This window comes from Rosa chinensis, chromosome 1 (assembly GCF_002994745.2).
Source record: "Rosa chinensis cultivar Old Blush chromosome 1, RchiOBHm-V2, whole genome shotgun sequence".
Classification (NCBI taxonomy): Eukaryota; Viridiplantae; Streptophyta; class Magnoliopsida; order Rosales; family Rosaceae; genus Rosa; species Rosa chinensis.
Window position 1 is genome coordinate 424,001 of NC_037088.1, and position 142,404 is coordinate 566,404.

At 38.7% G+C, this 142,404-nt stretch overlaps 11 protein-coding genes and 4 pseudogenes across 13 annotated transcripts; 7 read left to right on the top strand and 8 right to left on the bottom strand.

Moving 5' to 3' along the window:
* Positions 1-534: 534 nt before the first annotated feature.
* Positions 535-2,284, top strand: LOC112174864. The gene is made up of 3 exons (XM_024312697.2): positions 535-689; positions 1,744-1,851; positions 1,978-2,284. Exons 1-3 carry the CDS (start codon positions 627-629, stop codon positions 2,185-2,187), a joined length of 381 nt encoding a protein of 126 aa, XP_024168465.1. The 5' UTR covers positions 535-626; the 3' UTR covers positions 2,188-2,284.
* Positions 2,285-5,980: 3,696 nt separating this feature from the next.
* Positions 5,981-10,998, top strand: LOC112194287 (callose synthase 2). Of its 2 annotated transcripts, none has more exons than XM_024334538.2 (14): positions 5,981-6,162; positions 6,404-6,766; positions 6,888-6,988; positions 7,384-7,505; positions 7,605-7,698; positions 7,820-7,930; positions 8,014-8,130; positions 8,218-8,310; positions 8,400-8,491; positions 8,711-8,837; positions 9,763-9,900; positions 10,001-10,077; positions 10,154-10,247; positions 10,345-10,998. In XM_024334538.2, exons 2-14 carry the CDS (start codon positions 6,580-6,582, stop codon positions 10,477-10,479), a joined length of 1,488 nt encoding a protein of 495 aa, XP_024190306.1. In that variant the 5' UTR covers positions 5,981-6,162; positions 6,404-6,579; the 3' UTR covers positions 10,480-10,998. The 2 variants fall into 2 exon arrangements, with proteins under 2 accessions (XP_024190306.1, XP_040372048.1); XM_040516114.1 differs by having other exon boundaries at positions 6,560-6,766.
* Positions 10,999-12,931: 1,933 nt separating this feature from the next.
* On the top strand, positions 12,932-32,639 carry LOC112194277 (callose synthase 2). The gene is made up of 44 exons (XM_024334530.2): positions 12,932-13,237; positions 13,325-13,385; positions 13,751-13,960; positions 14,083-14,183; positions 14,577-14,698; positions 14,794-14,887; positions 15,009-15,119; positions 15,205-15,321; positions 15,417-15,509; positions 15,619-15,710; positions 15,936-16,062; positions 19,499-19,636; positions 19,738-19,814; positions 19,892-19,985; positions 20,855-20,977; positions 21,065-21,182; positions 21,768-22,102; positions 22,274-22,326; positions 22,450-22,510; positions 23,129-23,210; positions 23,301-23,350; positions 23,451-23,537; positions 24,133-24,270; positions 24,378-24,472; positions 24,562-24,646; positions 24,727-24,893; positions 24,988-25,111; positions 25,191-25,288; positions 25,377-25,506; positions 25,858-26,009; positions 26,385-26,494; positions 26,598-26,720; positions 26,812-26,880; positions 26,980-27,169; positions 27,803-27,962; positions 28,258-28,377; positions 29,096-29,211; positions 29,310-29,393; positions 29,775-29,887; positions 29,969-30,198; positions 30,300-31,094; positions 31,212-31,262; positions 31,679-31,864; positions 31,998-32,639. Exons 3-44 carry the CDS (start codon positions 13,771-13,773, stop codon positions 32,244-32,246), a joined length of 5,850 nt encoding a protein of 1,949 aa, XP_024190298.1. The 5' UTR covers positions 12,932-13,237; positions 13,325-13,385; positions 13,751-13,770; the 3' UTR covers positions 32,247-32,639.
* A 6,541-nt stretch (positions 32,640-39,180) lies between these two features.
* On the bottom strand, positions 39,181-41,452 carry LOC112181940. Its single transcript, XM_024320345.2, has 2 exons — positions 40,669-41,452; positions 39,181-39,947 (listed from the first exon to the last, which is right to left on the bottom strand). Exon 1 carries the CDS (start codon positions 41,308-41,310, stop codon positions 40,693-40,695), a length of 618 nt encoding a protein of 205 aa, XP_024176113.1. The 5' UTR covers positions 41,311-41,452; the 3' UTR covers positions 39,181-39,947; positions 40,669-40,692.
* Positions 41,453-53,060: 11,608 nt separating this feature from the next.
* Positions 53,061-55,449, top strand: LOC112190598. Its single transcript, XM_024330050.1, has 2 exons — positions 53,061-54,195; positions 54,389-55,449. The coding sequence occupies exons 1-2, from the start codon at positions 53,061-53,063 to the stop codon at positions 55,447-55,449; spliced, it is 2,196 nt and encodes a 731-aa protein (XP_024185818.1).
* Positions 55,450-56,218: 769 nt separating this feature from the next.
* On the bottom strand, positions 56,219-56,662 carry LOC112190608 (high mobility group nucleosome-binding domain-containing protein 5-like). The gene has a single exon (XM_024330060.1). It carries the CDS (start codon positions 56,660-56,662, stop codon positions 56,219-56,221), a length of 444 nt encoding a protein of 147 aa, XP_024185828.1.
* Positions 56,663-60,008: 3,346 nt separating this feature from the next.
* LOC112193282 lies at positions 60,009-62,172 on the top strand. Its single transcript, XM_024333360.2, has 2 exons — positions 60,009-60,161; positions 60,452-62,172. The coding sequence occupies exon 2, from the start codon at positions 60,489-60,491 to the stop codon at positions 61,809-61,811; it is 1,323 nt and encodes a 440-aa protein (XP_024189128.1). The 5' UTR covers positions 60,009-60,161; positions 60,452-60,488; the 3' UTR covers positions 61,812-62,172.
* A 595-nt stretch (positions 62,173-62,767) lies between these two features.
* On the bottom strand, positions 62,768-69,117 carry LOC112193290 (neural Wiskott-Aldrich syndrome protein). Its single transcript, XM_024333373.2, has 7 exons — positions 68,724-69,117; positions 68,597-68,637; positions 68,478-68,523; positions 66,992-67,069; positions 64,910-65,023; positions 63,912-63,991; positions 62,768-63,083 (listed from the first exon to the last, which is right to left on the bottom strand). The coding sequence occupies exons 1-7, from the start codon at positions 69,033-69,035 to the stop codon at positions 62,975-62,977; spliced, it is 780 nt and encodes a 259-aa protein (XP_024189141.1). The 5' UTR covers positions 69,036-69,117; the 3' UTR covers positions 62,768-62,974.
* Positions 69,118-69,202: 85 nt separating this feature from the next.
* Positions 69,203-72,254, top strand: LOC112172371 (protein N-terminal asparagine amidohydrolase). Of its 2 annotated transcripts, none has more exons than XM_024309694.2 (9): positions 69,203-69,329; positions 69,409-69,582; positions 69,801-69,865; positions 69,944-70,043; positions 70,151-70,189; positions 70,294-70,485; positions 70,931-71,109; positions 71,319-71,438; positions 71,909-72,254. In XM_024309694.2, exons 1-9 carry the CDS (start codon positions 69,258-69,260, stop codon positions 72,018-72,020), a joined length of 1,053 nt encoding a protein of 350 aa, XP_024165462.1. In that variant the 5' UTR covers positions 69,203-69,257; the 3' UTR covers positions 72,021-72,254. The 2 variants fall into 2 exon arrangements, with proteins under 2 accessions (XP_024165462.1, XP_024165453.1); XM_024309685.2 differs by having other exon boundaries at positions 69,209-69,329; positions 69,406-69,582.
* Positions 72,255-76,838: 4,584 nt separating this feature from the next.
* LOC112187857 lies at positions 76,839-80,739 on the top strand. Its single transcript, XM_040507768.1, has 4 exons — positions 76,839-77,449; positions 77,550-78,120; positions 78,861-79,900; positions 80,240-80,739. The coding sequence occupies exons 1-4, from the start codon at positions 77,097-77,099 to the stop codon at positions 80,247-80,249; spliced, it is 1,974 nt and encodes a 657-aa protein (XP_040363702.1). The 5' UTR covers positions 76,839-77,096; the 3' UTR covers positions 80,250-80,739.
* A 230-nt stretch (positions 80,740-80,969) lies between these two features.
* Positions 80,970-85,846, bottom strand: LOC112187866 (protein EMSY-LIKE 3). The gene is made up of 10 exons (XM_024326825.2): positions 85,548-85,846; positions 84,548-84,756; positions 84,349-84,458; positions 83,966-84,230; positions 83,657-83,866; positions 83,475-83,543; positions 81,901-82,143; positions 81,745-81,813; positions 81,598-81,661; positions 80,970-81,370 (listed from the first exon to the last, which is right to left on the bottom strand). Exons 1-10 carry the CDS (start codon positions 85,573-85,575, stop codon positions 81,327-81,329), a joined length of 1,311 nt encoding a protein of 436 aa, XP_024182593.1. The 5' UTR covers positions 85,576-85,846; the 3' UTR covers positions 80,970-81,326.
* A 17,340-nt stretch (positions 85,847-103,186) lies between these two features.
* LOC112173818 lies at positions 103,187-105,790 on the bottom strand (annotated as a pseudogene).
* An 8,949-nt stretch (positions 105,791-114,739) lies between these two features.
* On the bottom strand, positions 114,740-117,281 carry LOC112188399 (annotated as a pseudogene).
* An 8,738-nt stretch (positions 117,282-126,019) lies between these two features.
* Positions 126,020-128,754, bottom strand: LOC112176460 (annotated as a pseudogene).
* An 8,751-nt stretch (positions 128,755-137,505) lies between these two features.
* LOC112175121 lies at positions 137,506-140,255 on the bottom strand (annotated as a pseudogene).
* Positions 140,256-142,404: the final 2,149 nt, after the last annotated feature.

Here is a 142,404-nt window from a genome sequence, read left to right on the forward strand (position 1 = left end):
ACTGGACCTCCACACCAGACCCAAACCGGTGACCCCAGGAAAGCCCCGCGATAACGTACCACAACCAGAACCGAGCCTCCACCCAACAACGACTATGAACTCCTCCACCACCTCTCTCCAATCGAACCCCATACAATTGAGGACACCAGTTCCTCAACCAAACGCAGACAAACAAGGTAGCCCGTTTGACGACAACGCCCGAGGACGCACTGCCTGACGAAGAGGAGAAAACTTTTTCTAAACCCTAGAGCGTGCTGTGAACGAAAAAAAAACACTGATCGGTTCTTGTTACCTTTTGATAGATGCGGTTATGCATTTTGCTATGTATTTACAATTTTTTTTTTTTTTACGATGTTCATTTACATCATTGCATTGCACTCCTCAATATCATTTAATACATTGATTATCGTCTTTCATTTCAAAAAAAAAAATTAATAATAATAATTAATTAATTCTATATCCATAGATATTTTCTCAATCTTTTCAACATCTTGACCAAAATTCTGTGAAATAAAAAAATAATAATAATAATAAAAACTCAAACTATAAGAAACTGTTCTCAATCGAAAAGGGGACAAACCAAAGAAGGGCCAAAAAAGGAGCTCGGAAGGGAAGCGAAGACGAGAATGGCAGAGGAAGGGAAGCCAGATGCCCAATTGTTCCACCTACTCTCTGGTCTCCTCCACCAGGTTCTATCCACCTCTTTTTTTTCATCTTATTCTTCCTGATTTATTCAGCTTTCACAATTATGAGGTTGACAATCATCTGGGTATGCTTGTTTTCTTGAAATTTATGATCTGGGTCTTCGACAAATGTGTTTTACAAGCCTTTTTTAGGTTGATAGAGAGAAAGTAGAATCCTGATACCCGTTCATTATTTCTAGTTTTTATTGGTTCTTGAGGTGCATAACCCTCTGCTGTTATGCTTAGGAAGAAAGAGATAGACAATCACGATCATGCCCGTCTGCACTGTTATACAAATGTCATGTTCTATTGTTAAATTGATGCATATCTCTTCGGGGCCACGTGCTAAACATTTTTTCTTCCTGTTCGTCAAGCAACATTTTATTAATTCATTGCAAAAGATGAGACTCTCAAGTCCTAAAGCCAAAGTTATGGTTGTGCATTTGAAGATGAAACCGAGGTTCAGTGCCTTTTTCTATAGGTGTTTGAGAAGCAGGTAGGACAGACTGACTGGCCTAGCTTTCTAATCTAATGGACAATACAGATCATGTCGCTGTTGGAGCAACCATTGCTGGGGAATAAGCATTTTCATGATATGCTTGCTAGTACGTAAGGTCACTGAAGCCCACATCACTTTTTCATGGTTTTAGGGAAAATTATAGATACACCTCTTCAGCTAAACCCTTAAAAAGTTGCAAATATTCGGTATTATTTCGTGATATCTGGACCCATGTTATTTGCTATGGGGTGTATCTGTTAATGGTAGAATGATGGTCCTTCGTAATAATATAATGTGAAAGACTATAATGAAGTTTTGCAGTTCATACGAAATAGAAAACACGATGCAGGCAGTTTTTTGGGTAGTACGTAGTCGGAATGTTCAATCAGAAGAATAACATTTTCAAACTCCTCTTTTGAAGATTGTGTTTGTGTATATCCTTCTAAGTTGAATCCCACTTGTGTATTTGTCTTGGTTGGCATTGCTGTTTTGAACCTACCCTGAACGTTTTCCTATTGTTCCTTCCCTGAAAATAACGTGTCAATAACTTCTATGATGCAGGTGGAAGCATTGACCAATCAAGAAGAAGTTGAATTGCGTTCAAAAATTGAAGCCCTTGGATTAGAGGTTACCAAAGTTCCCTCAAAGTCAACTCAGCATCTTGACGAGGTAGTTTTGAGTCCAAGTGCATAATTCACTCACAAATTATACGTGTTAAGTATCAATACAGTTCTGTATATTTTCTCTATTTATGAATAAGCAGTAAAGGTCTTTGTCTCCATTCATTATGTGCAGCTGGAAATAGCCAAGGAATTGGATGAATTATCTGCAAAGTTGGATGATGTAGATGAAATGATATCTTCAGCAATGGCTTCAGATCCTCAGGTCAAGTCACTATTGAGTGGTACTGCTGATGTATGGATGCCGGTCATTACTGCTAGTGCTGATGAACGGCGCACTTTCACAGCATCAAACCCAGAAGCAAAAGGGAAAAGTTTCAGTTAAGAAATTCAGGATATTATTTTTTACATGTTTGTTTAATCCACCAAATAAAAAAAAGCACAGTATTCATAATGACTACCATATATAGTCTTCATCTCTATCCCCTAGTGGTTTTGAATTATGATTTGTCTTTGCAACCTGGGGAGTAGGGTTCCAAAGGGAAAGTCAAATGTGTTGCTTGCTGTGATCCAGAAACACACAGCAGCTAAAGTTAAATTCCTATCCCCTTGATGTCCCAGAAAGACTGGTGAATGCCAATCCTTTTCAAGAATTCATGGGATGAACCGATTGTAAATGACCCTATAAACCGGCCAAAACTAGGTAAACTTGACATCTCACACCTTTGAAGGCTGCAATAACATCGTGGGTGTGAAGTGGCCAATGTCTGCCCGTATTAGCATCGAGGGTCGAAATTTACTGAGGCCCGCGTACAGCTTATCATCGAAGTGAGGACCTCTAAAGGACTGGGGTTGGAGTCTATCGGTTCAACAATCTTCAATCCCATAGTCGTAAATTAGCTCGGGAGCACCCCAATCGCAAAATAACTTGAGATTGGGTTGAATCAAGTATTCTGCAAATATATGGAGCCAACCTATTATTATATTAAATTAGCTTACGTGATAAGGAACGCTGCGGGAAGGTTCCTATTCATCTTCAGCAACGCTGGGGTAATTTTACGAATCAAGAAAGGCGGCTCATCGACTTTCAACAGGGCTCACGAATTCTTGAATGACTGCGATGGGAGATCTTCCATCTCCAACGTCCCATTGGACCATATCAGGATCTGGATCCGAATTAATGGACTGCCCCTGGCCTTTCTTACGCGGGCACCGATGTGGTTGATCGGAGAAATGATTGGTACGGTACTGGAAATGGATCGACAGGGCTTGTGGGAGGGGTGAGCTCGAGTCCATGTTGCTATATGCGTGAATAAGACTGTGAGGTTGAGTCGGAAGTTTAGGGATTTGACTTCTGAAACCCTAGAGTTGTCCTTCCGTTATGAGAAGCTTGTGGGACAATGCCAAGATTGTGGCTCTCTAAATCATGTGGTGCAGCGTGCCCCATATTACCAGGGATAGAGTCTGGACCAGATGAAGGCGCAAATGGGGCAACGCAGTCGCGCGGAGGGGGCATGAATGGTTTGCCTTCTATAATGTTCCACGCCTACTCCTCAACTCCATCATCTCCTGGCCTCTTGGAGCCCAGGTTCTGGGGCATTGATGGTAAGGGGAGGAGGCCGGTGGCCTACTGGAGGCGTTTGAATAATGCAGCGGAGAATGATGGGGAGACCTTAACGAGAGGAGTGGAGAGTTCGAGGGCAAGGGAGGAGATGGAAAAGACTTTAATTTCAGGAACAAGGCAACACAGCCAGTGTTATGGTGGTTACGATGGAGGAGGCAGCGGCAAATGTGACTGGGAAGCGCCAGCTAGAGAGGAGGAAGGGTCGAAGTCCAAGCGCACACGCCATGCACTTTCGCTGGCCTCTAGAAAGCTGGAAGAGGAGAGACATCGTTTCTTGTAATAGCTTTCTACTCTTGGATACTTGAAAGAATGGACACCGCATCAATCTTCTCCCTCACACAAACCCAATCAATGTCCGACCCTACCGCTATCCACATTCTCAAAAGACCGAGCTTGAGAAACAAGTCACCGAAATGTTGGCCAAAGGGTTGATCCGCCTTAGCTCTAGTCCTTTTTCATCCCCGGTGCTCTTAGTGAAAAAGAAGGAAGGTACGTGGCGGTTTTGTGTAGATTACCGTTCCTTAAATGCGACAACGGTTAAAGATCGTTTCCCCATTCCGGTGGTCGATGAACTTCTAGATGAGCTACATGGTGCTACATACTGCACAAAACTCGACTTACGATCCGGGTACCACTAAGTAAGAATGGCCAAAGAGGATATCCATAAGACGGCTTTCCGAACACATGAGGGCCATTTTGAGTTTCTAGTAATACCATTTGGGCTTACAAATGCACCATCCACATTCCAAGCATTGATGAATCAAATCTTCAAACCACTTTTACGCAAGAGTGTATTAGTCTTTTTCGATGACATCTTAGTATATAGTCCTAACTTACACTCTCACATTGCTCACCTTGAAGAAGTATTTTCCTTGCTTCGTACCAATCTTCTACAGGTCAAGATGTCCAAGTGTTTGTTCGCAGCCCAAGTAGACTATTTGGGCCACGTCATATCATCCCAAGGTGTTGCTGTTGATCCAACCAAGGTCCAAGCCATTCAAGAGTGGTCCAAGCCCACAACTCTCGAGGGGTTTATGCGGATTTATGGGCATCACAGGCTATTATCACCGATTTATCATGCATTACGGCATCACAGCCAAGCCTCTCACCGAATTGCTTAAAATCGACAGTTTCAAGAGGAACCCAGCAGCGGAAACGGTCTTCGAGACGCTCAAACAAGCCTTGATGACGGCTCCGGTGTTGGCACTGCCGGATTTCTCTCTTCCATTCACAATAGAAACAGATGCATGTGGATTGGGTATAGGGGCAGTCCTCTCGCAGCGTAGGCACCCAATTGCATACTTGAGTAAGCCTCTCTCTGCTCGAAATCAGCTACTATCGGTGTATGACAAGGAGATGCTCGCCATCTGGCACTCCATTGACAAATGGCCCCCATATCTCTTGGGCCATCAATTCACCATCATCACCGATCACCAGACCTTGAAGCATCTCTTGGACCAGCGTATATCAACACCCTCGCAGCACAAGTGGCTTGCTAAACTCATGGGCTACCATTATTCAATCAAGTACAGACCTGGCAGTTTGAATACAGTTCCTGATTTACTCTTGAGGCGTCCTGAATTGTGCTCAATCGCGGCTATCTTTGCTCCGGTGTTTGACAGTCTGGAACAAATATCTCAAGCATGCCTTATCTCAGTACATTGTTGCATTGTGCAGAATGGTGGTACAACTCCACTTATCATTCCTCCATAAAAATGACACCATTCCAAGCAGTTTATGGCACTCCCCCACCAGCAATATCTTCGTATCTTCCTGGTTCTACTTCAGTCAATGCGGTAGATGGTGCGCTCAAGTCTCGGGATGAACTGCTTCAACTACTCAAACTACACATTCAGCAGGCACAAAACCGAATGAGGCAACAAGCAAATAGCAATCGCACTGAAAGGGAATTTGATGTGGCAACTGGGTATTCTTAAAGCTACATCCTAATAGGCAGCGGTCACTGTTGAAGCATCCATCCCATAAACTAGCACCAAGATTCTATGGCCCTTTTCAAATTCAAGCTCGCATGGGTAAAGTTGCGTATCGGTTGTCTCTCCCTCCTAATTGTCGCTTACATCCTGTTTTTCATGTTTCCCTTCTCAAGAGAAGAATTGGTGAGGGAACTCCTCTCACAACTGCTGTACCAGAATTTGATGATAAGGGTGAACTCTTATGGCGACCGGAACGTGTCCTCGACATGGCAATTATCAGGAAAAAGAAACGTAACATTACTCAATGGTTAGTGCAGAGGCACGGACTCCCTGCTGCAGATGCTACGTGGGAAGATGCCCGCAACATCAAAGCTCGTTTTCCAACTTTCGGTGCCTGAGGTCAGGCCCCAACTCAAGGAGGGAGGAATTGATAGGATCAATCACTGTTCACCACAGTACTTCTCCCTGTTTAGTCCACCAGTTTCTTTTATGGGTTAGTCCAGCTGTTAGATCCCATTGTCTTAGCTAGGACAGCTGTCTACAGTGTTCAGTTGATAACATCTTTTGTAAGCTATTTATGTTATCTTGGGAACTCTGTTTTGGATATCAATGAATATGGAGTATTTTTAAGTTCCTTCTGTTGTTTCTTTCATTTTGGTCAAGTTGAGTCTATCACATGATATGACGATAATCTAAAGCAATTGCCATGGGCATGAAACTGAGAGATCGAAAACAACGTAACCCAGAAAAGGACGGACGGTGGATCGTAGGCTTGACTATAGTTGCTTGATAGTCGTCGATGGTGAGTGAGTTTTGCAGTTTTGGGTAGAGATGATAGGTCGGTCACACTGGCAGGAACTCAGTGAGAACCTATATAATTTATTTTCCTTTCTATTCATGTATGTCAGTAGTTTCTGAGCAAATGAAGCGAAAGATTTCCTTTCTATTCCTGTATGTTAGTAGTTTCCTTTCTATTCATTCATGTATGTTAGTAGTTTCTGAGCAAGGGAAGGATTTTTCTTTCTATTCATGTATGTCGGTAGTTTCTGAGCAAATGAAGGGAAAGGAAAGCAGGGGACGCGGCTTCGTTGGGTTGGCCAATTGAAACCCCTCTTATCCCTTTTATATTATATGTGATTGTGTCATCGGCTACCACAGCCAGGGCAGACCAGCAATCAATTTCAATTGCTATGGTTTAGGGCATAGATAAATTCCAGACATGGCATATAGAAGGGGCTTCGACCAGCAGCAACCGCAGAGGCGGATTCTGCGGACTCAGACTGCCGGAAGTTTTGGAGAGCCTATGTTGGATAGTGATGTTGTGCCTTCTTCTCTGGTTGATATTGCTCCTATTCTCCGTGTTGCAAATGAAGTCGAATCTAGGAATGCAAGAGTTGCCTATCTCTGTGAGTTGCATCTTCTAACATTATTCCACCTGTTTTCCATGTACATGACATCAACTGCTGTGTCTCACATTTGTGGTATGTTCGATAATGCAATTCACACTAATGTTGTGCTTGAAATTAGGTCGCTTCTATGCATTTGAGAAAGCTCACAGACTAGATCCCACATCTAGTGGCCGTGGTGTTCGCCAGCTTAAAACCGCACTTCTTCAACGTCTAGAGAGGGTAAAGCTTTGATTTCCTATTGCAACAACCTCTTTACATTGCATGGTGTTATCTTTAAGGACATAATTAACAAACAAACAAAGAGATATATAAATAGACAAAAACTAGATGAGAAATGTATAAGTTCAAAAGATGAATGAATAAATCGTTTGGAGTTCAAAAGATGAATGAATAAATCTTTACACAAGAGTGTGAATGAATAAGAATTGGGAATTGATCTGAGGAACAGAATTTAAGATTGCATTTGAGACTGTAAGGATAAGTGTCATCTTTCCAAAAGGAATAAGTATTTTGTTGAATAATTTCTATCAGTTTATTTTCTATTTTATATGAAGGAACTCTATCAGGAAATTGGCGTTTGAGCAGAGATTTACCCAAGGTTTTGCTCTCTTTAGGAAAATGAAACAACATTGGCAGGACGAGCAAAGAGTGATGCTCGTGAAATGCAGAGTTTTTATCGAGATTACTACAAAAAATACATTCAAGCTTTGAACAGTACTGCTGATAAACCTGATCGGTATGTTTGTAAGAGTGTTGACCAGTGGTTTTCTTGATTAAAAGTTGCTACAGCGCATTATATATACTTAGCATTCTAAAGTTTGTGTTCCTAATGCAGTGCACAACTGACAAAGGCATACAAAACTGCTGCTGTTTTGTTTGAGGTTTTGAAGGCTGTCAATCAGACAGAGGCTGTTGAAGTCGCTGAGGAGGTGAAATATAATTTTTTTTCTTTCTCTTTTTCATAAACCTTACTTGATACTAATCTTCATTTTCACTTTCTCCCTTCTGAGTGAATATGTATGTATATAATTAGTATTGTTCTTACTGCAGATTTTGGAAGCCCACACTAAGGTTGAAGAAAAACAACAGATATATCCACCTTACAATATTCTTCCTCTTGATCCTGATAGTCGAAATCAGGCAATCATGAGATGTCCGGAGGTTTTAACAATTTCAATTTATAAAGTCGAAGATTTATGTCTTTAGAATGTAGGTGGAATGTTGCCTCTTTTATTTCTTGACAGATTCGTGCTACTGTTTCTGCACTCCGAAACACCAGAGGTTTACCCTGGTCGAAGGACTACGAAAAGAAAGAAGATGAAGACATTCTTGATTGGCTTCAAGCTATGTTTGGTTTTCAGGTGAATTTACTCACCAGACCAGTTGTCATACACTTCTTAGATTTTCATGTCTCATCAACAAGCTATGCTCAACTAATAAATGTGCAGAAGGATAATGTTGCTTGTCAAAGGGAGCGCTTGATTCTTTTGATCGCTAGTGTTCACATATGGCAATTACCAAAATCTGATCAGCAGCCCAAGGTTCTTATTCTACTCGGTTGTTATATTTTCACTTTCTGATTTTTCTTTTCTTTTGTGCCTACCTTACTCTACATGGCCATGCTGCATAGTTGGATGATCGTGCTTTAACAGTAGTGATGAAGAAACTTTTCAAAAATTACAAAAAATGGTGCAAGTACTTGGGTCGCAAAAGCAGCCTTTGGTGAGGAATCATATTTGACAGCACCAAGTAATTTAACATTATATTGATATATTCTTTAAAAAGAAAAAATAGTGTTGATATATGTCTTGGAAAATATTGAATTATTTACTTATTGTCCTATAAGAAGGAACATTACTGCTTCTTTAGCTCTGGCTTGTGATTGCTCAGTTATGTTGTGTTTCATACTTGTAACTTAAAAAAAATGTTTATGAATGGCAGGTTGCCAACTATTCAGCAGGAAGTACAGCAGCGGAAATTACTATACATGGGTTTATATCTTCTTATATGGGGAGAGGCTGCCAACTTGAGATTCATGCCGGAATGCCTTTGCTACATTTATCATCATGTAAGTCTTAAGAAGTTTCTTTGTGACATGTAGCTATGGAAATGCCGTGAAAGTTGAACACGTGTAATGCATAATTCTGAATTCAGTCAAAAGAATGACAAAGCCTCTTCTGTTAGGGTATAGAACTATACATGTACGTGTGTATATATCATCTGTATGTCTGGGGTTAGATTGATGTAAACGTTGTACAGATGAACTGGCTTTACTTGTCATGTAGTCTTCCTAGGGGCAGTCTTGGGAGAGACCAATAGATTTTTACAATGTTGGTAGCTTACAAGATGCTGACTAGTTCTGTTGGTTGTGAGAAAGGGGGAGGATAGACTGATGTTAGCATTATGAAGGTCTACTTTGAAATTCTCCTTCTCCACTACTTGTTCAGATTGGAGGGCATATGGTGTATTGTATTTTATCTCTTGAATGTGCTTTGTTTTGATGTCTGCTGTATGTCTATTTATTCTGGGGATTCACAGACTCATGGTGTATCTGGAATGTTTTATTGTCTGGAATGTTTTATTGTCTATTGTAGTGGACATCTTGTCCTTGGCTTCTTGTGGTCTTAACAAATTTACATTTCTTAGAAAAGATTGTTTAGGAAGGTAATAGTAAATAGTCCTCTAGTCTGTATATCTTTTGTACTACCACCTCAGAATGTTCACAAGAATTTGCTGGAGCATTGCAAGAGATATATCAAACCAAATGCACACATATGTTCTATAGACAGTCGGTTTCAGAAGGAGAAATTATCAGTTTAGATGGTCTAAGATTCTTTGCATGTTGTTCCCTGTATTTATATATGTTGTGTAAGGTGTACATTATTTCTGACCAAAGTGAAGATGAGTGTTTGCGATTTATCGAAGCCATTAATTGGGATAAATCCTCTGTTTAATTTAGCAGTTTATTTAATGTTGTTCGTTCCCCTTCGCAGATGGCATTTGAATTATATGGAATGCTAACTGGGAGTGTTAGTCCAATTACGGGTGAGCACATAAAGCCAGCCTATGGTGGTGAAGAGGGGGCCTTTTCGGGGAAAGTAGTAACTCCAATATATAATACTATACCAAAGGTGTGGGTTATGCTACTTCTTTGGCTAATCAATGTATTTGCCTTCCCTTTGACATTTTGTTACTCCAAACCATTGTAATTGTTTTGTTTGTCCTTTGCAGGAGGCTGAAAGGAGCAAAAGAGGAAAATCAAAGCATTCTCAATGGAGAAATTATGATGACTTGAATGAATACTTTTGGTAAGTGATTCTGTGTTTTTGCTGCTGTCCTGTGCAAGACCGGATGTCACGATATTTTGTTGGTATCAAATTGCAGGTCAGTTGATTGTTTTAAGCTAGGCTGGCCTATGCGTGCTGATGCTGATTTCTTTTACCAGCCTAGTAAAGAGCTTGAAGTTGACAAAGAGAAGGTCTGTTGTAATATAGATACAAAGTACTTTTTACCTCTTCGCTTGTTGTTGATAATCTCTATGTTTATTATTTAACTGATGACATCTATCACCATAGACTTCGACGGGGAGACCTCGACGGCAGGAGTGGAGAGTTCGAGGGCTGGGGAGGAGATGGAAAAGACTTTTGAGGAACAAGCTAACACAGCCAGTTTTATGGTGGTTGCAGTGGAGAAGGCAGCGGCAGGTGTGACGGGGAAGCGCCGGCTAGAGAGGAGGAGGAAGGGTCGAAGTCCAAGCGCATGCGCCATGCACTTTCACTCGCCCTTGGAAGGCTGCAAGGGGAGAATTTAGGACTGATCGACTTGGTCTCTAGAACGGCTTTTGAAAGACCTGTGCATGTTGGGCAAGAAGAAGACTCCATGCAAGCCTCGAGGTAGTTTGTAACAAAATGAAGAAGAATGGTGCTGGGACCTCTGACATGGCAACAACCACTCATGCTAACCCTTCTACCTCGATCTATTGGGAAGGGTAAAGGTAAATTTAGCTGGTTCAGGTTAACAAGTCAGATCTTAATTAGACGTTGTGGCAGGCTATTTGAGGGAATTGGCAAGCAATCGTACAACATTTGTGTTCTTAGGCGAAAGCTTAGTTGTTCTTCAGATCGTGTCTGTTCTTAATTTGTTAGCATTTTTTGTTGTAGTTAGGAGTGAAATAAGTGAACAAGTATTGTTAGAATGAATGTTAATTGCTAGGGATCTATTCCCGGTTAGGTGGAACAGGCAAAAGCACGGTTATGCTTAGGAATTCTTGCTCTAATGTATGTAATATCCTGACAGTGACTCAGTGTAGTGGTGAATATTTCTCTAAAAAAAAAAAAAAAAAAAAAAAATTGAAACTGTAAATGAAATTAATAAATTCATAAGGGATAAAGCTATAACCTTTCCAACGGAGAGTCGCACAGAGGCCAAAGTTGAGATGCAATTCTTCCTCCTCGGTTCCAAGTCATTTTCGGTAATAATTAAAGAGAGATGATGTCATGATGATAACCCTCTCAATTAAGTCTTGGCCATACATGTAAATCTATGTTAGGCCGCCGCCAGGCACTGGCACTGCGTCGTTGTTTGTTCTTTCCCTCTTGTCTATTATTTAAGTTAACTTCACTTCTTTTGGTTTTGGCTTTTTCCTTGCTACTTTCCTGAGCGGATAAATTCTATCTTGTTCATCACGTAAGCATACCTAACTTAACTCTTGATTTTTGATTCATTTCATCCTGTTTAAAATTCCTAATACTAGTTAATCACTTCACAAAGAAAACTCATTAACTCTAATTATGAATAATAGTGGGTGAAATATATTTTCTGAATATTATGCTGCATGCAGTTGATGTATTGTAAAGTTAATCTATCAAAAAATTTCATTAAATGTGCCACATTAGTTAGCATATAAACTGAAATACAGGTGGGTATTTAAAAAAAAAAATTTCATCTAATATTATAATCTTGACCACTTCACTTTAATCTTCTTTTTTTGTTCATGTATAGACTATAGTAATATTATTTAATCAGTGACATAGTAATGTATTGAAAGTTCTTTTTGCTTGCTTTTTGGTTGTTTCAAAAGACAGGAAACTAAAGGACATGCATTTCCTTGCAAATTCCCTATCCTCGCTATTTGCTAGCTTTTCACGATCACCATTTTGTTTGGTAAGGCATAATTAATTGAAGTAAGCTTCAAGTGGAGGGTTTTCATATATGATATGAGAGATTGAGAACTAATTTGAGTTTGTTATATGTCGCTCTCAAGTCTCAACAAAATAAAGGGGCAAGTGCATGGCTACTGGCTAGTCTCAAAACATTAAGTTTTACGTTTTACGTTTCATATTTTTTTTTTTATCCTTTTAGAGTTTTGGCGGGTAGAGAGTGCTGTCTATCCGATAGAGAGTGCTCTTTATCTTTCTATGATGTCAATCATGTTATAGCTTGTCTTTGACAAACTTGTTGGGTGACCAATCGGCACTGTACGGTTGGATTGTGTCTTCAATAGTGGACAATAGCAATGATGAAATAGTTTTTAGTTTAATTAGGTTTTTTTTTTTTTTGAGAATAAGGTTTTATTTATTTCTTATTGATTAGATTTACAAAAAGTTTCTATTCTACTGAGCTAGGGGTTTTGGATTGGCCGTTTGGGGTCTTCTTGTTGGTGTTAAGGTCTTAATTTGGTCCTCAATCTTAGTTTTAAATGTTGTGCTATGACTATATTATTTCTTTTTGGAGTTTCATCAATATTTTTTCATTATCGCCTTTTGGAAAGTCGCTTTTATTGTACGTTAAAAAACATAAGTGTCATCCAATAGTTTGATGATAGTGTTGAATAAGTTTTTAGAAACCAGTTTTTTTATCTTTTGCAATTGAAGGGAAAATATTAAGGTATATGATGTAGGGGTTGGTTGGGACGATACGACGACAAATCGACAAAATGCCATGGGCATGAAACTGAAAGATCAGAAACCCAGGAAAGGACGGACGGTGGATCGTAGGCTTGACTATACTTGCTTGATAGTCGTCGATGATGAGTGAGTTTTGCTGTTTTGGGTCGAGATGATAGGTCGGTCACACTGGCAGTCACTCGGTGAGACCCACCACCTAACTTATATTATTTATTTTCCTCTCTATTCATGTATGTCAGTAGTTTCTGAGCAAAAATGAAGGGAGAGGAAAGCAGGGGACGCGGCTCCATTGGATTGGCCAATTGAAACCCAAAGAAAAGGATTGGACTTTCCTGAGTGAGCGGCTCCTCCTCTGTGATTGGCTGGCCGCTACTTTTGAAAATGGAGAGAGAGAGAGAGAGAATGTGCATTGCATCATTGCATGTGCATCATCGCAGGGATCCTCTTCTGCCTTTGTTTTATTCAACTTCGAACCCCCCTTTCCCTTCCCTTCCTCTCCCTCTACTTGTTTTCTATTGATTGATTCTTTTCTTCTTCAAAGCTTCAAAGCTTCAAGACCTTGGTAAGCATTCACTAGCTTGCTTTCTCTCCCTATTACTACCCATCATCTTTTCTTACTCAATTTCTAACTCGCTTGCAAACTTCCCAGATTATCATCATCATCATCTGATCATCATATGGCGAGGTGGGTGTCCAACTAGCCAAGCAAGGTACCTATCCTTGCCTCTCTACTCTTCCTTCCATGAGATACGGTCCGCTAAATTCACAACAAACCACCTACTTAGAGACCATCTTCATTTCATGGTCTCTTGTTCGCTTTTCTTAATGGAAACAGTCTACTCTTCTAACAACACCAACTACTCTTCTCGCATAAGATTCAGATTCAGTTGATTTTTTTTTTTTTTTTATTGTTTCTGTGCACTGCTAGGCTAGCTAGCTAGCACTGAACAAGCTTTCAGTCCAAGACACTTCCTCTTATCCCTTCTATATATATATATATGTGTGTGTGTGTGTGTGTGTGTCATTGGCTACCACAGCCAGGGCTGACCAGCAATTTCAATTGCTATTTTTTTAGGCCATAGATAAATTCCAGACATGGCATATAGAAGGGGCTTTGACCAGCAGCATCCGCAGAGGCGGATTCTGCGGACTCAGACTGCCGGCCCCGGCAGTTTTGGAGAGCCGTTGGATAGTGAGGTTGTGCCTTCTTCTCTGGTTGATATTGCCCCTATTCTCCGTGTTGCAAATGAAGTCGAATCTAAGAATGCAAGAGTTGCCTATCTCTGTGAGTTGCATCTTCTAATATTATTCCATCTGTTTTCCATGTACATGACATCAACCACTGTGTCTCACATTTATGGTATGTTCGAGAACGCAATTTCACACTAATGTTGTGCTTGAAATTAGGTCGCTTCTATGCATTTGAGAAAGCTCACAGATTAGATCCCACATCCAGTGGCCGTGGTGTTCGCCAGTTTAAAACCGCACTTCTTCAACGTCTAGAGAGGGTAAAGCTTTGATTTCCTATTGCAACAACCTCTTTACATATGCATGCTGTTATCTTTAAGGACATAATTAACAAACAAACAAAGAGATATATATATAAATAGACAAAAACTAGATGAGAAATGTATAAGTTCAAAAGATGAATGAATAAATCTTTAAACAAGTGTGTGAATAAATAAGAATTGAGAATTGATGTGAGGAACAGAATTTAAGATTGCATTTTGACACTGTAAGGATAAGTGTCATCTTTCCAAAAGGAATAAGTATTTTGTTTGGCCTTTAGACTCGCTTCAGCGACTTCGCCTCTGTTAGTTTATTTTCTAGTTTATATGAAGGAACTCCATCAGGAAATTGGAGTTTGAGCAGAAATTTACCTATGGTTTTGTTCTCTTTAGGAAAATGAAACAACATTGGCAGGACGAGCAAAGAGTGATGCTCGTGAAATGCAGAGTTTTTATCGAGATTACTACAAAAAATACATTCAAGCTTTGCACAGTACTGCTGATAAACCTGATCGGTATGTTTGTAAGAGTGTTGACCAGTGGTTTTCTTGATTAAAAGTTGCTACAGCGCATTATACTTGGCATTCTAAAGTTCATGTTCCTAATGCAGTGCACAACTGACAAAGGCATACAAAACTGCTGCTATTTTGTTTGAGGTTTTGAAGGCTGTCAATCAGACAGAGGCTGTTGAAGTCGCTGAGGAGGTGAAATATAATTTTTTTTCTTTCTCTTTTTCAAAAACTTTACTTGATACTAATCTTCATTTTCACTTTCTTCCTTCTAAGTGAATATGTATATATATAATTAGTATTGTTCTTACTGTAGATTTTGGAAGCTCAGGCTAAGGTTGAAGAAAAACAACAAATATATCTACCTTACAATATTCTTCCTCTTGATCGTGATAGTCGAAATCAGGCAATCATGAGATATCCCGAGGTTTCAACAATTTCGATTTAGAAAGTCTATGTTTTATGTCTTTAGATTGTAGGTGAAATGCATTGCCTCTTTTATTTCTTTACAGATTCTTGCTACTGTTTCTGCACTCCGAAACACCAGAGGTTTACCCTGGCCGAAGGACTACAAAAAGAAAGAAGATGAAGACATTCTTGATTGGCTTCAGGCTATGTTTGGTTTTCAGGTGAAGTTACTCACCAGACCAGTTGTCATACACTTCTTAAATTTCATGTTTCATCAACAAGCTATGCAGCCTATGCTAAACTCATAAATGTGCAGAAGGATAGTGTCGCCAATCAAAGGGAGCACTTGATTCTATTGATCGCTAATGTTCACATACGGCAATTACCAAAATCTGATCAGCAGCCCAAGGTTCTTATTCTACTCAGTTGTTATATTTTCACTTTCTGATTATTGTCTTTTATTTATTTATTTTTTTTTTTGGTGTGCCTAACTTACTCTACTTGGCCATGCTGCATAGTTGGATGATCGTGCTTTAACAGTAGTGATGAAGAAACTTTTCAAAAATTACAAAAAATGGTGCAAGTACTTGGGTCGCAAAAGCAGCCTTTGGTGAGGAATCATATTTAACAGCACAAAGTAATTTAACATTATATTGATGTAGTCTTTAAAAAGAAAAGAAAAAGTAGTGTTGATATATGTCTTAAAAATATTAAATTATTTACTTATAGTCCTATAAGAAGGAGCATTGCTGCTTCTTTAGCTATGGCTTGTGATTGTTCAGTTATATTGTGTTTCATACTTGTAACTTAAAAAAAAAATGTTTATAAATGGCAGGTTGCCAACTATTCAGCAGGAAGTAGAGCAGCGGAAATTACTATACATGGGTTTATATCTTCTTATCTGGGGAGAGGCTGCCAACTTGAGATTCATGCCAGAATGCCTTTGCTACATTTATCATCATGTAAGTCTTAAGAAGTTTCTTTGTGACATTTATAATTTATATTCATGCAAATGTAATTTGGAACACAAACACTTGATCATAGCATGCATTTACAAAGACTTCTAACTAAACACAGATGGTTGCATCTTTTCGCTTTACACTCTGTTGTCATATATTTATATAAGCAAGGCCCCCTATGGAATTCCCGGAAATTTCAGACTTAACCTCCCATTTAAACCCATATAAATTTTTGTTTCTTTGAATCCAATCAATAACATAAGATCATGGTTGTCATCCTTCGTGACTCTTTCTGTGCAAATTGTTTTAACATCAATTGTTCAGAAATCTCTCCTTCTGAGATTCTTAAATTGATTGGCAAGGTTCCACCAAGAAAATAAATTTGATTTACAAGGCCATTGTTCGAACAATATTTGCTTTGGGCCAGTGCTCAACTAAATGGTAGCAGGTGGGACCCAAGGTTTCAAGTATTGGCATTGATAGATATAACCAAACTTAAACTCAAGGGTATATCTATAGATATATTGATAATGTGGAAACATCAATAAAATATATAAAGTTGTATCCATGAACATGGTAGGTAATAACTCTTCAAAAGATTGCTTTGATAGATAGTTATGCTTTTGAAGGATTTCTTTACTGGTTAGGCGGGTAGTTAGTCTATGAGTGTCAATGAATGTCAAGAAAAGGCCAAAGGTGTGCCATCACTTTTTGCTTATTCATGTATGGGATCCAATGAGAATTACAATGATTTAGTGAATGGCTAAGTTAATAAGGTGTATTTTGCCTTTGATTTGGAGGAATATGAATGTAAAGGAAATTGATGACGGATAAATAATTTCATCAACCACCTTTTCATTTTCATCAAATTTCTCTCTTATTTCTAGAATATCTGTAATTTTGGTTGGAAAATTCTATAATACATACCTGTATGTCATACACACATTTACAAATGTGACGACAAATTTGTTGTCAAATTGGTAACGTGAGTCTTATTTTATGTAGTCTTAGTTCTATTAATGGTAATTACATCACCTAGGACATTGTTACAAGTTTTTGAACAAAATTGTTGTCAATGTTGTAATTTTAGATTAATTATATGTAAATAGTTAAATGAATATAGTAAATTTGTTCTCAATGTTGTAATTTTGATTGATATAAGTTGTAATTTTTGTTCAAATAGATGCAAAATGAGTGTATGACAAACATCACAGAACCATAACTTGTCCCATTTTGGTTTGGTGTCTTCAATATATCAGAAATATTGGTCCAATATCCGGGATAACTCCTGGAGACAAAGGAAGATAAGATTTCCCCGTTTATTAGAGGTGCTTGGTGTGGTGTGGGTGTGCCCAAGAAACTGCAATTTGATGCTGGCAGAAGGTTGTTTGATAAGGGGGCGTAATAAGAATGTCCTTACTCTTTGGAGATATGTTGTTTTAGCTCTTGTGGTGTTTTTGGAGAGAAGGGAACAAGCCAATTTTCAATTTTAAGGAGCAAGATGTGGGAGCAGTTTGGGGTAGTCACTAGAGTTAAGAGTGCTTGCTTCTCTTTGGGCTTCTTTGCCAAAAGATTTCAAGAAGATTCCTGTATCATTTTTCTTGATTGTGGGGTGGCTTGTTTAGGTGTTTTTGGCTGGAAAGGAACAAGACAATATTCAATTTTAAGGAGGAAGATGTTGTTTGGGGTAGTCACTAGAGTTAGAGTGCTTGCTTATCTTTGGGCTTCTTTGCCAAAAGATTTCAAGAAGATTCCTTTAACTTTTTTCTTGATTGTGGGGTGCCTTGTTCTGAGCACTACTGGGTTTTTGTGTTTGGTTGTTAATTAGTCTCTGGACTGCTTAATTCTAATAAAACTTGTGTTTCTATATGAAAATATGTCTCAGAAATTCTGATGGTCAATGGATAAAGGTTTTTCATTCCAATCTTGGCTTAGTTGAAGTGCTTGATGCTGAAACTTGGGGATTGTATCTTGGTCTAAAGCTAGCTTTAGATTGTCCTATTTGTAACCTAGAAGTCGATTCTGCAATCTTGGTTAAGCTCGTATTAGGTGACAGTTCTTCGCTTCACCGGTTCACCCCCTTGGTTCTTTTCTTTCCTGTTGCAAAGAATTAATGGTTAAGTTCAGTTCAGTGTCTCTTACCCATATCTATCTAGAATGCAATATGGTTGCAGATTCCTTGGCCAAGAAAAGCATTGATCATGATGTGGGTGTGGTAGTTCTAGATGACCCTCCTACCTATGCTTCCGCCGCTTATTTGGAGGATCTTGACGATCACATCAGATATAGAAGAGTTTGTGGATCCTGAAAGCTAGATTGTTTTCTTATTTTTATGTTTTCAGGCCTCTATGTAACCAAGAAAAATTATATGTGCTGACATTGCTTAGAACTTATAATAACTGCATATTTTAGAAGGTTGTGTTTTTAAAATATATTTTATGCAATGAACTCAGTTTTTTTTGTGGTTTTCGTTTGTGTGTGTGTACACTAGAAATTCCTACATGTTATGCATGTGACCATGGAGAGAGAAAAACGGTTAGAGAGAAAATATGGAAACTACTGTGAAAGTATTGTAGCTATGGAAATATCGTGGAAGTATGAACACGTGTAATGCATAGTCCCAAATTCAGTCAAAAGAATGACAAAGCTTCTTCTGTTAGTGGTATAGAACTATACATGTGTCTGTATATCATCTGTATGTGTGGGGGTAGATTGATGTAAACATTGTACAGATGTACTACATGACTAGTCATGTAGTCTTCCTAGGGGCAGTCTTGGAAGAGACCAATATATTTTTACAATGTTGATAGCTTACAAGATGTTGACTAGTGTTGGTTGTGGGAAAGGGGGAGGATAGATTGATGTTAGCATTATGGAGGTGTACTTTCAAAGTCTCTTTGACTACTTATTCAGATTGGAGGGCATACGTTGTATTGTATTTTATCTCTTGAATGTGCTTCGTTTTGATGCTTCTGTTTGTCTATTTATTCTGGGGATTCACAGACTCATGGTTTATCTGGAATGTTTTATTGTCTATTGTAGTGGACATCTTGTCCTTGGCTTCTTGTGGTCTAACAGATTTACATTTCTTAGAAAAGAATGTTTAGGAAGGTAATAGTAAATTGTCCTCTACTTTGTATATCTTTTGTACTACCAACTCAGAATGTTCACAGGAATTTGCTTGAGCATTATAAGAGATATCTCAAACCAAATGCACACATATTTACTATAGACATAGTCGGTTTCAAAAGTGAGAAATTATCAGTTTAGATGGTCTCAGATTCTTTGCATGTTGTTCCCTGTATTTACATTGTGTAAAGTGTATATTATTTCTGACCAAAGTGAAGGTAAGTGTTTGCTATTTATCCAAGCCATTAATTGGGATAAATCCTCTGTTTAATTTAGCAGTTTATTTAATGTTGTTCATTTCCCTTTGCAGATGGCATTTGAATTATATGGAATGCTAGCCGGGAGTGTTAGTCCAATGACGGGTGAGCACATAAAGCCAGCCTATGGTGGTGAAGAGGAGGCCTTTTTGGGCAAAGTAGTAACTCCAATATATAATACTATAGCACAGGTGTGGGTTATGCTACTTTCTATGGCTAATTAATGTATTTGCCTTCCCTTTGACATTGTGTTACTTCAAAGCATTGTAATTGTTTTGTTTGTCCTGTGCAGGAGGCTGAAAGGAGCAAAGGAGGAAAATCAAAGCATTCTCAATGGAGGAATTATGATGACCTGAATGAATACTTTTGGTAAGTGATTTTCTGTGTTTCTGCTGGTGTCCTATGCAAGACCAGATGTCAGAATATTTTGTTGGCACGAATTGCAGGTCAGTTGATTGTTTTAAGCTAGGCTGGCCTATGCGTGCTGATGCTGATTTCTTTTACCAGCCTAGTAAAGAGCTTGAAGTTGACAAAGAGAAGGTCTGTTGTAATATAGATACAAAGTACTTTTTTACCTCTTTGCTTGTTGTTGATCATCTCTATGTTTATTATATAACTGATGACATCTATCACCATAGACTTCATGAACTCCCATCCTGTTTTTTGTACTGTCATGTTACATACCTTGTATCGATTTTTTAGTTAAATATGGTTCACACATCTGCTTCAATAAAAGTTTAACTTGGGCTGGGTCCTCTACTTTTGACAGGGGTTTTAGGAATTATTTTAAGGCCATAATTATCTTGTAGGCATATATTTCAAAAGTTGGGATATCATGTTGCATGATAGTGCTGTCAATGTGAGCTCATTTGAGGTCAAATAAATACATGTAAGTAAGAGCAAAGCAAGACTCCTCATCTCTGTGTCATTCCTGTACTGGAAACAGAAAGAAAGAGAAGGGAGCAACAACTGTATGCCTTATTTGACCTTGACAAATTACTTGGTCCACTTGTTGATTAGTACTCCAATCTCCTAGCTTTTATTGAGAGTTTTGTTCCGAACAGTTATATTGAAGACTATATGTACTTCTTAAGTATGCACTGTCATAAATATGCATGTGTCTCACAGTTTCAGATACTACTGATACTATGATGTCATATATCAGATTTAGAATTAACCAAATCTCATATTTCAACTTGTTATCTAAAGAAAAAGTTCAGATACTATTACTGGCACAATTTATGATTGTAGAACTTTGAACCCAGTCAGTTGATGCAAAAAAAAAAAAAATATATATATATATAATAATAATAAAAAAATAATAATAAAACTCAAGAGATGACCATGTCCTAGCCTATCTTTTTGGTTTAAATTCTTTTTTTAATTGTGGAAAGTTTATGATTTTTCAGAAAAAGAAACCATACACCGGGGATCGATGGATTGGCAAAGTCAATTTTGTCGAGATACGCTCATTTTGGCACCTTTTCAGAAGTTTTGATAGAATGTGGAGCTTTTATATATTGAGTTTACAGGTAATCATTAGTTTTGTTATCCTCTTTGTTTCTATGCTCATTTTTATTGAATCTTGATACTTATGTAGAAAATATGATCTCCTTTAGGCAATGATCATAGTTGCTTGGAATGGGTCAGGGGAATTAAGTACAGTGTTTGACGGTGATGTCTTTAAAAAAGTGCTGAGTATCTTCATAACTGCTGCAATGTTGAAGCTTGCGCAAGGTAAATAAAACCAATTGACCTTACTTCCGCTAGTATTGCTCGCACTGGTAGTCAAAATTACGGCTACTCCACGGACCATGTCTCCTGCCCGTACTCAAATTTCAATTCCCCCTGCATAAAATGTCTGACTATTACAGCAGTTGTCGAATTTGGAACTTTATCAGTTTAAATTCTACTTGTGCTAGAAAATCACTACACTGTTGATTCCTACGGGATAATTAACCACAGTTGCCTCAATTTCAAGTAGTTGACAGATACAGTTTCAACAGAAATTGCTTGATGAAAGTAGATAATTCTTCTGGGTCATGGCCATTTCTATAACTCTGATTGTAAGGTTGCTCATCCGTTATCACATAGCTGTGAGGTTGTACACCTTAAGAAATTTGATCAGTAAACAAATTTTAACTAGTGAGAGGTTCATTTGGTGTCTGTTCTTATTTCAGTAATGTGTATATACACCTTTGATGAAAAGATCATGACTAGGTTTTGCTACATACCAATTAATTTAACTTTTAATGACTGATTCTTCTCCCTTTTATATTCCTAATATGCTTATTCTTTTTTTTTTTCCCGTTTGTTTTGCAGCTGTTCTCGATCTAATTCTGAGCTGGAAAGCTAGGCGAAGCATGTCAGCCTTTGTCAGGCTAAGATATGTCCTGAAAGCTGTTTCAGCTGCAGCCTGGGTCATTGTTTTACCCGTGACTTATGCATATAGTTGGAAAAATCCCTCTGGGTTTGCACAGACCATCAGGAGTTGGTTTGGCAACGGTCCAAGTTCATCTTCTTTGTTCATTTTGGCTATTGTCATTTACTTATCTCCAAACATGCTCTCAGCATTGTTGTTTATGTTCCCATTTATTCGCCGGTTTCTTGAAAGATCAAACTATAGGATTATGATGCTGATGATGTGGTGGTCTCAGGTGTGTAACCTTGAATTCATTTTCTAGTACAAGTGTTTAAGTGGTACTGAAGCCTATAGAAATATAAAAGAATTTGTTCTTTTGCTAGCTATATATGTAGATATATATTTTTTTCATTGAGAATATCCGCTTGAGTCTCATACATTTGTTATTTTCCATTATATCCTGTAGCCTCGGCTTTATGTTGGAAGAGGAATGCATGAAAGCGCGTTTTCCCTTTTCAAGTAAGCATATAAGTTTTTATTGCTCTCCCTTTTGTATGGAATGACTTGAGCTAAGAGGTTGTGGTAGTGATGGCTTATTTTTATTATTATAATATTTTGGCTACTGATGGCTTTTGCATGTAGGTATACTCTGTTTTGGGTTCTCCTGCTTGTTTCGAAATTAGCCTTTAGTTACTTTGTCGAGGTATTTCTCTTATCCATGTTCAAAGTTTACAAGCATCAGCACTGCTGCTTCTACAATTTAAAGAAGTATAATTTGTTACCGTATCCAGGTTTAAATGATTGCTCTGGTGAAATGTAATGATTATTGACCCAGTTCTACGATTTTTGGTTTTGAACGGTATAATTCTAGTGATAATCAAAAAGCATTATATCACCATGAAATTATGTAAAATCATGTGTCATACCATTCATAAGCTAACCTGAATTTCTTAGTAATGGCTTGTGAAAAAACCTTGTTGTCTATCCTGAAATCATGAAAGTACCCTTCACCAAAGTGTCCCTTAATTGATTGTCATCATCTACTTTCTAATTTTATTTTATTTTCTAATTCTTTTCCTTTGATAACTGCCTTTCATGGGAGTATTTTTAGCCTAATTTAATATCAGAATATCAAATAACTAGAAAGAACTCATATAATAAACAAGCTTACCAAATTGTCACATATCTTTTTTTTAAGTCTCTGGGCGAAGTTGAGTTTGTACATGCTTGAATCACCTGCTTCCAAATGATCTATAATCTTATCTTAGAGTTGTAGAGAATAATTAGTTGAATCATATTTGTGTGTATTTCTTTCTTGTAGATTAGGCCTCTTGTAAAGCCAACTAAAGATATCATGAGAGTGCACATTTCGACCTATCAATGGCATGAGTTCTTCCCTCGAGGTAACCGCATGAGTTAAATAAACTTCCTTATGCTCTTTACAAGTTTATGATGTCATCAGTTGACATTTTTCAGCATTTTACTTTTTACAGCGAAGAGTAACATTGGTGTAGTGATTGCACTCTGGGCTCCAATTGTTCTTGTATGTCGGTGTTTATGTCATTATCAGATGTCTTTCTTTGACTTATTCTGTTAGACTAATTTGATTTCTTTTGTTTTTTTGTTTTTTTTTCCTTCTGTAGGTGTACTTTATGGATACTCAAATTTGGTATGCCATCTTCTCCACAATATATGGAGGTATATATGGTGCATTTCGCCGGCTTGGAGAGGTTGGTAGAGGGTTATTTCTTTACAAACCTGAGATGTTCCTATTACTTTCCATATTTATGAAAATGTATTTATAGAAAGTTAATAAACAGAAAAATAACGAGTGCAGTTATCATGTTCTTTAAAAGGTCCTGGTGAGTCAAACAGACAATTCAAAATTGGGTGCAAGTAGAAGCTCCTATTAACTTATTTCTGCTGAACCTATAGATTTGTCGTTCACAACAATTGCTCATTCCCATTTGTATTGCTTTATATATTCATTTTTATAGACATTATGGTGGTACATGAAACTGAAATGCCAGTATAAATGTAGAGTAGTGTGCATTCCATTTGCACAAACATATGACGTATTTTTTAACTGACTTTCAACCTATACATGTATAAACTACATAAACCCTTCAATTCAATTGCTTTTACCGAACGTGGTGAAAGCGGATAAGAGTTTCCTTCACTTTCCATCATTACATTGAATGTTACATCAAGTTGTATTCTAGACTAAGACATATACTGTAGTCTACTTTCATGTATTTTTGCCTTGCACAAAATTTAGGTTGTTTGAACTTATACCTATGTGACGAGGTGTTTGTTTTCTTTCAGATTCGGACTCTGGAGTTGTTGAGAAGTCGATTTGAATCACTGCCCCGTGCTTTTAATGCTTCCTTGATTCCTGAGGAGAAAAATGAGAACACTAAGAAGAAGGGACTAAAAGCCACTTTCTCTCGTAAATTTGATAAGGTTTGATTACTGTTCTGTATCAGAAGCCAAATATTGAGACTACGGCACGTCTCTCTGTAAATCACTAGACCATCATTTGAATCAATTGAACTGGTTGATTGTTTCAGATCCCAACTAATATAGAGAATGAGGCAGCAAAATTTGCACAGATGTGGAACGAAATAATCACTAGTTTCAGAGAAGAGGATCTGATAAGTGATAGGTAAAATAATGCTGTAGCATGAACACAAATTTTTCTCAACTTGGATGAATGTTGACTTACAATCTCTACTTTTTGGACTTTCTTTGAAGGGAAATGAACTTATTGCTTGTCCCATATTGGGCTGACCCAGATTTGAACCTCATCCAGTGGCCTCCATTTCTACTTGCTAGCAAGGTCTGTTTTCTAATGAGTTAATTTCTTCCATTAGTCTCACCAAGGAAAATAGATGTATTCAGTCTCTACTAGTTCTGCAGATCCCTATAGCACTAGATATGGCTAAAGACAGCAAAGGTAAAGACAGTGAGCTGAAAAAGAGAATGAATACAGACAAGGACAGTTATATGCGCTGTGCAGTTAGAGAGTGCTATCTTTCGTTTAGAAGTATTATCAATGTTTTAGTCCAAGGAGAACGCGAAAAGATGTGAGTACAGTACTACTTGGGTCCTGAATTAATACAGAAAGAAAAGGGAAGTCATTGCCTGACTTTTGTGTCTTCCTGATCTTTTCTGTTCCAGGGTTATAAATGAAATTTTTTCCATAGTTGATGATCATATAGAAAAAGGAACACTGACGAAGGATGTTAAATTGAGTGCTCTCCCAAGCCTCCACGAACAATTTATTAAGCTAATTGATTATCTGGTATCATTCTCTGACTGTAAACTTTGACATACTTCTTCCTATTAATCTGTAGCTAACCATAATTTTCTGACAAGTACAGTTGAAAAACAAAAGGGAGGACAAGGACCAGGTTGTAATTGTTTTGCTTAACATGTTAGAAGTTGTGACAAGGGACCTAATAGAAGATGAAATTACCACGTAAATGATTCTGATCTTGTTTTCCGTTTTGTTAATTTATTGGTTCCCCAAACCTCTCATTATTGCATTATTTTTCTTTTTCGTGTAGCTTGGTAGATTCAAACCATGGTGGATCATATGGAAATGATGGGGGAATGAGACCTCTTAATCAACAAGATACATACTTCAGTGAACTGAATTTCCCAGTGACGCAACAATCAGAAGCTTGGAAAGAAAAGGTGAGTTCATAAATACTATTATTATAGCTAGTTGGAGTAGAAGGTTGCACTGTAAAAACTACTATGTATAGGAGTTGAGTGTTCGATGTACTAGTTGGTTTGCTTGTGTTTCAGATGTGTACGTACATCCTGAGATTTCTTTTCTGGTGGATTTCTTGTCCACATCTTGTTTAGTCCCTTCCTTTTCTTAGGAATAATGTCTTTTGTCTGATTGTAGCTCTATTTATAAGATATCCTACAGTCATCAAAATTACATTACTAAAGTTTCTTGTTCTTGTGTTTTCTATTTCTAATGATGATAAAATGTTATGTGTAAATGTCTTGTTTATCTGAGTCCATTATCTTCTATAGATCCGAAGGCTGCATCTATTGCTTACGGAGAAGGAGTCTGCTATGGATGTTCCGTCTAACTTGGAAGCAAGAAGGCGTATTACTTTCTTTTCCAACTCATTGTTTATGGACATGCCTCCTGCACCCAAAGTTCAAAATATGCTTTCCTTCTCGTAAGTTCTATTTCTTCAATTTTGGAATTTCTTCATCATCTCATTTTCTCTTTCATGACTGGCTACTGGCTAGGGAAAATATTTCAGTGTTTGTTAATCAAATTTTACGTTCTTATGTTCCACCAACAGGAATGGAATCAGTCCTTTCTTTTTGCTTACACACACACACACATAGATGATTTGACTAATGGTTTCACTTTATTACAAAGAAAAAATGTATTTGATATTTCTTGGTCTCAAGTCTAAACCACTTCATAAGTTCGATGTATAATGGATAATAATATGGCTGAGTTCTTTTGCTTGAGTTTTGCCTTTTTGGGAGTCAAAAGATTCAATACAGTTGCCTGAAATAGTTACTTATAACTACTTGGTTAGGGTTTTGACACCCTACTATTCGGAAGACGTTCTTTTCTCCATAGATCACCTGGAAAGGGAGAATGATGATGGTGTCTCTATTCTTTTCTACTTGCAAAAGATTTTTCCAGGTTAATTCTTGTCTATTATCTCATTTATGTTTATTATGTTATTTTTTATTTGCTGTGTATTGTGAACAAAAATAATCTTATATTAATCCATTATTTGTTACAGATGAATGGACTAACTTTCTTGAACGGGTCAAATGTGCTGAAGATGAACTCAGAGCAAACGAAGACTTGGAAGAGAAACTCCGCCTATGGGCATCCTATCGAGGTCAAACATTGACCAAAACTGGTATAAGCATATCTCTCATCTTCTTCTTGAAACTTGATTTGATTTCTTAGTGTGATTATGAGTTTTGTCTTTTCCTATTCTCTTCAATAAGTACGAGGTATGATGTATTACCGGAAAGCGCTAGAACTTCAGGCCTTCCTGGATATGGCAAAAGATGAAGGTACTGAGACTTGGATTTCTCTAAGTTCTAACTATCTTATCCTCTTGTACAATATCACTAAATTTGTATATATTGATCTCGTTTTTCTTCATTGTTCAGATCTAATGGAAGGGTATAAGGCTGCTGAATCAACGATCGAGGAACATTCAAAGGCTGATAGGCCGTTATTGGCACAATGTCAAGCAGTAGTTGACATGAAATTCTCATATGTTGTTTCGTGCCAACAGTATGGAATTGATAAGCGATCTGGTGATGCTCGTGCCAAAGACATTTTGAAACTAATGGCAACGTATGATCTTTAATATTTATTCTCTTTTTCATTTGAAATGTATGCTAATCAACTCTTCATGCGAGGTGGTTATAGACTTATAGTATTGTGTACCTTTTCTCCTTAAGAGGCAAAGCTTCAATTGTTTCACAAATATTTATAACTATTTGACAAAAAGAAGATATTTGGGTTAAAATGGTTAGTAACATCAGTAGAACAAAGAAATAAATTTATTTCTTCTTCTGTCCTGCTTTACTCAATTGTCAACATTGCCCTTATGCTAATATGTGTTCCACATAAGGGCAGGTTAGTTGAGTATAGGAAAGGAAAACATCAATTTAGTTTTTAAGCAGTGGGGTGTACCGGATGACTCTTTAACAGCCCTTAATTTTTATCCAATTGTCATTATATATTTAGTTTGTTAACTCAAATGTTCCCAATGGTTTTTAAGTAGTTAATATATGGTAATCTTCAACTCCTACTTGCTCTCCTCACTACTCAACAAAAAGAAGAAGAAAAAATTGCTTTTCTTCATCATTTAATGACAGTAAAAATATACTTTCTTGTTATTCAAGCATGTAAGTAGCATGTGTGTAGAGTCTGGTTGATTCTAAAAGCAAGGAATAATTATATCTCTTTGTTTTATTGTTCCAGTTACCCATCTCTTCGGGTAGCTTACATTGACGAGGTTGAAAAAACTAGTGAAGACAAATCCAAAAAAATGGTTAGGAAGGTCTACTATTCGGCTCTTGTAAAGGCGGCTCCTCCAACAAAGTCAATTGATTCTTCTGATCCAGTTCAGAGATTGGACCAGGTAATAATTTGAATTATATTCAATACTGAAGAATGAACAGTACTTCTATACAAACTCTATCTGGTAGAGCTTGCTAGAATCTGTAAGAGATGTATAGGGATTGTCCTTCAACAGAATTATTACTATTACGGTATTGCCTATCGGTAGATGTTATTCACTAAGATAATTTTGGCTTTACTCTAGCCTTTGAGAAATAATTGTTCCATTTCAGTGCAACTTTATACAGTTCTAACAGTCACCCTCTTCTATACATGAATAATATTTTACGATGAAATGTTTTAATCTCCTTGTGCAGGATATTTATCGGATAAAGCTTCCTGGACCCGCAATACTAGGAGAAGGAAAGCCAGAAAATCAAAACCATGCCATTATTTTCACACGTGGAGAAGGCTTGCAAACAATAGATATGAACCAGGTATACACTGTCTTTCACACACACAATCACTACATTAGTTAAATTTTTTATCACGGGAAAAAATTAAAATCCATTACTAAATGTATTAGACTTGACTCATGAACTATGTGTGACGATGGCATGACTGAAGACTAGTGGCTGAATGCTTTTGCCCCAAACCATCTAGACTAGTGACTATAAAGGCTTTAGTCACCGACTCAGTTCTTACTAAAGTTCATTTACGGGTAACTGGTTGTGATGTATTTTATAATAGTGCACATGTCCATGAGTTGAAAGTTGTGACTCTTTTTGTAGTAAAGACTCTTTGCACATGCTTTGTGTGCGAGAGGGAAAAAAAAAAAAAAGGTACAGTAATCCATAATGTAAGGACATTTCAAGAAAACACTTGCGCTTAAAAAAGAAAGATAGGTAGAGTGTCTGTATGCTGGCCTAGTGGGGTAACATTGAGTTATAATGTAATGCGGATGAAAGGTGCTATTCTGGGATTTGGAAATTGTAACTGGTTTCAATAAAAATTTCCTCTTTGAAGTCCTCAAATGTTACTGTAGTTCCAGATTTAAGTAAGTGAATGACTTGGTCTGTTAGGGGAAATGGGCACAATAATGAGGGTGTTTTGGCTAAAGGATATAAATTCTATGCGGTTGAATTTATTTTCTGAGAAAGAGACCATTTAGCCAGGTCTTCTTGCCTAACCAAATTGTTGTTTCCAACTCAACAGGATAACTATTTGGAAGAAGCATTCAAAATGAGGAACTTGCTGGAAGAATTTCTCAAAAACCATGATGGCAGACCCCCAACAATACTTGGGCTTAGGGAGCATATATTTACTGGCAGGTCAAAAGCAGAATTTGAAGTGCTTGTTAATTAAGACTCCCTATGCAAGAGTTTTCTGTGTTTGTGTGGCTTATCATGTCCTTTGTAAATGTTTGCAGTGTTTCATCTCTTGCATGGTTTATGTCAAATCAGGAGACTAGTTTTGTAACTATTGGGCAGAGATTGTTGGCTAGCCCTCTGAGGTCAGAGTTCTTGAATTTGTCTATCCTTATTATATTCTGATATAAATATTTTGAACATATAGTTTTCTTTTTCCACTCAAAATCAAACGCATGGAAAACTATTGGAGAGACATGAGGTTTTAGCTGTTGTGAATTCACACACTCAGATTCTTTTTTTGGAGGGCAGTTGGTTTCTATGCACGTTTTCAGTATTCAAAAGTAGGAACAACATAACACAATGAAACTAGAACATCCTAGCATTCCAGTATCATTCCATTCTTTGCATTTCTCTCAAAGCTTTGCCCAGATAAACGCTTTTCACATGGGTTACCATATCTTTGGCTCTTTGCTTATCAATTTGACGAGAGAGCTGAATATTATCATTTTTGTTGCTACATTCAGAGTTAGATTCCACTATGGCCATCCAGATGTATTCGACAGACTGTTTCATCTGACTAGAGGGGGTATAAGTAAAGCTTCTAAAGTGATCAACTTAAGCGAGGACATATTTGCAGGCATTCTCATGGCTCTGAAACTGTTTCAAGTCTTTATTTTAGATTGACAATGTACCAATTTGCAAAAGCTGTGCTCTACAGGTTTCAATTCTACCTTACGTGATGGCAAAGTCACTCATCATGAATATATACAAGTTGGTAAAGGACGGGATGTCGGCCTCAACCAGATCTCCATTTTTGAGGCAAAAATAGCTAATGGGAACGGTGAGCAGACACTGAGTCGTGACATCTATAGGCTTGGACACCGATTTGATTTCTTCCGAATGTTGTCCTGCTATTTCACCACAGTTGGTTTCTACTTCAGCACCTTGGTATGTATGAAATATACCTTTTTTTTTTTTTTTTTTTTTTTCCCATTTACAACACTATAATTCTTCTAGCTATCTGAAATGTCTCTGTTATGACTTAACAGTTAACAGTGCTTACGGTTTATGTGTTTCTCTACGGTCGCCTTTATCTGGTTCTGAGCGGACTTGAAAAGGGGCTGAGTACTCAACGAGCTATTCGAAACAATAAGCCTCTTCAAGTGGCCCTTGCTTCTCAGTCTGTAGTGCAAATTGGTTTTTTAATGGCATTGCCTATGATTATGGAAATTGGATTGGAAAAGGGGTTCCGTACTGCACTAAGTGATTTTATATTAATGCAATTACAATTGGCCCCTGTATTTTTCACATTTTCACTTGGTACAAAGACTCACTATTACGGAAAGACTTTGCTTCATGGAGGTGCAGAGTACAGAGGAACTGGTCGTAGCTTTGTTGTATTTCATGCCAAATTTGCTGATAACTACAGGCTCTACTCCCGAAGCCATTTTGTCAAGGGCATTGAGCTTTTGATTCTGCTTGTTGTGTACCATATATTTGGTCGTTCATATAGAAGTGGAGTTGTATATATTCTCATTACTGTACAGATATGGTTCATGGTTGGAACGTGGCTTTTCGCTCCTTTCCTGTTCAACCCGTCAGGGTTTGAGTGGCAAAAGATAGTTGATGACTGGACAGATTGGAAGAAGTGGATAAGCAATCATGGAGGGATTGGTGTATCTCCTGAAAAAAGTTGGGAATCCTGGTGGGAGAAGGAACACGAGCATCTTCGCTACTCTGGGATGCGCGGTATCATTACTGAGATATTATTAGCATTGCGCTTTTTTGTCTACCAGTATGGGCTTGTATATCACCTCAACATTACAGAGAACAAAAGTATCCTGGTATATTTGAGTACCTTTCATGCATTTTCAACCTTAAAAAATAAATGATTTCAAATATCTATTTATATAATGAAGTGGGTGGAAATTTAATTTGCTTCTCAATGAGCATGCATGCAGGTATATGGTGTTTCGTGGCTGGTGATCATCGTTGTTTTGTTGCTGATGAAGGTTAGTACTGAGAATCTCGTCCCCTTGACCTTCAATCTTGTCAATATATATTAAATACAGCATTAAACATGAAATTATTAAGAGATCAGGAAAAGAAAACCTGTCATTATCTAGGCTTCATATATTCAATTGTAAGAGTTGGCCTGTTGGTATGTAATGGCGTATGAAGTTTTGCTTAAGAAATGATTTGCCAACGAATAGCGCCTACTGTAACACTTCGCTGCATGCTGGAATCTTAGAAATCAGTATAACTCTATTTGAAAAGAAAACTCGTGTTCTTAGCATTTGTAAGTACTAAGTAGAAGGCAGAATATGTATGTTTTCATGTTCATTTCAGCATATTTTGCGGGTAAAAATATTTAACAATGGGAAATAAGTCTATTTCTTTATATTAACAATTTTGCTCAAATTTTCAGGCTGTGTCAGCTGGAAGGCGACGATTAAGTGCAGACTTTCAGCTCTTGTTTCGACTTGTTAAGGGATGTATGTTTATTACACTCTTATCTGTCTTTGTTATCTTAGTAGTGCTCACTCATATGACGATAAAGGATGTCATAGTCTGCATTCTCGCCTTTATGCCAACTGGATGGGGAATGCTTTTGGTCAGTAAATCATTTTGATCCTTTTTTTTCCTCATTGTTATCTTTCCCATCAAGTTATGCATCTTATTGTGTTCTTTCCATTTTGTTCTTTTACTCATTCTTTTATTTTACTGTGTTTCTTTTATTCTTATAGATTGCACAAGCTTGCAAGAAACCAATTAAACGAGCAGGATTTTGGCTGTCGGTTCAAACACTGGCTCGTGGTTATGAAGTAATCATGGGTTTGCTTCTATTTACCCCGGTAGCATTCTTGGCTTGGTTCCCTTTTGTTTCTGAATTCCAAACGCGAATGCTGTTCAACCAAGCATTCAGTAGAGGTTTACAGATTTCACGTATTCTTGGAGGGCCTAGGAAGGGCCCCCGCGCTAGCAATAGTGAGTAACCGCATCCAAAATGGTGGTGTCTCATTTATCTCAATGTACATATAACATATTTCGAGTGCGGCAGTGCCTACTCAATTATTCACTGAAAACAATTCAAAGATGGCTTTTGTCAAACAGTATCTTCTGTGTATTTAGAATGAGAGGTATAGGTATATGCATGTTATCAAGGTCTAGACCTCAGGACTTTGATTGATTGGTTGATGTATATATATGCACGTATGAATGAGGAATGCGTATTTGCTGCACTAGTACACTGTCGAGATGCATCTGAAAGCTTTAGTACTGTGGAGATTCATTTCAAAGCTTAGTGGATTCGAAGAAATTAAACCAACATAAAGCAAATTCAGTTATTGTGTACTTGTTGTAAGTAATCCAATGGCAATTATATTGCATTGTAGTTCTTTATTTATTTATTTATTTTTTTAAGATGATTTTTTTTTTTTTGTGAATATGAATTGATTTTATCAATAATTAAGTAATGAAATCAGGTCAGAGTTTAACAAAAATTACATAAGAAAATCTGGAAATCCAAAAAATCTATCTAAGCCAAATTAAACTAATTAAAGTCTAAAGAGACTCACGCTAAACAGCAAGTTTAAGCTAAGCAAGACTAATCTTACTTTTTAAGGAAAAAAATCATTCATCTAGTTTAATCTGCCAACGTGCATTTGTGGTACAAATATCAACTAGAGAACATCTTAGAAAAGTTTATAGAATTCACTCCTACTTTTAAAGGCTTGAGTCTAGAATGTCTGAAAGTATAAGAACCTAAGCTAGTACTTGCCTCAGATTCATCAGAAGCCATCAAGTTGGTCTTCTTGCTTTGATTCTTGTCAGATTCTCCATCCTTGGCATTTTCACCTTTTCCTGCCACTTCATAAGGTAGCTAGTTCACACTGCCTACTGGGCGACCTCTTTTTCTCTTTGGTGGTTCATTGTTATCAGGAGGACCCTCTAATAATCCCGTAGTCACTGCATCAAGATTTTTCTTTCTAACAGCTAAACTGAAACGCAATTTTTTTTTTTTGGAGAAATTGTTACCTCATCTCTTTCTCTAAGACGTCTTTGTCCTGTAATTGGTTCCATATTTTGCCGTGGCTCTTCCAGATCTCTGATCTGCACCTGTCGTTGTTGTCAACGCATAGCTACCACTGATTGAGGGAGCAAAGCTTCTGGAATGCTGGGGGGGGGCCTTGAGCTTTAAAAATTAGGATTTGGTTTGCTGCCATTCCCCGATTACCATTTGAGGATCCTTAATTCCACGTAGCACTTGAAGGGCATTAGACTGCTCTACTGCTCCAACCGGGGTGTCACTGTCTTCTACTAGTTCTCGCTCCGAGCATGGGAGGCCTACATGAGTGACAAAGCCGCAGCGACTGCAACGGCCAAACAGTTTGTTATACCTGAACTGTACCAGTAATTGGACATCATCTTCCACCCAGAAACAACACCGGAATAGCAGCGACTTCTCATAGTCAATTTCCACTCTTATGCGCAAAAGCCTAGTTCGGAAAGCAGGTGGGTCATACCCTTTGAACTCCCCTAAAGTACTGCCAATCAATCGCATGATTCGTTCCGATCTGAAAGTCGGAGCACTCGTGCAGCATCATCCAATAGGAAGACGTCTTCAGAGCCACCATCGCTACCTGGATGACACCATCATAGTCTGCTACTGCAATTGGGGCTTTGTTGAAACCCCATGGACCTCCCTTCTAAACCCTAGCCTTATCAGCCAGATCTATGAAGGAGCAGGGCCGGTCTTGAGGTTCTTGATGCCCTGGGCGAAATTTTTTTTGGTGCCTAGAGCTTGTCTGGAGATTTTTTTGATTTTTTTTATGACGATTCTGGGATTAATTTGGCTTTGAAAAGTTAAGAATTGACAAGTTTTTAGAATAATCAACAGAACCACAAAAACCAAGCAACCTAACTTCTAATATTCATAATTTCAAAATTGAAAAACACCCAATACCTATTTTGATAAATACCTCAACCTACATCATGGAATGTCAAAAAATTTGTCTAATCACCGTAGAAGAACAAAAAAATAGAAAGAAGAAAGATTGGGAGTTGAAAAACAGAGAGGAGAAAGATTGGAGGCACCAATTATGAAAATAAATTGAGGGATTGAATAACCATTGAAACCCTAACTTTAAAAAGAAATTTGTTTGATTTCAACGTTTTGGAAAGAGTGAGAGACTCTGCTATAATGATGCTTGACTTTTTGCAGTTCTCAAGGACTTGAAGAGTCGAAGAAGAAGAAAAAGACAAAAAAACACACAGCTAGTGAGTCTAGAATTTGAAAATAATTTTTTTTTTTTTTTACATTCCGCTACATATTATTGTAGATTATATATATATATATATATATATATATATATAATATTGGTGCCCCACCTTCCCTTGGGCCCTGGGCTGTTGCCAAGGCTGCCCTTGGGCAAGGCCGGGCCTGTGAAGGAGAAAAGAACCTGGTCATCTTCGCCAACCTCCTCAACTCGGAGAGTACCATTTACTCTCAATAAAGATCTGAGCATTCCCAGAAAAGAGCGACGAGAATACTCCCTCGCCGTGAGAAGCTTGCCAACCAAGAAAACTTCCAGTTGTCGCAAACCTTTAGATAGACGGAGGTCCATCAGTTTCTTTCCTTCTGCCATGGCAAGGGAGGATGCAAGGCGTGCTGCCATGGACTCAAATGAAGCCATTGATGTTGGAGAGGAGGCTACGCAGATGCAAAGGAGAAAAAAAAAACCCTAACCTCAGGTTAGAGAGATGCGGCCATGGCTGGTATGTGTTTTTTTTTTATATTTTTTTTTTTGGGTTTTTGTCCATTTACCTCATTTCTAGGGATTTTTTTCCCACTTACTCCATTAGGTTTTTTTAATTCTCTCTTACCCAAAACACTCTAAGAGGGTATTCCCTAATACCCAATTAAAGTTTTTTTTGTTTTTTATTTTTTTTAATACCATTTTACCCCTTTGTTACTCAGAGAGAGAGAGAGAAACCATATGACACTTCGCCGGCCGCCGGAATCCGATCACCGGCCGCCGCCCACATGACTTTTCTAGAAACCTCTATTACCCCCAATAGACGTCTATTGCCCCCCAATAGACGTCTATTGGTCCTTTATTGGGGGACAATAGAGGTTTCTAGAAAAGTCATGTGGGCGGCGGCCGGTGACCGGTGATCGGATTCAGGAGACCGGTGACCGGATTCCGGCGGCCGGCGAAGTGTCATATGGACGATACGTCTATTACCCCGTAATAGACGTCTATTGCCCCCCAATAGACATCTATTGCCCTCCAATAGATGTTTCGATTATCGAAATGGTAACTAATCTTTCTATAATTACACAAATAAAACTTTGATAAAGAAAAAAAAAGGAGATTACATCAATTCAAAAACGTCTATTACCCCCCAGTAGACGTGTATTGCTCCCCAATAGACACCTATTGCCCTCGATAAAACTTTTTCTTTCCTTCTTTTTTTCTTTCCTTTTGGACCTTCTGCCCCCTATTTTACCTAAAAAGTTAAAAAAAAAAAAAAAAAAAAAAAAAAAAAAGGAAAGCAAGAGGGTTGCAGCTCAATCATAAAAAAACAAGTCAAGGTATGGACTACATGGAGGATGAGTAGGCTCCAATCTTCAAAGATTCTCCAATACTAGTTGTTGCAATTCCATACAATAGATAATTAAAGAAAAAGAAAAGGAGAGTGCAGCCATCAGAAATAAAACACCCAGGTTATCATTTGCCACTAGATAAAAAAAAAAAAAGTTATTATTTGCCAAAAAAAAAAATCAAAACACCCGGCTTTGATTTCGTGATCGGCGAGGCCCAAACAACCGGCGACCTTACCGGTTCCGATTGTGGCTGGAGAGTGAGGTGAGTGAGGCCAGCAACTCCCGCTTCTCCTCGCCTCTTTAGTGGTGGCGCTCATCTGCTTCATAACTTGGCCTATCTTGGTTGGCGGGGCTGTCGGAGATTGAGGAGAGAAGGAAAACGACATCATCGGAGATTTTACGGGAGCGGGAAACGGCGTTCGATGAGGAGGCGGAGATCCGGTGGGGAGACCACTTCGCCAAAACCGACTTTGCAGTCTTTGCCATCGAACACCAGGGCCACGACTTCTCCGACGGCCTCGTTGCTCGCATCCCCGACATCAACCTTGTCATCGACGACTGGGCTCTATTTCTAAAGCTTGAAGGGCCCCGGCCGGTCTCTTCCGCAGCATCGACGCCGGTGTGGACAAGGACGGGGGAGAGAGAGAGAGAGAGAGAGAGAGAGAGAGAGAGAGAGAGAGAGAGAGAGAGAGAGAGAGAGAGAGAGAGAGAGAGAGAGGAGACAGAGTGGCATTGGTTGTAAATCTTTAATTGGATTGAGGGTAAAATTATAATTTTATGTGAAATTGTGTATGTGGGAATAAAAAACTGTTGCTGGGGTAAGTGAGAAAAGTTTGGCTCATTTTGGTGCTTTTGGTCAAGGACCCTTTTTTTTTTTTTTTTTTTCCTGAGATGACAATGTAACTTGGGTGTTGTTTCTTTATGTTGCTTATTTTATTTTCCTCTGGTAAGGTCTTGGTTTCGTCTCGTTCCTTTGTTTTTTTGTTTTTGTTTTTTACTAATAAAAAATAAATAGAGGGATGGACGATATATATGTTCTTAGTTATGGTGGACCTTTTTCTTTCGAGATTGTGGATGGGCGCTTGTTTGACCTAGCAAAATTGCACATAGGGTCACCGTGATAAGAACACAAATTTTAATTGTTTGGTTTAGTGTTAGTTCATTAACACAAAAAGAACCATTAACATAAAAGTATTCTTGTAAATTTTGAGTTTCTCTGTTTAATATACATTAGAAACTCTCTACTTCATCATAACACCTTTCTCAATTTTCTTGACAACAACCTTAACTCTCAACTTTCAAAAAGAAAAAGGTACCTTGACTATATAAGATTATGTGTGCTTTTTAGGTTATCCTAAGTTTACACGATGTTGTAGGTAAACTTTTAGGTAGTTTCCTAACAAGTAAAAGTTAACACGAAATTTAATGGTTCAGTTTTGGTTTTAGCATCTTCCACATATTAACTTAACGGTTTGTTATCGTGTTTCACAATAAATATACGAAATGAACTTAATACAGTACGACACTACTTGGTGTTTTGTCAACTCTAGCGCTTGACACCCTAAATTCTCCATCTATTTCTAATCCTCTATTTTTTTGGACATTTTATTGAACATGGCCCTTCTATTGAGGGATCTCTCTCTCTCTCTCTCTCTCTCTGTGTTATTTTTAAGGATCGATTATTAGACTAACTTTTCAATCACATATCAACGTCTTTACCATTCAATTTTTAGCTAAATTGATGATCATTAAGGTGTTCATAATTGTGATTTACAATTATAAACATAAACAGTTCAGGTTAGACAGATTTGGTTCGCCCATTGATTTAATCTAGTGAAATACTTTAATAGTATATTATATAGAGGGCCCTTCTAGTGAGGGATCATTTTTTTTGGCCATTTTAAGAGATAAATTATTAGACCAACTTTTCGATCACATATCAACATCTTTAAACCAAATTGATAATCGTTCAGACATTACTGTGATTTACAATTATAAACATGAATGGTTCAGGTTGGACAAATTTGGTTCGTCTATTGATTTAATTTAGTTTGATAGCTTAGCAATCATCAATTTAGTTGAAATTTGCAAAAGTGATTTATTCATGAAGTCTTAAGAAATGAATGGTAGAGATGTTGATAAATGATAAAAAAGTGGTTCCACAAAGGATCCATTAAAATCACCAAAAAAGAATCTCTTAGTAGAAGGGTCTCATACATACATACATACATACTTTGCAAGCAATATAAAATGAAAAATTGTCCAAACAATACCTGACGTTTCGGCCATTTTAAACTTTCGTACCTCAAGTTTGAAAAACTTCATAACGGTACATGAGGTTCTGATCCCAACCAAAAATTGGTACCTGGAGCCGTTAGCTCTGTTTGGCATTTTTTGTAGGGTATTTTTATTTTTTCATGTTTTAATCCATTATTATTTTTTATTTAAGCATCTGTTTCTAAATTTTTCCTTCTCCCTAGCTACTGGTCTTCTCTTCCTTCACTGTTCAGTCTACACACACTCTCTATTCTGAACCTCCCCAGCACTGAATAATTGGTTTAGTCTCAATTATGCTCTAAGCTCTCAATTATATGGCATAAATATGTAATCTTTCCCTTTCTATAACCCTAATTTTCAAACATTATCTCATCTTCACATAAACTCCAATCTCCTTTCTGATTCTCTCACCCCTAATGGCGTCACTCACTCCCGGATATATCACTCTCTTGCTTGTATTTTGATTACCGGAACAATGCAAAGTTATCGATCTTGAGCAAATTTGATTAGTGGGTTTTAATTTGTTGAGAAATATATTGCAGGTGGCTGATGCATTATGGCAATGGAGGCTTGACTCGGTGCCGACTGCCGAGACGTGTTGGACTCCGAGTTTGCGAGCTATTCTGATCATAACATGTCGCTATTCCCCAAGTGGAAGTGGACCAAAAATTCTCAAACAGCACGAAAACTTTGCAAAATTGAGCTAATCTGCCCGACGGCAACATAACAAAACAAATCTATTAAGAGATTACAGAGCAAATTCAAATGGGAATTTGATTGGTTTCTGAATTCAACAACAAAAAAAAAAATCCCACTTCTGCTCTTTCAAATTTTTATGTTACCATTGGGTAGGAATCTGTTATGGTCTTTTGGTATGCCTAGCAAAACATTCCGATATTCATCTAACTTTTTTTTTGAGAATGCTATTCATCTAACTTGAAATTTAGGAAGCTCAGAATAACGATGAGGCTGTGAGAGAAACTGGAATGTGTCTGAACATGAAGCATAAAAAGAATTTTAGTCTCCTTTCAATCCGAGATAAACAGTAAGTTCTCACTCTCTTTATGCTTATACAAACTTCTTATTCTTGGAAACTAAAATGAATCTTATCTTTATTTCAGAAACCAACAACCTTGCCTGATTTTGTAAATCAATGCAACTGAGAACGACAAGCTAGTTTTGAGTGAAAGGAAAAATATTATACTAATGCTCTAGATATCTACTTAGAATGAGAACTTCAGAAACAGCAAAAGTGGGGTTTCTTTGTTGAATTCAGAAACCATTTGAATACCTTAAGAGATCTGAACTTTCCAACCCCATCACAATTCACAGGCGATAATCAAGAAGAAGCAAGCATTGAAATACGATGCTGAAGAAGAGCATACCCAACTGCCACCAATGATGAAAACCCATCATCAAACACCCAAAACCCAGACACAATAGCAAATTACAAAGCTGTGCTGAGAAGCCCAAATGAATATTGAAGACATTGAAATATCAATGAGGAAATGAAGACCATATGAATGCGAGGGTTATGGTTTGAGAAAGTAAGAGATATGATGCTGAAGAAGATAAGAAAGGAGCTTTATTATTATTATTCTTCTTCCACCATTGTTAATGGCGGATCCGGTTGGGTGTACCCTTTATACTCTGACCCGAGTTAATTGGACGTCTAAAGGAGTCTTGATCAATTTCAGATCAAAAATCCTCTCTAACTCTCTCTTTCTCTATCAATTTCACAACCGATCTACTCTCATCGATCTCTTTCCTCAATCCATTGATCACAGTCACTCTCTGATTTCCAGATCACCTAAACAGGCCAAAGAAGAAGAAGAAAATAGTGTGAGGAAGAAGAAGACATTAAAGAAGAGATCGAGGGAATGGACGAAAATACTCTTCAAATTATGTCAACTGGAAGCCGTTGTAATGGAACTAACGTCTCCAGATATTAATGTTTGGTCGAGGTCAGAATCTCAAGTACCGTTTTAAAGTTTTTCACATTTGAAGTACGAAAGTGTAGAATGACTGAAACGTCAAGTACTATACGGACGATTTTCCTTACCGTTCAGGTTGGACAAATTTGGTTTGTCTGTTGATTTAATTTAACTCAATATTTATCTTAGCAATCATTAATTTAACTGAAAATTTACAGAAGTGATATATTCATGGAGTCCTAAGAAGTGCATGGTAGATATGTCAATAAATGATCGAAAATTAGGTCCACAAAGAATTTCTTAAAATGACCAAAAAAGAATCTCTTAGTGAAATGATCCCATACATACATACATAAAAAGGAAAACTTTGGAAGCCATATAAAAAGTGAAGAAGCAAGCATAACAAGCCAATTAAAGGAATCCATAAACCTGGATTGATTAGCAACAAATCAAATTGATGATAATAATAAGCCACCATAGGTGGTCGAATTGGTAAGAACTTTCAGATGTGGAACCCCCACACCTGGGTTTGAATCCCGCCGACACTGATTAAAGTTAAATCTCAATCTATTCTTGGTAGCCAGGGAAAGGAATTACCATGTGATTATAATAATGTTTGGGTTATTCATGATGATGATCATCAGCTTCAGCAATCGAGCAATGGAGATGGGTACAATAATCACATTCTTTACAGTAGTAAAGCCAGCAACCTTGAGAGATAGAGCCTTTACACAAGTCACATATCGTCGTCATCTTTTGTTGTACATTATAAGAATTTGGCACGGAAAAGAGGAGAGTAAGCGGGTGCTGATGATGTTGACGGCGGCTTGGAGTTTGAGGCAAAGTAGCGCATTGAACATGGAGATTGAACTTGCATTTGGGGCACTGAAAGCTGAAACAAGTGCCGGATTCACCGCAGGCATTACATGTGAACTCACCGCTGTTGTTTTCGTTGTCGTTTTGATAGGGAGGAAGGGAGAGAAGAAGAGGGTGTTTGGGGTGAGAGTTGTGTAGAATTTCTCTGGGGAGTTGGAAGCACAAGTCGTGGAGGTAAAAATGGCACTTGGAATTAGAAGACTTGCTGCATTGGTAAATTACAGAAACAGCTTCACCTGATTGGTGGAGGTCTAGCTCATACTCGCAGACGGAGCAAATCAATGCTTCATCATCTTCATGCACTGTTTGAGGCATTGTTGGGCACAACTCCAACTCATGCCGGTGGCTGAAATGCTTCACCATCTTCGATATCCCGATCTCCTCTTCTCTTCCGATCCTTTGAATAATTGCTATTGGATGATCAATCTTGTATATATATATTTCTATCGATTATCATTCATTCTTTATGTGTATGTGTGTATATATATCAACTCATGGTTGCCTTCCTTTTTAATATGATTTTGATTGATTGATTGGGTAAACAGAGCCTTGGATCTTGGCATCCTAGCAATAAGTGTGTATGTAATCCTATATTTGACCATACATAATACATAATATATTCTCTGATCTGGTCCTTAATGTCATACTGTTTTTCATCTGGTCCTTAATTAATCCATTTAATGGTCTGGATACTGTTTTAAGGGTGGATTATTTAGGTTGGTGGAGATGATTTGATTGGATATTTTCGGTTTAGGTTGATGGAGTCAATCAAGGCATGATTGACTTCAACAATTGAGCCTTGATTAATAACATATTATCTGTTATGATATTTTTGTTTTTGGTCAACTTATTTGATTCTGAGCTTGCTAATTGTTTTGGTGCAAGCTAAATCAAGAATTGAATATGATTTTCTTGGTTGGAGATGGACGTGAACATCAATTTGGACATACCTTTCATTTCATTTGACTTGTTCATTAAGTTCGAAGGTTACGCTCATTCCGCGTTCCATCTCTCTGCAGGCCCAAAATATTGACCAGCCATTTCATGTCTCTCCGTGTCCAATCTATGTGATCTAAACTTTAAAGCCTACCCTCACACATACACATAATCTTTTTGAAGAATATTATGTCGATATATTAATAATTTTTAGGCCAGAAAGAACCATTACATATTCTCCCTCTACCATCTTTGGGTAGATAAAAAGTTTGTGGTAAAAAAAAAAAAAACCACAGCGATACATAGATTAAGTCCGATCATTTGACGGTACCCATACTCACTTATTCAAAAAAAGCCTATAAACTATGTTACCAATGATAAGTAAATAGGCAAAGTTCAAATGGAAATAAAACTAAATTTTCTCCTTGCCCTTAACACTAGGGCTTGGAGGTTTGCTAGGGCAGATGACACTCAGCACATCTTCAGCATAAACTTTCTTACTTTTGGAGGGGTTTTTGTTCTTCGACCCCAGAGGCCTTCCTTTCTTCTTCTTGATTGGCTGTGTATCTTCTTGTTTCATAACTCCTTCCTTAAGAATCAGGATTCCCCCTAGAGCCTAAATCAATCCAAGAGACTTGGCAGAGAATTTGGTGTGGAATTCCGGCAACTTCAGCTTCTTTTGGAGCATGGATGGGCTTGTAACCTGGTTACTTTCTCCAAAAGGAGTTTTCAGTTTCTTTGGGGACGGAATGGTGATGGACGCCCTATCTTGACTGTAGCTTGGTCTGTTTCAGCAGGAGGTAAGGCTAACACCTTATTTGCTGCTTCAGGCCTCACATCCTCATTCTTGATGACAATGGGACGCCTAGGTTTGTGTGTAGATGGATGTATGGGGGCTTGAAATGAGATGCCAAAGAGGTCCCAATTGCAACCTGTGCTTCAGTGTTATTTTGTAGCGTTGGTGCAGCCCCCAGAGGGCATTCATCTTGTTCATGGATAATCAAATTGTAGTCCCTGCACTTTCCATGTAAATTCTCAAAGAAATATGTTATCTCCTTCATCACACCAGGGATCCGTTTCAACATACGTTTCAGAAAGAAGGGTTCAGATATAGCATGCGCTACATGAACCCTAATCAGGCATTTGTGATAAAAAAAAAACTTATGACACTACAAGAAAATGACTCTTTTACCGCACACATTTTACGGCGTGCATTAATGCGTGCCTTAATAGGCACACATTTACGGCGCGTTTTCACGTAGGCCGTTAATACCCTTTCTGATATGATCTTTTACGGCGTGCATCTAATGCGTGCCGTAATAGACACACATTTACGGCGCATTTTCACGCAGGCCGTTAATACCCTATCTGATATGGTCTTTTACGGCGTGCATCTAATGCACACCGTTAATGTCATTTTTCATTTGGTCTTTTATGGCATGCATTGATGTGTGCAGTAAAAGTAAAAGGCGCAAAAATTTGCATCAAATTTTTTTTTTTCCCTCCATCTTTTCCCTCTACACATTTTATTTTTATTTTTTTCATTTCATAACACAAAAACTTTTCTCTCTCCTTGGCACAGACCTCAATTTTTGCCATCTCTTCCTTCCACGTCTCTTCCCACCGCCAAGTCATCGTTCACTAGATTTGGTCCACCGCCGAGTCGCCGGCCGCGTATCTCCCACCACCACCACCACGTTCTCTGCTCCTCTCATCGAGATGTCGTGGATCGATTGAGCTACGAATTAAAGAACATTGAAGTGGTTGCCGCTCTAGTAAATTGGGGCCACCGGTTTCAGGGTCTTGAAGTTTTTGAAACCCTTTTGGAGAAAGTTGAGAACTTTGGCCTTGTCTTGCTCATTGGTTTTTTTCTCTGGCCAAATCAAGGTACAATTTTTTTCACTTATTGTTTCAGTTTTCATCTTCTGCTTGATCTATGTAGGGTTTTCAATTGTGGGAAGGTTTCTTGTCTGCTTGGTTTGCCTAGTTTGTTGGTTTGGCTGCTTATTTTGATCAATCTTGATTGTTCTTAGCTTTAGTGGGACTTCAGTTGGAATGTGTTTCGATTCGGGGAATCAAATCCATTCTGGGTCTATTGAGTTGTGTTCAAATTTTGAGTTTTTTGCATTTATGATCAAGCCCAGATAGATAGTTTAGAGAAAAAGTTTATATTTTTTTGTTAAGTTTGAAGTTGAATATGTGCTTGGGTTTGAATTTTGAATGGTTGTTGTTTTTGTCTATGATGAAAAGAAATGTTTGAGATTAGAGAGTGAAAAGTTTGAAAACACACACACCACTCTATTCCTCCTGTCTTGTATATCGAAGGAGCTCAAATCCAAAGTCTGAGCAAAGTAAATTCGCTAAGCACGAATCGGTAATCCTCCTCTCCTTTTCAATTTCAATTTGTAGGTAATGGGTAAACCAAATTAGGGTTTCTTTCTGAGCTTGAAGTTGGGGTTTCACTTAGATCTGAGGATGAACACACGAGGCGAGCCCATCAACAGCAGTCGTAGGAGTAGTCATTGTAATCGACGGTGGTGGAGATGTCGGAGTATCAATGAACCAGGACGCATGAGGGACGCAGAGCAATAAAGAATGACTCGTGCAGCTTGAATTTATAGCAGAAATTGAAGAGCAACTCCTATATATATCTTCAAGATACAGACGGAAGAACAGACTCAAGAACACACCCACAAGATACAGAGCAATAAAGAATGACTTGTGTGTTTTTTTCTTTTTTTTTTCTAGATATATAGATGACGATGCTGCAAATTTTTCAGTTTTGTTTGCGTAACAGTAATTGACATTGAAAACCACAATTCCGTTGGCTTTCTGCATACAGGAATGTCTTAAGCTTTGCATATCTTATCAAGAAGGGGTCCTCTGTCTTGCTATCAGGAATGTCTTAAGCGTTGATATCAACAACTGATCTTGCTCAACATGCACTAGAAGTAAGGCTCTGTATATATTCATGCAGAATTGCAGATGATATTCTTTGGAATATGTACCTTCTTCCTATAGCTCAAGAAACATGCATGCAACTAATCATGAATAGCAGAAGAGTTTTATCATTCTTTACTTATGTTGGATATCTTCTGCAATGGGCCTTTAGGTAGGGAGAGTGCAGTTTTCTACAAGTGTAATCACATGTTTTTACTTAATTCTGTTGGTGGGATTTGTCAACCAGACAAGCGGTTATTAAGTACGCACTAAAATGTCCAAAAAGATACTAGAACAATATTAAACATTGGTTCCATTCGCTTTTATGATTTATGAAATAAATATAATTAATTCTAGCATTGCATGTTATTCAATCTACAGTATCAGAATGATTACATCAATCACTTTTCTCATTCTTCTATGCATGATAGATTCTTTCTCACAAAGTTGAAAGTGCTCAAGCCTGTTAATTTTGCAGATTGAACCCATTCACAACCTTTTTGCTGCCCTTTTCCTTGCCAGCATTGGGATGCTGATTCATGTTCAGTTTCTCTGGAATCATGTTGATATATTACTCGCGTCTGTCATCTTAGTTATCATCATAAAAACAATTATTATAACCATGGTTGTCAAGGGATTCGGATACAACAACAAAACATCATTCCTAGCAAGTTGGATTTCCAGTTGCATTGATATTGCTTCTTTCTAGTAATTCAGTTATTGACAGGTATTGGATTGTGTATTTGTATAGGTTGGAATATCTCTAGAACAGATAGGCGAATTTGCTTTTGTTCTTTTAAGTCGTGCCTCTAATCTCCATCTAGTCGAGGTTAGTGCTACCATTGGAGTTTCCGCAATAATTGATGTCCTCCTAAATAACTTATGGCCACAGTACCTCTAAATCTCTTAAACATCTACCTTGTAGCATATATGTAAGATATTTATGAGTTGGTTGTGCTGAGACTTTGACTGTTTTCAGGGGAAATTATATCTGCTGCTGCTTGGAACCACAGCACTTAGTCTGGTAGGATATAATCTTCATTCTGTGGTCTGTGTATGTACCCGAACAGCCTTGAACATTTTCTAACTGAAACATTTCCTGAAATTCTTTTGCAGGTGACCACTCCTTTTCTATTAAAGCTAATCCCTGTTAATGAGCTTAAGGTAAACCTTAAAAACAAAACGATATTTTGCTCATGTTAGTATACTTGTGGCACATATTATCCTTGAAACATAGGCCACACGAGGATGGTTACTCTCGTTCTAGTTTTGAAACCTAATCAACTTGGTTCTCATGTGCTCTATGATCCTAATGCAATGTAGTTTCTTATTTCGTCTCATGTTCTCAACATGCTTGGTCTCTTCTACAAATTTACTGCATTAATTGGGAATACAAATCATGCTGTGAACTTGTTTGTTTGTGTAGACATATTTTGTGCTACCAGTCTTTTCTCTCCCATGTCAACATTTTTATTCTTGTTGTCATTTTCTTTATTCTAATGCATGTTTTCATTGCCGAATAGTAAGAGTGAAAAAAGAGGAAAATATTATGAAAGGGATAGTAGATATGTATTAAAATGGTGGAATATAATGTGTCTTGTCATGTTTATAATGCGTATGAATAATAACAGGTTCAGTGGAATTGATATTGGCAATTACTTTATGAACAATGTTCATGGCACACTTGGATTATATGAATTGATAAGTATTTCAGGTTTAAAGTATAGATATGCATTTTAGTTGGCTTTTAGCCTTTCTGGACATCTCTTGTTTCCTTCCTATTTTAGTCAAACTTAAGATCATTAATTGCAGTTCGTCTGATGAATCTTGCCACCTTGCATTGATCTCCATATTAGATACAGTTCTTTCCATGAATTTTTTCATACATGTAGTTTCAATACTGGTAGGATGGAGACAGGTTTTGGAGGATGTGTGAGTGCTACATCCATGGAAATACTACTAAGTATCTGCAAGTTCCTGATGGGGTAGTTCCTAGTGGCGTTGCCCTTGTATATCAGGAGATTGAGCAGCAAAGAGAACTAGATGATTTGGTATATATTTTCAGATTATGTGGGTTTAAATTGTAGAGTTGAAGTTTGATGTAATGTGATCTGCTACTTATACATTTTCAAATATTGTCATGCATTTTGTAAAAGAAATTAATTATAATTTGATTAAATTGTTTCTCATTCATTTTATTTGTCATGGATGCATGAGTGATCAGTGGTGATACTAATGTGAAATTGGTACACCTAAATTTTTTTTTTTTTTTTGAAACCTTATTTACGACTTGCAAAGTACGCCTTAAATAGGATCTCAATAGCTCTTTTACGGCACACATTATACGCCTTAAATAGAAAGTCTTTTAGGGTGTGCAGCGTGTGCCGTAAATAAGGTGAGTAACATTTGTGATATTACTTTGACGGCGTTCTTGGATGCACTTTAACGACGCATTTTAGTGTGCCGTAAGTGAGATATGTCTTTTACGGCACACATTGTGGGCGGTAAAAGACCATTTTTGGTGTAGTGTGATCAAAGTCCAGATACTTGCCTGCAATTGAAGCCACACTCATAATAGTTTTCCTATCCTCTAGAGCAGGTGGAATACCTGAAATCTTGACCCAGAATAAGAGATGATTCATGGGAACCACAAGCAGATCTGCAAGCCCATCATATTGTTGCAGTAGTACAGGAGATCGGCTAAAGTACCATGGCCTTCCATGGATAACCTTGTTTTGGTCTCTCTTCAGATCAAAAGTAAACATAAACCGGCCATGCCCGCTGGCTTGCACTTTGAAGCCTCCATCAAGGACCCAAATCCTTTGGAAATGGCGTTGAAGGTCCACAACTTCATATTTCTTCTTCGTCAATGGTTTGGCTAGAAGAAAACCTGAGAGTTTGATATGTTGCCTCCATCATTTAGGTGGGAGATGTCGACAACATCAAAGCTCGCCAGAGCGAGCGAAGCAGCAAAGCTTGCAGTAACATCCTCGATGGATGCCATGCTTACGGTGAGAGGAGGTTGGGATGCCGCGAAGAGAAGGCTAGGGTATGGAATATGGGAGTGGCTATAGGGAGCAGCTAGGGTTTTTAGGAATTGATACAGTCTTGCATTCTAAAAGAAAAAACAAAACAAATCAAAAATATTAGACAGAATATTGCTTTACAAATAAAAAATATTAGATAGAATACTGATTTGGTGTGTAATAAGTCCCTACATGTATTTTGTAGAGCTAGTAGGGCTAACTGCCTGTCTATGCACTCAGAGTGCTTTGTCTGCTCTAGATAGGCGGTGAGCTTCTTACTTTGTCAAATAGTCGCTACCTCCTAGTGGTAGGGTGAGACGAAGTGTCGTCGGGGTTATCCTCCGGCGGTAACATAGTAGGAAAGCTGTGAGTATGGTAATTATGCTACGTTGTAATCTAGTTACATATCGAGTTATCTTTCCGTTATGTCACCACTATGTCAAAGCAAATAGAGTCGCCAGTAGAGCTCGCTTTGCTAGTTGGTGCCTTGTTGAATACAATTATTTGGTAGAGACTCATGATAGTATTTCAGGATGTTCAGAGCCTGCGTCTGGTAGTAGTCTGATTCTCGCTTGTGAGGTTGGAGGCTGGTGCTATCGCTTAGTCCAGAGCTGTCAGAGACGGTTGTTCGGTTGTTGCTATGATGTGGATGGGTGCCCTGAACCATTCCAGATTCAATCTGGATCGGGTGGTTTCTTGGGTTGGTGGAGATTAGGCCATGCTGCGCTGGTGGTGGTCGGATTGGGTGAGCTGGTGTGGTGGTGCAGCTATCATGGTGCAACCGGGTCGAGGGAGTGCTGGAGATAGAGGCCCAACATTGGTCGTGGTGTGAACAAGGCAGGGGACAGTCGGCGGTGGTTTTCCTTGAATTGGACTGGGCCTTACATGGCTCTGATCTCTTTGATAGGGCTTGGGTTTGGGCTATCCTATTGGGCCTTGCCTTGGCTTACATTTTATTTCTAGTTTTTATTTCTTTATGTTGTTTAGTTTGGTTGCGCTTCTTGCGAGCAATAAATCCCTTCATTTGTTGTGTAGGGCTAGTCGGGCTTTTTGCCTGGGTGTGCACTCAAAGTGACTTGTCTGCTCTAGGTAGGTGGCGAGTCCCTTGCTTCTTCAAATGGTCGCTACCTCCTAGTGGCAGGGTGAGACTAAGTGTCATCGGATTTAACCTCCGGTGGTAGCATAGTCGGAAAGTTGTGTGTATGGTAATTATGCTACGTTGTAATCGGGTTACATATCTTGTTATCTTTCCGTTATGTCGCCGCTATGTTAAAGCAAATAGAGTCTCCAGTAGAGCACTCTTTGCTAGTTGGTGCCTAGTTGAATACAATTATTTGGTAGAGACGCATGATACTATTTCAGGATATTGTCTAGATGCTTATTGTAATCAGGGGTTTAGGCTCAATGTCACGCCCTGATTTTCAAGCACAAATAATAAACAAATACAACAGGGCGTGATGGTTCAGATAGCCGCTTATACCTAACACTAAGGCCGATTATGCATAGATCGAGCTAGATAGCCGCTGAAAGCTCACGTTGGCCAAAAATTCAAATAAAAAAACTGAGCTCCACATGTTGATACAATCTACAAGACTAGCATGGATCGAAAGAGGAGGAAAAAATCTAGTTGGTTTCATGCCCATCCATTACTGGAAAATGAAGTTACACTTGGGTCAATCGCCATCGATTTTGTGGGCTTTGATCCGTCTTTTACTGTGCAAATTGGTGGCTTCGGCATTTCCAAAGGATTTTTTCCCCTTCTTGGAGATAGCAAGCGAAGCCACAAGACTAGCTGAAACTTCATAGACCATGTTTGACGAGTGGGTGTTGAGAATGGCGAGATGAGGAGCTACAACGTAAACCAATTCTCTATACTTTTAGGTTAAGAAAAAATATAGATCGTTCATTATTCTTTATTTGGATATTGGAGTTACTTTTGTTTCAAACTAGAGTCATACCCGTGTGATGGGCGGAATAATAACTAGAAACTTGATGTGTTCTGGTCTCAAATTTCAGCAACTAAAGAGAATCAAAGTTAGGAAACTGCTTACAGCAATTTTTGGATTAAAATTGTGTTTCTCACCCACTCTTTTTTTCTTTTCTAATTATCTTTTATCTGGGACTTTGCAAATGAATGGACTGGTGCTCAACTAAAGGCTAACACTGACACCCTATACAGTTACACTATGTTGTCCGGGTGCAGACCTCCTATGAACCACTTCAAACTGAACATTGATGGAACTAGAGTGTCCTCCTTTGGAAGAATTGGTGCAGGAGGGGTCATCAGGGACCACAATAGTAATTGGGTGGATGGCTTTCAAATTAATCTTGGCATTGGAGAAATTCTGGATGTTGAGGCTTGGGGTCTCTTTTTTGGATTAAAGCTTGCCTTAAAACATAATACTATCAATCTTGAGGTTGAATCTGATTCTGCTGTCCTTGTACATCTTTTGCAATCATCAAACACTGGCCTTCATCCCCTTGGCTCTTTGCTTGATGGTTGTGCTATATTGATGGCCAAATTTCAGATTGTCAAGCTTGCTAACATCTTTAGGGAATGCAATATGATTGCGGATGCCCTTGCCAAGAATAGCATTGATCATGAGCTTGGACTGATCACCTTTGATGATCCCCCTATTCATGCTTCCCAAGCTTTCTTAGATGATCTATCTGCTGTAACTAGAGCTAGGAGGACTGGGTTTTGTTCCAGTTCTTAGTTTCTTTTGTTGTTTTGTTTGGGTCTTTTAGGCCCCGCTTGTAACAAAAAAAAAAAAATTTAAGTTGATTTTATTTAAAAGGCATATATGACAATTCAAGTTTTGGTGAATAGAGCATCATAGAGACAAAAAAAATATTCTGACTCCCAAAACCTAGCATCCTATGCTCGGTATTTCAATCATGGCGACCGATGATGGTCTGCCTTCTAAATGGAGGAGCCCTCTCCACCTCCGGCTGTCCAAGCCCAGCCTTCCAATGCTGGAATTTCTCGGCAATCACCTTTCAAAGCCAAGAGGTTGAAACTTTCATGGTTTTTTCTTCTTGCCAGAATAAGTACGATTTGGATCAATTGTTAGAGTTCGGTGGTCTGCGGCCCAAACGGGGACGGCTAAAACTGTACTTGTGGCTCAAGTTATCGATGGAGAGACTGAACGCAGAGGCGATGCTCTATAACTCAGGGACGCAGCCTTCATTATGGAGGTCGATCTCGATTCGGCATGATTTAGGCTCAATCATTCATCTCCGAATGGCCGAGTATTTGGGGCGTGAACCTAGTTACTGTGAGATGGGAGTAGTACAAGATTTAGCGGTGCTACATCTAGGTGTGACGGCTATGGCGTCTGTCGACAAAGCAAGGGCCGATGTGGATGGTGTTGGGTGGCACAAGGGGGTGCCTAGAGCTTAGGTGTCCAAAGCAAAGTTGAGGGTTGCTCGTGTTGGGTGGCCCAAAACTTTTTTAAGGCCTAACTCAAATGGGTGGCCCAAAACGTGGTGCGTGCTGAAGTCACAAGGGTTTTGGGTGTCCATAACAGATATTAGTGTATGCTATAATTGAGTCGTTTCATGGACCAAACTGATGAGCTCTACCACTATGGGTTTTCACATTTGGGATCCAGGAGGATTGTCTCAACTAATCACCTTTTTGTTCTTTATGTTTTGGGGTGAGTCTATATACTATGTCTCTTTTCATAGTTTTTTAAGCTCGCTCTTAATAAGTGACCACTGGTTGTCTAATGGGTGGTGCTAACATACCACGTCCTAAACTTGCCCATAGAGTTAGCAAGAAAATGTATGTATCCATGTCACTCTAGTGTGAGTTGAATGAAATTTGATGTATTGATTCCAAAAAAAAAAATTCAAGTTTTGATGAAACCTTTGACGCCAAAAGTGCCTCAATTTATAGTAGTAGATATATCAAAACTGAAACTTTGTAGAGTAAAAAAGGAAAAGAAAAAATAGAAAATTACAAAGAAGTGTCACTTTGAGACTTATATGACTCATAAGGCCACCTAAATTGTTTTGTACACATAAGGCCATTTTAGGGCCCAAAACTATCAGCTCCTTTTTATGCTATACCTATTTTACCCTCACCTATCTATTATTTAAATTTCTGTTTCAGATTTAGTTACTCAGTCTCTCTCTCTCTCTCTACCACGATGAAACTCTCTCTCTCTCTAGCAAACCGTGAAGCTCTCTCTCTCTCTCTCTCTCTCTCTCTCTAGCTCGCTTAGGAAGACAAAGCTCTCTCTCTCTAGCTTGCTCAGGAAGACAAAGCTCTCTCTCTCTCTAGCTCGCTCAAGAACTCTTTCTCTCTCTAGCAAACCGTGAAGCTCTCTCTCTCTCTCTCTCTCTCTAGCTCGCTCAGGAAGACGAAGCTCTCTCTCTCTAGCTCCGAAACGAAGATGAAGCTCTCCCTCTAGTTTGCAACAGTCTAATCGATCATTGAGGTTTAATTCCATATCTCTGCACTCTGTTTAGCTTGATTTTTACTTCGATTTCATCAGTGTAATTTCGTTTTTGTTTTGATTCGATCTCAGCCTTCTCTCTCTACAATTTGTTTAGCTTGATTTGTATTTCAAATTTCATCAATGCGATTTCATTTTTGTTTTGCTAAACCTAAATTGTGCTTAGCTTATAGTTAAATTAACTGTTAAATCATGCGTAGTTGTTGTGATTTCATCACTGTATCAATCATGTGTTTTTGTTGAAAGTTGATTGCACAATGAAACTGTTGTGCAAGTTGATTGTTCATAGCTATCTCTGTTAACTAATGCAGGTTTTAGCTGATTTGTACAGTCAAAGTTATGAATGCAGTTTGTAAATGCTACTGATACAGTTCAGAAAAGCAACTAACAGAATGAAATAATTCTACATTTGCTATTTTGTTATATATTCTTTGTTTTTTCCTCTTGCCTTTTAATTCATATCAAAACTAGAAGCTGATTGATAGACTGATAGGTTCGCGGTGCAGCGGCACGCTGCTGTCTTCATTTTTCATTATAATACCAATCTTTGTCATGTCTTCATTTTTCCTTTTTGATTACATATAGTAGCTTTGTATAACTGTTATAGTGCCTTTATCTTTCTGTGGTAGTAGCTTTCTTTTCCTCTTCTAGTATTCATTTTCAATCTGATTCCAGTAGCTTTTCTGTTTGATATTGCGAATAGAAGCTAATTATTCTTCCTCTAATGTGTAATTGCAGTAACTTAGCCATGGATGCAGAACCTTATGCGAGGTGCACGTATGTGTTTGAGACGATCGTGTTCGTTCTTGTTATGAAACATACGTTTAATGATATTGTGAGGGAGGTCTCTATGGGTTTTAATAATTTGAATCTTGGTTCATTCTACTTGAGGTATTCTTTCCCTGGATATAAAAGCTGTGTGTTATCAAGTGATATGGATGTGAAACTGATGTTTAGGTGTATGTTTGATTTTAAATTGAATACTGTTGATATTTTGGTGAGGGATTCTAATGGGAGCACCATTTTGGTGCCTTATTGTGGTGGGAGTAGTAGTTTTACTTCTGCAACATCTTTGGATGATTTTTCATGTGCTTCTTCATGTTTGTCAGTGGGTTCAAGCAATATTATTGATGCAAGTGAATACTTGGGGTGTTATAGGCCAGAGGCTCCAAAGAGTTATCTCACTCATGAGTGGCAGGGCTTTATAAGGCATGAGGATCAAAAGTTTGAAGGGGGAGTGTTAGAATTTAGGGAAAAGTTGACCAAGTTTGCTATTGAAACTGGTTTTCTTTTCAAGTACACACGGAATACCTCAAGTCGTGTTATTGCAGAGTGTGCTAAGAGATATTATGATGGTTGTCAATGGTCTATTCGCGCTTTGAAGAACAAGGTGAATGGCTTTTTCTACATAAAGAAGTTGAATAATGTTCACACATGCAAAGGAGTTCTTAGGCAGCAAAAGAGTAAGCTTTTGGGGTCTCATGTTGTGAAATCGGAGATTGCTAATGAGTTGAAGTCCAATCCTCAACTCAAGCCTAAAGAGATTGTGTCTCGTTTCAAGCATTCTTTTGGTTTAGATGTGTCTTATAGGACTGCTTGGTATGGGAAGGAGTTGGCTAGAAAAGTTGTCCATGGTCATGATGGTGACTCATATTCTCAGCTGCTTTGGTATCGTGATGCTATTTTATCTAGTAATCCGGGCTCTTATTGCATATTGGAAACTGATCCTTTAAGTAATCGTTTCGAACGTTTCTTCATTTGTTTTTCTGGTTGCATTGAGGGTTTTAAGTCATGCATTCCGCTTCCGTTCGTGGATGCGGCTCATTTGAAGAGTAAGTATAAGGGATACATGCTCTATGCTACTGGAAAGAATGGAAACCAAGGTATGTTTTATTTTGTGTCCTCTGCTCTGTGCTCAGTATCTTGGACGGTAGCTTTATATACCTGTGATAGTATATATCTATGCCTATGATGGCATCTTTTTGTACCTATTTCAGTAGCTTTTAAAGGGTCAGTAGCTTCTGTTTCAGTTTCCATTTTCAAATACTAATTATTTGTTTTATCTTTTTTTTGCAGAGTTCTTCCCCTTTGCATTTGCAGTTGTAGATTCTGAAAATCATGCGAATTGGGATTGGTTTTTTGATCATCTATATAACATCTTGTCTCCACAAGGTAGAAATGTGACTTTTGTTACTGATCGACACAGCGGACTGTTGAATGCTGTTTCCAAGGTATTTCCAGATTCTCCTCATTCATACTGCTACTACCACCTTAAGGAGAATGTTAGAGGTGTGTACCGAAAGCAATCTGGAAATTATTTTGTTGACAAGATTGTGGAGGAATTTATGAAAGTTGCTTATTCACCTACATTAGCAAGCTATAACTTCAACTTGCACAACTTGAAGAAAGAAGGTGGTCCACCTATTGAAGAGTTTCTGCGATCTTTGCTGTTGGAAAAGTGGTGCAATGCGTTTTTCAAAGGAAACAGGTATGGTGAAATGGAAAATAGTGTTGCCGAGTCATTTAACAATTGGACTAGAGATTTGCGTGAGCTTCCTATATTTGAGATGTTTGAAGGCTTAAGGGTTAAGGTTATGGAGAATATGTCTGAGAGGAAGGTTGCATGCAAGAGGTGGACCACTATTTTGTGTCGTCCAATGGAGGCTTTGTTGAAGAAATCAATAGATATTGGGTGGCATTGGGCTGTTAGTATGTCTAGTGAGACTGTTTTTGAAGTTCATTCTAATAAATCAGTGGCTGTTGATCTTGGGAACGGCACTTGCTCTTGCCGTCAATGGCAAATTAATTCATTCCCATGTTCACATGCTCTTGCTGTAGTCCAAAAGGTTGGAGTGAAACCTGTGTATAGTTACATTGAGCCGTTTTACACCTGTCAAAGATACATGGATTCCTACGCGCATGGTATTCATCCTATACCAAATATGGAGAAGTTTTATGAAGATGCAGCTAGTTCAACTTCTGTTGTTAAGCCTCCATTGGTTAGGAGGCCATCTGGCCGCCCAAAATTTGTTCGAATGAAGTCTGCAACAGAAGGAGGCACGAGGAGGTGTATCAAGTGTGGCCGATGTGGTGAGTTAGGGCGCGACAACAAGATAATGTGTACTGCGCCAATCTGAAAGCTGGCAGTAGTACATGAACAGATGGTGTATCTTTTTACAACATTAACAGTAGTTTTCTATAACAATTTGACTGTCTTTCTATACTATTTGGAGTAGCTGTTACTATACTGTCATTCTTTTACAGAGCAGAGCTTTTACTTGTATTGGCAACTGTAAATGAACAGAGTATCTTTATACAACATTAACAGTATCTTTTGATCACCTTTGCAGTATCTGTTTATATGATTGGGAGTGGCTTTTAGTGATGATGTAATAGCTTTTACTATATTGGCATTTTTTAACATTGAGAATAGCTTTTGAGATTGATGTGTAACTTATGAGTGTCAATCCATGAAACTTAAAAAATTTCTACATCCACAGAAACTTTGTCTAATGGTTTCGACATAACTTTCAAAACAAACCTGGAAATGGACATTAAAAAAGAAAACTAATGCTGAAAGTAACAAAATAGACATCAATTTCCATCCAACATTAAAGCTGAAAATTAAACATAAGGCTACTGTTAACAGTTCGTAAAGCCACTGTCAGTACTTCAAAATACTACTGTCAGCCCGACGTCATTTTCATAGCCTAAAAAAATCTACTGACAACATAAAGGTACTGTCCACATATGAAAATTTACTTTCATAGCCTAAAAAATCTACTGTCAGCACTGCATAAAGCTACTGTTTCCGATTATCATCTAATGCCTCTTGCCGCTCCTTGTTCTTTTAGTGGTATACGTGAACTCCTTGTCTTCAATAGCCTTCCTTTTTTTGTTCTTGATTCAATCCACCATTGAATTTCTCTTTACAGCTTGCTTCTTCCCTTTCTTCATCTTTTTAATTGGTTCTGCTTCTTCATTAGCAGCAGCTTTTTTCACCCTTTCCATTCTCCTTGATTGTTTCTTTGTTTCCTGTTTCTGAGAAGACCTGCCTTCTTTATCTTTTCTTATTGATGTGTGCTTCTTTCTGGTTGTTCTCACCTCAGGTTCTTCTTCTTTGTCTTCATCATCATCTCCACCATCTTCTCCATCAACTCCTTCTCCACCCTCTTCCTCACCATCTTCACCATCGGCTCCTTCTCCACCTTCCTCACCATCTTCACCATCAGCCCCTTCTCCACCCTCTTCCTCACCATCCTCACCATCATTGTTACTGTTTTCTATATCATCTTTCCGTAAATCCTCTTGAGAATCCAACATATCTTTCTCCAGTAGCTTTCTTTCCATTTCCAGCAATTCATTTTCCAGATTGTGTATCATTTCTCTCTGCTGCTCAATGACGTCCTCCCAGTTCTTTTTTTCCTTCTCAATGGTTGTAAAAACTTTCTACTTCTTCAACAATTTGTTCTGCAAGATCTGTATCTTCCTTGTTGCTATATTGTCTTCCTCAAAGGCTTTGTCCAACATCTCCCAATATCTATCATTATGCCTTGCTAGCTTTTCATTCTCTTCGGTCAACTTCTTCAACAAGCCTTGAGTTTTCTGGTTTTCTTCTTGTGAGAGACTCATCTGAGTTGTTGCTTCTTCCAACGAGCCTATTAAGTCCTTCATTCTCTTCTGACTTTCTGCTTCTTCTTTTCGCCGTTCTTGGGTGGTTTTCTGGTGCTGTATCAAAAAATAAAAATAAAAAATCACATTAAAAAGCTACTGAGGTGGTTATAAAAACCTACTAACATAGCTATACAAAGATACAAACTTGCTCAGAATTGATTAAACAAAACTGAAAGTTTGTTAGCTACTGATTTGAATACAAAAAGCTACTCAAAAATAGTTAAAGAAAGCTACTGACATAATCATACGAATCTACTCACTCATCCATGAAACTGAAAGCTTCTGAAATTTTTAAAAAGCTATTGATGAGCTTAAAAGAAGCTACTCAAACAGTTACAGAAAACTACTAAAATTTTCAAAGAAAATTAATTGGATCTAGATCACATAGGCAGAGAAAGTTACTAATTAACCTAGGCAGAGAAAGCTAGTAACCTAGGCAAAGAAAGCTACTTACCCAATCTCCAAAAGTTGGAGTTACAAAGTCTTCCTCCCTCAGCTCTTCATCTGATGCTACTCCTTTATTTCTTCCTCTGATATCATTCATTGCCACTTCCAAGTCTTCCTCTGTCAGCTTTCGATCAAACATTTCCTATTTTTCATCAAGCAAAGTACACATAATGTTAAAGACTAGAACAATATATTTCTAAACTGATTTCTTATTGCAAATTTATTCTTTATTTTTGTTTCTGTACCTCTATCTGCTCGTTGGTTAGTTTCTCCATTTCTTTGTGCAGCTCGACCAGTGATCATCTTATGAAATTTGGCGACCCTAATTCATTTCTCTTGATTGCTCCTCCCATCTTTGTCTTCTCAGCTAACCAATACTGTTACACAACAATAAGAAAAACATTAATTTTGAGGGCTAAATCTACTGATATGTTAATGAAACTAACAGTAGTCGTTACTTACCATGATTAGCGGCAAACAACCTGACAAATTGAAATCTTTGTCTTCCTGCTTCTTACTTAGACCATTGTGCAGGTGGTCTAATACTAAGGTTGCCCATGAATATCGTCGCCAAGAATTCCATTCGGTGCAAATTTCTACCAACTTTCAGGACAATGTAGAACCTGAGGTGCAGAACAAGAAGGATACGAACAGACTCATGACGATTAGCGATGCCACCTCACTTGCGACTTGATTCCTTGTGTCTTTCAAAGATTCAGCAAGTGCACTATCGACCATCGCTTTTGTCACTTTCTTTGCATCTCCAAAATACTTGTCGATGATGAGATTCTTCGTTGGCTTCTGGTGATGCTTGTTTAGCTCGAATGTGACACCTTCCAATCGCATTTCAAGGCAGATAGCTACATCTTCATGGGTTATTTTCAGTATCCTTTCCCCAAGCAGAAACCCTTTCTGATTGACATCATATGTCTTGACCATTCTATGAATGTCCTCATCTACTTTTCTGCATTCATTGTCTTTTAAAAGCCCATGATGGAAGACATAAATGATCTCCCAGAATGGTGTCCTATTCAACCTCAACATTACATCTGGACTGATCATCCTTTGTAGGTTTTCATCTTGTCATTGAATGACTGTAGACTTGCTCTATGCTGTGGTGTTCGGTCTCTATGTTCAGCCATTTTTCCTTCTGCAAGTAGATACAAACAAAGCTACTGAGGCTACAAACAGAAAATTATAAACAACAAAAATGCTATGTTACTGCGAAAGACTATGAAACCTACTAGCAACGAACACAAAAGCTACTACCATAAACTATGAAACTTACTAGCAACAATCACAAAATCTACTACCAGAAACTATGAAACCTACTAGCAACTACCAAAGCTACTAAGGCTACAAAAGATACAATAACAACAAAAAAAGCTATGAAATGTTACTGCAAAAGCCCACTAGCAACAAACACAAAATCTACTATCATAAACTATGAATTCTACTAGCAACAATCACAGAATATTACTACCATAAACTATGAAACCTACTAGCAACAATCACAAAATCTACTATCATAAACTATGAATTCTACTAGCAACAATAGCAACAAACACAAAATCTACTATCATAAACTATGAATTCTACTAGCAACAATCACAGAATATACTACCATAAACTATGAAACCTACTAGCAACAATCACAAAATCTACTATCATAAACTATGAATTCTACTAGCAACAATCACCGAATATACTACCAGAAACAATGAAACCTACTAGCAACAATCACAAAATCTACTACCAGAAACTATGAAACCTACTAGCAACTAACAAAGCTACTAAGGCTACAAAAGATACAATAACAACAAAAAAAGCTATGAAATGTTATTGCAAAAGCCCACTAGCAACAAACACAAAATCTACTATCATAAACTATGAATTCTACTAGCAACAATCACAAAATATACTAACATAAACTATGAAACCTACTAGCAACAATCACAAAATCTACTACCAGAAACTACGAAACCTACTAGCAACAAACAAAGCTACTAAGGCTACAGAGAGAAAAAAGCACAAGAAATGTTACTACCAGAGAGAAAGCGCCGACGGAGTTGAGATCGAGATAGAGAGAGAGGCGCCGACGGAGAAAGCTACTGAGAGAGAGAGGCGCCGAAGGAGAGAGCTACTGAGAGAGCGCCACCGACGGAGAGAGCGTCGCAGTGACAAGTCGAGTCGAGATCGGGATCGAGAGAGAGAGAGAGAGAGAGAGAGAGGCAGTTTCTGATTCCAAATGACCTAGAATGTGAAATTGGGTCTGTTTAGATAGCAGTGGCAGAGCTGTAATTTCTTTTAATTTTAATATTTAGAATTTAGCACCATTTCTAACCTAGTGGCCTTAAGAGAAAAAAAATTATTTGGTGGCCTTAAAGATAAACAAACATTGAAATATTCACTTATCTGTAATTTTCTCAAGAAAAAACGTAGGTCAGCAAGCTGGGCCATAAAGCCGCGGGCTTATATAGATTGGACCCCGGGCCCAATTGGAGTTGGGTCTTTAGCCTAGCGGGTGATGCGGATGGCAGAAGAATACGACGTCGTAGAAGTAGCTTGGCTCCGAGAGTATATTCTCAGTCGCTTATCTGCCCTTGGCGCCTCTCTCATAAGTCATTAACATTAACAGGGACAATTTAGAAGAAGAAGAAGAAGAAGAAACCACATGACCTGGAGTGGGCCGATCTGAGAAACCATCATCTTTCTTTTCTTATGCCAGGTTATTCAATTCTTCTTCTTCCTTTGTTTAATCGCTCTGTTTAACTTGGATTATTCTAATTATACATAATCCCAGTATTTCCACCTTTCTTGATTCTTGTTTGCCTCAACTTTCGCATGCTCATAATGTTTCCTCAATTAATGGGTTTAACACAAAAGCATCAAGACTTTTTTTTTTTTTCTTTTTCTTTCTTTGGGGAGGGGGGTGAGAATAGAAATACAATTGTGAATTTATTGTTGTACTAGTGCTGAAATCTAAAATCAAAGACACTGTTTTTGATTGCTTGGCAGGGATTTGATATAGTGGATTGGTAGGGCAAGTCCTGCTATGGAGAATAGTAATAATATGATGACGGAACCAGTGATGATTTTGGATTTAAACCAACAACCTGTAGAGCAACCTCATGATTCGGTCACTGGCTTACACTCCATACTGAATGAGCTAGAATCCGCCCAAGGACGCATTGAAGAGCGTATCAGACAGCTCGAAGCAGTCACCGCTCGGCAGCGTCAGAGGTGGAGGCAAGCTCTTGTTTCCCCTCAAGTTGTGAATATCACTCCGCCGCCTGCTGATACGCCAAATGAACGAGACATTCACAGTCGGGATGATGATGCTCTTGCCAATGCTGCGAGAGAAAGAGAGACAACAATAGAGACTGGGAAAACCAACACAACTGAGAGTACCCATTTGATAGCCAAGGCACTCGCGCTGGATACAAGTCCTAAGAGGGTAGAGCCTCGTATTGGGAGCTTCTTCGACTGTAATATATGCTTGGACATGGCAACAGATCCTATATTAACATGCTGCGGTCATTTGTTTTGTTGGCCATGCTTTTATCAGTTGTCTTATGCTGATTCAAATGCAAAGGAATGCCCTGTGTGCAAAGGAGAAGTGACTGATGCAAGTATAATTCCAGTTTACGGGCACGGTGATGGTAACAGTTCTCAAAAGTCAAAGGAATTTGTTTCCGAGGCCCCTCCTAGGCCCCGTGCAGCCAGGATTGAGGGTGTGAGGCAGCAGCTCATTAGGCGAGGGCCATCTTCCGTAATTGAACACAGGATTCAGCTACTTGTTGGTGCATTGGGGGAGAGAAGACAGACACAGGATTTTTTTGGTTCTCATATCAATGCAATGGCTGAAAGAACTAGTTTCTTTACCAGCCGGTATCCATCACCTGCCACCGAAACATCAAGCACCCAGCACCATGATTTACTTCAAGTTTCAAGATTATTGATGCAAAGAGCTGCTTCAGTTTCTTCCCTTTCATCAGCACTGAATACTGCAATGGATTCTGCAGAAAGATTAGATGAGGATCTCGAGGCATATAGTAATGATCCCCGCATGAGAAGAAACCACCAGCAATCTCCAAGGAATGATAATGGAGTTACATCTTCAAATATTGCTACAATTATACAACCAGAAAACCTGACGTCTGATACAGCTGCCGAAATCAATTCAGATGTGCGTCCAGCTGCTTCCTTTTTAAGGAGTTTTCCTGCTAGTGCGGGCTTGGAAGACGAGACAGTGAATTCAGAAATAGATTCAACATTTCGATCTTCATCTTCGAGGAGAAGAAGTAGTTTTCAGAGAGGCTCTGGTGTGAATAATAATCAGCATTCATCTGAACCCAGAAGGAGAAGGTTGAGATGAAGCAAAGATCTTTCTCAGCAGAATTTGATCAAAATGATACAAGGTTCCTTCTGTTTGCATATGGCTGTGTGTGCCAAGTTGCCAACCATGTACGAAGTTCTCACTGCTGTTAAAAGCAATTTCGAATACATTTTGTAAAAAGGATACTCCAATGTGATTATGTATGGCATATCGGGGTTATTAATAAGGGCAGAGTAATGTCTTCCTTCTTTCCATGTCAAGAATTGAAGCTGTGTAATGGCACTAGGGCCTTTCTTTATGCCAGAGAACAGGTCATATAGGTAAAGCTTTATCTTCTAGTGTTGATGTCTTTGTATGTGTCTTTTAAATCTCGGTATATAGAGTGGCAAGCTTTTTGAAATTGTGAGCTATTTATTCTTTAACCAGATACTTGTTTTATTGCTTATCATCACAACTCCAAAGTTAAAGGCTAGGCGAATCGTTATCCTTACCAACTTCACTCTCTATTTTCTTGAGGTTACTTGCTTCTTGTCCAAGTTTTTAGGGATGATTTTGAACAAGTTAGATCATTTTGTGCTGCATATACAAATATGTCTTCCAACCCTCTAGATCATTTGGAAGAAGAAACAAGGATACTTTGGACATGCTGATGGTAGTATTTAAGAAGTCTAGGATTGCCAATATTTTACAAATGGCTCTCTGTTTATGGGATTTATTCAGAGAATCATCGGTTGTTTTAAGATGGTAAACGTGATGAGGTAACAAATTTGATTTAAGGCATATTCGACTCTGTATTTTATGTTGTCTGACTGATGAATCCTGTTTGTAACTTGTGTGTATTCTTGGACAGTATGAATCAAACATTCCACTTCGTGGGTTTTGCTGATTGAGTTGCATGCGCATACTGACGTCCTTCCTTTGGGACTGGAATATGCCTTAAATCAAACTCGTCATCTGGAAATTATACTCCAAGGCAGTTATCACAATGTTGCACCTGATCAGTTCACAAGCTTTTCCCAACATCTTTACATAACAACATTTTTAATGTCTAAGGGCACAACTGTTAACATTACACGAGTGAAATAAATGAGCAACAAACAAAACAACAAGACAAATTTATACAGAGAAAGACAATCCTACTTGGTGCTTAAGTGCATCAAAGAAGCTACATGTTAATGATGTCTTACAAAAGTTTGCACACACTAATTTCCAGCTGCTAGATCATTTCGGAACTGTTCTACCAGTGGAGGAAGGAGAAGAGCAAGCCTAGACTTGTACCTTGCAATGCGCCGCAAACGTTCTTCTCTTAATCTGCAAGTAAAATACCAAATAGATGTCCAACAATGTAAATACCTGCGGAAATAGATCCCAACCTTTTTTTTTCAAAGCATTGCACAGTATGACTTTTCTTTACACCAACAAGTGATAACAGGGTATCATATGCTCACATGGCACACAATATATCCTTATTCGGTAATGTTCCATACATCCAAAGTTACAAAAAGGATTCATTAGTCGGAAAAACATAAAATACTATCACTGAAGAACAAAAGGTTTTGAACCCCATTGTAAATTATACCCTTAGCAGGCGTCATACCTTTCTAAAATTGTTGATTAAGGCCTTTCTTGACTTGTGGATTAAGGCAGCATGCATTTTCAATTTACTCTCATATACGAAAACTTTCCATCACCAAAGAAAGACACAAGTGGGCAAAAAAAAACAAAACAAAACAAAACCGATACAAACTAACAGTTCATTTCTCTTCACTTCACGTAGCCACCTAGGATGAGCTAATTCAATCAGTCTAGCGGTAACTGAAAGTCAATTCTTCTCAAGATTTAATATAAACAGAAACAACTCTCCCCCCTTCACCTTTTTTCCCAAAAGGAGTCTTTATAATCAACAGCAGGACCCTCCCATTCATTGTTCTATGGCCCAAGTGCAGGTGTTAGAATTTAATCTTGCATAGGAGTGGATATTCATTTGTGCTTTCTAACCAGAAACATCATCAAAGTACCAAATTCAATTAAGCTATGAACTTTTACGTATGTATATTACTTCTTTAAGCCTAAAAAAAAAAATCAAATAATCAGCCATAAGTCTGCTTGTGCAGGAACCAGATGGTATGAGAAACTTACCGTGCTCGAACCTTTCTAGCACGTTTGACATGTCTTTTTAACAGATCTTCTGGTGATACATGTTCAAGGGATTCCTCATCCTAAAAGCAACAACAAGGAAACTCATGTCACAACAGATCTAATTGATTTTTCATCAGTGCTACAGATTTAATCATTTGGTAGAGAAAATAACAGATTCCTAAGTAATAGAACCCCCAACTTTTAATTTCATTGCCCTTTAGATATAAAACTCAGTTGGTTAAATATATTCTAGATATCCATTGTAAAAACTCTTATATGGGTAAAAGGTAAACTCAGTGGGTTTAATTTCATGAGTCATGTAGCTTTAGCACACTATACCATGTTTGAAATCACTAATGTCCAAAGATATATAATTCTTAAAAACAAGAAAAAAAGCTTGATCTAAACGATTAAATCTGTAGCACTGATTTTTCATTTCAAGGTCGAACAAGTTCTTGGCAAAGTTTTCCGGAACCTTTTAACTACTTGTAACAGTTCTGGAAGACAAATGTCCCAAGAAACAGTAAGAGTCTGTAAATAAAAATTTTGAATACAAAATTCATCCAGAGATCATCATCATCAGACATAAGTACCCTAAACCCTTCTAATACACTTAATATCTTCTAAAGCTTCAGGGACATAAGTACTGTAACAGAACATATGTGGATGTTGCTAGTTTGCAATGGATTGCAAACAGTTCTATTATTATTTTTTTACTGAAAACTCATTTAGTTTGCTATTGGTCTAGTAACATTAGCTAAAGTATTTTGATTAATGAACACCTAAGGAAACAACCTTATAAATGAGAAACCTAAGATCTCCTAATTGATAGGCCTAAACAGCTAAACTATATAAACAGTCTGGAATCATGCAAAGCTTTTAAGTTCTATACCTTGATCTCATACCCCTTCTTTCTTTTTTTCTTTTTTCTTTTTTTATCCTTTTCGTATCAATTCAAAAACAACTACTTAATAAAAGAAAGTTATTAGAAACCCAACCTTGTCTTCAATGTCTTCTTTTTTATCGCCTTCTTCCTTCTTTGGCGGAGTCGCACTTGCCATAGGTATGGGTGAAGGCTTTGGAAGAGACCTTGTAGCATCACCATATCGTGTCTGCCAACAGATTCAAAATCCTCAGAGAATTAAGAGGAAAGGACTTGAAAAAGATAGAGAAAGAGGTGATTGGAAAATGAAAACGAAAGGCAAGTTGATGCCAATCACCACATTTCTAAGTCTAGAATGCAAAGTGAAAGCCCAAAGAAGATTAATAATCCATATAGTACAACAAAAACGAGAAGAAAGGAAAGTATGACTTTTGAAACATGTCATTAGAGATTTCAGTAAACTTTTCAGTTGATATCACACAACCCTCTGCAATTTGAAACATATGTTATGAAGGGTGGTTATCCATTTTACATTTGTGGTAAAAATATATTAACTTCTGGAAGCTTGATAACAAACAATTGTTTCATATGACCTCCAGAGGCGAAAGTGTAAAGCGGGCAAGCCTTGAAGCGTTGAGGCAGAAGTCTTTCGAGCATAAGTTGGAAGAAAGAGATATAGAATAGATATCCAAATAGTGTCGTTCGAAGAAAGAGATATAGAATAGATATCCAAATAGTGTCGTTCTGTTTAGACCTCCCAAATTAATATTTAGACCTCCTACAATATTTTTATCCTCAAACTTCCAATTTGTCTTCTTATTATTTCCTCTCTATACCTACCTCCACGCAGATGGAAAAGGAAGGAGGATGAGTTGAGGAAAACAAAGTAACTAGCAACCCCAAGAATTGGTGAAGTTAAGGTAACTTCTCAAAGTTTGAAGAAAGAGTTGAATTTGATCTATACAAGATGTTATTTGGTGTTGGAAGTGTTATCATTCAATTGACTTGAAGAAGGGCAGTAGTTGAGCAAGCTTGCATCAAAGTCTTGTGAATCAATAAAGGCAAAAGAACAAAGAACTGGGAAAGAAAAAACAAAATAACAGAAAAGAACAAAGAAATAGAAAATTTTGACTTCAGTGGCTTAGGTTTCTAGGAGAAACGAATAATAGAGGAAGATGATGTAAAAACATTTGGCTGATCCCAATAAGTTTCAGCTACAGAATTCAATTAGACAAACAATTAAATTTATGGTGATTCAAATTGGTTATATCTTGTGACTCAAGTTGAAGAAGGAGAAGACGATGATAACGGAGACCGAAGAGAGAGGTAGAGTATTTTCTTTCTTTTTCTTAAGGGGTAAAATAGGATTTTGAAATGTGCAAAAATAAGTGGAGATCCGAATAACAATATGGGAAATCTGAATAAAACTACCCATCTTTTTTTCTTTTTGGGGTCCAGTTGAGTTTTTTTACTTTTGGGTTGTTGACTATTGAGGTTTCTGACTGGCAGTGAAAAAAAAAAAAAAAACACCACAAGGCATCGTTTTATCTTTTTTTGGCCTGGTCACTTACCAAAAAAAGGTACCAACCCAAGCCCCTTCTTCAACACAGCAAGATTTAGATAGTTCTACTATATCTACAGACTCTGTTATCAACATATGCACAGTTCTCTAGCTCAGCCATGCTCACATCTAAAAGACTGAAACCATTGGCTCAACCTTTAAACATCAGCATGGATCTGTGGTTCAGGTCTAAACAGATCTGCTCTGCCCACAAAGTGTAAAATGCTTGCACTTTCTTCAATGCAGCCACAGCATACAACTCACAGATGGAAGCATACGCTTATCTGCCAGCTGCCTCGGGCATTTTCCGGCCACCAGGTTAACGCCTCTGAAAACATTGTTCATAACTATCTACTGTTTCGTAAGATCAGAGAATTCATTCTTGGGGCTTTAGAATAGTATTAGATTGAATAAATTGCATAAGGAAGTATTAGTATTTTTTGAACTTGTATTTTGAATTTTGAAACATTAGCAAGGTCTATTTTAAGTTGCACTAGAGATTTAAGTTTTACCAAGTGCTAGAACACAAATTTTGGGCTCTGGGAGATCCTTGAGTGTCAGATTTTCTGGCAGAAAGGTGATATATAGAATAGAACATGCATGCAGAAAATAATTATCAATTAACATTACACCAACCTGACTTTCTTCGGGAGAACCGTTCCTCAGCCATGACCGACAAAGCGCATATAGAGAAGCTCCATCTGTTATCCTGACCTACAAACATGATTCAAAGTAATTACCAAGAAAAGTAAGAACCAAAGGCAAGTCCCAGCTCCAATTCTTGTTATTATCTGCAAAATATCCAAATATGTTTCTACGGAGGACAAACTGATTCATATCAGCGAGATATAAACCAGGTATGATTACATGTATTTTTTAATTTAGCACTTCTGTGTTTGTTGTGTATATCAATATGCACCATAGTTACTATATGTATTGGGAAAGATAAGCATATGTTTGATGGGTATTGCATTGGACCACAGTGTCCGTAGGAGACCAATTAACAAACCAGGTAAGGGTGGTAGTTACTAATATAATCAAAAGCCATGTACTGAAAGTTCACGCGAAGCTGGCACTGATTTTGATGTGCAAACTATTACATATTTGCATCTGGAAATATTAATGAGAATCATAAACACCACATGATTCTGTCTAAAATGCTTTCTTTTCTATACATTAAGTGTGTGGAGATGCACAGACACATATTTTATGATTCTCCAAATGGCTCACTGAACCATAAAATCGCAAACAAATGCCAGCACATTGTTGAGCTCACTAGTCAATCTTGAGTCTACACTGCCATTCTAGGAATTCTCCAGAAATTCTTTAAGTAAGGAGGACTAAAAAAAAAAAAGAATAATTCTTCTGACATTAATAAATGAAAGTAAGGTATTTCCACAATAAATAAATAAAATGAAGAAGATTAAAGAAGTTCTCCAGGTATTCTATATCTGAGCTTTGCCTTTCCTGCTAGTCATTTAAGGATATTTAGAAGAACAAGAGATATCTAAGGACAGGTTTCTTCCCGTTGACATATGTAAAAAGGATAAAAAAAAAAAAAGTAAAATACTCATGCTGATTGTATTCTAGCAACAACATGGGACAAAATTTCAAGATGGTCGAGACCTTCACGCAAGGGAACTAGATGCATTTTCTACCCTTTACAAAGGAAAGAAAAAGAAAAAGCACACTCCTAACAAATAAAGTTTAGTCATATAATACAAACAGTTTGTTTTACGTGAGTGTATGTGACTCACACTCACCAAGCAAACTCAACGATGGACAACCACAACACGTATGAAGAAAGCAAAAATGTATGTATATTCTTTTTATAGAAATCTGAGGAAAATAAACCACAGTAGAGAGAGCTTCTCTCATCTGCAATGATTTCCACAGACGACTTATAAGAAGCCGCTGCTCTTACTAGAATGAAATGTAAACTGACAATAAGTGTTGAAAAATAGATGAAGATAATAAAAGGGAACAGGTATAATGTGCAAATGACCACCAGCTTGGACATCAACATTGGAATAGCCTGTTCAAATTTAGTTGCGAGTGTGAAAACCAGATTACGACTTAAAAGAAATGTAAAATCAAGGAGCAAGGGTGTGTGTTTCCTTACTTTCCGATCTTGAATGACAGAAAGAGTGTCATCTCTGCTTTTATCCCTTGAGAAGAAGAAGACAAGGTAGGTCAGTAAAAATAAAAAAGCCTTAACAAATGGTTTTAACGGCAGATTACCTGATGCCATTGGAGTCGGGAACTGAAGACGGAGGAGCAACCTGATACAGAGAGAGATGAGTTTAGTGAATAAATCGGGCAAGGAGATGATAATGTAGAATATAAAAGCAGAAGAAGAGAGTATTACCAGGCCAGGAAAGCGAAGGTCGGGCTTAATTGGAGGGGGGAGAGGAGATTGGTACGAGGGAAGAGAAGGAGGAGGAGGAGGATGAAGATGAGGAGAATAAGGATGGGAATGAAAATTGAGGGGAGATGGGTAGGGAGCGCGGGCAGATGGGTAGACAAGTGCACCAGGTGAAGATTGGGCCCGAATAGGGACCGTGTAAATATGAGCAGGAGGGGCAGGAGGAGGTGCCGGAGCTATGGGTCTCAGCGGCCGTGTGGCGGCGGCGCCGGTGGCCGTGGCTGTGGCGGTGGCGTGGTTGGGATCTATAGCCATGCTGGTGGCTCGCTCGCTCACTGGCGGGGAATTTTGGGGAATGAAATTTGCTTTGCCTTTACCCTGCCCAGTGCCCCACCATAATCAAATATAAATAAATGGTTTGTGGGTTGGGCCAAAAAAAAAAATGAGTCGTGGGTTGGGCCCAACAAGCGGAGTTGACTCGGAGCTGGTTTCCATCAAATATTTCTCTCTGTCGTCTCTCTCTCTCTCTCTCACTGTATGGGAATCATCATGATCTTTGTCGGTGGACTTCCTTTCCCTTCCGAATCATCTTCATCGCCTCAGCCTCAGGTACTCTCCTCTATCTCAGTTCCTTCTCTGCTCTACGCCTGCACCTCATAAATACCCACAAAGTTGTTCTCATCAGCAGGGATGGGACACCCTCCAAGCTTTGTTGGATCACCCGTTTTTGGAATCTGCCTCCAGTACGTTCAAGGCCATCCCGGAGAGGAAGTTCTCGGTGCCCCAAGAATCAGAATCAGAGAGGAGATGGGTTTATCTCTTCCAAAGAGAATATGCAACTGTTGATCCTGCATATGTCGATGTATGTTTATAGCCTTATTGTAAATATTGGAGCAGTTCTTAATAGTAACCTCCTCATCTTTCTTTCAATTGTTCTTATCCATATGACTGACTCATTGCATTTAACTTACTATTTTGTGGTAGTTGAACTTGTTTACTACAGAATTTAGATACAAGAGTATTGTTATTTTTCACTTCTTTGACATAAAAAATTTCTTTCTCAATCTTCTGCATGGAAAGTTTGTTGGCACTGATGAAGCAACAACCTGTATGGGTCTTGCCATCCGTAACCCGGAAACTGGAATGTAAGTATCGGAGATATAATGTGCTTAAATCTTACCCATTTCAAACACTTGTTTCTGATATTCTCATTTTGTCTGCAGGACGTCCGTTGCCCATTTAGACTCTCCAAAAGTTGTGGATATGGGTCTCTCCCAGATGGTGTCACTACTAGTTCAACCCAATAAGGACGTGGAGTTGGATGTATTTCTCTAATTCTTAAATAGCCTTTGCTTCAATGATGATATTTTCTGGTTGGTCTTATACCATGTAGCGTGGATTAAGACATTTTGCACGTCTAAAAACTGCAGGTGCATCTAGTTGGTGGTTTTGAAGATGTTTCACCTAATGTTTGGCCCAGGATCCTCTACTTTGTCATTGATTTTCCAGCGATGTAGTTTTTGACTCTGAGACAGAATAGTTGAAGCTGAAATGTATTGAACTTTGTGTGCAGCATGGTAACTGTAATACTAGATCAGAAAATCAGGCAAACTTGGATGGTTATTCCTTTCCTTTAGCTGCCAAAATTGTTGAAACATTATGCAAGAGCCGGGAGAGATTTCATATTCGAACTCTATGCATTCTTCGGCATAACACCAGAAGGGATCCCGAGGGAAATGCATACCCAATTTTCAACGGGTTCATGGTAAGCTTCAGTTCCATGAGTTGTTAATGAATTTCTTGTTGAGTTCATGTTCAGTTGAGATTATTTGAATTTAAAGGAATCATTTAGGTTTATGAAGCAAAGAGGTCCTTTTCTTTCATTGCTAGAGTGTATATACCAGCAAAGTGTTTATTACAATTCTTGACAAAATTGGACACAATCTAGCATACGCCTGCATTTATCAACAAATCTATTTGTGTCTGCATGTATATATGTGCATAGATTTTTCGTATAGTTCATATTCAATTGGGGTTGTGCAGCATTGTTTATTTTTTACTTCAATGTGCAGGCAACTGCTTACAGTGATCCTTGATGTTCTCAATATCCCAATATATATGTATACATATATACACACGTGTGCGTGTGCGTGTGTCAAGTTATATTTAAATTCCCCATGTATCTTTATCAACTTTTTGCTCCTTTCCAGGTAAGCACTTCCACGGGATCTATTATTCCTGCCAGCTTTGACGAAACCTCAAGATGTCCTGCTGAAATTGTCAGGAGAATTAGAGTTTCTGCATCTTATGAGGACTCTAGATGGAAAGGAAGGTTATTGGAAACATATGAAACTCAAACTGATCTTTTCAAAATAGCTCCATGCTGCTGGTAAGGAGTTCTTGCTTCATCACTTATGTCTTCAGCTTCAATTTCTCTAAAATGTACCTCTGTTTTGAAAAGCTCTTGGAGCTGTATTGCATTGTGCTTTAATGTGCCATCATCCTTGACATGTATATATCTTTTTTAGTTTCTCTCAAGTCAGTAGTCCTTCAATCATATTACACTAATACTTTTATTATCTTTTTTTATTAATGTAGGAGCCTATATCAGTTGCATATTGCGTTGTCCCTACAAAATTATTCAGATTCGGAAATCCTCCTTATGTGTTCTACTTCACCCTCTGCTGAGGCACCGGATTTTGTGAAAAATCTTAGAAGGTATGTACACCCAAGATTGGTGCTGCTTTACTGTTTTATAGTTCTCAGTCTTCTCTTATCCAAGTAAAAATATACACGTCACGCAGAACAAGCACATACATAGTTTTGCACCACCAGCAAAAGAAAAAAAAAAAAAAAAAAAAAAAGGAGATGTTTGTTTCTACAAAATAATAATAATAGATAAATGAACTAAGGAGTTGACTACGAACTCTCCAACAAGTAGCTTGCTATAGATGCATTTTCAGTTCAATAAAATATTCCAAGTAAATTTTGATCATTATGTTTTCTGCTTGTGCCGATATGGTAGCTGGTTACATATATTGCTGTAGTCTGTAGATATAAGTAGCTGGTAGCATGAAAGCCTATTGAGAGTAGTTATCAATCCATATTGCCATGTGCTCTTGGGAGTGAAGTCGTACACTGAATGGAGAAATACAATTCAACCCAAGTCTTTTCTTCTTTTTCTTCAGGGTGTGGGACTACTTGATTGAGTACCCAGATTGGAGAGAAACCTTTCCTATGGAGCAGCCACGCGTATTTCAGAGGACTGCTGAGGGAGGCTGGAAAGCCAAAAGGTGCTGATACATTGAAGCTTGTTGGTTGTTACTCAACTTGACAACCATTTCAGTTTCAGCTGCTTAATTAAGTTCCATTCCTCATCTGGGTCTATACGGACAGAAATACAAATTCTTTTACTCGTAACTGGCAAATAAGACCCTTATAAAAAAAAAAAACTGGCAAATAAGCCCATTTTTCAATTGTGAAAATAAAATTATAAAACGAGTTTTTATCACCAATGGTGTCTAAATTCTTTTACACCGGATCGAATGATACCTAACTTTTAAAAGTGATCAAGCCTCTTATTTTCCATCACTTTTTCTATTAAAAATGATCACATGCGGTGCATGTGAGGTGTTTTATTGGGTTATTATAGTTTTTTTTTTTTTGGTTACAAAGGGGACTTAAAGAGGTCCAGAAAACATAACAAAACTAAAAATTAGCTAAGCATGACCGCTAGAAGGTCTGACACCAGATCTTCTAACTCTAGTAGCTCCATCAAAATCTTCAAGAAAAACATTAGCAGCATGAACAAGAGGAGCAGCAAATTTGATGACTCCATAAGCATGATCAATGCTATTCTTTGCAAGGCAACCTGCCACCATATTGCATTCACGATAGATGTGCTTTAGGGAGAAAGATTGAAACTTCTTGATCAAAGCATTGCAGCAATCAATCAGAGAGCCAAGAGGATGGATAGAAACATCACTATCAAGAATAAGTTTCACCAAAATTGCAGAATCTGACTCAACCTCGATCTTAGTAATATGACACGCGAGAGCTTGCTTAAGGCCATAATACAAACCCCATGTTTCTGCATACAAAACCTCACCAATGCCCAAGTTTACTTGAAACCCTTTGATCCAATCTCCAAAGGGAGATCTAATAACACCACCAACACCAATTTTGCCAGACAATCTATTTCTAGTACCATCAACATTCAATTTACAAAAAGCAATGGGAGGTTTTAACCAATTGAGTAAGTTGAGATTATAAGCCTTATCTAAATTCACCTTAGTCTGAGCATTAATCCATTCAGTAGCAGCAGAAAAGATCAACATACCAGGGTTTGTAGGAATTTGAAATTGAGCATCGAAAACAAACTTGTTTCTCCACTTCTAGATATACCAGCAAATAAAGACAAAAACTGAGCACCACTGAACTCCGGCACTTGTTTTAGTAGTGTAGTGGAGATGAGCATTTAACCAACCCTCCCAATCCATGTTATAGGTGTTCCCAACAGATTCAGGCAAAGAGAAGGAGTTTCATATACAATAAACAGCAGGACAATCTTTAAAGAGATGAGGTAATGACTAATTGGCTGTGTGACAAATAGGACAAGAGTCATCATGAGTAAGATGTCTTCTAGCTCTCTGCACATTAGTCAAGAGCTTCCTATGATAGAGCACCCATAAAAAAGTCTTCAGCTTCAGGGGAATCTGCAGTCTCCATATGAATTTCCAAGGAGAGTTATTCTCAGTATAATCATTAAAAAATATACCATAGGCAGACTTTACAGAGAAAGAACCATTCAAAGTGCAACCCCAAATTTGAATGTCATCTCCACAACCATCAAACCCAGGAGGAATGTGAACAATTTGATTAACAATACCAGAAGGAAGAAGCGAGAATAGCAAGTCAATGTTCCAACCATTAGCATCCCAAAAAGAGCATAGAGTAATATTGCTATCAATAAAGGCACCAGGAAGAGCATAGTGTATGAGTGGTAGAGGAGGCAGCCAAATATCAATCCAAAATTTAATTTTCTTGCCATCTCTAACTCTCCAAATAAGTCCTCGTTTCAATAAATCGACTCCATGGGAAACATTTTTCCATGTACTGGAACAATCCTTTGGATAGTGGTAATCCTTGTCAAAGAGATTATCATTTTTCAGGTACTTTTCTCTATAAATTGAGGCCCACAAACCAGGGTCATTTTGAAAGATCCTCCATCTAGCCTTAGCTAGCATTGCCTGATTCATATCAGTAGATTTTTTGACTCCAAGATCTCCAAGAGATTTAGGCAAGCAAACAATATCCCAGTTCACAAGATGCACCTTTTTCTTGCTCTCTAAATCACCCCAAAGGAAGTTTCTATTTATTTTGTCCAAGTCATCACATATTGACATAGGTAATCTAGTAGTTTGCATGGCATAATTAGGAATAGCAGCAGTCACAGACTGAATTAGAGTTAATCGACCAGCTAAGCTCAAATTTTTGCATTTCCAAGCCGAAAGTCTACTTTGAACCTTATCAAGAATACTGGCATATGTATATTTATTGACTCGTGAATGAATGAGGGGCATACCTAGGTATTTTCCCAAATCAGAAGTGAGAGGAGATCCACAAATGGAACTGATATCAGTAGCAATGTCATTATTAGTATTAGGAGAATAGAAAATAAGAGATTTTTCATAACTCACTGCTTGACCAGATAACGAGCAGAAAATATCAAGGCATTTCTTGAGTATGCAGGCCCATTCAACATTAGCTTCAGAGAAAAGCATGAGATCATCCACAAAGAATAAATGGGAAATTTGAGGTCCAGATTGGGAAGCTCTCACAGCTTTCCAAGCCCTGACATTAACAGTCGATTGAATTAAATGGGATAGCTTTTCCATACACAAAACAAACATATATGGTGATAGGGGATCACCTTGTCTGATACCTCTCTGAGCATGAAAAGAGTCAATGAGCTCACCATTGAAGCATATCTGAAAACTAGTGGATGAAATGCAGCTCATAATCAACTTGCTTAAAGGCTCAGGAAGAAGAGTTTCATATAAAACAGATTTAATAAATTTCCAGCTAAATCTATCATAGGCTTTAGAAAGATCTACCTTCCAAGCAAAGAAACCCTTTTGGCCAGTAGATTTCCTGAATTTGTAAAGGATTTCCTGAGCAATCATGATATTATCTGATATATGTCTGCCTGAAACATAGCTGACTTGATTTGGACTGATAAGCTTCTGCATCAAAGGTCTTATTCTTGCAACAAAACTGTTGAACAAAATTTTGTGGTGCCATAGGCGACACGGTGGATGAAGAGATCGGCGGTGGGACCATTGTATTTTCACGCAATTCTATTGCTTAATGACTGTTAATCAAACTGTTTTGACATAAATAGGAAAAAAACTTGGGTTATAGATGCAACATGCAAAAGGAAGAGGATTGAGCTAAAGTCAGGCAATCACAAGCAAAGAAGAATTAAGTTTGGGTAGTTAGGTTGTAGATGACTAGATGCAATTTGTAGATTGCAGGAGAACAGAAAAAGAGAAAGATAACGAATGAGAGGATAATATGGTCATTTTGAACTAAAAATTGAATGAAATGTTGTATATACTCTTAATTTTAACGAAGAGTGATGGAAATTGAATTGTGTATAAATTGATCAATTTTTATAAATTTAGGTATCTTTTTTATTACTTTTGAAAGTTTAGTATCATTTTGTCAAAGTGCAAAAAAAATTTCAACTCTAACTGATAAAACAGCCTTATAAAACTGATTCATCAGCCAAGTAAATAGGAGTTGGAATTGGCGGAAAAAGAGTTGTCCTTTAGTGAGAGAGGCAGTGCACTAGTGTATATACTTTTATGGTATAATGACTATAATCTGATCTTATTTATGCAACAAGTAGCCCAGGCACACAGAAAAGTATCCCTTTACGACTTTACTTTTCTTTTTTATGGCATTAATGTTAAAGGTGACTCACTAAACTAGCGTTCAAAACTTCAAATCACTGTGGCAGAGATATTTTGAAACTTTTTTTTTTTTTTTTTTATCAAGAAGAAACTTCATTAATAATGAACTGGATACAATGAGTTTTGGCAACATCTCATACACAGAGATGACCACTGGACTTCACACTGGAACTCCAAAATGACTGACTGATGGAGTCAAAAAGACCCCGACTCAACTACAGACTAAAACTTGCACAACAATTAAAGGCAAAGACAATATGCGCAGGAGCAGTGAAACCATGACACACAACTTTATCAACACTAACGCGCCACCCAGAGTCCTCCTGACTTGCCTTTGATCGACCAAGTCTACACTCGTTGTGACTTCGAACCCGACCAAATTGAAATGCTGGCTTAAGAATGGGCATTTGTACTTTGGAGTTGATGAGCCGTGAGATGACGTGTGACTGAGCTTGGATTCATTCTGAAGGTGGGCCGGGTGGTTGCCACGACCTCATGTACTTAAGCCTCATTTTGGTCCTCATTTGGGCCTATTTATTGAGTGGGAGCCCATGAGAAAAGGTAACCATGTCCATAGAGTTGCCCACCTCATCCATATTTAAACATATGGCCGAAACAAGTGACATTTCACCTTGTTGGCTTCTTCTATTTTATCAGTAAATTTATTTATTTATTTATTTTTTTATGGTCTGGAAAGGTGTTTATGATATGGAACAGTTTTTGGGTATTGAGGAAAAAGGATGAACTTTTTTTTTTTTCTGAGGGAGGGGGTGTCCTTTCTTTGTTGTTATTCTGTTTGAAGTGAATCCTTTCTGGTTCTAGTTTGGCCAATAATTCAACAATCCAATTCCAAAAACCGAATAAGGATTCGAAGGCTGAATGAAGGGGAATGACAATGGAGGACAAGCAAATGTAATTGAACATAGGAGGATAAATACATGAACAGAGGGTAATACGGTCCCTTTCGATGCCGAATAAAAACCTCAAATTTGGTATCCTATTAGGCATCTGCTTTAGGCCGTTGGGCAAATAACCCAAAAATCCAATTCCAGCCTAATAAATATAAGTATATATTAGAGTGGTAGGGGTAATACGGTCAGTTGGTATTTAGCCTAAGTTGCGTGCTGGAGATCAGTTCTCTAGGCATGTCTACATGAATTGTCTCTCTTTATATATAACGTAACCATTGGAAGAGTAACAATACAGACACACAGACTCACAGAACCATCCCACCCAATCCAAGAAGAAGAACAAAATCGACTCTGTTCATTAGTTTTATTATTATTAGTAGTAGTATTTCATTAGGTTGTAGCCTTGTAGGTAGTGTTTATTTGATAAAGCCCAAAAAGGAGTATTATTTGAAAGCACAAAATGGAGGGATGAGAATTAGGCTGGTTGGATGGAACGATATCACGACGGAGACGGAGACGTCAGGATGAAAGGTGGCGGCACTAGTGATAGTGGAGAAGAGGTTGAGTCGTGGGGGACGTGGGAGGAGCTCGTGCTAGCATGCGCGGTGAAGCGTCACGGCGTCAAGGACTGGGAGTCGGTGGCCATGGAAGTCCAAGGCAAGACCTCTCTCCCGCAACTCCACACCACCGCCTACAACTGCAAGCGAAAGTATCAGGATCTCCAGCGCCGATTCCACCAAAGCCATGACGACCAGGATCCTATCCCTTGGCTCCACCACCTCAAAGACCTACGCCTCGCTCAGCTTCGTCAGGACCTCCATCGCTACGACGTCTCTATCCTGTCTGTATTTTCTATTTTTTTTTTTTAATTTTTTTTTTTGTTTTGATTTTTTCACGTAAAGTTTCAGAGTTTCAGATCTGATCCGAGTTTTGATTGCCAGGTCGTTGCAGTTGAAGGTGAAGAAGTTAGAGGAAGAAGAGAAAGACGACGACCCCAAACCAGATCTGGAGGAACGGGACTCCAAGGGACGCACCCGCACCAGATCAGAAGAAGAAGAAGAAGACGACAAAAAGACACCGGACGAACCGGACCGGTTCAAACACGAGAACCAGTCGGTGAACGGCTCCAATTCCACCTGCTCCAAAACCCACGAGCACGAGGAGGGCCACAATCATAAAAAGTCTCCGACTGAACCGGACCCGCTCCCGGCCGGTTCGGCTCAACCCTCCAAAGGCCGCTCGGACTCCGACGACGACTCGGATAAAGGAAGCTGTGAAACCGTCGCCAAGAAGCGCCGGCGGCAAGAGAGGGGCGCGGCGGCGTCGCGTGAGTCGGGGAGTAGTGAGGCGCAGAGTTCGGCGAGCTTGACGCGGAAACGACGTCGTAAATTGGAATTGGAAGACCAGCCTGACGAACGAGTATTGGGGAAATCACAGCCGTTGGCTGCCATTCTGCAGATGATCCGAGCGCATCAGCATGGCTCATTGTTCCAGCGACGGCTTACAAGCCAGGTTAGCTTCTTTTTTATTAATATAATAATATCTTTTATTTTACTGTCAATTTACTATAAACTGGGACACATGCATGGCACCAAGCCATCAAACCAACTAAATTTGAAAGATATTGAAGTTTTCATGCATCTCGGTTTTACTGTTTTTCTCCTCTCTATATAAATTAACCAGGTCACTCACTATTCATTATTTTTTAGTGTTAATTTCACCCTTTTGATCACGAACACAGTGTATTTCGTGTCCTGAGTCACACTGTACAGTATTCTTTAATATAAAAATTGCCAATGTTTTTCATTTTTACTATGGTGATTTAGTTTCAGCCGAGACCCGTGGCAAAACAGAAAAAAAGAAAAAGAAAAAAGGACCCCGGTTTAGTACCCACCATGTGGTCACGATGTTCCCTATATTTGGGACCACTTTAAAATGGTCGTTGTTGTTCCTAAGTAATAAATTGCGTGAGGAAACCCTAGTTAGTGTTCGGGATTGTACCTCAACGGTAATTAATTAAATCGGTGACATTAGTAGTATGCTAGAAATGGATTTCTGTATACTACTTTTGGAAGACTTGGCCATTAATTTGCACAACAAAAATTTCGGGATATTCCTTAGTTTTTTTTTTTTTTTTTGTCTGTATGGGATATGTGTACAGTTTTTGTTCAGTTCTAAAAAAAAAAAAATAATAATAATAAATAATATGGTGCGCGCATGAAAGTTGAAACCAAATGGACTAACGTGTGCAGGAAAGTGACAAGTATACGAATATGGTCCGGCAGCATGTGGACCTAGAGACGATACAAACAAGGCTCCAAAAGGACTCCTATTCCACGCTCACATTCTACCGGGATCTCCTTCTCCTCTTGTCCAACGCCGTCGTTTTCTTCCCCAAATCATCAACTGAATCCGTCGCTGCTCACCAACTCCGACGCCTTGTCTTGAACGAAATGAAGAAGAGAAATCTAATCACCAGGCCCGACCCTTCATCTGGGCCGTCAGACTCATTGCCCTCCCAAACAACGATTCCAACAGACTCGTTGCTTGCCAAACACAAGTCAACAGCACCCATTATTGTCTGCCGCAAACGAAGCTCAATCTCATCAAAGCCTTCCACCATTGCTCGTAAGGCTAGTACTACTACTGATCACCCAGCAGCAGAAGCGCCAGCAGCTTTTGATATTAAACCACCCAATAACAGTACGAAGACCTCAAACTTAAACAATGTAGATGAAGATAATGGATCGAAAGAGAAACCTGTAACTGGAACCAGAAGCTCAAGAAGGACGACAACTACTCATCATCACGACAATAATGCTGGCGCTTCCTCCACCAAGAAAAAAATTTCAAGCCCTGCGGAAACTCCCAAAGCAGGTAAGAAGAGGAAAACCCCAGAGCCAGCGACAGCATCGGACAAAAAGAGAAGTGGCGCAGCGGCAGCGGCGGCCGATTTCCTGAAAAGAATAAAGCGTAATTCTCCTGCGCAGCAGAAATTGAAATTGAACGGTGGGACTGGCTCTAGTACAAGTACTAGAGGTGCAGAGCAGAAGAAGAGGGGAGCTAATAAGACTGACAAGGTTAAAGGAAGGGTGTCAAGGCAAAGTGGCGGTGAAAATAAGAAACAAGTGAAAGAAGAAAGCAGTCCATCCAAGCGAAGTATAGGAAGACCGTCCAAGAGGGCAGCTGAGACAGCAGCGGCTGCCAATGTAGTTTCACCGAAGCGATCAAGGGAAAATGGGGGGAAGCAGCAGCAAGAATCTTCTAAGCGGCCCAAAAAACGATCCCGAAGGTAAACTGGCCAAAAAAAAAAAAAAAAACTTGGACTATGCATGCATGGCTAACGTTAAATCTCATGTATACCGTACAACATTAGTTATTCCTAGATAGGAATATAGGATAGGTTAGTTTTTTTACTAGTTTGGTTGCTTTTTGGCACTAGATTAGCACTTGTAGATGTAGACTTTCTTTTCCTTTTGGCTGCGTTTCGCTTTTGCGCTCATCTGTGTGTACACGAATGCTAGGTACAGCAGTACAAGTTAGAATTCTTGTTGATTATGTTTCTGTTGTATATTGAGGTGGAATTATATCTTTTCTGACTGTAAATGTATCATGTACGTACTGGTGCCAGTATACGATGATGAGGAGGCAAATTAATTCAGACATATATACACTGATAATCGGTTTGCGAGACACTGGTTGTCCAACATGTACATCATCGACTCTTCTAGACCTCTAAGAAATCAGCTGGCTTGTTATACATCAAATTGGCTCGCTTTGCTTTTGTGATGCAGTAAAGAGTAGCAGAATGAAATAAGAGCAACCCCTGAGACGATTGACGGTATTGCCAGTAAAAGAACCTGCTTGCATGCATGATTTGTGCTGCAACATTCTTGTCAACACATATTCCAGAGCCGAAGCACTAGTCACAATTTGAACGGGCCGGTCTGCGGTGTTGTCCCTGGCCTCTCACTGATCGAACTCAGATCCTTGTCATGCCAAAACCCAAATCAAAACTTTGGTCTTACCAGGTTGTTTTGATCTAAAATCAAGAATGGGATATAACTTTTGCCACACTATATGAGTTGGTGGATCTTGGATGATAGCAGGGTTTTGGCAAAAGCTCCAAACATTTGTTTCACGTGAACTCACACATCAACGATTCAAGTTGGTTAGCAAAAGCTCCAAATCCGAGTCTTGCCGGTGAAGATTTTGTCACTGTCAATTCCAAGGCCGAAATATTGCCTATGCAGAGTGTGTGATGAGCCAGTTTATGCATAACCCAAGTGATGATGAGATTATGTTCATGAGTATGCAACAAAAGAAGGGTAGGACAAAGATTATTTTTACATGAACAAGCATAGCATGCACACTGATCGATCACTATTAATGAAATAATGTTACAGAAGCATCAGCCTTTACCTAGGTTGTTAATTCCTCCCGCTATATCTATAAATAAATTATTATTACCCAAGCTACAGTAACTCATTCTACAATACTGCCTACATCCTCAAGACACCCGAGCCCAGAGTTCTTACATGTTGGGGGGATAGTAATAATAACAATAAAGATATCATTGTACAAAAGAGTGGCTTTCAAACCCGATCTTCTTTCTTTCAGTTCGGGCATCCTTATAATTTGCCTACCTTACTATTGCTCACTTCTGGCCTCTTACCACCAATAATATGTGCTTTGCTGCTTCAACCTTTCTATCATTCTCAATCCATTGGTTGCCCACGTAAGAACTGGTGGCCACCCTCAGCTGTATAAAAGCAAAAGTCCAAGATGAGGCATCAAGTGAGGGAAAAAGAAAAAGTCATAAAAACAAAGTGTACTAATTACTAATAGATGTGATTGACTTGTTTGTGGGCACACACAATCACACAGATTGGTAGAGTATCTTTCCCAATATACTCTAATTGGTGGACATTAATATATTATATACAGCAAGGTATACTCTGAAGAAGAAAACAAGATGAGCATAGTTACCGCTTTCACCGTCAGAAATATCAGTGAGCTTTGCAATTGCATCAATAAGTGCTTGCTCATGATCCTGCTCAGTCAGTTAAGAGATCAGTTGTGAAACTAAGGAGTGATGAAAAATATAAACCTAAGGGGTACTAAGATTGTCCTTACTTTCAAAACTTTCTTTGCTTTATCAATTTCAACAGGGTCTGGATGATTTGCACCAAAGACTCTCTCTACCTGTCCAAATTTTTACAGAAAATGAAATTTCTGCTATGAAACCAACAAATGCAATGACCATATAGGGATCCACCTGTTTTCACTAACCTCCTTAATTAAAGTATCTGTGTGAAGTAACTGTATATCATCTGGCGCCTTCTTTCCAATGCCATTCTGTGATGGCAGAAAATCTTTTCTTGATTGACCCTTTCGGATTCCTCTACCTCTTCCAGAAACTGGAACACTATCACGGCCTACAGATCTATTCATCCCATGACCTGATCCACCATAACCCCCACGTTGAGAGATACCAGGATCTTCATCTACCCATTGAATATCCTCAGGAGATATCTGCACAAGGAGTTACAAACGAAAATAAAGAAGCATGTAAAAATTCTGGAATTAATATATCATCATGAGTGGTAAAACTTAACCCATTATCACTAAAAGATGAGTTGTGTTCTAGATTTCTAATATGCTATAGGGTTTAAAAAAAAAAATCAAAACAATTATTGATATCTTGTCTTTCCTTCTCGTAAACATTTCCCCCATTGACTGTAAACCAAACATAGTACAAGTTGTCAGGACTTTATGTAAACGGTCTTGATATATTGTTCAAAGCATAATGATTGAATTATGGTAGCTGCTATATGGCGGAATAGATCTGATGAGCATGTTTTGTTCGGGAATCATACTTTGAACATGTTGAAACACTAGAGCTGCAAATCCCCAAAAAACAACTAAAAAGATTACAACACAACACTATTTCCTTAAGTGGGGCTTGCATAACTGATTGGGGTTTTTTAGGGTCCCAAAGGCACAAATGTAAAGCAAGGTGTTTTTGCTCTCGCCCCTCAAGGCATATGCCTTTTGGAACATGATTGCAATTGTACAAATGTAATGAAAATTAGGTACAGAGGCAGGGAGCTAGCAAAGAGCAGTGAGAGGCAGAGTGGATGCTTAGGGTTTGAAAGACATTGAATTTATACATTAAAATAATCAAAACAGGGGTGTATGCAGTAACAAAGAGGTCTGTTTTCTTATTTTGTTTAAATTTTCACAACAGAACACCACTAGCCCGACAAATAAGATGTCAGGCCCATGACTTGCTCCAATGTGGTCTGGGTTTGAACCCCCTCACAGTACCTACCTAGCAATTTGCTAGAGTTTCCTGCCTCCTAAAGATTGTAGGTTCGGCACAGTTTTCAGCCCAGGTTGCGAAGTGGGTTTGGGGGTTTCAGCCCGGGTTGCGAAGTGGGCATGTGGCCAGGGACCCAGATCCAGAAAATACAAAAATAAAAAATAAAAAGTTGAAGAAGAAACAGAACAAAAGGCATCTCAACAAACAGTGTTGCCCTGCAGTGGAAGGCATGTTTTCCAGGCAGACTGTCTTTTCTGGCACGCCCGCGGTGTTTTGAATCTCCCCAGGCCCTGATATGCACCTCAAAATTGCCTTCCAAAAACACTGATCTTTACTATTTGGTTGTTTTGCTTATTATTAGGGCTCCCGTATTGTGTATAGCATGAACTGCCAATTAGATATATAGGCCTTATTCTGAAATAACTCAAGACTACAGGAATCATAGCTTTGTAATGCACAATTTGCGGAAAATATGTCATTAGTATGACACAATGAAAAAAAATAATTACTTCAGACCACACGGACAAAGAATAAAACATACCTCTGATAGATTAACCCATTCCCACGATTCGTCAGCAGAATTAATATCGTAGACTAGTACATGTAATCCCTGACAAAGATTAAAAAGGAAGGGAAAAAAAAAAAACAAACAAACAAAGACTTTTCACATCTTCATAGCAGCTGAACTATTATCTCAACAAAAACAATAAAAGCCAAACATACCTTAGCTGCATCATAGTCTGATATGACAGCTTCATAAAAGCTGTTGTCCTCCGGCCACCTAGTCCTAACTCTTTTCCCAATGAAAGGATTAAGTGTCGCTCCTTCCACAGGCTCATTCCTAATTGCACCAGATGAGACTCTATTAGAAACTTGACCCCTTCCTGAAGAAGGGTGCGGCTTTATTGAAGAAGCACCAGGTAAAATTTGACCCTGCAAACAATATTTGACATAATCAAAACAAACAATTACATAAATAAGTTGCAAATTTTTTTTATGTTTAACTCCATATATAAATAATCTTCAACTCACAGATTTATGTTTCTTGCCCTTGGCTACTGGGGCTGGGACTGGGACAGATCCTCTCTTTACATTGGATGAAGATGGCTGGTGGGATGTGGTTGATGGCTGTGGAAGAAATGGTGGTGATGGCCCAACAAAGGATTGCGAATGTATTGATTGTGTAGTCTTCTGTTTCTTCCGAGATGCAGAAACAGTAGGACTGGGCAACGGATCATGGACAGCTTGAACAGTACTGAGCATGCCTGTTTGAACCCCACCTCCCTGTCTCCACTCCCTGATGGCATCACCCAACACATCACCAATTAAAAGGCAAAAGAGACTAAGTAACCAAAAACTAACGAATGTCCCATTCTCAATTAAATAACTAAAATAGTTTCTTGTATCTATCAAACCTTATCCTCTGCAGGACATCATCTGCATTAACCCGTCCCAGAAGTTCTCTGTGCTCCTCATTCGATAACCTCAACTCCTTTCTAAGTTCTGTTATCACACTTTCCTTTTCCTGAAGAAAATAAATTTCATGCAATCATTTAAACCTGATCACACAAATAAAAGTTATTAGACCCATGAAAAAAAGAGTGATAAAAATACCCAAGTAATTTGATCAGCTTGAGCTTTAAAAGCTCTTAGAACTGAACTGTATGCTTCTTTTTCAAGCTGATGAATTTGTGCTTCCATGCCAGTTTCACCATACATCCTAGAATATGGGGCAGAACCCACAGCAGATCTTCCATTCCCTGCAACACGACCCCCTCTAGAAATTCTATTTTGATGTGATGGAGGAAGATCGTCATCAGTTCCTGCATTTAATTTTTCAGGAAGAATGCAACATACGGTCAATAATAAGAATCATATGAGATCTCTTACATTACTGTAGCTACAGAAATATTAAACCAGGAATTTGAAAAGACAAAAAAATCTACACGGGTTGCTATGCATGACAAACCAACAATCTGGTTTTACATTAAACGAATGCACCCAGATCTACTCAATTGTCCTTAGGTGCAAATGTAGAGGGAGAGATTTCAGAACTAAATGTTTAATTTCTGGAAAAGACAAAAATCCAAGAACTAACAAAATTGGGAATTGGCAACTAAACTGAACTTAAGTAGTACCTTCATGTTTCATAATCAATTACCACTTCAATCTTACATCATAACTAGTTTCTTTAGCTTCTTTCTCATTCCTTTTTGTCTTGTAGAAAACAAGATTATTTCTTTCTCATGCTACACCTTTAGTAAGAACTTGTCTGCAGAACTCAAAACCCTACTAATGAATAGTTTGAACGTAGAAGAGTTGATTTCCAAACCCTACTTCCTCTTCAAGAACCTAAAAGAGCATAAATTCCATATATGTATTTACACAACAGGAACCCCAAGTTTCAAAAGTGAGGAAGGAAAGAATGAATGTAGTGAATTTGATACCATACATACAGCTGAAACAAAACCCTAAATTAGCAAGCCCAAAATCCCCAATCAGTGTTGGAAGTAGAAAAGGTAGAATCTTGAATAGAAATAAGAGAAAAAACCTAACAGGAATCCCAATTGAGCCCTAATTAGTGAAAATAACGAATCTATGAAAGTGAACTCACCGCTGCTATCATATGGCTCGTGCTCCATGGGCACTTGGTACCCTTCTCAAGCTAAACACTTGCTCACCCAAATTAAAAAAATGCTCAGAGAGAAAGAGAGACCTCAGGGCTCGAAACGACGCCGCAGCGGGAAAATAAAGCAGGTGGTTTCCAATTCAAGGAGGGTGGTGTGTGCTCTGCTGGCAACTCAGTCTCAGACAAGTGTGGTGTGGCGGTCGGAGGCGAAATCAGTGTCGCTGGAGCGTCGAGGAGGAGAGACGCAGACAGAGTCTTGTCTTCCCACTCTTTACCAATGGGCTGCGAGTCTTCCCTGTCTTTTTTTTTTTTTTTTTTCTTTTTTGGTAAAATATTTTGATTTTATTTTCTTTTTTTGTAATTTGTCTCCAGGTAAGATCTTGATGATTTCCTCATGATTTTCCTTTTATTCCAAAATTTTTCATTGAATTGAAACTTGGAGTCCTTATTCTCAAAAAGTATGAGAAGAAGGCTCAAATCTTAAATTTTTAATTGTGATAGGAATTCTTTTAGCTTGATTTATTTTTCATCATGAAATTATCAAATACGGTCTCACACACAAATATTTTAATTTTATGTCAATATTTCTTACACTTTAGTCATCCAAAAGTACAAATTGTTAGAAACAGAAACTTACGGGTAGGAGTCAGAGAATACAAAGAGATAATAAGGAGGAAATCTAGATTGAATAATATTCATAACAATATAAAAAGTTGAGGGTACCCAACGACCATAACTAGCCAAGGAGAGGATCCGGATCCTATTTTTATTTTTATAACTAAAAGTGTATTTGATGTTATCAAGCCGTTCATTCATGTTAGTATAAGTGCATGTCGATGCTCTGAATTATTTCCTCTATTAGCCACACAACCTTAAATTAATTATTGCTTTGCCCTTCTTTCCTAACAGGTGTAAATTCAATAAATCAAACAATAATATATAAAAAATGGTGCGGCTATTGCCACCCTGTTCACCCTACAAATATTTGAATTATTGAAAGACTATATTACTCAAATACAAAATGACTAATAAGTACACTAATTTTCTAAAATTTAAATCTATAAGGAAAACAAAATACAAAACTACTTAATTTCTCTTCTGATAACATCAATCTTCATCTTCTCCATCCAATTTTTTATCTTTTTGTTACATCTTCATCGTTAATTCGTTATTCAATTCACAAAACCATTAGTGTCAATTTTATCAAAATCTTTGTAATGCCTTTATAAACACTAAAAGTTAAAAATTTAAAACACGAAAAAAAAAAATCAATGTTTTCTTCATTGCTCATAGTAGCACTTACTAATTTTTTAATATGGATTGAAATAAATGAACATTGAAACTGAATGGAAAAAAAAAAATAGAAGTAAATCAAATTATGATTTTATTAGGAAACTTTAATATATTTTAGTACGTCTTTTTAATATAAATTAAATGAGAATTTTCGTTAAACAAATTTTTTTTTTTAAATTTGATATGTCATATGATGGCGGATATTTCTGGAAAGAGAAACATGTTAGATAAGTAAATCTAATAATTGAAATTAAAATGTAGGGTACAATGAGCAAGTAGGGTGAACAAAGAAAATTATAGGGTGGCAATAGCCTTACCCATAAAAAATATAAGTGTCATGATGATGGTCAACTTCATCGGCCATTGATTTAACTGCAAAAGTATGGGTCAAGGAAAAACTATCGTTAAGGGTTACATTACCAGATTATAAAACAACATTTTCTATGGTCGATCAATAAGGCTGTTAATTCCAACATGTCCCAATACGAGAACTCAAAATTTGCACAAAATAAAGTTATTCAAACTCACACAATTAGAAAGTGGGTCATATGTCAACCCACTAATAAAATGACCTATGTAACCCGTTTATTGAAATGGTTGAGTTAGGTTGTTAATAATCATGTTGGGTTTGCATTTGCATTTTTAATACGATTATAAAATAGTTTGGGTTTGGGGTTGTTTACAGTGACACATTTCATACCTCGACATTATACGAATTCGACACAACCTGACCTATTGATAAATCTAGGGATCTTGAATGCATATGTAAGTGATTTTGTTAGAAAACAAAAATAATTGGAAGTTAAACTAGAAGCTATTAACGTACTTTTAGCTTTTTTAATACATAAAATATCCAAGAAACAATTCTACAGTTTTATTAAAGAGAAGAGAGAAAACCCTATGCGGCTCTATTAGGGTTGGCACTTTTCTTTCGGCAAGCAGCGGCTACAAGCCTTCTTAGGCTCGTCTCCAACTGCGTAGCGGCATGTGTCGTCGATTCTAAAGAACGGTGGTGACAATCTTCTTCAAGAGTTCGTCATCAACGAGTTTTGGATAAGATATCAGAGAAACTGAGGAGGAAGGGACGATCTCAGGGTCGTTTTCTGGGTTTTGAAGTGAGGCTATAGTGGGTTGTTGTTGGGTCAAGTAGCGGTGGTGGCTTCGAGTTGCAGGTGAGGATCCAGCTCGTGTTCTAGGTCACAGTGAAGGTAGCGAGCGGCAACTCTGATTACAAGGACAGATCTTGGTTGGAGCGTGGCGGTGCTCGTCATGTTCTGGCAGCATGTTCGGCCGCCGGAGTGCGGAAGCAAATGGTGAAATCTCTTGTGGTGACCTGGAGGTAGGTGGCGTTGGCTAGGCTTATGGGCCTGGTCCAACTCAACCCTAGTCTCTTTTGTCTGGCCCAATTTGAATAGGAAAGGGAAGAGTTGGGCTGTGGGCTTTTGGGCCTACTGCTTAATTCTTTTCTTTTGCTATTTTTGTTGGGTTTTTTCCTTGGTGGTTGTCTAGTTTGTTTTATTTAATTAGAATAATGTTTATGCTAGTAAAAGTATCTCTATGAGCCTTTGTAGAAGTATTTAACTTTAATGTATCATAATTGCATGCTCGGCGTTAAAGTTAAATAAAATATAGTGCCTACAAGGCGAGATGTTTTTTGTTAGCATAGAATACTAGACGCTACATTGTCTAAACAGAGTAGTAAACTCTTTTGAACTATTCTTATCTATGAATCAAGTCATACAACTAGTATGAACTCTTTATCTAATATATATACATATATATATACACACACACACGCACACACACACACACACACACATATATATACATATATATATATATATCTTATCTAGAGCAGAGCTTTGCTTTGAAATTAAAGTGCGGATTTAGAGTTTAGGGTCACTTTTCGGTCGTATATCTATATCTTGACCGTTCAATTTTTAGGTACTAATGTATAGAACATCTCTGCAAATTTTCAGTGAAATTGATGATCTTTAAGGTATCTAACTCGTTTAAACCAATGGACGAACTGAATCTGTCCAACCTGAACCATACTAGTTTTAAGGCAGTTATCAACGTCTTAACGATCATCAATTTGGCTGAAAATTTGTAGAGATGATCTATACATTAGTAACTAAAAACTGAACGGTTAAGATGTGGATATGCGACCGAAAATTGACTATAAACTCTAAATCCGTATTTTAATTTCAAAGCGGAGCTCTGCTCTAGATAAGTTCTCTGTGTGTGTGTGTGTGTATATATATATATATATTTTATATATATATATATATATATACACACATATTCTTAATACGATAATCTTGCTCAAATGATAAATTATTACTTATTTTAAAAAATAATATTATTGACAACAATATCAGAAAATTGAAATAAATTGGAACTTAAAAAATAATATTTATTCTCGCTCCTAGTGATTTTTGTGTGATAAGAAATTTGTTGCCCAATGCCCATTTCGATCTCTATTTTAGGAGGGCAAAAGAAACCATTGTTGATAGTAATTTATTCTAGTATTTTCCTATATTTTATTTTGGAGCTCATTTAGATAATCCATTGAATGTTCTGATAAAAGTGAATTAAACGCCAGATAACAGATTTGCTCACCTAAGGAATAGTGAGGAACAAATACATCTCAACCACATATATTAAATATAACAACTTAAAATTGTGCATTTATTTTCAGCCGTTAGATTCATTTGTCCTTGACAATCCCTTATAAACTGTCCCTTAGGAGAGCTTGCCTTAATTAAACGGAGTGTATCTTGTAGGAAGCAAGAACAAGAACTCATTAGAAGGTACCAAGAAACAGGTTTCCTCAAAGACCTTCTCACCTTAAATTCAAGGGGAAAGAAAAAGTTCAATTTTAGAATTAGGCTGTGTACATAAATTGTAGAAACTGTTAAACAAATTAATATTTTGATCTCGAAACACTACCTACTTTGATTAACAATTGGCGAAACATGTAGAATCAATTACGAGACTTATACATACTTTACTTAGTAGTGAAGAAACAACTACGGATGCATGGATCGATACAGTAATTTTTAGCATATTGGACTAAAAGGAGAAGGACTTGGAGGTACATATATAGCAACCACTCCTTCGAGCATTTGTGTAACCTTCTTCATGGTGGTCTCAAAGATAGATCCTCTTGCATGCACCAAATTGCCACCATTACTAGCCTTTCCATCCTTTTCATGTCATTTATGGCCTCCTCATCGTCCCCGATCATCTTATTTAATCTCTTTTGCTTGTAGCAATCGTAAACCTAGTTAATTAGTATCTTTTCTTTTGTTAGTTTAAGTTATAATTGGCATTCCATCTTTTAACAAAACACTACTCATTAAGAAGCCCAAGTATGAAGGCCAACACCATGATTCTTTAATTGCAATCTTCTTCACTTTTGTGCTTGTCTTGTTGTCGAAAGTTGAAGATCAGTTTGCTGTCAGTTTCCCCATTTTAGCATGATAGTTTAATTGCAACTTGCTTCTCTTCTCTTTGGGGGTTGCCTTGTTGTCGAAGACCAAGACCAAGTTTTGAAGATTAGCTCAATTGCAACTTGCTACCTCATCATAGCTTGTTGTCTTGCTTCCCCATCTGATCTTGCTGTCATGTCAAAACACCTTACTTGAAGATAGAAGAAGTCTCCTCTTCCTCATGGCTCAGCTAAGCTCATGCATTGCATCTCCTTCAAAAAGTCATGGGTTTTTCATGGGTTCCCTTCTTGTGTTAGCCTTAATTAAGGAATTTAGGAGTTAGCTTCTAAATTTAGTTTTCCAAATTGAAATTTGGGGAATGGGTTTTCATGTGCAATATGAAATTAAGGGCATGGCTTTACCTACTCCAACTGAGCTTAATAGGTCTTTGAGTGAACTGTCCTTCCTCTCTTCCTATATATATGGGTACTCTGTTCATTCTCGGTGATTGAAAATACTTTTGTTTTTTTTTTTTCAGTCCCTTTGTTTATCAAGAGTTTATCTCTTTGGTTTTCTGCTTTTCAAAGTGTCTTGTTCCATGTTGAAAACAATTTGAAAAACACAAGACCATTCATGCATATTCATCTCTTGCATCCCATGAGGTCAATTGGGTATTGCAAACTTCAAAGGTAAAATCTTCAAGAAGGACTTGCTGCGTTCATAGCTTGTGTCTTAGTAAGATTTATGAGTTGTTTACTTGTGTAAACAATTAGCAAGATTTGAGTACAAACAGTCTAGTGAGTGAGTCTAGAAAGGTTGCCACGATCAGTGTAACCTCTGTGTTGTAATCTTGTGATTTGGTTTCATTAGTGGTTTGGTTTTGGTCTTTCAAGAGTAAAGGCCACGCAGATGTTTTCCCTTGATAGGGTTTTACTGCGTCAACAAAACAGTGTGTTCTTTATTGCTTTAGTTGGTTTGGTTGATTGTTCAATGCATTCTGTTCAATATCAGCACTCAGGATTGATCACCCAGTTGCAATCCCTGAGTAAGTTTTTGAACGAAAAAATTGGTTGTAAGCCTATTCACCCCCATCTAGGCTCCTTCTAGGATCTTCATTTTCCCTTTCCATTTCGAGGCTCTTCCTGCAACATATAAACTCCAACAGCATCACCCCATAAATGTAAACATCAACCTTTGCAATAACTGGACTATTTCTGAACCATTCTAGTGCAACGCACCCTCTGGTCCCTCTAATGACTGTATAGTTTGATCACTTTGTAGAAGCTTTGCCAATCCGAAATCCGAAATCCTTGCAGTGAATGAATCATCGAGAAGTATGTTGGGGGGTTTGATATCACAGTGGATGATCTGGGTGCTACACTAGCCGTGTAAGTATATCAGTCCTCTTGCAATGCCAAAAGCAATTTGGACTCGTTTGTTCCAATCAGGCCTTGAAATCCCAAACAGAAAGCTAGCTAGTGTTCCATTGCTCATAAACTCATAGACTAGGAGTTTATTTTCCCTTTCATCACACAAGCCAAGCAGTCTAACAAGGTTTTTGTGATGGGTCATGGCTATTGCACTCACTTCTCCTGTCAGTTGCTCCTGATGTAGGGTCGAGTACACCCCTCGTATCAGTTTATACTTCTCGGGCCTCCACAAGAACACCTTCAATCAATCCTGCTCTGACATTGGCAATACCAATCTCCCCACCAAGTTCTTCCCCACTTACAGCGCCATCGAGTACACCAGAACTGCGGTTATAATACGACGTCATCTGGTGGCATTTTTATCTATGCTTCCGTACCAAGATTTGAGTTTGAGCTCCACCAGTTGCGGTTGAATGATGCTAGATTGTTTGTTGATGCTTGGAATCTCGAATGCGTCATTGCTGAAGCTCTGGTAGCTGAACGATGAGGTGCGCTTTTGGCAATGAGATCGCCGGCTTTGGCTAAGGTTGTAGTCGACGGCATTATTGAGAAGCCTTTCACCTCGGCCACTGACGAAGTCATTGTTAGTGATAGAAAGGAAGCAGAGGAGAGGCAGAGAGTAAATCACACCGGCAACTTCACAAATGATGGTGGCACAGTCTAGCTATGGTCGCTGCTGAACTGCGAGAAGCAATGACTTCAGCGTTCTCTAAGAAATGAAAGAATCAGAGAGAGAGCTGCACATTAGGGATTAATTGTAGTGTGGTCATCAAATACAACAAAAATTGGGCTTATAGCATTGGGTTGGATTTTAGAGGCTTTAAGATAAATGATAGAAAAAAGACTTAATAGGAATAATTTAATAGGAAATGAGCCTTTAAGGAACTACTCCTTTCCTTTACGGTGCGTTTGGATGAAAAAATTATAAAATCTATAGGAATTTATAAATGATAGAATCTTTAACTCCATCAATCTAAAATTCCATTAATTGCAATTTCTGTTGTTTGGTTGTAACCATTTAGGATTTGAAATGTGTAATAAATTAAGAAAGTTTAAAACAAATAAAAAAATAAAATAGAAAAAAACCTTGTTTTGGAAATAAAATTGAATACTGTAAGGGAATTCGTAAATGACACCTATTTTGGTGGAAATTGAAGTGGGGAATTTAAAGGATGAATTCCTTCATTTTTTTTCCACAAAGAAATTTAAAATTTCCAGTTTGATAATGTCAAACGAGGGAATTAGCTTGTAAGAATTACGAAATCCTCACTTTTGTTATAAAGTAGAGAAAAGATGAAGAGAGAAAAGTTGGGAGGAAGCAGAAGTGTTCTCATTCAATCTCATTAGCCTCCTTTAAATAGAGGTAAGGTTTACATCAAAGTACACAACTAATGAGTATTTACGTGGACAGCCATATAGATAATAATATTTACAATACTCCCCCTTGGATGTCCACTAATGAATGATGGTATTGGACGCGCTTATTGTTGCCTCATTAAAAACCTTGCCAGGTAACAAAAACCCAGTGGGACAAAAATAACCCTGGTCGAAGGACAAAAAGAGCACAACGCGCATATGTCCTAGGTAGCATACTTCCGGATGCTCCCCCTGATTGTTGCAAGACTTAATTATGTATGCGATAAGCTACATGTACTATGTATAGTAGTTTGATGTGTCTATCACTGAAGTGAGACCATGTGTGCTTTGCATATAGGGGCTCATCATAAATTTTCATACCTGCAAAGTTAAAGCAATACTAACAAAGCTAGACAATATAAAGAAATTGATACATTTATCTTTGTATAGTTTAAAACATTGAAAAATCATCATGGCATACCTAGCCATACACATCAATATCTTTGTGTATTGATATGTCTCATAAGCTCTTCAAGAGCTCTAAATAATTCATAACTTTGCTAAAGTTAGAATATGTTGCAACATTATAATCATAATTCGAATTCGATAGTAGTCTCGTCATAGTACTCATTAAGGCAATTTAGATCTCGTTGACTAGAACGAAATGAGTACATATGAGCTAGCTTTAGACTCTTTGATTCCATGAGTGAGCTTCAGGCTCTTTCAACCTTTCATGGACTTGCATTTGAATCATTCATGTATTTGAATCCCCTAAGGATTTGATAAGAAATACACTTATTATGACACTTTGCTTTTGAGATTTTGCTTTTAGCAATGTGTCTTCATAATATACGATGACAAAGTGCCATAAATCTCTCGTCAATATAACAGCTATATGTAACACTGTACTTATAGAAAATTGTCATTCATATAAGGGAAGATATTCATAATCTCATGTCTTTATAAATAGACATTGTGTCATAGTGATTTATCTTCACTTTTGATAAATACATTTTTGTACCATGTAGGGTTAAAGGTCCAAGTATTTCATCACGTTTCAAATATTCAATTTCATTAGAATTGCCTCTTTCCAATTTGGCCAATAATATATTTTGTCGACATTCATGGTGAAACGTGGTATAGCATTCATACAGCCCTTAAAGATTTTTGGTAGCTACCAAATGTAAATTATCATCGATGATTAACAATCATAGATCCCACACATTCTTATATGCATGCATTAGCTATAATAAGCTTATTGATATTGGGTACCCATGACACTTCTGGGGCATACATTGTCGCTTCTAGGACAATCATCTCTCATAGATGAATTATGTAGCGAATGTGGATCTTTTTACTTATAATCTCATATAGAGCATTATAGGGCTTGTATAATCTTCCCTGTTTTGGGAGTTTAAAACTTTAGACCTGGTGGATACAATCCACACAAATTCACGCCGTTATTCAAATGACAGTAGTCTTTCCTCCCCCTAACTGCGGGAAGACTGTCTTATTATGACCACACTCAAAAGATGCATTCAAAAATCTATCACTTTCTTTGGAGTGAAGATCTTCATTGGTTGGTGGCGAACCCAAACCAAAATTTAGATCAAAACATGCTTTGTTTATTAGCATCAACCATATTGATTTATTATTGTATCACCAAGACATCATTTCCTAATGGCGTATCTACACCCTTTGTATGTGTAGCCATATTAGAGCTGTGATATTGTTTCATGACATTCTCTTCAGGAGAACCATGTCAATTGGATACACTTGCATCCCACAAATCAAATGGAGTCTACATTGTTTGTATTAATACGGTCGGTCTCAAGGACTTTAACCCAAGCAGATGCCTTTGCATTTAGCATATAATTTTGTCACTTTCTTTTATCAATTCATTAGTTTTGATATTTCTCAAAGTCAAAATGAGACGGTGGATAAATATCTCACACCAATTCATATCGTTCTTCAGGAACAATATTTTTCCCTCTCATTGCAGGAGGATTGTCTCATTAAAGTGACAACCCGCAAATATGTAAATAAACAATTTGCTTGTGAGTAAGATTAGCAATCATCAAACTTGTAAGTGATTCCATGCAACATGGTAGACAAAAGATGACGTAACGGATCATGCCAAAATAGTGTATTTGGTTCAAGGAACTTCAGGTTCATGACATCATATGCCTTAATTTACTGCAGAAAATTCGATACAATATATATCCGATGACATAAAGTCTTCTCCAACCATATAGTAAGCAATTAATGCAACAATATTTCAAATTCGGTAACATGATAGTAGCTTATTTGGAGCTATAGATCAAGATCTACAACTCTTGATATGGTTGTTACCTTAGCTTTAGTAAACATTAATTGTGAAATACTGATAATTGGAATGGACCAACTTCATTTTGAACTACTGGCCAAAATGATATACTCGAAAATTTCGAGTTAAAGACTACAATCCATAAAAACAAGTAACTTTATCATGTGGAGAACCTCAAGTTCTGTGTCACATATAAATGTGTAGTCATAAAGAGAAGGGACTTCAGGCCCTCATATAATTGGAGATCCAAGAAACTTGAGGTTTCAATTTTTTTCAATTTATAACAACCTCTTAAGGAACATCAGGTTCCTAGATAATCGGATTAAGAAACATTTAGTTTCAATGGGAACTCAAAAGGATACAATAAATCTGAGGAATAACACAATAGTGCTTTCAACTTTGCCTATTATAAGCAAAAGACGTCAGGCATGTGAGATGAATCTCAATGTTCTTATTAGTCAATGCAATTTAATTTGACTAGTGCCATTTTGAAAATGGCTTGATAAATATCCACCATATAGTATACCATAGGTGACATGCCCAATTTTTAATTTCCTCACATCTGTGGATGTTGGGGTAATGTTTACATTGACTCTTAATTTCTCTCTTGCCATGATCCACTTCTGGTGGCATTTCATGGTATAACCATATCAATCGGCTTTCTTATTATACAATGAGATCCATGAGAGAGAGATGTTATACATCTCTGGTAATATTGGAGGCACATGATGCAAAGAGACAATAATATATGCTCTTCTGGAGCCATCAATCAGATATGTAAGATCTGAGATAATTGTTATATTAGTCTCATAAGCATAAGCCTTAGTAATGTTTGCTGGACACCATGGATAAAATTGCATTGCCTGAAAGTCACTCAAAACATAAAGTTTGATGATGACACAAATCAAATTTGCAAGAATTGAACAGTGGATCTCATAGGAGATACACGAAGCTTCTGGTTCGTGTTATACAGGTAAAACATGACGTTCAATTATTGTATTGTTGTTTGATGTAGATTAATAACATCAAATGCATTTTGAACTTCTGGCCAAAATGATTATTCGAAATATCGAGTTTAAACTTTATGACCATAACTTATGAGTGAAGGACTTTAGATGGTCATCTAGTTAGTTTGATCATTGAGGAACTTCAAGTTCTCATGTAATTAAGGATCAAGGAACTACAGGTTCTGATCTCTTTTAATTACAAAATCCACGATCACAAATATGGGGTATACTCATACTCATTCGTCATAAACTAACGGTTAAATATCTGCTTACTTTTAAATTGGTGTCAATATAATTCCCTCAAAACTTCAGGTTTGAGGTTGACCGAGATTAAAACTCTTCGATAAATTGTCCATATATCCATTCCAAACTTAAGGCTCGAGTCTGCACAATTAGAACTTCAAGTTCTAAGGTGGAATGCTTTAAGCAAACATAAAGAAGAATGTATCAATCGACATATGAAAATTACTCGAAACTTCTAGTTCGAGTTGACATAAAGTCAAATAAACTATGAATGAATTATATGTGTAATCGAAGCTTCAGGTTCGAATATTTTTTTTTCTATGAACTGCAAGTTCTAAGATTTCGTAATTTGAACTTCGGGTTCAAATAAATTTGGTGCTCGAAACTTCAGGCTCGAGGTGACTAAAGTGGATCTTCAAGTTCACTTTTAACTAATTTATATTTTATACTCAAAGCTTCGAGTTTGAGCTTTACTGTTAGAACTTCAGGTTCTATTATGAAATTTTGAACTTCTGGTGCAAAAATATTACAATCGAAATTCATATGTTCGAGACATAGGGCTGTTGGCCCATATAAATAACAAAACAAAAAAAGTACTATAATGAAGATATACAATAAAATAGAAATATTGCGGTAAAGAAAAATAAATAAATATTTTAATGATGGAAACTTATGGTTCCATAAATGAATAATACACAGAACTTCTGGTCTGGTTAACTTTACAAAATACGATAATCTTGTATCTCATCTCACAAAAGACAATACGATAATCAAGTTCTCTGATATAAATGCTACTCAGAAGCTTCTGGCTTCGATTGATTGTCCAACTTTGAACTGCAGGTTCTAAAGGTGGTTTGAATTCCAAATTCAAAAATAGTCATAAGGAGAAAGGAGCCCTAACATCAAAAGATAATTGGAGGAACTTCAGGCCCTCTTATAATTAGGGATTAAGAAGCATTTGAGTTCATATACTTGATTGCATAGCTTTGAGGATCTTCTGGCCCTCGTAATTGTATAAACTCTAAAAACTTCATATCGCAATTTTTAATTATAACAATGAAGAACATACCTTTATCTTGAAAATTCACGCGTTTAGCCGACCGAAATTAAAATAAGACTATAAAATTGGCTTTTGATATATTGGGTATAATCAATATACATGAGTCTAACATGCAGGATACTAGAGACAGAAAACAAATTTCTTTGTTAAACTGATAACGATTTTAATCTGGCAAAAACCAATATATCAACCTAAAAAAAACATCAGAAGGTATAAAACATGGTACAATGGTCCAGGTACAAAGAAAGAAGAATATCATACATTTGGAATCATTTGGAATTGTGGAGGAATAATCACGACTTGTAATAGCCCTTTGACCCTTTGATCTCTATCAGTAGATCGTTGTGGTCATGATCTAAGATCATGATATGTATGAATTAAACCAATTAAGGAAATCAAATATGCAACGATAAACTTATAGAACCATGTGTGCGGTGGAACCACATGTTTATGAAGTTTTGATGGAAAAAAAATGGATGCAAGCCGTCATGAAAGAACTGAAAGGTGCACACCGATATGAAAATAGATTAATTAGGAATCGATGCAAATGGTATGTGCAATAGAAATTATGCTATCATGTCAAGAACAAGATTGGGAGATCAACTTCCACATCGCACAATGATAGAAAATATTATAGAATCTTTTGAATCTTCAATTGTGCATATCATCGTGGGTTTCGAATAATCAAAACGAAAGAAAATTTAAACTCATAGATCAAAGTTAAGGTCAAGCAATAACATTGCACCAAAAACTCTTAGATCATCGTGGAGTTGTAAAAAAAAATATCTTATAAAGCAAACGTGCTGATAAAGTAGAGAAAAGATGAAGAGAGAAAAGTTGGGAGGAAGCAGAAGTGTTCTCATTCAATCTCATTAGCCTCCTTTAAATAGAGGTAGGGTTTACATCAAAGTACACAACTAATGAGTATTTACGTGGACAACCATATAGATAATAATATTTACAATAACTTTCAATTAAATTCCATCATATTTTCCCTCATCCAAACACACTCTTATGTGATTCTTGATGATTTCCTCATGATTTGTCTTTACTTTCTATTCCAACACTTCTAATTGAATAAAAACTTGGAGTTTGAGAACAAGGAAAGTATGAGATCGAAGAAGGTTAAATCTTAATTGTAAACCCATCTTGCTTAGTTTATGTTTTGCACACACATATTTTATGCAAATATTTCTTGCAGTTCAGTTATTCAAAGACCAAATGGGTTTCTAAAGTCCTTAACAATAATGTGCAGGGTACCACTCCCTTATAAATCACTAGACAACTCTATTTTTACGATTTTAGACTTTCCTTTATGTTTCTATCTAGCCACACAACTCCAAAATAATTATCGCTTGATATTTGTCCTTCTATCTTTTTTTTTTTTTGAGTTAAAATAGATTTGATTAGAAGTAAGGCCAAAAATAACACCTACATAATATCCCTAAAACTATAGGATCATAGTACCATTCACCATTACATTGACGCTCCTTTATTTCAAGAGCCTACAAAAACTATGCTAAATTTATTCTTACACAAAATAAGCTAGTTTGAATCTCCATTTGCCAATGCAGGCAATTGTGATGTGCCAAAAAATCCAGTAGTTGGTGTAGAACATAAATCCATAACATGCAAACAAAACCGGGTATAAGATAAAAAAACAAGGTGACAAGACACCCTCCCTCAATATCCAGGCCAAATGAGTGATCCACTCCCGTTGAGGCCCAAGGGCAGACTCACTAGTCTCATCCTTACCCCAACAAAAGCAAAACAGTCCACTATACCCAAGCTTGATGGGGTACATCACCAACTAGCGAACAAGATTGGCGACCTGGCCTTTGACACCGCTGATTCCCTCTTTTTGCCAACTTACCCTGGCCGCTAACTAGTCTGATTCAACACCGCAAAAAAAAAAAAAAAAAAAAAAAAAAAAAAACAAATGGCAACGGACTATTCCCCCTCCAAACTCAGGAATTCATGATCATCGTGAATTTACAAGCTAACACTGGAAGACACACCATAATCGTAGATAAACTCCTTGCCACTCGAAATTCTCCACCACTGGAGAAAGAGGAATACTGACCAAAAGCAACTGGGCCACCACTGGAGATCAGCGCCATGAGGTGATGCCTGCGCTACTACTCTTGACAAAGGTGAACCAAAGGCTGCCACTAGAGAAATGGTCGAAATGTAGTATGAGTCAAGTGAGGAACTCTCAGAATGAGTTTTTTTCCCCCTTCTCTCTCTCTCTCTCTATCTCTCTCTCATTTGTCCTTCTATCTTAACAAGTGTAAATTCAACAAAACAAACAATAACGTATGAAAATGTAAGTGTGTCTTGGTGATGGTCAACTTCATCCGATCAATCTTCATCAACCAGTGACTTAAACTGGGAGCTATTAATTGTCTTAATATTCTTGTTCCAACCACAAAATATTAGTTCTTTTAAAAATAATTTTATTGTAATAAAATTAGAAAATTGAGGAAGACATTATCTAACTAGATGTGAGCAAGCCTAGAGTTGAGCAGAGAGAACGGCGGCGGCGGTGGACCAAGCAAATCCATTGGATCTTGAAGTGACGAGGCATCTCATCGGTCATCCCTGTGTCGGTGGTTGTGCGCCAGCACGTGTTGAGTGTGGCAAGGCTCGTTGTGCTTCTGGGTTGAGGCCAGGAACGTCAGGACGGTTGGCATTCATTTTTAACAGATCTAGTAGAAGAGCGACGAAGATGTGGTTCTTGTTTTGGTCGGTCCTCTGTGTAGGCTCTTGAGTATTTCTTTCTTTGTTCTGGAAGGTTGTTTTTTGCGAGCTTGGATTGAGGATTGCTAACCCCGTTTTGCACAAGAGAGAGCTGATTTTCGGCGTTGATAAGGTGCTAGAAAGGCCGGCTACTGGAAAGCTTGGCGGCGGTGGTGATCGATGGATTTGACAGAAGTGGGCTAGGACTTGTGCTCATAAATTTGCTCGGGTTTGAGCTTGGGCCTTTGGATCTAGGCTCAACTTTGGGTTGTTTGGCTCTATTTTGTTGACCTACAGGGAGGAAAGCCTTGCCACCCTCATTTATCACTTAATGATGAGGGTGGGCCTGACCTAAGAGGTGGACCAACTTAGGTATTTAGGTTGATATATGGTCTAGGACCAATCGTTTTGGATCATACTATTATCTGAAATAAGATTGGCGTTTTTTCAAGTGCCTTCTGGATAAGGAACTGCTCATATTTTTTGGGTAGCAATTGACGTTCTGTTGGTACCACAACTGCGTGATTGACTAATGTGAGACTAGGTAATGATTTTGCCCTAGAAGACACGAGGTTGTTCTTTGTTTATAAGCTCGCTAAAATATCGAGCTCAAAACAGATTGTTTCTGCCATACTATCGTATTTCATAGAATATGGCTACTTGTAATGCATGAATTACATTTGCTTGATAGAGTTTTGTGATTTTGTCCGTTTTCTATTCAAGTACATGTTAATCTCTAGCCCGTTTTATTGGCTATTGAATTTAATGCAATCAATATCATTTCAAAAAAAAAAAAAATTTGAGAAAATTGAAACAAACTGTAACTTTTTAAAAAATAGTATCTATTCTCACTCCTAGTGATTTTTTTCTGAGAAGAAATTTGTTGCCCACCTTCTTATTTAGTGATATGAGTATTCTTCTTTAACCATAGTAACCTTTATCATGTGTCTAACTTGGGTACGCTAGCTATTAATTTTATTAGCAGAATAGGGATCATTATTGGAAGGGTGGTAAGAAGGAAGAGTCTGCAATGAACCAAAACATTTGTAGACCAATAGATGTCATCAGTTTAGCCGTGAGATTGACCAAGTCAACGCGCATAGGACAAGGAAGATGAAAGTGTTATTCGTGTTGTTACTGGAGGGGCTTTTAAGGAAGAAGGAGAAAGGCATACGCATCGAGGAGGAGAACGGGTTTTCATCAGACTAGGCTACCATAGCCGAGCACTTCACTTATTCCTCTACTTATCCAACAATAATTCAATTCAAATGGGTTGTTGTTGGGTGCTAATCACTCATCTGCCTCTCTCTCAATCCAAAACCCAGTCAAGTCTGCCTCTCTCTCAAATGACCACCGCGTGCGTCTCCAATACTACTCTCTCTCAATCAAAACTTTATCTTCTCTTTAGTCTGGGTTGTTACAAAATCCGAGATCATTAGAATTACGGATACGTGGTGCCTGAGTTTCTCCGACGATGATAATCAAATAACTTCCTGGTTCTTTTCTCAAACAATCGGAGAAGAAAGAAAGCCAACCCACTTTTTTTCATTCTGGAAATTGGAAAGTTTAAGACACTCAGGCATCCTTGTGAAGTTCATATATGCTAAATAAGTAAGAGCAGACAAAGCAGGCAAAAACAACATTGCAAAATTTGAAATGTCCTCGACCTCCAAACGTTGGAGATAGGGATCGAGAAGCCTTGAATTAGTTCAGATCTTTAGCGATAGAGAGAGTAATGATGAGAATCGAGGAATCAGTACATGAGGGGAATGCAAACCGGAGCTTTGATTATCGATGAAGATGGAGGAAGAGAGAGAGAGAGAGAGAGAGAGAGAGAGAGAGAGAGAGAGAGTATGTGTCCATTCTTTTCAGTTTTCACAAACCAGTTGATACTCTTCCAAGTTTACAAAAGTTGTAATTGCCTGACTCCTTTCACCATGACGGCAATGGAATTACGTTAACGGAGGTTTCACAGTCAATTTTTTTTTTTCAGCCGTATATGTGGATGAAAACTGGCCACGTCAGTGGGGCCCCTTTGGTCTACAAATGTTTTGGTTCATTCTAGCCTACTCCGTGGTTCTAGTTAGACTTGCTCATTTAGGTAATCCGTCAAATGTTCTAATAAAAGTGAATTGACAGAGTGTATCATGTATCATATAGGTAGCAAGAACAAGAACTCATTAGTAGGTTCCAAGACACAAGCTTTTGGTCATGTGAGACCTTCTCGCGAGAAGGTTCAATTTTAAAGGTTCGAGGGCAGAGTAAAGGTTCAATTTTAGAATTACGTTGTGTACATTGGTATTCGGATGTTCCCTAGTTTGAGTTGGGTGTTGTAGAGACATGCATTTCTTTTGTAAGATTGTTAAACAAACAAGCCAATTAGCCGATAGGTGCTGGTTAATTTTTTTAAGTTATTTTCCAAGAAACAAGCTTTTGGTCCTGTGAGACCTTGTCGCCCTAACTTCGAGGGCAAAGAAAAGGTTCAATTTTAGAATTACGTTGTGTACATTGGTATTCGGAGGTTCCCTAGTTTGAGTTGGGTGTTGTAGAGACATGCATTTCTTTTGTAAGATTGTTAAACAAACAAGCCAATTAGCCCAGAATGATAGGTACTGGTTAATTTTTTAAGTTATTTGAACATTAGAGATCGATCAAGCCAGGTACAAACTTAGTAAATTAATTGATGTATGCCATAAGCCATGAAATTATTTAATTGTATGAAAATGGAGAATGAATGGTAGGAACTGTCAAACAAATATTTTGAACACTAGCTACTTTGATTAACAGTTGGCGCAACAAAAACCTTGTAGAATGGATTGTAAAACCTATACAGACCCTACTTAGTAGTATAGTCTATGGATGCATGGATCGATTCAGTAAGTTTCAGTATATTGAACTAAAAAGATCGAGAAGGACTTGGAGGCACAGATATATCAATCACTCCTTCGAGCATTTGTGTAACCTTCTTCATGGTGGGTCTCAAAGATGGATCCTCTTGTATGCACCAGATTGCCACCATTACTAGCCTCTCCAGCCTTTTCATGTCATTTCTGGCCTCCTCATCGTCCCCGATCATCTTGTTTAATCTCCTCTGGTTGTAGCAATCGTAAACCCAGTCAGTTAGTATCTTTTCTTCTTCATTTTCCCTTTCCATTTCGAGGCACCTCCTGCAACAGATAATCTCAAACAGCATCACCCCGTAACTGTAAACATCAACCTTTGCAGTAACTGGAGTATTTCTGAACCATTCTGGTGCAACATACCCTCTGGTCCCTCTAATGACTGTATGAGTCAGAGTTTGATCACTTAGCAGAAGCTTTGCCAATCCGAAATCCGAAATCCGAAATCCTTGCTGTGAATGAATCATCGAGAAGTATGTTCTGCGGTTTGATGTCACAGTGGATGATCTGCGTGCTACACTCGTCGTGCAAGTACATGAGCCCTCTTGCAATACCAAGCGCAATTTGGATTCGTTTGTTCCAATCAGGCCTTGAAATCCCAAACAGAAAGCTAGCTAGTGTTCCATTGCTCATAAACTCATAGACTAGGAGTCTATTTGCCCCTTCATCACACAAGCCAAGCAGTCTGACGAGGTTTCTGTGATGGGTCTTGGCTATTGCACTCACTTCCGTTTTGAATTCCTTTTCACCTTGTTGTGCCACGACTGCCACCTTGTCCAACTTCTTGATCGCCACATAGTTTGTTGAGCTTGGAGATGATATGACTCCCTTATACACAGTGCCAAAAGCCCCTCTTCCAAGTTCTTCTCTGAAACCATCTGTGGCTTCTTCGAGCTCTTTGTAAGTAAAAGCGCGTAGATTTGCTTCCATGATACTGGATGTGCTAGTGATAACCCTAAGTGTTTTTCGGTATGTGTAGAAAACAAGCAAAGCAATTGCTGCAACCAATAGGAAGTTGATAAACACAGAGCTACCTAGAAGGAGTGCTCCTACTAAGATGACAGTTTTCTGATCTTTCTTTTCTGTGTTTGAATCTCGAGATGCAGGGTTCTCAAAAGCATCAGATTTTGGTATTTTGATGAGAGCCTTGCCATACTCATTCCAGTCCTGCCTTCCATTGGAGAGTGGCAGTTTCTTCTTCCAGCACCTCCCAGCTCTGATAGTTGCTACCACACAGTTACAATCATCGAGGCAAGACCTCCTACAATCATCTTCATTGAGTTGCTGCAATACTTCAAAGTTTGAAGAAGAGGGCCAGAAAGTATTTGGTAGCTCATGCATCACATATACATCTTGTGGCTTTGAATCACCTAGTTCACAACTGTGCATCCTGTCTTGTTTGCAGCCGCGCAACTTATATTGGGGATCTAAAGCAGAAAAGCCAGGAACGCAATCACAAATTGGCCTTGTGTTTGCATCAAGTCTGCAGTAACTGTTATATCCACATGGCCCGCCGCCCTCCTCTCCAGTTGAATCGAAGGCGAAGCAAATGTTTTCTGGGATAGACCACAAAGAGGACCAGGATGTCCCGCTCCCTTTTTTTGGATAAGCATATAGGGTAAAAAGCCCATCAAAATCTAGTGTTGCTCTGTAATAGTAATCTCTTGATGGCGATACGGTTTTGTTTGTGAGGGTTACTATATTTCCATTCCGCAGAACAATGTTGATATGACCCGACTCATTGAAGACTAGCTGATAGCCAGAATTCAATTTATCAGCTGCATCAGATGTATTGCTTTTGTAGTAAGCATCATATTCAAACTCCGTAGGCAAGGCTATGGGGTACAACTCAAGCGTACCGTCTGGTTTAAATTGGAGTTGAAACTTCCCCTTTGAGTAGTTGCTTGCAGTCTGCCTAGAAGATAGCTTTTCTCCAATTTCCAACACTTGGGTTGGTAAAATGGTGTCTCTGGGGTCTTTGAAGCTCTGCCATAAAAGAGCTGAATTCTGGTCTGCAAGAACAAAGTTACCTGAGTCAAGCATGGCAGCATAAGCAACTCCACTAATAACAGGCTGCGGCCAGATTTCCTCTTTCCGAGGGCCAGTGAGCCTGAAATTACCATCTTTTGTGAGCTCCACTTTGGATCCTTTTGGTGTTGGATTGTCTCCATTTGCATACCAAACAAGAGTCTTTTCTGGAATCTTGTCATACCAAATGGCAAGCAAGAAGAGGTCCTGATCACCAATACGGCGAAACCCAAACGCAAATTCTCCGGAGGGAGATTGCCACGAAAGAGAGTTGTCTGATGCAGTTAGGGACAACCCCAAGCTTATATTTGCAGTTTGAGCAGCATGTACACAAAATGGTTGGACGATAAGGTAAAGCGCAAGCAAGTGGAGAACAGAGAAGGCCATTTAATTTTATGGGATAGAAATCTGATCAAGTTAGGGGTCTTACATTTATAAAAAAAATCTAGGTTTAGGGTATGGATGAACATGCTGCATTGCTGCGTACGTAATTGCTGCATGCTATGACAAAATTTGGTTTTCATTTCCTTACTTCTGCTTCATTAGTTGTGACTTGACTGACTTCTCTGTTTGGATCTGTGTACATGTGTCTAATTTCAGAAACTGACGACTCCCGAGTCTTGAGTCATGGTGACTAGTCAATATTTTTGTTTGCTCATCAAGAGATGTCTAGAATAAATACGCAGGCCATAGAGTTATGTGCATTGCTGGCGGAACGCTGTCCACGCTTTTGACAGTGGCGCATTCAGGAGGGAGTTTGTTTCAGTGTTGCGTGGATTGCGGGTCATTTCAATACGGGAATGCAGTACGAGTACGTGGTATGCTAGTATCTATGGTGCGCGGTACGCTAAGATATTAATATTATTATATTTAATAATTTATATAATTAAGAACATTAATTGTTTTCTAAATATTTTTTTTTTTTGGCATTTGATATATAGTAACTCGGTCCAGTATGGCAATACCCTTAATCATAGATTAATGGGCCTAGACTGCTAGTCATTTAATAAATAACCTAAACAAATATGTGGTCTTCATCTAAAACTTCACCGCTGCAGAACACCAGTAAAACAAAAAAATAAAAAAATTCCGCCGAACATACCAAAGAAAGGAATGAACTGCGAAGGTGAATGAAGTGGAAATGTTGGGTTGTAGAAGAACAGAGGCATCCCATCGCCTTGAAGAGGACGAAGAAAAGAAGATGTTGAGTTGCTGATATGAAGTAGAAGGCAGAGATGTTTGGATCGCTATGTTTAATGATCTCGATCGTGGATGTACCGCGTTTTGGTACGTGCGATCCGGAACGCGGGTCGCGACACATGTAGCGAACTTGAATTTGTCCGGAGGCAAACTTGAACTATAATAATTAGTATAGAAGCCGAAAATTGTAAAAAACTCAATCTAATGGTATGATTCTACTATGAGAGCATATATATATTGAGGAGAATCTGTTGTTTTTTTCTTTTTCTTTCTCTTTTCAGAAATGTACAGCCTTACCTGAGTAAAAAAACAAGGGAATTGCTACTAATATTCTACCTGTGAGGGCGCAACCTTCTTGCATCCTTTAATTGCCGTAAACAAATAAGGAACTGTTTAAGGATGTTGTATTCTAATGTGCCTCTTCAAACTAGGGTTTATTTTCTACAGTTATAATAGGTTTCCTAGTTGTATTCAAATTTTATTACCTTGTATGTACCTTGTAATCCCCTATATAAAGGGCTCCTATTATCAATAATACAACACACAATTTTTCTCAAATCATATTCTTCTACAACATGTTATTAGCACGAGCCCTAACCCTAGCCCTAAAACTCTCCTCACCAAAAAAAAAAAAAATCTGCCGCAAGCCCTAGCAAACCCTAACCACAAATTGCAGCAGGTTCCTAGCCCTAGCTAGCCATACCGTGCGCTGCCCGTGTGCCGCCGCTGCCACTGTTGCAGTTTCCTACTACTGTTGCTGCTGTTTTCTGCCTTGCTGCTGTTGTCTGCCGTTGTTGTCCTGCTGATTTGTTGCTGCTGCTGTTGTTGTTCTGCTGTTACTATTGTTGCTGTTTTGCTATTTTGCTGTTGCTGCTGTTTTATTGCTGCTGCTACTGTTGCTGTTCCAACACGCTTGCATCAACATGCGCGTGTTCTCAAGTCCCAAATCATCAAGTAAGTTTTTATGATTAAAGTTCCTGCTTTCTTGTCTTTTAAATTCCTTTATTTGCTTCAGGATTTGCAATATACGAACATGGGTTCAATTATTTAATAAGCGGAATTGTGGGGATTCAAGGTATATACGAACTAAGAGTGTTCGTGATCGTAGGACTAAGAGCGTCCTCAAGCATCAATCTTTGACCATATTAAACATCATCGTTTTGGTCTAATTCAAATAAACTTGGAAATTGATTCCTTGGTAGCATAGCTCGGAAATCCTATTATTAGTGATCGTGGAAGTTTTTACTCCTGTACTAATCTACTTCTTCTTATTATTTTTAGGATGTCGAATGAACCAAGACTTGACTTTCCCATGCTTGACTCAACAGGTTTGGAATACCATAGCTGGGTGACCGACGTTGAGAACCACCTCACTTCTTTGGGAATATTACCCATAATCCGGCCACCAAACCCGGATCTTGTTTTCGAGGCAACAGCTACTAAGCATGCTTGAGCAGTCATCCTGATGAAATGACACATGGATAAATCACTTCATATGGAGTGCATGTCGATCAGAGATGCAAGAGAATTATGAGTAGCGCTAGAAGAGCGCTTTGGCAATGTCCAAGATTCCCTTCTCCCTGATTTGAAGTCTAATGGAGCAATCTGCGTTTTGCGGACTTCAAAATTGTTGCTGAATATAATTTAGAAGCTCTTCGCCTCAAATCCATGTTGAGGTTTTGTGGACAGCTTGTCACATAGCAAGAGCTAATTGAGAAAACTCTCTTCACCTTCCCCGTCTCAGCAATCTTGGTATCAAAGCAATATCAAAATGAATGGAATGCTGGACGGATCACGAGGTTTAATCAGCTTATCAATGTTATGTCTGTAGCTGAGAAACATGACAACATACTCGTGAAAAATTATAATTCAAGACCCGTTGGAACTAAGAGCGTTCATGAGGCGAATTATAATACACCCAAAGGAGGGCGCAAGGAGCGGAACCCTAAGAATAAGGGACATGATGGACGTGTGGGTCCATATAACTGCCCTAACAAAGAAGGAAACTGCCAATTTGGAGAGGATACAAGTGGTGGCAAAGCCACAAGTGGGAGAGGTGGCCGTGGTGTCGCCGACCGTGGTCGTGGCGTCAACCCCCCTAGGGGACGTCCACAACTTTCACAACATGCACCTCAATTAAAGGGAGGCAACCACAATGATATGTGTCATCGATGTGGATCAAGTGAGCATTGGTTCAAGCAATGAAAACAAGCAATCAACTGGCTGCACGCTACAAGGAGTATAGGGACCTGAGGGAGAAAGAAGTCTGTCTTGCCGAAGAAGAAGATGGTGAAGATGTCAATCTCACCATAGAGGACTTCAAAGCTAGAGATGAAGTGCACAAGGATGCCACTGACTTTGATTAGTGGTACTTAAGCGAGTTTTGCTCCACCGACATCTCTTCTTACTTTCCTGGTCATGTCTAATTGGAGTTACCAAAAGGATTGAGTGACTACAATTTGTCTAGGTTTGATTTCTATTTTGGATTAGACTTTGGTTAACAAACTTTGATGTAATCATTGGTTATTTTTATTAAAAAAGTATCGTTTTATTATTGAATGTCTTGGACATATTTTAATCCCGAACTTTATTATTTTTCAATATGTTTCTTGGAGAGCTTGAATGCCTCGTAGATAGTGGCACCACACATATTATATTGCGACATAGACAATTATTCATATGGATGACGCCTAGTCGATCTTCAGTGACTACGATGGCAGAACCATCACAATTGATTCATGGTCGAGGACCAGCTCAATTTATGTTGCCAAATGGCGCAAGTATTAATGTCACTGAAGCTCTATATGCTCCTATGGCCAGAAGAACCCTATTGAGTTTTAAAGATATAAGAGCCAATGGTTTTCATGTGGAAACACATTGTGAGAATGGACAAGCGTTCCTTTGCATAACCTCTAATGACTATGGCCATAAACGAGTATTGGAGAAACTTATGTGTCACTCTAGTGGGTTATATGAAACCACTATTCGAATTATTGAATCCAACCATGTCATGAGAGATGACTTATGGGATTCTGACATATATAGGCTTTGGTATGACCGTTTGGTACACCCAGGTGATTTGATGATCCGTATACTAAAGACATCACACGGACATCCATTTTTCAAAACGAAAAGAAATAAAACCCAAAATTTGGTCCAAGGAAGGGCACTGGGGCCACATGGCGCCATTCCTATGCAAAACCGGCCGTCATTGCCAGAAGCCGCCTACCCCTACGGCCTAAAGTTGGCTTTGACGCCAACACTGCCTCCTTGACCCAATTTTCTGCTTCTAAAGCTTATCTTTTGTTTTGCAAAGCCTGCTCTTTAGCAAAGTTAGGATCTAAACCATCCTAGACAAAGGACACCAAAGAAAATATCCCATTCTTACAAAGAATCCAAGGTGATATTTATGAACCTATTCAACCATCGTGCGGACCATTTAGATATTTTATGGTGTTGGTTGATGCATTGACACTCTGGTCACATGTCATGCTTTTGTCCACAAGAAATACTGCATTTGCTAAACTCCTAGCACAAATCATTAAATTACGGGCTCACCACCCTGATCATCCTATTACGTCAATACGTCTTGACAATGTTGGAGAGTTTACATAAAAACTTTTGATGATTATTACATATCCATTGGGATTGAGGTTGAACATCCTGTTCCTCATGTTCACACCCAAAATGGCCTCGCAGAAGCCGCCATTAAAAGACTTCAAATGCTTGCTAGAGCATTGGTTATGCGCACCAATCTCCCTGTGTCTGCTTGGGGTTATGCAATATTGCATGCAGCCGTGCTTATTCGTCTGAGGCCTATTGCCACTCAACCTTTTGTGTCCCAGTTGGTTACTGGATACGAGCCTGATGTCTCACACTTACGCATATATATTTGGGTGTGCAGTTTATGTGCCAATAGCACCACCACGCGCCCTAAAATGGGACCTCAAAGGCGATTAGACATTTATGTTGGATATGGTTCTCCAATGATCATCCGCTATTTAGAACCCTTGATAGGCGATCTCTTTACAGCTAGATTTGAGGATTGTCACTTTGATGAGACAGTCTTTCCGATGTTAGAGGGAGATAAGAACACTAATGTTCAACAGGAACGACGGGAATTGTCGTGGTCTGTCCCCACTTTGTCTTATCTTGATCCCCGAACCGCACAATCTGAAATTCAAGTGAGAAGAATACTCGATCTTCAGAACATAGCAGATTCGATGCCTGATGCGTTTTCTGATATCGCTAAAGTGACGATATCACATATACATGCTGCAAACGTGCCTGCAAGGATTGATATCCCCAAAAGTGGAGGATATGGTGCCGCCATCCCTAGTGGAGATCGCACTGTGGCAAAGGCCAGCCTCCCTGCAAGAAAACGAGGGAGACCCAAAGGTTCGATGGATTCTCGCCCAAGAAAGAAAGTGAGTTTGGCACAAAAGGATCCATTAATCATCGATACAGATAATCTGTTTCATGAACATATGCCGGATTATAGTTATGTCCAAGACATCATTGGGGGATGCCCTGATGACAGAACCAATTCCAGATAATAGAGAGATCTCCATGAATTACACTAGTGTACATGAGACGTTGAAGAGAAACTCTATTATCCTTGATGATGTATTTGCATATTCTATTGCTCAAGGAATCATAGAACATGATGATATCGAACCTTGCTCTGTTGGAGAATGTCAACTAAGAGCAGATTGGCCTAAATGGAAAGATGTGATCCAGGCTGAATTGGATTCACTAACAAAGAGACAGGTATTTGGGCCTATAACACTGACACCCCCAAGTATAAAGCCTGTTGGCCATAAATGGGTCTTTGTTAGAAAGCGTAATGAGAAAAATGAGGTTGTTAGGTACAAAGCCCACCTTGTGGTGCAAGGTTTCTCACAACGCCCTGGGATCGATTACGAGGAGACATATTCTCCCGTAATGACGTTATAACGTTCCGCTACCTTGTCAGTTTGGTAGTTTCTGAAAAACTTGACATGCATCTTATGGATGTGGTTACAGCATAACTCTATGGGGATCTAGATTCAGAGATATATATGAAGGTCCTAGATGAACTTCAATTACCCAAATCAAGTGGCTCTAAACCACGGAGCGTGTTTTCTATAAGATTAAAACACTCACTATATGGATTGAAACAATCCGGACGGATGTGGTATAACCGTCTAAGTGACTACTTGATTGGAAAGGGATATGTCAACAATGAAATATGCCCATGCGTGTGTATTAAAAGGACAAGTTCTGAATTTGCAATTGTAGCAGTTTATGTCGATGACATGAACCTAATTGGAACTCTAGATAAGTTAAGGGAAACTGCTAAGTACTTGAAACCCGAATTTGAGATGAAAGATCTTCGGAAAACACGGTTTTGTCTCGAATTAGAACTCGAGCACCATAGTGATGGGATTATGATCCATCAGTCAACATATACTCAGAAATTACTAAGGAGCTTTAATGAGGATAAAGCAAAGCCTACGAGTACTCCCATGATTGGCCGTAGTCTTTAGCCCGGAAAAGATCCATTTCGTCCAATGGATGAGGACGAAGAATTGTTAGAGGCAGAAGTGCCCTACCTAAGTGCAATAGGCGCATTATTGTACTTGGCTCAATGCACAAGACCAGACATCTCATTCGTAGTGAACTTGTTAGCTCGACATAGTTCCGCGCTAACACGCCGCAATTGGATTGGTGTAAAGACAATTTTTCGATACTTAAAAGGTACCATTGACATGGGCCAAAATATTCAACAAACGAAACCAGAATTTATCAATGAGAAACTAATGAATTAACAAACATTCAATATCCAAGAAACTATCAAATTAACGCCAAAATCTTAGTTTACACATGTCTAGGGCTTAGGCAGCCCCTAACTATCAAAAACTATTAGGAATACATAAAAGAAATAAAATAAAACATGAAAAGAGAGGGAGGAGAGGATGGCGGCCATGGACTGATGTTGTGCGTCCAAAGATGTCTACAATGATGCCCTAGACTCCTTTTTATTTAGTTATTGAGTCAAGACTTCTTCTCCTCCAAGAACTAAGGAATTTGATCTCCAATTAAAGAAGGACTTTTAATTCTTCTTCCCTTATAGCTCTAGGAGACAATCTTTCCTTGTTTGGACTCAGATTCGCGTGCAGCCTGACCTCCTTGTACTAAACCGGCCATAACTTCTTCTAGAAAATCATATTTATTTATTTTGAGTAAAGTCACGAGGGTGAAATAATATATTCATCACAAGCCAGAATAGGTCGTTACATACCCTTGCGCTGCCATTTATAGACAGACAATAAGCTAGTAGTAGTACCCACAAGTGGTACTTACATATAGTCCTACTCATTATACATGTAAATACGTAGAGGTAGCGGATACCCCATTTCGGTACTACTCCAGAGGCGCTAGAAGTACATAGAGTGTTCCTAATACAAGGAACTTTATTGTAATTAGATAAACTAAAAACATAGGGATGGGCTGAGAGCAAAACCCTAGCCCAACTTATTCAGCTCAAGATAGATCCAAAGAGAGGCCCACGCAAAGCCCAGCATTCCTGACTGGGTCCAGGCCCAACATGCATCTCCACACACGCCCAGCCAGCGAACAGTGATCCGGCTTTGCTCCGCCGACCATGCTGCACTGGCTCCGCCATGATTCCACGGCCGCGACTTAACTGCCAAGACCCAAAGCACCGGAACCACTCTGCCACACCCAGCATCACCACAACTTTCCCCAATCCAGTGCCTGCAATCCACACTGCCACAGAAACCACTCCCGGAAGGCTGTCGATCCAGAAAGCAGCAAATCGAAGTCCCGGTCCCGCCGGCGTAGTCACCGCATCATAGAGATTGTATGCCAATCCTGATGCCCAAATCAACCTGCTAAAAACCTCACGCCATACCCCTCATAGGATCTCCCCAAACTCTAGCACTCATCCCTGTCCAGCAGCAGATCGGGTGGCATTGGCGAGGCCAAAAGGCCAGCCTAGATGCCTGGGTTGCCACTGGACGAGAGAGAACTCTCGCTCTATAAGCCGCCTACCTTAGGGTTTAGCAGTTCTCGCACTAGGAGAGAAGACAAAGACTTTTGGTCCACTTATCTATACAGAAAAATCATATTCATGAATCGTAAAGAGCTTTGGAAACTAGACATCCCGGGCTTTCCATCAATATAAAGATCATTACCTGGATCGTCCTGAACTGCTCTCAGTACTCAGTCGAAATTACTGATCTGCACAGGTAGATTTGCTGATTTTGACTTTCAATCCCTTTTTGCTTCTTTTCTTCTTCTTTACTCTAAAATACCTATAAAACATATAAACAAAGTAAATAGCTGGAAAATATCAAGAACTAACAATGAAAATATAAAGGAATTTGATATAAATAATGTATAATTACGCTCCTATCAGTCTGCTCCTTACCAAAAAGGTACAAGGGCTCGTGAACAAAATATTACAAATGAGCATTATTATCGGGTCAATATACTTAATGCTGTGATAGACTTTCAGTTGGCAAAGTTGGATAGTAGATTTACAGATAATTTGTTGGAGCTCCTTGTTCTTAGTGCTACATTTAATCCACACGTGATAATTTTCGATCATTTATATGTGAAGATGTTTGCAATCTTGCTTTGAAGTTTTATCCTCAAGATTTTACATTATATGATATGCTTGCTCTAGATATGGAATGTGGGTTTTTCTAGCAGATATTCAAAAGTATCCAAGATTTGCCAAGACAACTAAAGGTGTCGGCGATTAGTTGAATAAAGAAAGTCAGCACTCTTTCCTATGATTTATAGATTGATTTGTCTTGTGCTGACTTTGCCAGTTTCTACAACAACAATAGAGAGAGCATTTTCATCTATGAACATCATAAAAAAACAAACTTCAAAAGATGGAAGATGAGTTTCTTGATGATTTGATGTTTCTCTACATCGAAAAAGAATTGCCGATAGCATTGCTAATGATTCTATGATTGCTGAGTTTGAAGTGAGTGGGTTTCAGATGGTACGATTTAGTTAGTTTATTGTTGTTTTACAACAAATGTATGCTTGCAGTTTTTAATTTACGAGGTTTGGTTTTATGTCCTCGCATTGTATGTTTTGATTGAAAATAATAAAGACGTGAGTATGAGCCTCCCATTGGGTTCCAAACCTCAAAAAAAAAAAAAAAATTAGTGTACTTCTAATTAGCCTAGACAGGTCTCGAATCCTGGATCTGCCACTGGATCGATACAGTAAGTTTCAGCATATTGAACTAAAAAGAGAAGGACTTGGAGGTACAGATACATCAACCACTCCTTCGAGCATTTGTGTAACCTTCTTCATGGTAGGTCTCAAAGATGGATCCTCTTGTATGCACCAAATTGCCACAATTACTAGCCTCTCCAGCCTTTTCATGTCATTTCCTGCCTCCTCATCGTCCTCAATCACCTTGTTTAATCTCCTATGCTTGTAGCAATCGTAAACCCAGTCAGTTAGTATCACTTCTTCTTCATTTTCCTTTTCCATTTCGAGGCTCCTCCTGCAGCAGATAATCTCCAACAGCATCACCCCATAACTGTAAACATCAACCTTCGCAGTAACGGGAGTATTTCTGAACCATTCTGGTGCAACATACCCTCTGGTCCCTCTAATGACTGTATGAGTCAGAGTTTGATCACTTAGCAGAAGCTTTGCCAATCCGAAATCCGAAATCCGAAATCCTTGCTGTGAATGAATCATCGAGAAGTATGTTCTGCGGTTTGATGTCACAGTGGATGATCTGCGTGCTACACTCGTCGTGCAAGTACATGAGCCCTCTTGCAATACCAAGCGCAATTTGGATTCGTTTGTTCCAATCAGGCCTTCAAATCCCAAACAGAAAGCTAGCTAGTGTTCCATTGCTCATAAACTCATAGACTAGGAGTCTATTTGCCCCTTCATCACACAAGCCGAGCAGTCTGACGAGGTTTTTGTGATGGGTCTTGGCTATTGCACTCACTTCCGTTTTGAATTCCTTTTCACCTTGTTGTTCCACCTTGTCCAACTTCTTGATCGCCACATAGTTTGTTGAGCTTGGAGATGATATGACTCCCTTATACACAGTGCCGAAAGCCCCTCTTCCAAGTTCTTCTCTGAAACCATCTGTGGCTTCTTCGAGCTCTTTGTAAGTAAAAGCGAGTAGATTTGCTTCCATGATACTGGATGTGCTAGTGATAACCCTATGTGTTTTTCGGTATGTATAGAAAACAAGAAAAGCAATTGCTGCAACCAATAGGAAGTTGATAAACACAGAGCTACCTAGAAGGAGTGCTCCTACTAAGATGACAGTTTTCTGATCTTTCTTTTCTGTGTTTGAATCTCGAGATGCAGGATTCTCTAGAGCATCAGATTTTGGTAATTTGATGAGAGCCTTGCCATACTCATTCCAGTCCTGCCTTCCATTGGAGAGTGGCAGTTTCTTCTTCCAGCACCTCCCAGCTCTGATAGTTGCTACCACACAGTTACAATCATCGAGGCAAGACCTCCTACAATCATCTTCATTGAGTTGCTGCAATACTTCAAAGTTTGAAGAAGAGGGCCAGAAAGTATTTGGTAGCTCATGCATCACATATACATCTTGTGGCTTTGAATCACCTAGTTCACAACTGTGCATCCTGTCTTGTTTGCAGCCGCGCAACTTATATTGGGGATCTAAAGCAGAAAAGCCAGGAACGCAATCACAAATTGGCCTTGTGTTTGCATCAAGTCTGCAGTAACTGTTATATCCACATGGCCCGCCGCCCTCCTCTCCAGTTGAATCGAAGGCGAAGCAAATGTTTTCTGGGATAGACCACAAAGAGGACCAGGATGTCCCGCTCCCTTTTTTTGGATAAGCATATAGGGTAAAAAGCCCATCAAAATCTAGTGTTGCTCTGTAATAGTAATCTCTTGATGGCGATACGGTTTTGTTTGTGAGGGTTACTATATTTCCATTCCGCAGAACAATGTTGATATGACCCGACTCATTGAAGACTAGCTGATAGCCAGAATTCAATTTATCAGCTGCATCAGATGTATTGCTTTTGTAGTAAGCATCATATTCAAACTCCGTAGGCAAGGCTATGGGGTACAACTCAAGCGTACCGTCTGGTTTAAATTGGAGTTGAAACTTCCCCTTTGAGTAGTTGCTTGCAGTCTGCCTAGAAGATAGCTTTTCTCCAATTTCCAACACTTGGGTTGGTAAAATGGTGTCTCTGGGGTCTTTGAAGCTCTGCCATAAAAGAGCTGAATTCTGGTCTGCAAGAACAAAGTTACCTGAGTCAAGCATGGCAGCATAAGCAACTCCACTAATAACAGGCTGCGGCCAGATTTCCTCTTTCCGAGGGCCAGTGAGCCTGAAATTACCATCTTTTGTGAGCTCCACTTTGGATCCTTTTGGTGTTGGATTGTCTCCATTTGCATACCAAACAAGAGTCTTTTCTGGAATCTTGTCATACCAAATGGCAAGCAAGAAGAGGTCCTGATCACCAATACGGCGAAACCCAAACGCAAATTCTCCGGAGGGAGATTGCCACGAAAGAGAGTTGTCTGATGCAGTTAGGGACAACCCCAAGCTTATATTTGCAGTTTGAGCAGCATGTACACAAAATGGTTGGACGATAAGGTAAAGCGCAAGCAAGTGGAGAACAGAGAAGGCCATTTAATTTTATGGGATAGAAATCTGATCAAGTTAGGGGTCTTACATTTATAAAAAAAAATCTAGGTTTAGGGTATGGATGAACATGCTGCATTGCTGCGTACGTAATTGCTGCATGCTATGACAAAATTTGGTTTTCATTTCCTTACTTCTGCTTCATTAGTTGTGACTTGACTGACTTCTCTGTTTGGATCTGTGTACATGTGTCTAATTTCAGAAACTGACGACTCCCGAGTCTTGAGTCATGGTGACTAGTCAATATTTTTGTTTGCTCATCAAGAGATGTCTAGAATAAATACGCAGGCCATAGAGTTATGTGCATTGCTGGCGGAACGCTGTCCACGCTTTTGACAGTGGCGCATTCAGGAGGGAGTTTGTTTCAGTGTTGCGTGGATTGCGGGTCATTTCAATACGGGAATGCAGTACGAGTACGTGGTATGCTAGTATCTATGGTGCGCGGTACGCTAAGATATTAATATTATTATATTTAATAATTTATATAATTAAGAACATTAATTGTTTTCTAAATATTTTTTTTTTTGGCATTTGATATATAGTAACTCGGTCCAGTATGGCAATACCCTTAATCATAGATTAATGGGCCTAGACTGCTAGTCATTTAATAAATAACCTAAACAAATATGTGGTCTTCATCTAAAACTTCACCGCTGCAGAACACCAGTAAAACAAAAAAATAAAAAAATTCCGCCGAACATACCAAAGAAAGGAATGAACTGCGAAGGTGAATGAAGTGGAAATGTTGGGTTGTAGAAGAACAGAGGCATCCATCGCCTTGAAGAGGACGAAGAAAAGAAGATGTTGAGTTGCTGATATGAAGTAGAAGGCAGAGATGTTTGGATCGCTATGTTTAATGATCTCGATCGTGGATGTACCGCGTTTTGGTACGTGCGATCCGGAACGCGGGTCGCGACACATGTAGCGAACTTGAATTTGTCCGGAGGCAAACTTGAACTATAATAATTAGTATAGAAGCCGAAAATTGTAAAAAACTCAATCTAATGGTATGATTCTACTATGAGAGCATATATATATTGAGGAGAATCTGTTGTTTTTTTCTTTTTCTTTCTCTTTTCAGAAATGTACAGCCTTACCTGAGTAAAAAAACAAGGGAATTGCTACTAATATTCTACCTGTGAGGGCGCAACCTTCTTGCATCCTTTAATTGCCGTAAACAAATAAGGAACTGTTTAAGGATGTTGTATTCTAATGTGCCTCTTCAAACTAGGGTTTATTTTCTACAGTTATAATAGGTTTCCTAGTTGTATTCAAATTTTATTACCTTGTATGTACCTTGTAATCCCCTATATAAAGGGCTCCTATTATCAATAATACAACACACAATTTTTCTCAAATCATATTCTTCTACAACATGTTATTAGCACGAGCCCTAACCCTAGCCCTAAAACTCTCCTCACCAAAAAAAAAAAAAAATCTGCCGCAAGCCCTAGCAAACCCTAACCACAAATTGCAGCAGGTTCCTAGCCCTAGCTAGCCATACCGTGCGCTGCCCGTGTGCCGCCGCTGCCACTGTTGCAGTTTCCTACTACTGTTGCTGCTGTTTTCTGCCTTGCTGCTGTTGTCTGCCGTTGTTGTCCTGCTGATTTGTTGCTGCTGCTGTTGTTGTTCTGCTGTTACTATTGTTGCTGTTTTGCTATTTTGCTGTTGCTGCTGTTTTATTGCTGCTGCTACTGTTGCTGTTCCAACACGCTTGCATCAACATGCGCGTGTTCTCAAGTCCCAAATCATCAAGTAAGTTTTTATGATTAAAGTTCCTGCTTTCTTGTCTTTTAAATTCCTTTATTTGCTTCAGGATTTGCAATATACGAACATGGGTTCAATTATTTAATAAGCGGAATTGTGGGGATTCAAGGTATATACGAACTAAGAGTGTTCGTGATCGTAGGACTAAGAGCGTCCTCAAGCATCAATCTTTGACCATATTAAACATCATCGTTTTGGTCTAATTCAAATAAACTTGGAAATTGATTCCTTGGTAGCATAGCTCGGAAATCCTATTATTAGTGATCGTGGAAGTTTTTACTCCTGTACTAATCTACTTCTTCTTATTATTTTTAGGATGTCGAATGAACCAAGACTTGACTTTCCCATGCTTGACTCAACAGGTTTGGAATACCATAGCTGGGTGACCGACGTTGAGAACCACCTCACTTCTTTGGGAATATTACCCATAATCCGGCCACCAAACCCGGATCTTGTTTTCGAGGCAACAGCTACTAAGCATGCTTGAGCAGTCATCCTGATGAAATGACACATGGATAAATCACTTCATATGGAGTGCATGTCGATCAGAGATGCAAGAGAATTATGAGTAGCGCTAGAAGAGCGCTTTGGCAATGTCCAAGATTCCCTTCTCCCTGATTTGAAGTCTAATGGAGCAATCTGCGTTTTGCGGACTTCAAAATTGTTGCTGAATATAATTTAGAAGCTCTTCGCCTCAAATCCATGTTGAGGTTTTGTGGACAGCTTGTCACATAGCAAGAGCTAATTGAGAAAACTCTCTTCACCTTCCCCGTCTCAGCAATCTTGGTATCAAAGCAATATCAAATGAATGGAATGCTGGACGGATCACGAGGTTTAATCAGCTTATCAATGTTATGTCTGTAGCTGAGAAACATGACAACATACTCGTGAAAAATTATAATTCAAGACCCGTTGGAACTAAGAGCGTTCATGAGGCGAATTATAATACACCCAAAGGAGGGCGCAAGGAGCGGAACCCTAAGAATAAGGGACATGATGGACGTGTGGGTCCATATAACTGCCCTAACAAAGAAGGAAACTGCCAATTTGGAGAGGATACAAGTGGTGGCAAAGCCACAAGTGGGAGAGGTGGCCGTGGTGTCGCCGACCGTGGTCGTGGCGTCAACCCCCCTAGGGACGTCCACAACTTTCACAACATGCACCTCAATTAAAGGGAGGCAACCACAATGATATGTGTCATCGATGTGGATCAAGTGAGCATTGGTTCAAGCAATGAAAACAAGCAATCAACTGGCTGCACGCTACAAGGAGTATAGGGACCTGAGGGAGAAAGAAGTCTGTCTTGCCGAAGAAGAAGATGGTGAAGATGTCAATCTCACCATAGAGGACTTCAAAGCTAGAGATGAAGTGCACAAGGATGCCACTGACTTTGATTAGTGGTACTTAAGCGAGTTTTGCTCCACCGACATCTCTTCTTACTTTCCTGGTCATGTCTAATTGGAGTTACCAAAAGGATTGAGTGACTACAATTTGTCTAGGTTTGATTTCTATTTTGGATTAGACTTTGGTTAACAAACTTTGATGTAATCATTGGTTATTTTATTAAAAAAGTATCGTTTTATTATTGAATGTCTTGGACATATTTTAATCCCGAACTTTATTATTTTTCAATATGTTTCTTGGAGAGCTTGAATGCCTCGTAGATAGTGGCACCACACATATTATATTGCGACATAGACAATTATTCATATGGATGACGCCTAGTCGATCTTCAGTGACTACGATGGCAGAACCATCACAATTGATTCATGGTCGAGGACCAGCTCAATTTATGTTGCCAAATGGCGCAAGTATTAATGTCACTGAAGCTCTATATGCTCCTATGGCCAGAAGAACCCTATTGAGTTTTAAAGATATAAGAGCCAATGGTTTTCATGTGGAAACACATTGTGAGAATGGACAAGCGTTCCTTTGCATAACCTCTAATGACTATGGCCATAAACGAGTATTGGAGAAACTTATGTGTCACTCTAGTGGGTTATATGAAACCACTATTCGAATTATTGAATCCAACCATGTCATGAGAGATGACTTATGGGATTCTGACATATATAGGCTTTGGTATGACCGTTTGGTACACCCAGGTGATTTGATGATCCGTATACTAAAGACATCACACGGACATCCATTTTTCAAAACGAAAAGAAATAAAACCCAAAATTTGGTCCAAGGAAGGGCACTGGGGCCACATGGCGCCATTCCTATGCAAAACCGGCCGTCATTGCCAGAAGCCGCCTACCCCTACGGCCTAAAGTTGGCTTTGACGCCAACACTGCCTCCTTGACCCAATTTTCTGCTTCTAAAGCTTATCTTTTGTTTTGCAAAGCCTGCTCTTTAGCAAAGTTAGGATCTAAACCATCCTAGACAAAGGACACCAAAGAAAATATCCCATTCTTACAAAGAATCCAAGGTGATATTTATGAACCTATTCAACCATCGTGCGGACCATTTAGATATTTTATGGTGTTGGTTGATGCATTGACACTCTGGTCACATGTCATGCTTTTGTCCACAAGAAATACTGCATTTGCTAAACTCCTAGCACAAATCATTAAATTACGGGCTCACCACCCTGATCATCCTATTACGTCAATACGTCTTGACAATGTTGGAGAGTTTACATAAAAAACTTTTGATGATTATTACATATCCATTGGGATTGAGGTTGAACATCCTGTTCCTCATGTTCACACCCAAAATGGCCTCGCAGAAGCCGCCATTAAAAGACTTCAAATGCTTGCTAGAGCATTGGTTATGCGCACCAATCTCCCTGTGTCTGCTTGGGGTTATGCAATATTGCATGCAGCCGTGCTTATTCGTCTGAGGCCTATTGCCACTCAACCTTTTGTGTCCCAGTTGGTTACTGGATACGAGCCTGATGTCTCACACTTACGCATATATATTTGGGTGTGCAGTTTATGTGCCAATAGCACCACCACGCGCCCTAAAATGGGACCTCAAAGGCGATTAGACATTTATGTTGGATATGGTTCTCCAATGATCATCCGCTATTTAGAACCCTTGATAGGCGATCTCTTTACAGCTAGATTTGAGGATTGTCACTTTGATGAGACAGTCTTTCCGATGTTAGAGGGAGATAAGAACACTAATGTTCAACAGGAACGACGGGAATTGTCGTGGTCTGTCCCCACTTTGTCTTATCTTGATCCCCGAACCGCACAATCTGAAATTCAAGTGAGAAGAATACTCGATCTTCAGAACATAGCAGATTCGATGCCTGATGCGTTTTCTGATATCGCTAAAGTGACGATATCACATATACATGCTGCAAACGTGCCTGCAAGGATTGATATCCCCAAAAGTGGAGGATATGGTGCCGCCATCCCTAGTGGAGATCGCACTGTGGCAAAGGCCAGCCTCCCTGCAAGAAAACGAGGGAGACCCAAAGGTTCGATGGATTCTCGCCCAAGAAAGAAAGTGAGTTTGGCACAAAAGGATCCATTAATCATCGATACAGATAATCTGTTTCATGAACATATGCCGGATTATAGTTATGTCCAAGACATCATTGGGGGATGCCCTGATGACAGAACCAATTCCAGATAATAGAGAGATCTCCATGAATTACACTAGTGTACATGAGACGTTGAAGAGAAACTCTATTATCCTTGATGATGTATTTGCATATTCTATTGCTCAAGGAATCATAGAACATGATGATATCGAACCTTGCTCTGTTGGAGAATGTCAACTAAGAGCAGATTGGCCTAAATGGAAAGATGTGATCCAGGCTGAATTGGATTCACTAACAAAGAGACAGGTATTTGGGCCTATAACACTGACACCCCCAAGTATAAAGCCTGTTGGCCATAAATGGGTCTTTGTTAGAAAGCGTAATGAGAAAAATGAGGTTGTTAGGTACAAAGCCCACCTTGTGGTGCAAGGTTTCTCACAACGCCCTGGGATCGATTACGAGGAGACATATTCTCCCGTAATGACGTTATAACGTTCCGCTACCTTGTCAGTTTGGTAGTTTCTGAAAAACTTGACATGCATCTTATGGATGTGGTTACAGCATAACTCTATGGGGATCTAGATTCAGAGATATATATGAAGGTCCTAGATGAACTTCAATTACCCAAATCAAGTGGCTCTAAACCACGGAGCGTGTTTTCTATAAGATTAAAACACTCACTATATGGATTGAAACAATCCGGACGGATGTGGTATAACCGTCTAAGTGACTACTTGATTGGAAAGGGATATGTCAACAATGAAATATGCCCATGCGTGTGTATTAAAAGGACAAGTTCTGAATTTGCAATTGTAGCAGTTTATGTCGATGACATGAACCTAATTGGAACTCTAGATAAGTTAAGGGAAACTGCTAAGTACTTGAAACCCGAATTTGAGATGAAAGATCTTCGGAAAACACGGTTTTGTCTCGAATTAGAACTCGAGCACCATAGTGATGGGATTATGATCCATCAGTCAACATATACTCAGAAATTACTAAGGAGCTTTAATGAGGATAAAGCAAAGCCTACGAGTACTCCCATGATTGGCCGTAGTCTTTAGCCCGGAAAAGATCCATTTCGTCCAATGGATGAGGACGAAGAATTGTTAGAGGCAGAAGTGCCCTACCTAAGTGCAATAGGCGCATTATTGTACTTGGCTCAATGCACAAGACCAGACATCTCATTCGTAGTGAACTTGTTAGCTCGACATAGTTCCGCGCTAACACGCCGCAATTGGATTGGTGTAAAGACAATTTTTCGATACTTAAAAGGTACCATTGACATGGGCCAAAATATTCAACAAACGAAACCAGAATTTATCAATGAGAAACTAATGAATTAACAAACATTCAATATCCAAGAAACTATCAAATTAACGCCAAAATCTTAGTTTACACATGTCTAGGGCTTAGGCAGCCCCTAACTATCAAAAACTATTAGGAATACATAAAAGAAATAAAATAAAACATGAAAAGAGAGGGAGGAGAGGATGGCGGCCATGGACTGATGTTGTGCGTCCAAAGATGTCTACAATGATGCCCTAGACTCCTTTTTATTTAGTTATTGAGTCAAGACTTCTTCTCCTCCAAGAACTAAGGAATTTGATCTCCAATTAAAGAAGGACTTTTAATTCTTCTTCCCTTATAGCTCTAGGAGACAATCTTTCCTTGTTTGGACTCAGATTCGCGTGCAGCCTGACCTCCTTGTACTAAACCGGCCATAACTTCTTCTAGAAAAATCATATTTATTTATTTTGAGTAAAGTCACGAGGGTGAAATAATATATTCATCACAAGCCAGAATAGGTCGTTACATACCCTTGCGCTGCCATTTATAGACAGACAATAAGCTAGTAGTAGTACCCACAAGTGGTACTTACATATAGTCCTACTCATTATACATGTAAATACGTAGAGGTAGCGGATACCCCATTTCGGTACTACTCCAGAGGCGCTAGAAGTACATAGAGTGTTCCTAATACAAGGAACTTTATTGTAATTAGATAAACTAAAAACATAGGGATGGGCTGAGAGCAAAACCCTAGCCCAACTTATTCAGCTCAAGATAGATCCAAAGAGAGGCCCACGCAAAGCCCAGCATTCCTGACTGGGTCCAGGCCCAACATGCATCTCCACACACGCCCAGCCAGCGAACAGTGATCCGGCTTTGCTCCGCCGACCATGCTGCACTGGCTCCGCCATGATTCCACGGCCGCGACTTAACTGCCAAGACCCAAAGCACCGGAACCACTCTGCCACACCCAGCATCACCACAACTTTCCCCAATCCAGTGCCTGCAATCCACACTGCCACAGAAACCACTCCCGGAAGGCTGTCGATCCAGAAAGCAGCAAATCGAAGTCCCGGTCCCGCCGGCGTAGTCACCGCATCATAGAGATTGTATGCCAATCCTGATGCCCAAATCAACCTGCTAAAAACCTCACGCCATACCCCTCATAGGATCTCCCCAAACTCTAGCACTCATCCCTGTCCAGCAGCAGATCGGGTGGCATTGGCGAGGCCAAAAGGCCAGCCTAGATGCCTGGGTTGCCACTGGACGAGAGAGAACTCTCGCTCTATAAGCCGCCTACCTTAGGGTTTAGCAGTTCTCGCACTAGGAGAGAAGACAAAGACTTTTGGTCCACTTATCTATACAGAAAAATCATATTCATGAATCGTAAAGAGCTTTGGAAACTAGACATCCCGGGCTTTCCATCAATATAAAGATCATTACCTGGATCGTCCTGAACTGCTCTCAGTACTCAGTCGAAATTACTGATCTGCACAGGTAGATTTGCTGATTTTGACTTTCAATCCCTTTTTGCTTCTTTTCTTCTTCTTTACTCTAAAATACCTATAAAACATATAAACAAAGTAAATAGCTGGAAAATATCAAGAACTAACAATGAAAATATAAAGGAATTTGATATAAATAATGTATAATTACGCTCCTATCAGTCTGCTCCTTACCAAAAAGGTACAAGGGCTCGTGAACAAAATATTACAAATGAGCATTATTATCGGGTCAATATACTTAATGCTGTGATAGACTTTCAGTTGGCAAAGTTGGATAGTAGATTTACAGATAATTTGTTGGAGCTCCTTGTTCTTAGTGCTACATTTAATCCACACGTGATAATTTTCGATCATTTATATGTGAAGATGTTTGCAATCTTGCTTTGAAGTTTTATCCTCAAGATTTTACATTATATGATATGCTTGCTCTAGATATGGAATGTGGGTTTTTTCTAGCAGATATTCAAAAGTATCCAAGATTTGCCAAGACAACTAAAGGTGTCGGCGATTAGTTGAATAAAGAAAGTCAGCACTCTTTCCTATGATTTATAGATTGATTTGTCTTGTGCTGACTTTGCCAGTTTCTACAACAACAATAGAGAGAGCATTTTCATCTATGAACATCATAAAAAAACAAACTTCAAAAGATGGAAGATGAGTTTCTTGATGATTTGATGTTTCTCTACATCGAAAAAGAATTGCCGATAGCATTGCTAATGATTCTATGATTGCTGAGTTTGAAGTGAGTGGGTTTCAGATGGTACGATTTAGTTAGTTTATTGTTGTTTTACAACAAATGTATGCTTGCAGTTTTTAATTTACGAGGTTTGGTTTTATGTCCTCGCATTGTATGTTTTGATTGAAAATAATAAAGACGTGAGTATGAGCCTCCCATTGGGTTCCAAACCTCAAAAAAAAAAAAAAAAATTAGTGTACTTCTAATTAGCCTAGACAGGTCTCGAATCCTGGATCTGCCACTGGATCGATACAGTAAGTTTCAGCATATTGAACTAAAAAGAGAAGGACTTGGAGGTACAGATACATCAACCACTCCTTCGAGCATTTGTGTAACCTTCTTCATGGTAGGTCTCAAAGATGGATCCTCTTGTATGCACCAAATTGCCACAATTACTAGCCTCTCCAGCCTTTTCATGTCATTTCCTGCCTCCTCATCGTCCTCAATCACCTTGTTTAATCTCCTATGCTTGTAGCAATCGTAAACCCAGTCAGTTAGTATCACTTCTTCTTCATTTTCCTTTTCCATTTCGAGGCTCCTCCTGCAGCAGATAATCTCCAACAGCATCACCCATAACTGTAAACATCAACCTTCGCAGTAACGGGAGTATTTCTGAACCATTCTGGTGCAACATACCCTCTGGTCCCTCTAATGACTGTATGAGTCAGAGTTTGATCACTTAGCAGAAGCTTTGCCAATCCGAAATCCGAAATCCGAAATCCTTGCTGTGAATGAATCATCGAGAAGTATGTTCTGCGGTTTGATGTCACAGTGGATGATCTGCGTGCTACACTCGTCGTGCAAGTACATGAGCCCTCTTGCAATACCAAGCGCAATTTGGATTCGTTTGTTCCAATCAGGCCTTCAAATCCCAAACAGAAAGCTAGCTAGTGTTCCATTGCTCATAAACTCATAGACTAGGAGTCTATTTGCCCCTTCATCACACAAGCCGAGCAGTCTGACGAGGTTTTTGTGATGGGTCTTGGCTATTGCACTCACTTCCGTTTTGAATTCCTTTTCACCTTGTTGTTCCACCTTGTCCAACTTCTTGATCGCCACATAGTTTGTTGAGCTTGGAGATGATATGACTCCCTTATACACAGTGCCGAAAGCCCCTCTTCCAAGTTCTTCTCTGAAACCATCTGTGGCTTCTTCGAGCTCTTTGTAAGTAAAAGCGAGTAGATTTGCTTCCATGATACTGGATGTGCTAGTGATAACCCTATGTGTTTTTCGGTATGTATAGAAAACAAGAAAAGCAATTGCTGCAACCAATAGGAAGTTGATAAACACAGAGCTACCTAGAAGGAGTGCTCCTACTAAGATGACAGTTTTCTGATCTTTCTTTTCTGTGTTTGAATCTCGAGATGCAGGATTCTCTAGAGCATCAGATTTTGGTAATTTGATGAGAGCCTTGCCATACTCATTCCAGTCCTGCCTTCCATTGGAGAGTGGCAGTTTCTTCTTCCAGCACCTCCCAGCTCTGATAGTTGCTACCACACAGTTACAATCATCGAGGCAAGACCTCCTACAATCATCTTCATTGAGTTGCTGCAATACTTCAAAGTTTGAAGAAGAGGGCCAGAAAGTATTTGGTAGCTCATGCATCACATATACATCTTGTGGCTTTGAATCACCTAGTTCACAACTGTGCATCCTGTCTTGTTTGCAGCCGCGCAACTTATATTGGGGATCTAAAGCAGAAAAGCCAGGAACGCAATCACAAATTGGCCTTGTGTTTGCATCAAGTCTGCAGTAACTGTTATATCCACATGGCCCGCCGCCCTCCTCTCCAGTTGAATCGAAGGCGAAGCAAATGTTTTCTGGGATAGACCACAAAGAGGACCAGGATGTCCCGCTCCCTTTTTTGGATAAGCATATAGGGTAAAAAGCCCATCAAAATCTAGTGTTGCTCTGTAATAGTAATCTCTTGATGGCGATACGGTTTTGTTTGTGAGGGTTACTATATTTCCATTCCGCAGAACAATGTTGATATGACCCGACTCATTGAAGACTAGCTGATAGCCAGAATTCAATTTATCAGCTGCATCAGATGTATTGCTTTTGTAGTAAGCATCATATTCAAACTCCGTAGGCAAGGCTATGGGGTACAACTCAAGCGTACCGTCTGGTTTAAATTGGAGTTGAAACTTCCCCTTTGAGTAGTTGCTTGCAGTCTGCCTAGAAGATAGCTTTTCTCCAATTTCCAACACTTGGGTTGGTAAAATGGTGTCTCTGGGGTCTTTGAAGCTCTGCCATAAAAGAGCTGAATTCTGGTCTGCAAGAACAAAGTTACCTGAGTCAAGCATGGCAGCATAAGCAACTCCACTAATAACAGGCTGCGGCCAGATTTCCTCTTTCCGAGGGCCAGTGAGCCTGAAATTACCATCTTTTGTGAGCTCCACTTTGGATCCTTTTGGTGTTGGATTGTCTCCATTTGCATACCAAACAAGAGTCTTTTCTGGAATCTTGTCATACCAAATGGCAAGCAAGAAGAGGTCCTGATCACCAATACGGCGAAACCCAAACGCAAATTCTCCGGAGGGAGATTGCCACGAAAGAGAGTTGTCTGATGCAGTTAGGGACAACCCCAAGCTTATATTTGCAGTTTGAGCAGCATGTACACAAAATGGTTGGACGATAAGGTAAAGCGCAAGCAAGTGGAGAACAGAGAAGGCCATTTAATTTTATGGGATAGAAATCTGATCAAGTTAGGGTCTTACATTTATAAAAAAAATCTAGGTTTAGGGTATGGATGAACATGCTGCATTGCTGCGTACGTAATTGCTGCATGCTATGACAAAATTTGGTTTCATTTCCTTACTTCTGCTTCATTAGTTGTGACTTGACTGACTTCTCTGTTTGGATCTGTGTACATGTGTCTAATTTCAGAAACTGACGACTCCCGAGTCTTGAGTCATGGTGACTAGTCAATATTTTTGTTTGCTCATCAAGAGATGTCTAGAATAAATACGCAGGCCATAGAGTTATGTGCATTGCTGGCGGAACGCTGTCCACGCTTTTGACAGTGGCGCATTCAGGAGGGAGTTTGTTTCAGTGTTGCGTGGATTGCGGGTCATTTCAATACGGGAATGCAGTACGAGTACGTGGTATGCTAGTATCTATGGTGCGCGGTACGCTAAGATATTAATATTATTATATTTAATAATTTATATAATTAAGAACATTAATTGTTTTCTAAATATTTTTTTTTTTGGCATTTGATATATAGTAACTCGGTCCAGTATGGCAATACCCTTAATCATAGATTAATGGGCCTAGACTGCTAGTCATTTAATAAATAACCTAAACAAATATGTGGTCTTCATCTAAAACTTCACCGCTGCAGAACACCAGTAAAACAAAAAATAAAAAAATTCCGCCGAACATACCAAAGAAAGGAATGAACTGCGAAGGTGAATGAAGTGGAAATGTTGGGTTGTAGAAGAACAGAGGCATCCCATCGCCTTGAAGAGGACGAAGAAAAGAAGATGTTGAGTTGCTGATATGAAGTAGAAGGCAGAGATGTTTGGATCGCTATGTTTAATGATCTCGATCGTGGATGTACCGCGTTTTGGTACGTGCGATCCGGAACGCGGGTCGCGACACATGTAGCGAACTTGAATTTGTCCGGAGGCAAACTTGAACTATAATAATTAGTATAGAAGCCGAAAATTGTAAAAAACTCAATCTAATGGTATGATTCTACTATGAGAGCATATATATATTGAGGAGAATCTGTTGTTTTTTCTTTTTCTTTCTCTTTTCAGAAATGTACAGCCTTACCTGAGTAAAAAACAAGGGAATTGCTACTAATATTCTACCTGTGAGGGCGCAACCTTCTTGCATCCTTTAATTGCCGTAAACAAATAAGGAACTGTTTAAGGATGTTGTATTCTAATGTGCCTCTTCAAACTAGGGTTTATTTTCTACAGTTATAATAGGTTTCCTAGTTGTATTCAAATTTTATTACCTTGTATGTACCTTGTAATCCCCTATATAAAGGGCTCCTATTATCAATAATACAACACACAATTTTTCTCAAATCATATTCTTCTACAACATGTTATTAGCACGAGCCCTAACCCTAGCCCTAAAACTCTCCTCACCAAAAAAAAAAAAAATCTGCCGCAAGCCCTAGCAAACCCTAACCACAAATTGCAGCAGGTTCCTAGCCCTAGCTAGCCATACCGTGCGCTGCCCGTGTGCCGCCGCTGCCACTGTTGCAGTTTCCTACTACTGTTGCTGCTGTTTTCTGCCTTGCTGCTGTTGTCTGCCGTTGTTGTCCTGCTGATTTGTTGCTGCTGCTGTTGTTGTTCTGCTGTTACTATTGTTGCTGTTTTGCTATTTTGCTGTTGCTGCTGTTTTATTGCTGCTGCTACTGTTGCTGTTCCAACACGCTTGCATCAACATGCGCGTGTTCTCAAGTCCCAAATCATCAAGTAAGTTTTTATGATTAAAGTTCCTGCTTTCTTGTCTTTTAAATTCCTTTATTTGCTTCAGGATTTGCAATATACGAACATGGGTTCAATTATTTAATAAGCGGAATTGTGGGGATTCAAGGTATATACGAACTAAGAGTGTTCGTGATCGTAGGACTAAGAGCGTCCTCAAGCATCAATCTTTGACCATATTAAACATCATCGTTTTGGTCTAATTCAAATAAACTTGGAAATTGATTCCTTGGTAGCATAGCTCGGAAATCCTATTATTAGTGATCGTGGAAGTTTTTACTCCTGTACTAATCTACTTCTTCTTATTATTTTTAGGATGTCGAATGAACCAAGACTTGACTTTCCCATGCTTGACTCAACAGGTTTGGAATACCATAGCTGGGTGACCGACGTTGAGAACCACCTCACTTCTTTGGGAATATTACCCATAATCCGGCCACCAAACCCGGATCTTGTTTTCGAGGCAACAGCTACTAAGCATGCTTGAGCAGTCATCCTGATGAAATGACACATGGATAAATCACTTCATATGGAGTGCATGTCGATCAGAGATGCAAGAGAATTATGAGTAGCGCTAGAAGAGCGCTTTGGCAATGTCCAAGATTCCCTTCTCCCTGATTTGAAGTCTAATGGAGCAATCTGCGTTTTGCGGACTTCAAAATTGTTGCTGAATATAATTTAGAAGCTCTTCGCCTCAAATCCATGTTGAGGTTTTGTGGACAGCTTGTCACATAGCAAGAGCTAATTGAGAAAACTCTCTTCACCTTCCCCGTCTCAGCAATCTTGGTATCAAAGCAATATCAAAATGAATGGAATGCTGGACGGATCACGAGGTTTAATCAGCTTATCAATGTTATGTCTGTAGCTGAGAAACATGACAACATACTCGTGAAAAATTATAATTCAAGACCCGTTGGAACTAAGAGCGTTCATGAGGCGAATTATAATACACCCAAAGGAGGGCGCAAGGAGCGGAACCCTAAGAATAAGGGACATGATGGACGTGTGGGTCCATATAACTGCCCTAACAAAGAAGGAAACTGCCAATTTGGAGAGGATACAAGTGGTGGCAAAGCCACAAGTGGGAGAGGTGGCCGTGGTGTCGCCGACCGTGGTCGTGGCGTCAACCCCCCTAGGGGACGTCCACAACTTTCACAACATGCACCTCAATTAAAGGGAGGCAACCACAATGATATGTGTCATCGATGTGGATCAAGTGAGCATTGGTTCAAGCAATGAAAACAAGCAATCAACTGGCTGCACGCTACAAGGAGTATAGGGACCTGAGGGAGAAAGAAGTCTGTCTTGCCGAAGAAGAAGATGGTGAAGATGTCAATCTCACCATAGAGGACTTCAAAGCTAGAGATGAAGTGCACAAGGATGCCACTGACTTTGATTAGTGGTACTTAAGCGAGTTTTGCTCCACCGACATCTCTTCTTACTTTCCTGGTCATGTCTAATTGGAGTTACCAAAAGGATTGAGTGACTACAATTTGTCTAGGTTTGATTTCTATTTTGGATTAGACTTTGGTTAACAAACTTTGATGTAATCATTGGTTATTTTTATTAAAAAAGTATCGTTTTATTATTGAATGTCTTGGACATATTTTAATCCCGAACTTTATTATTTTTCAATATGTTTCTTGGAGAGCTTGAATGCCTCGTAGATAGTGGCACCACACATATTATATTGCGACATAGACAATTATTCATATGGATGACGCCTAGTCGATCTTCAGTGACTACGATGGCAGAACCATCACAATTGATTCATGGTCGAGGACCAGCTCAATTTATGTTGCCAAATGGCGCAAGTATTAATGTCACTGAAGCTCTATATGCTCCTATGGCCAGAAGAACCCTATTGAGTTTTAAAGATATAAGAGCCAATGGTTTTCATGTGGAAACACATTGTGAGAATGGACAAGCGTTCCTTTGCATAACCTCTAATGACTATGGCCATAAACGAGTATTGGAGAAACTTATGTGTCACTCTAGTGGGTTATATGAAACCACTATTCGAATTATTGAATCCAACCATGTCATGAGAGATGACTTATGGGATTCTGACATATATAGGCTTTGGTATGACCGTTTGGTACACCCAGGTGATTTGATGATCCGTATACTAAAGACATCACACGGACATCCATTTTTCAAAACGAAAAGAAATAAAACCCAAAATTTGGTCCAAGGAAGGGCACTGGGGCCACATGGCGCCATTCCTATGCAAAACCGGCCGTCATTGCCAGAAGCCGCCTACCCCCTACGGCCTAAAGTTGGCTTTGACGCCAACACTGCCTCCTTGACCCAATTTTCTGCTTCTAAAGCTTATCTTTTGTTTTGCAAAGCCTGCTCTTTAGCAAAGTTAGGATCTAAACCATCCTAGACAAAGGACACCAAAGAAAATATCCCATTCTTACAAAGAATCCAAGGTGATATTTATGAACCTATTCAACCATCGTGCGGACCATTTAGATATTTTATGGTGTTGGTTGATGCATTGACACTCTGGTCACATGTCATGCTTTTGTCCACAAGAAATACTGCATTTGCTAAACTCCTAGCACAAATCATTAAATTACGGGCTCACCACCCTGATCATCCTATTACGTCAATACGTCTTGACAATGTTGGAGAGTTTACATAAAAAACTTTTGATGATTATTACATATCCATTGGGATTGAGGTTGAACATCCTGTTCCTCATGTTCACACCCAAAATGGCCTCGCAGAAGCCGCCATTAAAAGACTTCAAATGCTTGCTAGAGCATTGGTTATGCGCACCAATCTCCCTGTGTCTGCTTGGGGTTATGCAATATTGCATGCAGCCGTGCTTATTCGTCTGAGGCCTATTGCCACTCAACCTTTTGTGTCCCAGTTGGTTACTGGATACGAGCCTGATGTCTCACACTTACGCATATATATTTGGGTGTGCAGTTTATGTGCCAATAGCACCACCACGCGCCCTAAAATGGGACCTCAAAGGCGATTAGACATTTATGTTGGATATGGTTCTCCAATGATCATCCGCTATTTAGAACCCTTGATAGGCGATCTCTTTACAGCTAGATTTGAGGATTGTCACTTTGATGAGACAGTCTTTCCGATGTTAGAGGGAGATAAGAACACTAATGTTCAACAGGAACGACGGGAATTGTCGTGGTCTGTCCCCACTTTGTCTTATCTTGATCCCCGAACCGCACAATCTGAAATTCAAGTGAGAAGAATACTCGATCTTCAGAACATAGCAGATTCGATGCCTGATGCGTTTTCTGATATCGCTAAAGTGACGATATCACATATACATGCTGCAAACGTGCCTGCAAGGATTGATATCCCCAAAAGTGGAGGATATGGTGCCGCCATCCCTAGTGGAGATCGCACTGTGGCAAAGGCCAGCCTCCCTGCAAGAAAACGAGGGAGACCCAAAGGTTCGATGGATTCTCGCCCAAGAAAGAAAGTGAGTTTGGCACAAAAGGATCCATTAATCATCGATACAGATAATCTGTTTCATGAACATATGCCGGATTATAGTTATGTCCAAGACATCATTGGGGATGCCCTGATGACAGAACCAATTCCAGATAATAGAGAGATCTCCATGAATTACACTAGTGTACATGAGACGTTGAAGAGAAACTCTATTATCCTTGATGATGTATTTGCATATTCTATTGCTCAAGGAATCATAGAACATGATGATATCGAACCTTGCTCTGTTGGAGAATGTCAACTAAGAGCAGATTGGCCTAAATGGAAAGATGTGATCCAGGCTGAATTGGATTCACTAACAAAGAGACAGGTATTTGGGCCTATAACACTGACACCCCCAAGTATAAAGCCTGTTGGCCATAAATGGGTCTTTGTTAGAAAGCGTAATGAGAAAAATGAGGTTGTTAGGTACAAAGCCCACCTTGTGGTGCAAGGTTTCTCACAACGCCCTGGGATCGATTACGAGGAGACATATTCTCCCGTAATGACGTTATAACGTTCCGCTACCTTGTCAGTTTGGTAGTTTCTGAAAAACTTGACATGCATCTTATGGATGTGGTTACAGCATAACTCTATGGGGATCTAGATTCAGAGATATATATGAAGGTCCTAGATGAACTTCAATTACCCAAATCAAGTGGCTCTAAACCACGGAGCGTGTTTTCTATAAGATTAAAACACTCACTATATGGATTGAAACAATCCGGACGGATGTGGTATAACCGTCTAAGTGACTACTTGATTGGAAAGGGATATGTCAACAATGAAATATGCCCATGCGTGTGTATTAAAAGGACAAGTTCTGAATTTGCAATTGTAGCAGTTTATGTCGATGACATGAACCTAATTGGAACTCTAGATAAGTTAAGGGAAACTGCTAAGTACTTGAAACCCGAATTTGAGATGAAAGATCTTCGGAAAACACGGTTTTGTCTCGAATTAGAACTCGAGCACCATAGTGATGGGATTATGATCCATCAGTCAACATATACTCAGAAATTACTAAGGAGCTTTAATGAGGATAAAGCAAAGCCTACGAGTACTCCCATGATTGGCCGTAGTCTTTAGCCCGGAAAAGATCCATTTCGTCCAATGGATGAGGACGAAGAATTGTTAGAGGCAGAAGTGCCCTACCTAAGTGCAATAGGCGCATTATTGTACTTGGCTCAATGCACAAGACCAGACATCTCATTCGTAGTGAACTTGTTAGCTCGACATAGTTCCGCGCTAACACGCCGCAATTGGATTGGTGTAAAGACAATTTTTCGATACTTAAAAGGTACCATTGACATGGGCCAAAATATTCAACAAACGAAACCAGAATTTATCAATGAGAAACTAATGAATTAACAAACATTCAATATCCAAGAAACTATCAAATTAACGCCAAAATCTTAGTTTACACATGTCTAGGGCTTAGGCAGCCCCTAACTATCAAAAACTATTAGGAATACATAAAAGAAATAAAATAAAACATGAAAAGAGAGGGAGGAGAGGATGGCGGCCATGGACTGATGTTGTGCGTCCAAAGATGTCTACAATGATGCCCTAGACTCCTTTTTATTTAGTTATTGAGTCAAGACTTCTTCTCCTCCAAGAACTAAGGAATTTGATCTCCAATTAAAGAAGGACTTTTAATTCTTCTTCCCTTATAGCTCTAGGAGACAATCTTTCCTTGTTTGGACTCAGATTCGCGTGCAGCCTGACCTCCTTGTACTAAACCGGCCATAACTTCTTCTAGAAAAATCATATTTATTTATTTTGAGTAAAGTCACGAGGGTGAAATAATATATTCATCACAAGCCAGAATAGGTCGTTACATACCCTTGCGCTGCCATTTATAGACAGACAATAAGCTAGTAGTAGTACCCACAAGTGGTACTTACATATAGTCCTACTCATTATACATGTAAATACGTAGAGGTAGCGGATACCCCATTTCGGTACTACTCCAGAGGCGCTAGAAGTACATAGAGTGTTCCTAATACAAGGAACTTTATTGTAATTAGATAAACTAAAAACATAGGGATGGGCTGAGAGCAAAACCCTAGCCCAACTTATTCAGCTCAAGATAGATCCAAAGAGAGGCCCACGCAAAGCCCAGCATTCCTGACTGGGTCCAGGCCCAACATGCATCTCCACACACGCCCAGCCAGCGAACAGTGATCCGGCTTTGCTCCGCCGACCATGCTGCACTGGCTCCGCCATGATTCCACGGCCGCGACTTAACTGCCAAGACCCAAAGCACCGGAACCACTCTGCCACACCCAGCATCACCACAACTTTCCCCAATCCAGTGCCTGCAATCCACACTGCCACAGAAACCACTCCCGGAAGGCTGTCGATCCAGAAAGCAGCAAATCGAAGTCCCGGTCCCGCCGGCGTAGTCACCGCATCATAGAGATTGTATGCCAATCCTGATGCCCAAATCAACCTGCTAAAAACCTCACGCCATACCCCTCATAGGATCTCCCCAAACTCTAGCACTCATCCCTGTCCAGCAGCAGATCGGGTGGCATTGGCGAGGCCAAAAGGCCAGCCTAGATGCCTGGGTTGCCACTGGACGAGAGAGAACTCTCGCTCTATAAGCCGCCTACCTTAGGGTTTAGCAGTTCTCGCACTAGGAGAGAAGACAAAGACTTTTGGTCCACTTATCTATACAGAAAAATCATATTCATGAATCGTAAAGAGCTTTGGAAACTAGACATCCCGGGCTTTCCATCAATATAAAGATCATTACCTGGATCGTCCTGAACTGCTCTCAGTACTCAGTCGAAATTACTGATCTGCACAGGTAGATTTGCTGATTTTGACTTTCAATCCCTTTTTTGCTTCTTTTCTTCTTCTTTACTCTAAAATACCTATAAAACATATAAACAAAGTAAATAGCTGGAAAATATCAAGAACTAACAATGAAAATATAAAGGAATTTGATATAAATAATGTATAATTACGCTCCTATCAGTCTGCTCCTTACCAAAAAGGTACAAGGGCTCGTGAACAAAATATTACAAATGAGCATTATTATCGGGTCAATATACTTAATGCTGTGATAGACTTTCAGTTGGCAAAGTTGGATAGTAGATTTACAGATAATTTGTTGGAGCTCCTTGTTCTTAGTGCTACATTTAATCCACACGTGATAATTTTCGATCATTTATATGTGAAGATGTTTGCAATCTTGCTTTGAAGTTTTATCCTCAAGATTTTACATTATATGATATGCTTGCTCTAGATATGGAATGTGGGTTTTTTCTAGCAGATATTCAAAAGTATCCAAGATTTGCCAAGACAACTAAAGGTGTCGGCGATTAGTTGAATAAAGAAAGTCAGCACTCTTTCCTATGATTTATAGATTGATTTGTCTTGTGCTGACTTTGCCAGTTTCTACAACAACAATAGAGAGAGCATTTTCATCTATGAACATCATAAAAAAACAAACTTCAAAAGATGGAAGATGAGTTTCTTGATGATTTGATGTTTCTCTACATCGAAAAAGAATTGCCGATAGCATTGCTAATGATTCTATGATTGCTGAGTTTGAAGTGAGTGGGTTTCAGATGGTACGATTTAGTTAGTTTATTGTTGTTTTACAACAAATGTATGCTTGCAGTTTTTAATTTACGAGGTTTGGTTTTATGTCCTCGCATTGTATGTTTTGATTGAAAATAATAAAGACGTGAGTATGAGCCTCCCATTGGGTTCCAAACCTCAAAAAAAAAAAAAAAAATTAGTGTACTTCTAATTAGCCTAGACAGGTCTCGAATCCTGGATCTGCCACTGGATCGATACAGTAAGTTTCAGCATATTGAACTAAAAAGAGAAGGACTTGGAGGTACAGATACATCAACCACTCCTTCGAGCATTTGTGTAACCTTCTTCATGGTAGGTCTCAAAGATGGATCCTCTTGTATGCACCAAATTGCCACAATTACTAGCCTCTCCAGCCTTTTCATGTCATTTCCTGCCTCCTCATCGTCCTCAATCACCTTGTTTAATCTCCTATGCTTGTAGCAATCGTAAACCCAGTCAGTTAGTATCACTTCTTCTTCATTTTCCTTTTCCATTTCGAGGCTCCTCCTGCAGCAGATAATCTCCAACAGCATCACCCCATAACTGTAAACATCAACCTTCGCAGTAACGGGAGTATTTCTGAACCATTCTGGTGCAACATACCCTCTGGTCCCTCTAATGACTGTATGAGTCAGAGTTTGATCACTTAGCAGAAGCTTTGCCAATCCGAAATCCGAAATCCGAAATCCTTGCTGTGAATGAATCATCGAGAAGTATGTTCTGCGGTTTGATGTCACAGTGGATGATCTGCGTGCTACACTCGTCGTGCAAGTACATGAGCCCTCTTGCAATACCAAGCGCAATTTGGATTCGTTTGTTCCAATCAGGCCTTCAAATCCCAAACAGAAAGCTAGCTAGTGTTCCATTGCTCATAAACTCATAGACTAGGAGTCTATTTGCCCCTTCATCACACAAGCCGAGCAGTCTGACGAGGTTTTTGTGATGGGTCTTGGCTATTGCACTCACTTCCGTTTTGAATTCCTTTTCACCTTGTTGTTCCACCTTGTCCAACTTCTTGATCGCCACATAGTTTGTTGAGCTTGGAGATGATATGACTCCCTTATACACAGTGCCGAAAGCCCCTCTTCCAAGTTCTTCTCTGAAACCATCTGTGGCTTCTTCGAGCTCTTTGTAAGTAAAAGCGAGTAGATTTGCTTCCATGATACTGGATGTGCTAGTGATAACCCTATGTGTTTTTCGGTATGTATAGAAAACAAGAAAAGCAATTGCTGCAACCAATAGGAAGTTGATAAACACAGAGCTACCTAGAAGGAGTGCTCCTACTAAGATGACAGTTTTCTGATCTTTCTTTTCTGTGTTTGAATCTCGAGATGCAGGATTCTCTAGAGCATCAGATTTTGGTAATTTGATGAGAGCCTTGCCATACTCATTCCAGTCCTGCCTTCCATTGGAGAGTGGCAGTTTCTTCTTCCAGCACCTCCCAGCTCTGATAGTTGCTACCACACAGTTACAATCATCGAGGCAAGACCTCCTACAATCATCTTCATTGAGTTGCTGCAATACTTCAAAGTTTGAAGAAGAGGGCCAGAAAGTATTTGGTAGCTCATGCATCACATATACATCTTGTGGCTTTGAATCACCTAGTTCACAACTGTGCATCCTGTCTTGTTTGCAGCCGCGCAACTTATATTGGGGATCTAAAGCAGAAAAGCCAGGAACGCAATCACAAATTGGCCTTGTGTTTGCATCAAGTCTGCAGTAACTGTTATATCCACATGGCCCGCCGCCCTCCTCTCCAGTTGAATCGAAGGCGAAGCAAATGTTTTCTGGGATAGACCACAAAGAGGACCAGGATGTCCCGCTCCCTTTTTTTGGATAAGCATATAGGGTAAAAAGCCCATCAAAATCTAGTGTTGCTCTGTAATAGTAATCTCTTGATGGCGATACGGTTTTGTTTGTGAGGGTTACTATATTTCCATTCCGCAGAACAATGTTGATATGACCCGACTCATTGAAGACTAGCTGATAGCCAGAATTCAATTTATCAGCTGCATCAGATGTATTGCTTTTGTAGTAAGCATCATATTCAAACTCCGTAGGCAAGGCTATGGGGTACAACTCAAGCGTACCGTCTGGTTTAAATTGGAGTTGAAACTTCCCCTTTGAGTAGTTGCTTGCAGTCTGCCTAGAAGATAGCTTTTCTCCAATTTCCAACACTTGGGTTGGTAAAATGGTGTCTTTGGGGTCTTTGAAGCTCTGCCATAAAAGAGCTGAATTCTGGTCTGCAAGAACAAAGTTACCTGAGTCAAGCATGGCAGCATAAGCAACTCCACTAATAACAGGCTGCGGCCAGATTTCCTCTTTCCGAGGGCCAGTGAGCCTGAAATTACCATCTTTTGTGAGCTCCACTTTGGATCCTTTTGGTGTTGGATTGTCTCCATTTGCATACCAAACAAGAGTCTTTTCTGGAATCTTGTCATACCAAATGGCAAGCAAGAAGAGGTCCTGATCACCAATACGGCGAAACCCAAACGCAAATTCCCCGGAGGGAGATTGCCACGAAAGAGAGTTGTCTGATGCAGTTAGGGACAACCCCAAGCTTATATTTGCAGTTTGAGCAGCATGTACACAAAATGGTTGGACGATAAGGTAAAGCGCAAGCAAGTGGAGAACAGAGAAGGCCATTTAATTTTATGGGATAGAAATCTGATCAAGTTAGGGGTCTTACATTTATAAAAAAAAATCTAGGTTTAGGGTATGGATGAACATGCTGCATTGCTGCGTACGTAATTGCTGCATGCTATGACAAAATTTGGTTTTCATTTCCTTACTTCTGCTTCATTAGTTGTGACTTCTGTGTTTGGATTTGTACATGTGTCTAGATTTCAGAAACTGACGACTCCCCTTCACATTGCTGGCGGAACGCTGTCCACATTTTTGACAGTGGCGCATTCAGGAGGGAGTTTGTTTCAGTGTTGCCCGGATGGCGAGTCATTTCAATACGGAAACGCAATACGGGTAGATGGTATGCTAGTGCTAGTGTCTATGGTGCGCGGTACGCTAAGATATTAATATTATTGTATTTAATAATTTATTTAATTAAGGACCATTAATTCTTTTCTAATTTTTTTTTTTTGCATTATCCATACTAGCCCGGAGCACATGTCAACTTGCTTTTATTTTATTTTTATTTTTAATTTAAAAAAGTTACAACAGTTTCTGTCCTGATTTTTGGGGAAGTTTCTCCTTTTTTCATAGGAGGTATTGCAATTTTTTGAACTATGATACAGTCAATTGACTGTCTTATCCTCATATAGAAATAATTTATTTTTTTAACAACTATATTATGTGCGGGTATATATGGTAGTTCAAAAATTTAACCATTCCCTCAAAAATTGGCTTAATTATATATATATATATATATATATATATATACTAGTCTCTTGGCATGCACTCCGTGCTTGCTAATTTACTTTTTTAAAACAAATTTAAAAATTAAAAATTTCAAGAAAATTAAACAAAAAGAAAAAAAATTTGAAGGCAACATAATACTATTGAAGGTTACAAAGTGAGTTTTTTCCCTTATTTTTTCTTTGTAATTTCTTGAAAAGAAAATACTGATTTTGTTTATTTACTATTTTAGCCTTGTAATACAATTTTTATTTGGGAAAAAATATAAACAGTACTCCAACTATGGTCCATTCTAAATTTTCATACCCAACTTTCCGAAACTATCACATTGGTACCCTAAATAGCCAGTCCGACCCAACATACGTACCCGCCGTCCATAACGGCGTTAACTTGCTCCTCTCGTGGCCTCTTTAAATCATGCCAGCTGTCAGAAGAGTTAACGTCGTCATGGACGGCGTGTACGAAAATTGGGTTGGATTGGGTAGTACTCCAGGTACTAAAATGATAGTTTCCAAAAGTTGGGTACAAAAATTTAGAATGGGTCTTACCTCATGTACTGTTTATATCTTTTTCTCTTTTTATTTTTTAAACAATTCAATCAATAAAGGGCATAATAGGAGTTTCAAAAATTTAACCATCATTCCCAACAATTTGCTTTATATAATAGAAGATATCAAGTAACTCGGTCCAGTATGGCAATACCCTTAATCATAGATTAATGGGACTAAACTGCTAGTCATTTAATAAATAACCTAAACAAATATGTGGTCTTCATCTAAAACTTCACCGCTGCAGAACACGAGTAAAACAAAAAAACAAAAAAATTCCTCCGAACATACCAAAGAAAGGAATGAACTGCGAAGGTGAATGAAGTGGAAATGTTGAGTTGTAGAAGAACAGAGGCTTCCCATCGCCTTGAAGAGGACGAAGAAAAGAAGATGTTGAGTTGCTGATATGAAGCAGAAGGCGGAGATCAAACATCGCTTGGTTTAATGATCTGGATCGTGGATGTACCGCATTTTGGTACGTACGATCCGAAACGCGGGTCGCGACACATGTGAGCGATCCCGGTAACTCTGGTTTGTCTGGAGACGAACTTGAATTTGTCCGGAGGCAAACTTGAACTATAATAATTAGTATAGAAGCCAAAAATTGTAAAAAACTCAATCTAATTGATGGTAAGATTCTACTATGAGAGCATATATATATTGAGGAGAAACTACTGTTTTTTTTTTTTTTCTTTTTCTTTTCAGAAATGTACAGACTTACCTGAGTAAAAAAAAGGGGAATTGCTACTAATTAATGATTTCTACCTGTGAGGGTGCAACCTTCTTGTATCCTTTAATTGCCGTAAACAAATAAGTAACTGTTTAAGGATGTTGTATTCTAATGTGCCTTTTCAAACTAGGGTTTATTTTCTAGAGTTATAATAGGAGAAAGTTCTAGATTTC

Excerpts from the sequence above, each read along its gene's own strand:
- LOC112194287 (XM_024334538.2), top strand. The coding sequence starts at position 6,580 with ATGGCATATAGAAGGGGCTTCGACCAGCAGCAACCGCAGAGGCGGATT. Across the intron at positions 6,767-6,887 it reads TGCAAGAGTTGCCTATCTCT|GTCGCTTCTATGCATTTGAG; the intron begins GTGAGTTGCATC and ends GCTTGAAATTAG. Across the intron at positions 10,248-10,344 it reads TTGAAGTTGACAAAGAGAAG|ACTTCGACGGGGAGACCTCG; the intron begins GTCTGTTGTAAT and ends CTATCACCATAG.
- LOC112190598 (XM_024330050.1), top strand. The coding sequence starts at position 53,061 with ATGGATGCAGAACCTTATGCGAGGTGCACGTATGTGTTTGAGACGATC. Across the intron at positions 54,196-54,388 it reads TGGAAAGAATGGAAACCAAG|AGTTCTTCCCCTTTGCATTT; the intron begins GTATGTTTTATT and ends TTTTTTTTGCAG.
- LOC112181940 (XM_024320345.2), bottom strand. The coding sequence starts at position 41,310 with ATGGTGAAGCATTTCAGCCACCGGCATGAGTTGGAGTTGTGCCCAACA.
- LOC112174864 (XM_024312697.2), top strand. The coding sequence starts at position 627 with ATGGCAGAGGAAGGGAAGCCAGATGCCCAATTGTTCCACCTACTCTCT. Across the intron at positions 690-1,743 it reads TCTCTGGTCTCCTCCACCAG|GTGGAAGCATTGACCAATCA; the intron begins GTTCTATCCACC and ends TCTATGATGCAG. Across the intron at positions 1,852-1,977 it reads CAACTCAGCATCTTGACGAG|CTGGAAATAGCCAAGGAATT; the intron begins GTAGTTTTGAGT and ends CATTATGTGCAG.
- LOC112190608 (XM_024330060.1), bottom strand. The coding sequence starts at position 56,662 with ATGGAAAGAAAGCTACTGGAGAAAGATATGTTGGATTCTCAAGAGGAT.
- LOC112187866 (XM_024326825.2), bottom strand. The coding sequence starts at position 85,575 with ATGGAGCACGAGCCATATGATAGCAGCG. Across the intron at positions 84,231-84,348 it reads GATGTCCTGCAGAGGATAAG|GGAGTGGAGACAGGGAGGTG; the intron begins GTTTGATAGATA and ends TGATGCCATCAG. Across the intron at positions 83,867-83,965 it reads AGGGCAAGAAACATAAATCT|GGTCAAATTTTACCTGGTGC; the intron begins GTGAGTTGAAGA and ends TATTGTTTGCAG.
- LOC112172371 (XM_024309685.2), top strand. The coding sequence starts at position 69,258 with ATGGGAATCATCATGATCTTTGTCGGTGGACTTCCTTTCCCTTCCGAA. Across the intron at positions 70,044-70,150 it reads ATAAGGACGTGGAGTTGGAT|GTGCATCTAGTTGGTGGTTT; the intron begins GTATTTCTCTAA and ends TAAAAACTGCAG. Across the intron at positions 70,190-70,293 it reads TTGAAGATGTTTCACCTAAT|CATGGTAACTGTAATACTAG; the intron begins GTTTGGCCCAGG and ends CTTTGTGTGCAG.
- LOC112187857 (XM_040507768.1), top strand. The coding sequence starts at position 77,097 with ATGGAACGATATCACGACGGAGACGGAGACGTCAGGATGAAAGGTGGC. Across the intron at positions 77,450-77,549 it reads CGCTACGACGTCTCTATCCT|GTCGTTGCAGTTGAAGGTGA; the intron begins GTCTGTATTTTC and ends TTTGATTGCCAG. Across the intron at positions 78,121-78,860 it reads AGCGACGGCTTACAAGCCAG|GAAAGTGACAAGTATACGAA; the intron begins GTTAGCTTCTTT and ends TAACGTGTGCAG.
- LOC112194277 (XM_024334530.2), top strand. The coding sequence starts at position 13,771 with ATGGCATATAGAAGGGGCTTTGACCAGCAGCATCCGCAGAGGCGGATT. Across the intron at positions 16,063-19,498 it reads TTTGCTACATTTATCATCAT|ATGGCATTTGAATTATATGG; the intron begins GTAAGTCTTAAG and ends TTCCCTTTGCAG. Across the intron at positions 23,351-23,450 it reads TCTGGGCTCCAATTGTTCTT|GTGTACTTTATGGATACTCA; the intron begins GTATGTCGGTGT and ends TTCCTTCTGTAG.
- LOC112193282 (XM_024333360.2), top strand. The coding sequence starts at position 60,489 with ATGGAGAATAGTAATAATATGATGACGGAACCAGTGATGATTTTGGAT.
- LOC112193290 (XM_024333373.2), bottom strand. The coding sequence starts at position 69,035 with ATGGCTATAGATCCCAACCACGCCACCGCCACAGCCACGGCCACCGGC. Across the intron at positions 68,524-68,596 it reads CCCGACTCCAATGGCATCAG|GGATAAAAGCAGAGATGACA; the intron begins GTAATCTGCCGT and ends CTTCTTCTCAAG. Across the intron at positions 63,084-63,911 it reads GCTAGAAAGGTTCGAGCACG|ATTAAGAGAAGAACGTTTGC; the intron begins GTAAGTTTCTCA and ends TTTTACTTGCAG.